This window comes from Lynx rufus, unplaced genomic scaffold (genome assembly GCF_022079265.1).
Source record: "Lynx rufus isolate CCGP_SWC_20201006 ecotype Redwood Valley unplaced genomic scaffold, mLynRuf1.p SCAF_18, whole genome shotgun sequence".
NCBI classification, from domain to species: Eukaryota; Metazoa; Chordata; class Mammalia; order Carnivora; family Felidae; genus Lynx; species Lynx rufus.
In genome coordinates this window covers 39,786,128-39,930,306 of record NW_025814832.1, presented here as the reverse complement: position 1 = coordinate 39,930,306, position 144,179 = coordinate 39,786,128, and the positions used below count along the sequence as shown (strand labels likewise).

General features: G+C 41.4%; 1 protein-coding gene across 2 annotated transcripts; it reads left to right on the top strand.

The window, feature by feature from the left end:
• Nucleotides 1-24,207: 24,207 nt before the first annotated feature.
• Nucleotides 24,208-140,283, top strand: TLK2 (tousled like kinase 2). 2 transcript variants are annotated; one of them, XM_047081659.1, is made up of 22 exons: nt 24,208-24,247; nt 26,055-26,140; nt 63,023-63,094; nt 63,290-63,359; nt 64,384-64,427; nt 65,161-65,256; nt 75,017-75,184; nt 88,860-88,955; nt 90,164-90,256; nt 95,682-95,792; nt 96,960-97,096; nt 104,914-105,066; nt 109,565-109,631; nt 110,622-110,719; nt 112,725-112,806; nt 118,471-118,562; nt 123,580-123,669; nt 126,909-127,078; nt 128,529-128,667; nt 132,621-132,732; nt 134,624-134,731; nt 137,538-140,283. In XM_047081659.1, the coding sequence occupies exons 2-22, from the start codon at nt 26,060-26,062 to the stop codon at nt 137,709-137,711; spliced, it is 2,253 nt and encodes a 750-aa protein (XP_046937615.1). In that variant the 5' UTR covers nt 24,208-24,247; nt 26,055-26,059; the 3' UTR covers nt 137,712-140,283. The 2 variants fall into 2 exon arrangements, with proteins under 2 accessions (XP_046937615.1, XP_046937614.1); XM_047081658.1 differs by having other exon boundaries at nt 24,222-24,247; nt 26,058-26,140.
• The last annotated feature ends 3,896 nt before the right edge of the window (nt 140,284-144,179 follow it).

Here is a 144,179-nt window from a genome sequence, read left to right as displayed (position 1 = left end):
TGTGCGTGTCTTTGTCAGTAAGCTGGTCCCAGAATAGGTCTACAGGCCAGGCAGAGTCTCAAAAGGCATCCCCAGAGCACTGTTTTGTTTCATCCTCCCAAATATTGACCCCTGTGCACCATCATTATTTCCTTGGTCTTTTAAAATAACTGATATTCTTACATTTATTTTGAAAGGAAACTTTATATCACTACTACAAATGTAAAACAAGTATCACTCATCATGAGCAGAAGGTTTTTTTTTCTTTCTTTCTCTTTCAGAAGGTATTTTAAAAAATAAATACAGTGAGGTGTGCCTGGGCGGCTCAGTCAGTTGAGTGTCTGACTCTTGATTTTGCCTCCGGTCGTAGGATCCAACCCCACGTTGGGCTCAGCGCTGAGCATGGAGGCTGCTTAAGATTCTCTCTCCCTCTGCCCCTCTCCCCTGATCGCGCACACTCTCTCTCTCTAAAATTAAAAAAAAAAGGGGCGCCTGGGTGGCGCAGTCGGTTAAGCGTCCGACTTCAGCCAGGTCACGATCTCGCGGTCCATGAGTTCGAGCCCCGCGTCAGGCTCTGGGCTGATGGCTCGGAGCCTGGAACCTGTTTCCGATTCTGTGTCTCCCTCTCTCTCTGACCCTCCCCTGTTCATGCTCTGTCTCTCTCTGTCCCAAAAATAAATAAACGTTGAAAAAAAAAAAAAAGGAAAAAAAAAAAAGTAAAATACATACATACAATGAAAATTTTTAAATCTTATAAATTCCAGCTGGATCCCGTTGCTGACCAAAGGCTCTGAACCCTAAGCCTAGAAACACCAAGCAGAGTCACAGCTGTCGTGGAGCTCACGTGTGGTTCATCCATAAAACATGAATCAGGTGGGCATGTGCCAGGAGGATTGAGCAGGGTAGACAGAGGTGGAGGTTGGAGTCGGGGAAAAGGCCCTTTCAGATGGGGTCTCCTGGAGGAGGTGACATCCCTCCTGGATGTCTGAACAAAGAGGCTTCTAGGCAGAAGGAACGGCCACTGGCCTAGTGGGAGGACCATGATAGACTCCCCTCTCCCTGCCCCACAGCATCGGGAGTGCTGAATTGCTCACCCTTGTCAGAAATGCATCTGCCTTTAGCACATTTTAATAAGAGCATTACTCAAGTGCACTATGTACTAAGAAATGAGTAAGAATGATTATCTGTCTCCTACTGACTCTCAGGCCCAGGGTCTGGAGTCTTCTCAGTTCATCTAGGGACTATTAACATTATGAAGCCAGCCCAACTCACCAGAACCTGGCATATAAACCAGGATTATTGACCTGTGATCTCAAACTTAACTGACAAGCCGAGGGGATCCCCCCAGGAAAGGAAGCTGCTTGAGAAACTGAAGATCAGAAGTTGATTGTTAAGAATACACCAGAGCCCAGTAGTCAGGTGGCCCCAAGATTTCTGTCAAACTGTGGCCGAACCGAGGTCCCCCGTCCGCACCAATGAAGCTGATGCTGAGCAGATCTTTAGTAACATTAACCGGCGTTTGTTTAGACCTTAATACTCTTTAAAAAGCTTTTCATACATTTAATCCTCACAGCACCCCTGTGAAATATAAGTGTAATTATCTCCATTTTACAGATGAGGAAATCTGGTGTTCAGGGAGGATAAATGGTTTACCAAGGTCAGATGGCTAGTGTTAATTGTCAGGTAATTAGCCTAAGATTCAGGAGGGGTATTTTGATATAAATGGTATTTGACATAATATATGGGTTTAAACATTCTTGGCTCCAACCAACTGTGCCTGTCTGGAAAATGCCACACCTGCTCAGAGGTCAGCCCTGTTGCCTCCCACGTGGGGGCGGGGGGAGAAGAAAGAGCACTGGCCCCACACCACCCACCACCCACCCCAAACCTCCCAAGAAAAAAGAAAACACGGCAACTCTCAGAAGTGTGAAACAATTATAGGTAGTCCGTGAAATCTCTTGCGTAAATTGTGTTGGTTTTGCAACATTGTACAATTTGCGACATTTTCCTCAAAATAGTAAAAAAAAATGTAATCCACCAATTTTACCCGGTGCCTGGGAGGCTCCCACCCCCTGGGGTGAAGGAAGGATCCGGGCCTGCTTTTCCACAGACACTCCAGCCCAGGGGGCGCGTCCTGTTCAGTCACACCCCTGAGCACTCAGAAGGGCCCAGCTAGGCTCAAAGCTCTGCTGTTGCCATCTGGAAATGCTTGATAATGTTTAACAAAGGGCCCCTCAAACTGTGTAGCCTGCCTTGTCGCTGCTTCCTTCTTGCTCCTTCTTCCTTTCTCTTTCTCCTTCCTTAGAAAAGAGTGGTCTTCTCTTGACTTGTTTTTCCCTCCCCACCTGTCTGCTGATCCTTGGCTGCCCCGGGTTGGGCCTTCTTGTCCAGGGAAGGACCGCTTGCCCACCTTCGGCTCTTCCTGCCTTTCCGTTCTCCTACTCAGGCAGGCTTTCCAGACGTGCCATACCTGGACCCCTCAGGACTCACTGCTCCTACTCTCCCAGAGCCCTGCAGGTACCCTATCTTCTCATGACTTGTGGTTTCTCCTCATTCAGCTTTCAACTCAAATGTCCCTCAACCTGTGAGAGTCCTTCTCTGCTGATGCCCTTGGCCAATGTCACTACCACCCCCTACAGCTCTCTCCTTTCCCTCAGTCATGCCGCATTATGGGGCTTTGTCTTCTTTATGACACACTACATTATTCTTTTTTTTTTTTAATGTTTTTGAGAAAGAGAGAAACAGAGCAACAAGCAGGGGAGGGGCAGAGAGAGAGGGAGACACAGAATCCGAAGGAGGCTCCAGGCTCCAAGCTGTCAGCACAGGGCCCGATGCGGGGCTCAAACTCATGAACTGTGAGATCATGACCTGAGCAGAAGTCGGACGCTTAACCAATTGAGCCACCCAGGCACCCCATACACCGTATTATTCTTAACTGTATATCTACCTCCTGTCTCTCTACTATGAGCTCTTTAGGGTCAGGGATTTTGTCTGCTTTGATCACAGTTGTATCCTCAGTACCTACAATAGTGTCTGGCCCATAGTAGGTGCTCAACAAATATTTCTTGGGTGGGTAAGTACATAGAAGGTCACCCAGGAACTGAGTCCCTAGTTGCCCATCACGGAAAGTGAGGAAAGTCAAGTTGTGACATCTAATCCAGTGGGAAATAGTTTGTCTGGAGATGGAAGGTGCCCCCTAAAAGTTTCTCAGAAACCAACCATCCCTGGGAAAGCATAGGGACCAAGAGCCACCAAGGGAGCAAGACTGCCCAGCTACCCGAGAGAGGAGGCCCAGTCAGAATGGTTTAAAGGTGCAGAAACAGCCATAGGGAACTGGCTGCTTGGGCCCCATGATACAGAGAGACCAACACAGTGAACAAGATGATCCACTTTGAATTTTGAAAGGTCACCAATACTTGGATAATTCCTTAGTTTTATGTCATGAGCTAAGGATCTCACCTGAGCCTTGAACTAGTTTATCTAAATACCTCCTAGACACGCCTCTCCCCTAGAGGGCCCTTGGGTACCTCAACTCTGTCCAAAACCACTCATAAGAGCACAGACTGAGGATGAAATCCTAGAGTCGACATTTCATTTGTTCTCTGTGTCACCCGGGCCCAGTCAGTGGATTCCTCTGATTCTCAGTTCCTTCAACTGCAATTTGGATATAAATAATAGGATACACATAATCCGGCAGCCCTAGTGGCCCCCGTAACACAACCCGAACTCCTTGCAGAGAACACCATTGAACGCCAAATTCAGTGGGCTATTTATAAGACTCCTTTGTGTAAGATACATGTCATTATATGTTGTGTATTTAGTAGTTATACCAACAGTTTGTCCCTTGGCCTGGAAAGAATAAACATGTGTTACTGTATGATCATTGATAAGATTGTAGCAGAAAGCACAAATCTACATGTCTTCTCTAAGCTCCCAGAGAGCAGTGAAGAGGAGGTAAGACCTTCGGGCTTTCAACAAATTTCAGGTTTTCCCCCTTGGTCAAGGCCAGCTTCTCCATCAGGTACAGAGCACATTCAGCCTCAGGCCCATGATCCTTTGGGGGTCCTGGGAAATGTTTTAATGTTAATTTATTTTAAAACCAGAAGGAAAGAAAAGTGAATATAACTTTAATGAATTTAATGAATATATGATAATGAAGGCAGCCTAGCTTATGTTTGTTTTTATATCAACACATGTGTGTAATACAGTTACTTTTTTTTTTTTTTTTTTTTTTTTTGAGGAAAGGATCCATGAAAGCAGACGTGCCCAGAACCCACGTAAGTCACAGTGTGATCCCACTGTCATCAGCCCATCAGATGCAGGGGCAGAGGTGATAGAGGTAAATGTGGGTGAACCCTTCCCTCCACCTTCCCTTTCTGTCCAACTCACACTGCCTTAAGGAAACACATTTGTGGAAAGAAGTGTTTTGTAAAGTCTTTAGCATTTGTATATACAGGTAGGGCAGTCTAACTGGGAGAAAGTGTCTATGGATGAAGAGTGTGGCATGGCAGCATCCAGGGCATTGAGGAACAAAATCTAACCTTTTGCATTCTTTCTTTCTTGCATTCTTTCTTTCTTTCTTTCTTTTTTTTTTTTTTTTTGAGAGAGCACGAGCAGGGGAGGGGCAGAGAGAGGGGGAGAGAGGATCCAAAACAGGCTCTGTGCTGTGAGTGTGGAGCCCGACATGGGGCTCGAACTCACGAACCGTGAGATGATGACCGGAGCCCAAACCAAGAGTCAGACGCTTAACCAACTGAGCCACCCAGGTGTCTCCCCTGCTCATGCTCTCTCTCTCTCTCAAAATAAATAAACTTAAAAAAAAAAAAAGACATTTAATAAAGTTACCTCTGGCAACAATTCAGAGAGATAATCACAGAGGACAAAAGGGTGTGGTGGGGAGAACTGTAGGGGAGACCAGAGCCGGGAAGGTCCCGGAGAAGATTCCACTAGTTCCAACACAATGGGATGAACCAGCGCTATGGAAGTGAGGGCAGAAACTTGGGAACAGGGCCAGCCCGCACTTAACCAGTATAATGGACAGAAGTGGTGGTGGGTATGAGGTAAGGGAGGCAGGGAGTGAGACAAACAGAATAACCTGGAAGTTTCTGGCCTTAACCATGGTGGGATGTTAATGCCATAATTAGGGTTTCAGTCAAGAGAAAGAGGAAGAGATTTGAGGCTATGGAGGGAGAGTAATGAGCCTATAGTTTGAGTCACCCACAGGTATCTCCTGGAGAGGCCAGATCCAAAAACCAGATACAAATTTGTAGCTAAGAAATAGGCAGGAGAGGATTTAATGAAGGAATCGCCTGCTCAAAGGTGGTGATTGAAGCCACTACAAGGGATGAGTGCGAGTTGGAAAAAAAAAAAAAATGGGGTTAAGAATCAGAACTGTGGGGGTGCCTGAGTGGGTCAGTTGGTAGAACATGTGACTGTCAAACTTGAGGTCATGAGTTTGAGCCCCACGTTAGATGTGGAACCTACTTAAAAAATATTTTTTTTAATTTTTTTTTAACGTTTATTTATTTTTGAGATAGAGACAGAGCATGAATGGGGGAGGGTCAGAGAGAGGGAGACACAGAATCCGAAACAGGCTCCAAGCTCCGAGCTGTCAGCACAGAGCCCGACGCGGGGCTCGAACTCACGGACTGCGAGATCGTGACCCGAGCCGAAGTCGGCCGCCCAACCGACTGAGCCACCCAGGCGCCCCTAAAAAATATTTTTTTAAAAAGTTGGGGCACCTGGGTGACTCAGTCGGTTAAGCATCAGACTTGGCTCAGGTCATGATCCTGATCCTAAGGTTTGTGAGTTCGAGCCCTGCATCAGACTCTGAGCTGACAGTGTGGAGCCTGCTTGGTATTCTCTCTCTCTCTACCTGTCTCTCTGCCCCTCCCCCACCTGTGATTTCTCTAAATAAATAAATACTAAAAAAAATAAAAAGAATCAGAACTGCACTCTGAGGAGGCGGAGAGGAGAAGGGCCCTTCAGTTTCATGGCTGGAGACTGTCCAAAGAGAAGACAACAGAGTGATTAGAGGCTAACAGTGGTTGTCATCAGCTGGTGGAAATCTAGAGTCTCCTTCCCCTCTGTTTTCTGTGTTTTTGAACTCTTTCATTGGTTTGAACTCTTTTGAACTATACATTCCCCTTTTTTGGTTAAAAGTCTTTCATTGGAAAAATAAAAAGGGCAGTTCCCTGATAGGTTAAGTGCTGCCCAGCACACTGAAGACTAAGCAGAGACGTAGAGAAGACGAATTGGGGTGTTATACACACACCCCTTTCTCCAGGACCAGCTCCCCTTCTTCAGCCCTTCAGCCCCGGAAAAACGAGGGCAGCTCCCGGCAGCCATGTTTCCGCCCGGTGACCTTCTCCCTGGCCACAGGTGATTGGACAGGGTGTGCATGTGACACCGGCTAAGCCAATCAGAGACCTTCCCAAGACATTTACAAGGGAGGGCCGAGGACGCGGGTGGGCAGATCTTTGCTGTGTGAGTTAAGGGATGTCGGCAGCCATGAAGGCCGAGGACAGGGCAGCTGAGGAAGCTGAGGAGACCCAGAGTTAGAGCATGGCCGCCCCGAGGCAAAAGCCAGTACAAACAAAGCCCTGTGGGAGGCCAGGGTCTGGTCACCAGAAACAACCTCCTGGGAGGAGGTTGGAGAGAGGCGGGGCTGAGACCACCAGGGCCTCATAAACCCTGCGGAGTTGGGATGTTTTCTCATTATAATGAGAAACTGTTGGAAAGTTTTACGAGAGGGAGCTGCCTGACCTGGATTACATTTTAAAAGATTAGCACGGGTGGAAAATGTATTGTAAGGGTGGAGAGCAATTTGGAGGCCCCCAGGGTATCCAGGCCGCTAAGGGTAGACCAGGCTTTGGTAGTGGCTGTGAAGACGGGAGTCCAGACGGGACCCAGTGGGGGGTGGGGTGGGGAGGGGGCGTGGCAGGGAGGAAGGGGCGGAGTCAGAACCAGAGAGTAAGTGAATGGTGATGCTGTTACTGAGACGGGAAAGGCAAACCTCGAGGGTTCCATTTGGACATGTTAAGTTGGAGGTGCTGATGACACGTCCCAGGGAAGACGCTGAGAAGAAGGCAGTGGGGTGCATCAGTCTGGAGCTGGGGAGCTGGGTTAGAACTGGTTGGCCCTGGATGCGGGAAATGTGGGAGGCATCAGACTGCAGCTGGTCCAAAGCATGGGCCTAGATGAGACCACCTGGGAGCTCGAGAGGAGGGCCCAGCACAGAGGCCTGGGGAGGACATTCAGAGGACTGGTAGAGGAGAAAGAGGAAGGCGGAAGGAGAGGAATGTGCGGTGACCCAAAAGCCCAGAGGAGACTGCTCTGGCTAAGCCCCAGCTGAGGCCAGAGAAGCACCGTTTAGATTTGGTGATGAAGTTAGATGTTGGATAATCTGGGTGGAGTTTTAATCTGGAAGTTTAAATCCAGTCATCCTTCACTGGAATCTGCAAAACATAGCTACGAAGGACATTTTGGGGGCAAATGGAGAAATCTGAAAATGGACTTTATACTGAATATTTACTAGCATTCGCTTTCTTGTGTGTGATAATGGTCTGCAGTTAAGTAAGGAGTATCCTGGTTCTTAGGAGACACACGTTGTAGTATTTATTGTAGTATTGAGGGGTGAAGGAGCAGGATGCTTGGCAACTTTCCAATGGTGCAATAATAACAAAACCAAACATACCTACCTACATATATTTACATATACTCATTTATGTCTATTACCTATGTATATATGTTACATACTTTATACAGGTATATTATCTATTAGAGCAAAGGAAAGCAAATGTGGCAAAATGCTAACTGGAAAATCTAGGTCTAGGGTATTTTAATACTTTTCAACTTTTCTGTAGGCTTATGTAGGAAAAAAAAATTGGAAAAAAAGATAACTTAAGGGCGCGTGGGTGCCTCAGTTGGCTGAGTGTCCGACCCTTGGTTTTGGCTCAGGTCACAATCTCACAGTTCATGGTATTAAGCCCTGTGTCAGGCTCCACGGCCTGCTTAGAAGTCTCTCTTTCCCTCGCCCTCTGCCCCTCCCCCACTCGCACTCTGTCTCTCTCAAAATAAATAAACGAAAAAAAGATAACTTAGGGATGCCTGGGTGCTCAGTCAGTTGGGCGTCTGACTTCGGCTCATCAGTGAGTTCGAACCCCGCGTCAGGCTCTGTGCTGACAGCTCGGAGCCTGGAGCCTACTTCAGTTTCTGTGTCTCCCTCTCTCTCTGCCCCTCTCCCCCTTGCACTCTGTCTCTCTTTCTCTCAAAAATAAAAACATAAATTTTTTAAAAAAAGATAACTTAGAAAAAGTGAGTGAGAGATGAACAGGTAAGGGATACAGCAGAGTTTTCAAGGAGAGAAATGGTACAGTAGCTGGAAGGCAACACGAGGCCAAGGGAGGGTTTTATACAAAATTTTTAGAAACGAGAGCATGTGTGTGTGTTGACAGGAATGATCCTGTGGAAAGAGAAATTGGTGATGTAAGAAAGGGGTGAGAGGTGCAGGGCAAGGTCCTCGGGAAGGCCAGTGGCAGATGCCAGCCGCGAGCACACGGAGGGCAGCCTTGGCCCAAGGGGACACTGTTCTGTGCTGGGCTTGGCCACGGGGTCATCGGGTGGTGGGTTTTCCTGTCTGATGACTTCCATTTTCTTCACGAAGTAGGATCTTGGGCTGTGGGCTGGCTGACAGGACCTGGAGGTCAAGTGAGAGGTTCAAGCAGCTTGGGGCACAGGGCCGAGAAAAAACTGGCAAATGTATTGTTTTGTGTTTAAGATCTGAATGAAGACTTATTCATTGGTTTAAGAAAGGAGCCAACAGAGGAGAGATTTAAGTGCTTATGCCTCAGTTTTTCCATCTGTAACACAAGGGGATCGTTCTGGGAGATCTCACAGGACCCTCCAAACTCCTGTACGCTGAGGTCCCTTCGGGACACCTGCTGGGGAGCTTTTACTGAACAGCATGTGTTCGCATTGTCTAAGAATTAGAGATAGCTGTAAAAACTGGACGCTTGCCTAAGAGATTTCTAATTGAGGGTAAAAACTAATATATACAGAGAGACACTTGAAAGACAAGACTGTGTAAGGCTTCAGGGCACCCCTGGGGAGTGTGGGGGTGGCCCAGAGGTCCCTGGGCCTCTGAGATGCCTTGACGAGGCGCCGTTTGGGTGAACACAGCACGAAGCCCTTTGAGAGTAAATTCTGCTCTCTCCTGGCTCTCACTGAAGTTGGCACCACACAGCGTGAAATGAAACAGCAGATTAATGTGATTAACACTGAATAAACCTCTGTGTGTGAGCAAATATAGCATGAAGTGGGTTCAGGAATTTTAAAATATCTATTATTAAAGACAGCCCGCAGGGCTGCGGTGGCATTGGATGACAAGCCATAGACTGTACTGGAACCTAATATTCCCACAGTCCTTTCCTCAGGCAGGGTGCAGTTGCAGGCTTCCACACTCGTGCTCTTTCCAGATCCTCTCGGGAGATTACCACCTCTACCCCATTTTAGAGATGAAGAAACTAAGAGCAGTCAACAGTAGGTTTCTAGTATCGTTGAGGGCAGAGACCGCGGATGTCATCACCGGCTCCCCATGACTGGCTGAGCGCCAGCGGGAGGGAAGGAGCCTCTCAGCTCCTGAAAGCCTGCCAGCACGCCAAGTGCACTGCACCGGGCCGTCCATTTCTGGCGTGCTCTCTGGGCGCCAGGCTCTGTGCTGAATGCTTTGTGCAGATGGTCTCACTCAGTCTCGATGACAGCCCTTGGCGGTTGGCATTATTAACCCCAAGAGGAAACCAAGGGCAGAGCGGTTAAATAACTTGTCAAAGGCCACCCAGGAGAATCAGGATTCAAATTCAGATTCGAGTGAACTGAAGCTTGTTCTCTTGACTGCCCAGCCAGCCCAGCTGGCTGCCGTCGTCCAGGAGAGCACCATGTGGACGTTGGAGTTCTTGTAGCCCTTTACTCGAAAGCCTTAGCGCGGTGCTGAATGCAGGTAACAGGGCACTTGACAAGTACCAGTGACTGTTGACAGAGGGACAGATGAATGAATGAGTGGAGATGTGAATTCCTGTCTTGTGGGGCCTTCCTCTTCAAATTGAAGATTTCCCCATAACTTATGAACGCTCACTCTAATTAAAGCAAAGAGGCATCAGAGAATCACTGGGCCTTTCCTTTATTAACTGTCAAGTCCAATCTGTAGGCTGTTTACGTGCCAAGGTCAGAGATCAGTCTTTAGCTGCTCTCCTTTGATTTCATTCCGCAAAGCCCTGAACATAAAGTTTATTGATGTGAAACTGATTGGCAGGCAGAGGTAACGAGGTGGCAGGGACAGGGCATATCAGAAGGAGTCTAAGTCACTCTAGGAATCAGTCCTCCTTTGCCATGCTAACTTCCCATGCTCTGGGTTATCAAGGCATGGCTCTGTGCGCTACAGTCCAGATGAGCAGCAAATGTCATCTGGACCTTGGGCAGTGTTCACAGACCTCACCAAGATGGGGAGGGGAAGAGGCGCCTGGCTGGCTTAGCTGGTAGAGCATCTGACTCTTGATCCCAAGGTTGTGAGTTCTGGCCCCACACTGGGCATGGAGCTTATGTAAAAAAAAAAAAAAAAAAAAAAAAAAAATGGGGTAGGAAGGAACCCTTACTTCTGGTTTTGTCTATTAACTCGGAAAAGAGAGTGAGGGAGGGACAGAACTTAGGTAGGGATGGTCTTGAAACTTCACAGATCAAAGGAATTCCTGTGTAATCCTCCCTCAGACAGGCCTGGGAATCTGAAAGAGGGAGGTCATTGTTACATGTGCAGTTTGCAGCCAGCCCATGACTGGGATTATCACCGCTACCCCACTGTACAGCCCTGTGTCTGTTGAGCAAGGTGGAAAGCATGGGCTGCATACCTGCCTCCTGCAGAGCATCCCAGGGATAAAAACCAGGACTTAGGTAGTAAATTTCAGGAGAGGGAAGTGGCCACTAGAGTGGCTGAGAGTAGCTGAAGCTCGTGCCACTCAAAATATGGAAAGGTCTTTAATATTATTCCTTTTTGTTTTTAAGTAAATCATGCATTAGACTTAAAAAAAAATTTTTTTTAAATCTGTATCTTTGAGAGAGAGACAGCATGTGAGCCGGGGAAGAGCAGAGAGAGGGGAAGATACAGAATCTGAAGCAGACGTGGGGTTCAAACTCACAAACTGTGAGATCATGACCTGAGCCGAAGTCCGACACTCAACCAACTGAGCCACCCAGGTGCCCCATAATATTATTCCTTTTTATCAAGACCAAACTTGCTTCTGTCTGATCTGAGAAAAAGCCATGTCTACTTAGTCTCTATAACTTAGAAATAGTGGTTTTCCAGAGCAAACACCTATTTGGATTCCACACACACACACATACTTACAAATTAAGATAGTCCATTTAGAAGCAAAATAATGATGATGATAATTGTAACAAAATTAAACCAACCCTCACCCTCTCTTGTTTTATTTCCTTAGGAAATAGTCCAGGTTCAAGGTCTAGTTTGAGCAGGGAATGTCTCCTTTCCTGGTCTGTTTCTGGGCAGGCAGGGAGACAAAGTCCCTTTTCCTCGTCTCCATGGCAGGGCTGGGCCCGGGGGCATAGAGTGCCAGACAGAAATGTCCACCAAGGAGCAGGGAGGGACCTGGAGCCTCAATGGCTGTGACCTTCCCTTGAATTCAGTGAATGTTGAGCAACTGTTATGGTTAGGCACTAAGATGGGAAGATGATTAAGAAAGGATCCCAGAGGGGCACCTGGCTGGCTCAGTTGGTAATACTCTTCTTGATCCTCCGGTTGTAAGTTCAAGCCCCACGTTGGGTGTAGAGCTTACTTAAAGATTTAAAAAAAAAAAAAAAAAAAAAAAAAAAAAGGATCCTGGAGACCCACACACTGACCATGAACCATAATATAATATAATTAATATAATATAATTAATATAATGTAATATAATATAATATAATATAAGCTGTGTTTGCAACAGGAATAAAGTATTTTAGGTGCACGTAGGAAGAAGGGGAGTGGGAAAGGCTACAGTGGTTCTAGAGAGGCTCCCAAAGCAGCGGCATCAGCCTCACCTGGGAAGTTAGAATTGCAAACGACGACAGGCTCCACCCTAGACCCACTGAATCAGAAACTCTGGGGGTGGAGCTCAGTGATCAGCCTCTGAGGAAGCCCCCAGGTGATTCTTTTTTTTTGAGCTGTAGGCAAAAGTTGATTATAAGATTAGAAAGGAAGAATAATAGGAAAGCTCTCTTTACAGAGAGGGGACATTCGAAAATGAATGCCCGGAAGAAGTCCCCTTCGTGCTTCTAATGTCAGTTACAGTTTGAGAATCATGCAGGGGTTGGCAAACCACCTTTGCAACCAGCAGCTTATTTTTGCAAACGGAGTTTAATTGGAAATAGCCATAGTCCTTCACTTATATATTACCTGTGGCTATTTTCCTGCTAGCCCTCAGAGTTGCGGCAGGGTCAATAGCCTGTGAAGCCTGAAGTATTTACTATATCTGACCCTTTACAGAAAAAGTTTGCCGCCTCCCAAGGAGTGGGGGGGAGGAGAGGCTGGGCCCCTTTCCCCCCTCCATCCCTCTTCTGTGGCTGGTGCTGCTAGGGCCTCTGGCCACCACACTTCAGTCAGCAATGCTGGAACCCAGCTCTAGTGCAGAGACTTCCTGAAAACCCTATAAAGTCAATTTTATGTATTATAAATCTGTACCGGCCAACACAAGTGGGAAGGTGGTTTCTTTAAAAGTCAAATGAGCAAAAGAAGAAGTCCTCATTCCAGGAAGGCCCATGTTACAGCCTGTCTGTTTGGCCAAGCACTGCGCTTGATGCTTTAGGTATGTCCTTCTGGAAGGGTATTGTATCCCCATTTTATAGAGGAGGAAGTTGGAGCTTGGAATGTGAAGTAACCAGCCCACGTTCACAGAATGGCGTTCGGACTGGATCCTGGTTCAGCATTTGCCCCACACCCTACGCCTCTGTTTTCCCAGTTGTAAGACAGAATGCCCTCAGTGGACAAGGGGACACTCCACAGGAATCTGTTAACATAACACACACACTTCTCCTTTTCTGGTGGAGGAGACAGACCAGCAGGAGCTGGAGAACCAAACCCAAGCCTCCTCCCTAGGGGTGGGCTGTGCTGGGGAGCCCGGTGAGGGGAGGGGAGGCCGTGGAAGGCCCACGAGGGCCCAGGCCAGCTCCCCACCTGCACGAGCCCAACAGGGCAGCACAGAAATGCAGCATCAGTGCCAGGTGTGATGCCAGCTTTCTGGAGGCATGAACACCTGAGGCCTCCCAGCCCCCACCCCTTCCCTACGAACCAAAACCCAGGCCGAGGGGCCTTAGCTCAGCTCCTGGTTGTCAATGTGGGGGTTTGTGTAAGGGTTCCCCAGGGAAGAAGGACTTGTCAGGTGAGCCTTGCGTCTGTGTGAGAGGAGAAAGGCACCTATCAGGGTGTTCACGCTTTGACACAGGAGTGGCATGGATGGGTCAATAAGATTTCAAGTTCGCAGTCAGACTGGGGAGCCTGTTACCATGTGATATCCTTGCAGCGTTGAAGCTGGTGACCGAACCTCAGAGCAAAAGTAAAATCTTAAGTAACCTGGGGGCTAACACACCATTGTCTCGGTGGTTAAAATAGTGACCAAGAAGTCCCCCCTCGTACACACAGTTATCTATTCTGGCTTCCAAATATTTTGTTAGATTAGGAAGACAAAAAAAACATTCTTAACAAACAAACAAAAGAGCTTGGGATATCAGGCAAAAGTTAAAACCTCAGAAGAAAGCTAGCATTTTGAGGAGATTAATGATAGACTGTTTTCTCTTGTCAAATCAGTTGCCGTGACTGATGTTTTTATTGTTTTAAACAAGCTTCTTTGGAAAAAATATTAGCAAGCATCTTTGGCGTATCTGCTACATGCCAACCTTCATGCTAGTCTCTCTTAACTTGGGTCACCACGTCGTGGCCTCACAGCCGCTCTGAGGGCAGGTCATCTGAGCAGCCTTTTTACAGACAGGGGAGCAGCCAGGAGCTCAGTCCGGGGAGTGACTCTTGGCTGAGCCTCACTGATAGGCAGAGCTGACTTTTGAACCAGGTCTTATGACTGTGTCTTGTATTCCTTTCACAGCATTGCACTTACTCTGCACCAAAATCTGGATTTAGGGAAGAACAATGGGAGACCAGGCAAACAATATCCCTAGTCTGTGGATGGCTTCAAGTCGAGATATTAAGTATTTTTTAGGGCAGTGGTTCTTGGACCAGATAGAACCACGCTCCCATCAGTAATGGACACTGGGCCGCTGGGTAGACAGTACAGGCTGTAGATTGTGTGCGGGTTTCTGGGGCCAGCTCTGATGTCACTTTCTCTTTCCCTGGTGCAACTGTTGATATAGGGAGGTCTTGCCTTGAAAAATAATTTCATTTTTAGGGGCATTCGCTTTTGAATGCCCGCTCTCTGTAAAGAGAGTTTTCATACTGTTCTTCCTTTCTAATCTTATACTCTAATAAACTTTTGCCTGCTGCTCATTTTTAAAAAAAGGAAAAGAAAAATAATTTCAATTTTTATTTACATACTTTTTTTTTTTCTAATTCTCCAAAAGCTTTGTTGTGTTAACAGGCTTAATGCTTGAGAAAGCCGGGGAGGAAGACAGGTGTTAGCTCTCAGTTTGATAGATGAGGACATTGAAGTAACTTTCCTAAAGTTTTTTTTTTTAAGAGTAGGTTTTATTTTTATTTATTTAGAGTGAGAGCAGGGGAGAGGGACAGAGGGAGAGAGAGAGAGAATCTTTTTTTTATTTTTTATTTTAGAGCACATGCAAATGGGGGAGAGGGGCAGAAGGAGCGGGAGAGAGAATCTTAAGCATGCTGAGCATACAGCCTGACGTGGGGCTCGATCCCCCTGGGATCATGACTTGCCTGAAAACAAGAGTCAGACACTCAACTGACTGACCCACCCAGGCACCTCCTAAAGTCTTATGCTAATAAATAGAGCAGAGCCTAAAACCTGAGGCCTCACCAAGATACCTGCAAAACCCTGAGAACAAGACTTGGAAGATTCAACAAGTGTAGGATGAGATCAGCCACCTACAAAGAAGCAGAGTTGGCTAAAAATGGGCGATCCAAATGTCTAAGAAAATGTAAGCCTCTACATCGCTTGTGGTTTCAGAAGAGCTGTGATCTGCCCACCCAGCATCCAAGAGAGGAGTCTAAAAAGCAGGGCTTTGGTGTAATTTCAGGACAGGGACAGACCAATGCTCTGGCCTTTTAGAAGACCATGTCCTGTCTTGAGGAATTGAGAACAGCAGCTGAACACAGCTTGACAGGTGGAGCCGGTAAGCTTAGCCCACTCATTCCCCTGGCTCGCTGAGCCACCTCCTGGGGCCGTCTGCCTTCCTGAGTAGCTTTTCTGTGAGGAGAGTCTGCTGGTCAAACGCCCCTGCTTGGCAGTCACGTTCTCCTTTTAAAATGAGTGAAGTGACATCATGGGTGTGTCCCATTCTCTCAGTGTTTTGATTACATTCTTCCTGAGCCAGATGAACTCTGAAGCAAGGGACCTGAACCAGATTCTGGGTGCTGATGAATTTGATAAGAGTCTTACCTGAGTAACCACCTGCCTGGGTGTGAACTTTCAAAGGAAATGAGAACTAGCTGCCAGCTAGGGAAAGACGTGGCACACAATGAATATGGGGTAATGAAACAAGAAACCAGAATGAGGTGAAGGAAAGTTAGAGTTAACTGAACCAAACTGAAAGAGCGGGTGGAACCTGGGGCGGGCCAGGAGGGGCAGAACTGGGCACTCAGCCCACCTGCTGCCACCCAGACCCAGTGGCACAGGCGGCGAACTGCCCTGGCTCTGGAGCCGGACGTTCTCTGGGAGGATTCCCCTTCGGCTGCCTGTGAGCTGGCTGGGGACTTCATACCTCTCCTGCACTTTCTCCTTGTCTGTCTGGTGGGCCTCCCTCAAGATTGAAAGGATTAGATGTGATAATGAACGTGCTCTTATTCTAGTGCCTGCCCTATAAATGCTCAATAAGTGCTTTTTGTTATAATCCCTGTCCTTTGGGATCAGACATTAAACACAGCCTCGAAACTGCTGAAACTCGCTACAGCATTGAGTACCCTGTTGTAGCAGAACCTTGCTGCACCTGTGGTCCGCCCGTGTGCTCTGCTCTGCGGCGGGCATCTCTCTCACTGTATCACGCAGAGCCCAGAAAGCCCAGAAACACGCTTTGACAAAATAGGACTGCGAGTTTGTGGGCCCAGGGCATTTTCATTCACTGTTCTCTCTTCCTGGAAGGCTCTTCCCCTAGACAGTGACGGAGTTTGTACCTTCATTTCATTTAGGCACCTGCTCAGATGGCACGTTATCGAAGAAAGGCTGTCTTTGACCTACCTCCCTATAGAAAGTAGCATCTACACTGCCACCAGGGCCTGGTGCTCTATTCATGTTTCCTGCTTTCTCCCCACAGCAGTCATAACCCTTGACATAGTCACGTGTTTATTGTCTGTTTCTCCAAGTGGCATGGACATGAGAGCAAGCATTTGATTTGGAGCTATGCTCTTCTTTTTAAAATACCCTCCTCACTTCTTCTACTCAAAAGCCTGTAATGGTTGTCCCTTGGAAGAGGTGGGAGGCTCTTCTCACTCTGTCATGAAAAGGCAGCTACTTGCCAGCTCCGTATCATTATCAAATGTACACAGAAGATAGGACGCACTTCAGGTGATGTCAAAACACATGGCCAACGCCAGTTAGGCATCTGATGGAGAGCATTCCAGGTGGAGGGACAGTAAGTACAGAGGCTCTGAAGTGGGAGCAGACAGGCTGGAATGAAAGAGCTGGGGGTAAAATTGGAAGAGGATTAATTCCAAGCTTTCTGATCTAGATTGTAAAGAATGGAATTGACATTTGCTAAAACAAGTCAGCTAGGGGGAGGAACAGGTTTGGGGTATGTGACTTTTTTTTTTTAATGTTTTATTTATTTGAGAGAGAGAGCGTGTGCGCATGAGCAAGTGGGGGAGGGGCAGAGAGAGAGAGAGAGAGAGAGAGATACAGAAACTGAAGCAGGCTCCAGGCTCTGAGCTGTCAGCACAGAGTCTGACGTGGGGCTCGAGATCAGGAACCATGAGATCATGACCTGAGCTGAAGTCGGACGCTTAACCGACTGAGCCACCCAGGTGCCTGGGATATGTGACATTTTGAGATGCTTGCACAAATCCAGTGTGGCATACCACGTGCTTTGCAAACATCATCTCTGTTGCTCAGGTAGGGAAATTGAGGCACGAGAGCTTATGTGTCTCTAGGTCTCAGAACATGTATATAGAAGGGCTAGATTTGAACCCAGGCTGTTTCTCCAAGGGTCTGAGAACGCTGGTCACTGAAGGAAGAGCTAAGAGAGGCTCTTAGCTCTAATTTGCCACAAATTAGAAAAATCAAGAATAATTTGGATAAGGTCAACTCAGACCTCTTTCTCAAGTTCTGGAACACCTAGAAAGATGACCTTTCTGTAGCTGGGATGATAAGTTTAGGACAAATAAAAGGGAGTCTCAGGGCGCCTGGGTGGCTCAGTCGGTTAAGCGGCCGATTTCGGCTCAGGTCATGATCTCACGGTCCGTGAGTTCAAGCCCCGCATCGGGCTCTGTGCTGACAGCTCAGAGCCTGGAGCCTGTTTCAGATTCGGCGTCTCCCTCTCTCTGACCCTCCCCTGTTCATGCTCTGTCTCTCTCTGTCTCAAAAAGAAATAAACGTTAAAAAAAAAAAATTTAAAAAAAAGTGAGCTTCACATAACAGGAGTGTTGGGGCCCCCATCCCTTTGGCCTCAGTGAGGTTGCTGGCAAATCCATTTCCACATCCTTCAGGCTGTCACATGATGCCAAAACAATGGAACGAAATGTGGAAAGTCTGTTTGAGGTTATTATGGGTTGCACTCCAAGTTTTCATGTTTTCTAAGATTTGCTTACTTAGAAATCATTCACAAAAATTGATGTAACAGACAAGCCTTTCAAGGCCTTGATGCTCAGGACGGTCTACAGAGCAGCAGCAATAGCATCACCTGAGAGCCACTGGAAATGCAGAATCTCAGGCCCCGTCCCAGACTTCTTAAATCATAACCTGCGTTTTTGCAAAACGGTCAAGGCTTAGTACAAATTGAGAAACCCTAGGCCCGGAGCCAAGGTAGACACACATTTTCTGTAAAGGACCATATAGTAAATGCTTCAGGTTTTACTGGCCTGTCATGATTATCAAGTTTTGTTTTTGTGGTGCAAGGGCAGCCACAGACAAACATGTAAAGGATTAGTGTGGCTGTGTTCTAATGGAACTTTATTTATGGATGCCAAAATTAGAGTTTTATGTAATTTTCATGTGCCATACTATGCCTCTTTTTATTTTCCTTCAACCATTTAAAAATGTAAAGTTCATTCTTAACTCAGAGGCTATACAAAAACACGCTCATCTTCTGACTTGCCTTTCACGGCTGACCATCCCCAAGTGTCCTGCCCCTTGCTGGGTGATCCCCTTTTTTTCATATGGGCATGGGGCTTGGGCCCCCTTTCCCTCATGACCTGTGTCACTGTGTCAGAAGGTTAATTACTTAAGCCTAATATAAAAAGCCAACAGAAGAGGGATGCCTGGCTCACTTAGTCAATGGAGCGTCTGACTCTTGACCTCAGGGTTGTGAGTTTGAGCCCCATGTTGGGTTGTATAAAAATAAACTTTAAAGACCTATATTTACAAGAAAAAAAAACACAGGAGAACTGAGATTTTAGCAGAGTTTTATTTACTTATATTTATTTTTTAAAGTAGGCTCCACCTCCAACATGGGGGCTTGAACTCACAACCCGAGATCAAGAGTCACATGCTCTACTGATTGAGCCATCTACCCATCCCTGAAGAACAGAGATTTTAAAAATATACTTTGTCCGTTTCCAAAAATATCGTGTGTTTGCTGTTGTTTCCTGTCTTGGAAGTTTTCTGAGAAAGACCAGTATGGGGGATTCAACAGCTAAGGGGAGGGGGCTGGCTACATGTCAGTGGCCTTTACTCTCTTTCACTCCTCTATTTGTCTATCTTGCATTGCAGCTGCTGGGAAGAAGGAACACACAATGCAGGGAAAAGGCAATTATTAAAAAAATAACATTTGGGGATGGAGTTGGAAGAGGAATTTAGAGAAAGGAGATACTCTTTAGGAGAATAAGAATATTGTTCCACCCTCAGGAGGCTGGGGGGGGAAGAATGCAGGACATGATAAATAAAGCAAATGGTGTCAAGGGCATCTGCTCAAGAGGGGTTTGTGGAGCAAGCTAGTCAGTAGGAGGACATGTCAAACAGAGATGGGAGAGTGACTGGCAGAGAGTCTTATGAAGGACAAGATCTGAATTTTTAAAATCTGTAGTGCATGTTCATGGCAACCAGACTCTTTTCCATTGTTAGGAATGGGGAGAAGAGGGGAAATAATGTTGACTAAATGCCTATTGTATGTCCCGTCCAGCATGGTTATGACATTTTCCATCACTGTTTCAATTTTTTTTTTAATTTTTTTTGATGTTTATTTATTTTTGAGAGAGAGAGACAGAGTGTGAGCAGGGGAGGTGCAGAGAGAGGAGACACAGAATCTGAAGCAGGCTCCAGGCTCTGAGCTGTCAGCACAGAGCCTGACACGGGGCTCGAACCCATGGACCGCGAGATCATGACCTGAGCTGAAGTCGGACGTTCAACCGACTGAGCCACCCAGGCGCCCCATCACTGTTTCAATTTTAATTAAAGCAACTCATGGAATTAGATGTGCTGGCCAGTTTTCAGATGGGGAACCCAGAGGTGAAGAGACAGGATCAGAACCTAGCTCTGTCCAGTCACAAATACTTTAGTGTTGTATACTGTCCTGCCTAGTGCAATCTATAGTGGAAATATTGCCTGCATGAAATTCCGTATTTCTTCAGAGGATGAGAAACCCTCAGTTCTTAGGGATGGGGGAAAACAACATAAAGAGACCAAGCAGGCAACTTTTGTTTTTCTCTACTCCCTACACCACTCCCCCACAACAAACATAATGCTTCATTAAAAAGACATTAAGTCTTTTTTTTTTTTCCTTTTTCTGTTATGAAACAGCACACCTAAACAACTCAGTGCATTGGCAGCCTGGTTCCCAAAGTTAAACTGTGTGCCTCTAAACCAATCTAATGACAAATGTACATAAACCTTTTGCAGAAATGTGGAGTTTGGGAATCATTTATTCAGGGATTACTCTATCAGCCATATATATATTATCTCATTTAATCCTCCAACAGTCCTGGGAGATTTTATTTTAACACCATTTTATGGATAAGCTAAAGGTATGGAGAAGTTAAATATCTTGCTTAAGGCCATACAGCTGGTAAGAGGCGAGACAGATTAAAATCAAGGATCTTGACTAATAACTATGTCCTCTTTGCCACCCCACTGCAGGCTCCTTTTAGAAAAGGTGCAATCACACTAAGACTCACTGTCAACCTGCTCAGTAAAATATGCCAGGATCTTTTTGCTGCAGATGGTGGATATTATGAAACATTCAAGGAGATGCCGGACAATCATTAGTGTGGTATAGGTCAAGAGCAAAAGGAAGTTAAAACTAGTTTCCCCCAGTGTCTTCCTCAGAACACCTTTTCCATGGCTGCACTGAACCAACCAATCAACAAAAAACAGTGACGATTCCAAAATTAAATGGGAACGTGCTGAAAACGTCCATCCCCCTCCTGGAGATTGCCATATGCATATTACACATTTTAGGCTCCAAGTAGTACTGAAATAACGGATTCCATTTAGGGTTTTTTTAAGTTTATTTATTTATCTTGAGAGAGAAAGAGAGAGAGGCAGGGAGGTGCAGAGAGAATCCCAAACAGGCTGCGCAGTGTCAGCACAGAGTCCTCCACAGGGCTTGAACTCACAAACTGCAAGACCATGGCCTGGCCCAAATCAAGAGTCAGCCACTTAACTGAGCCACGCAGGTGCCCCAACGGATTCCACTTAGCTTTAAGCGAGAACTTCCCAAGGACCAATGTACATCTCTTCCCTTTAAAGCATATTAACCTACTGAGGTTTGCAGAGCACTCCTTGGGGAGGATCAGAACTAGTCTGAGGCATGTCCAGCCAGCTCCGTGTTCTTCTCTGTGACTATGAACATAAACCTGGAGGAGCTGTCCTACATTCCCCTGAAGATAGGAAGGAGCAGCTTGCACAATGTGGACAGCTTCTATTTGGATCTATTTGCCCACAGCCGGTGGGCCTTTGCATGGGGCATGTCACCATTTGCCAGTCCGTGACAAGCTGAGTCTGACAAAGTTACCATGTGAGCAAACACACTTTAAACACATTGATTCATGAACCAAAGGTTCAATCACATTGTGAGAGGAACCATTGGACAATTTTAAAATTGCCCATCTGGGGGTGCCTGGGTGGCTGTTGGTTAAGCATCTGACTCTTGGTTTTGGCTCAGATCCTGACCTGTTTGTGGATTCCAGTTCCACGTTGGGCTCTGTGCTCGCTTGGTGTGCAGGGCCTGCTTGGGATTCTCTCTCCCTCTCTCTGCCCCTCCCACCCCCTCACTCATTCTCTCTCTAAATAAACTTAAAAAAATTGCCCATCTTACTCTGGGAAAGGGTAAGGTTATTTTCCCTTGCTGTTGATATTTGATATCTTCTTCTATATGATGCCTATAAATAGAAGTACCCAATCTTTGTGGTAAGCAAATTCATTAAACGCCTATAAGCAATTCCTACTGGAATGAGTGTTAAAGCTAGAGCGTGGCTGTGAACAGGCCTGTGGCAGTGGAAGTTCTCTGACATGCTGAGAAAACACACTTGGAAAAGTGAAACTAAAATAACACCTTTCCCTGTATTCCAATGATTATTCTAAATAATTACTTCAAAAAATGGAATCATAGCATTTTAGGTCTGGAAAGGACTCCTTCATGGATGAGGTTGGCAAAGCTTGAAAAGGTTAGGTAACAGGTCCATGTGGCTTGTCTGTGGATCAGCGAGGCTAGAACTCAGTTCTCTGTCCAGTGCTCTTTCTCTTAAACTCTTTTCTCCCCACTTAAGACATTCCAGTGTCATTTAAGGAGTTACTTTCCTGATTATTCATTAGAACGCAATTTGCTGGTCTTCTGTGTTGGAGTGGAAGACAAGTCGTATGTATAATATGCGTCCCTTGGTTCTCCTGCTCTCTGGATAGCCCTCCACCTTGACCTTTTTTCCCTACCCTCTGCCCCCCACTGGATCTCCCCCTCCCCTTCAAACACTGTTATCTTTGGAAATATGTGTGTGCACTTTCCAACCTGGCTGGGATCAGGGGCAAGGTGACGCTTGGTTTAATGGATTTTTTTCCCACAGTGCCTTAATTTGCCCAAGGGTTTGGAAGGTCACACAACTAACAAAAAGTAAACCGCAGTCGTTTGCCCTTTCAGCAGGTCTGTGTTCGGTTAATATAGCAAGAAATAAGAAAAAACTAGTAAGGGAAAAAAGGCAAAGCTCCACTTGAAGTAACTGCGGACCCCCTGGAAAAGTTCAAGGCTGTTGTTCATTGTTTGAACTTTCCCTTGTGATTCACTTGTATTCCTTAAATCATCTTCAGACGTCTGATCAAGGAAGTGTTAGAGGAAAATACAAAGTCGGGTATTGGCATTGCAGTGTCCTGGCTCCTAGAAGTCGGTGGAGAATGTGCTTCTTTTCTTTGGTGCTGGGTGATCAGAGTGGGAGCCTTTTCCTGTGCAGGAAGCCCTCTTTGCTGCTGGGGCTACTGTGCGCAGCAACGCGCCCCTTCCTAGTTCTCATTCCTCAGTAGACATTTCTGTGAAGGGCAGGCCTTTTTTTTCCATTCTAGTACTTACACTCAGGTCCCGCTAAGTACCAGGAGGGCCGTGTTTTTTTGTTTTGTTTAATCAGAGGTTGAAATGGAACCTCCCCCTGGGTGCCCGGGGAGTCCCTTTGGGGTAGCGCCCCCCCCCCTTCCGGAGGGCAGCATCCTGGCGGGGGTGGGGGGTTCAGCTTTGATCCCAGGGCACCTTTTGTCCCTAGAGGCGCCCTCTGCCAGCCAGGTATGTGGAGGGAAAGTGCTGTCCGCTTTCCAGGGCGGCCAGTGTGGGTCTGGGGAGCCGGAAAGTCCCTTTGGAGAGTGGCGGGGCGTGCGAGCAGCCAACACGGTGGGCACAGCGAACTCACTAACTGGGCGTCTCCGAGGAAGTTCGGGCGGGGTCCGCCGGCTCTCGGGCTTTCTTCCTCTAAAATCCATCCCTGGGCAGAGCAAGCCCACTTCTCACCCAAACTCGTGGAGACGAGGGACTAGGCGGGCGCGGGGTTCGTTGAAGCGGATCGGGGAGCGCCTGGCCCAGGCGGCGAGGCCCCTCCAGCGCCGGTCCACGGCCCAGGGCGCCGGCTCAGCCGCCTCGGCCGGGCCGGTCCCGCGGGCGGGGACCGCTTACACGCTGACGGCGGCGGGGGCTCCAGGACTCCGGCCCGGGTCGGGCTCGGGGCGGCCAGTCGCCGGCGCCGCCCGTGCGCCCGCCCTCAGCCGCCCGGCGAGGCGGTGGCCTCCTCCGCCGGCGCGGGGTCCCCTGGTTAACCCCTGCCCGCCAGCCTGGCCGCTGATTGGAGGAGGCGGGGCGCCGGGGCAGCGGGGACCCCCCCACCTTCCTCGTCCCCTCCCCCTCCTCCCCCACTGTCGGCTCTTCCCCCACCCCCCCAGGACCCCCCCTGCCTCCCAGCCGTGCAAATCTCGCGAGGAAACACGCGGTTTCACTAGTGTGTTTACACCGATCACTACTAATCCGGACCGAACCGATCCGGATTAAGGGGCCGGAGGCGGGTCCTGGGCACCAGCGGTTCCGACCCCCCCGCCCTCCGCGCCGCACCCGAGTGGCCCCCAGCCGAGCGGGCCCCCACCTCCCGGCCCGGCCTGGGCCCTCCTGCGCCTCCCTTGGCCTTTGTCCGGCGCCAGGAGGCCGGTCCCGCGCCCCCCGCGGCCGCCCGGGCCCGGGCCCGCGTCGGGCGCCTGGCTCTGTACGCGAGCCCGGGGATCTGCGGCCTCCGCGGCCCCCCTCCCCCGCCCGCCCTCTCGTGGAGCCCGGCGCCGGCGGCGGCTGCCCGGGCGGGGGGTTGCGGCGCTCAGGAGAGGCCCCGGCTCCGCCCCGGGCCTGCCCAGGGGGAGAGCGGAGCGGTCGGCGGCCGGGTCGGGTCGGGGCCCCTCCCGGGAGGAGCGTGGAGCGGCGGCGGCGGCGGCGGCGGCAGGTGAGAGGCTGAGCCCCGGGCGGGGGAGGGCGCCGGGCCTGGGGCATTAACCGTCCGGGGGACCCCCCTCAGCTGAGGAGGCTGCGGCCCGGGCCCACCCGGGGGCCGGGCCGCAGCTCCTCGGCGCTGAGGCGGGAGGGGCTCCCCGAGGGCTGCGGGTCGCCGAGGGGCCGGGCTGAAGATGGGGGAGGCCCAGGCAGCCCCGGCCTGGGAGTGGGGCCGGCGGCCGGCAGGGCGAAGGGGACGCCCCGGCAGCTGGAGGCCCCGGCAGCCTCCTGGGCACCCCCGAGAGCCGGCCCGCCCTCCCTCCGTGACAGGTGGGCCTGGAGTTGGGGAAAGTTTGGAGCCGGCGGGAGGCAAGGGGCGCCGGGACCAGGCCCCATCGGTTCTGTTTCCCGGCTGTGGGCTGCAGGGAGGATCCCAGTCCAAGGCCCCGCAGGAATGAGACGGAGTGGAGATTTCCTTAACATGAGTTGACATTAAATGGAATAACCGCTGGGGCGTCATTTTCTGGGCCAGGCCTGGGGATGGAGGTTTAGGAAATGTTCTGAGAGACCCTAGGGTTTGAGGGAGGCTGCAACCTCTGCCATTCCGGCCTTGATTAGGGCAGGGCGAGACGTGAGGAAGGCCACTTAGGGGAAGCACACTCTGTCCCCTTTTTCCTTTCTTTCTTTTTCTTTTTTAAGATGCCTTTCTGCCTTTTCGAGAATTTCCTTATTCCCTCGCTAACCTGCGCTCGTTTGTGTGGGTGAAACTTTAATTTGTCACCCTTTCATTCCCCTTTGCCCCAGGCTCTCAAACCAGGAAGGGAAATGAAACTGGAAGACTGGTAGGGGTTGTTACAGTTAATGTGGAGTTGTTAGATTGCAGAGGAGCATGTTTAATTCATGTTCTCAGTGAACTTTTAAATCATGCCAATCATTCCAATCGCTGTTTAATAATATGTTCAAAGGGGTTCTGTGTAATGGTATATGTTCCTATTCCACTTGTAATATTAGGTTTCCAGTGGGCTCTGCAAGAGTTGATCTCTTGCGATGGATGGACGTATTTGCTGAAAGTAGCCTGTGCATTTATTGGTTGTGGAAGGAGTTTAAAAATGGTGTCCTCCTGCCCTTCCCTGCTTGGAAGGAGTGCTAAAAGCAGATGTCTAGAGAAACCTACTGCTCCAGGGAGTGGTCAGAAAAAGATTTTGTAAAGGGATGGTTATGGAGCTCTGCTAATTTCCTGAGTGAATGCTGGTTGATGGTTTTACCATGGGTTCTCTATTAAATTTAAAATAATTAATTCCTTTTTTCATGAGCTACCGTGAGCTCTTCAGAGAAAGGAGCTATATAATAGCGTTATTTGAAGTTATTTGTAGCTTCTGATTCATGCTGCATTATTTTTAAATTATTATTAATGATTCATATTTTTAGTTTAAGAACTAGTTCCTGTGGGTTTGGGAAACAAATATCCGAAAGTACTTCGTTAAATTCAAAGGTTGATGGAAGGAATTTTTGTCGTTGTTTTGCAAGTTAGTCCTTGTTCAACTTTTACTGAGATTATATGAGTGGTTTGAGGTTTTTTGCTGTTAAAATCAGAACTAGACAAGATATAGTAGCCCTCCGAAGAGGACTTCTGAGCTTTTTAACTTTAAATGTATTACTGTTTGATGCAGCACATTGTAGTTTATCGCTTGTATGCCGTATTTACTTGAGGTTTACCTGTATGTGACCATTCAATGAAATAATTACGTTTTGTTGTAACTAAAAATTGGTGCCTTGTGTTTTAGCTTTTATGGTCTCACAACCTACTTTTTCTTTTCCAGTAGAAATGATGGAAGAATTGCATAGCCTGGACCCTCGACGGCAGGAATTATTAGAGGCCAGGTTTACAGGGGTTGGCGTTAGTAAGGTGAGTAAAATGACCATAATGAGCACTGTTCACAGTCAAATGGAAACACATTTAGAAAACAGTTATGATCATTTTGGGTGGGTCAAACTGGTAGATTGCAGGGGAGATGGGCTCACCGCTCACCTGTTCCGATGAACTTTTAGCTCCTACCAGTCATTCCGCTAACTTCACGGTACATTTGAAGGGATTCTAAATGGAACTATATGCATCTCTTTCCCCTCTAATTTAGGAGAGGTTTCCCATGGATCTCGTTGCAAGGATACTAATGGGATGTGTATCTGGCTTTTGTGCCATATTTTGTCAAAACAACTCAGTCATTAAATTAAAAAAAAAAAAAACTTAACGAAAAGGTATTGGCATAGATTCATTACGGTAGGTTTTTTGGATAGTTCTGTGATAAGAGTTTTGAAAAATCTGCTTCTGCTGTTTGTCAGTTCTCCAGATCTGTAGCTCAGCAGATTCCTCCTGGTTGCACCCCCAGACTGCTTTCTCTCCTCCTATTTTTCCTTCTTGTTCACTGTTTTTGTTCAGGGAACATAAACTAAGATCAAGCCCCCAGGTGGTTACATTAAGCAATGTTATGGCTTCCTCTGTGTCCTTATGTAGTTCACTCTGCTCTCATAGGATAGTTTTAGTACAATATACTTATGATTTTAATACAATATGTAAAATATATTTACGATGTTGTATTTAAAAGCTTCACCATTCTAAGATCGTTGCATTAATTGGGCTTGAGACTTGTGAATTTTTGATCTTTGACTTCACATGATACATACCTTTCCATGCTTCTCAAGAAATCTTATTTCTCATGGAGACCTGAATGTTAGTGACCTGCTTTGGTCAGTAGCTTCTTGAAGAAGAAGGTGTTTGTCAAGGTTTAGTTGGAAAAACTGGCTGCTTTGAGGGGTCTCATAATTTTGGTGAGCTGGAGTAGGTTGTTAGTTTTTGTTCATTCAACAGATAAATTGAGTGTCTACCGCATACTGGACATTGTGCAGGGTGTGAGGAATGACACCCCAACTTAGAGCCTCCAAGCCTCCATTGTGGAGGAAACGAGAGAGAGATGATACCTCGGTGACATCTGGGTTAGAACCGTGACCAGGTGCTGTGGGAACAGGATTTGTTGCACATTTTGTAGTTCTTGGTTTCTTTGGCCACTTTGATTAAAGTGGCACTTAGGGCACTTTGGGAAGGCTATGCCGACTGTTGACACATATTGAAGATACATGTATAAGTGTAAGTTCTCTGATCTAGGAGAAGTAGCTTCAACTGGAAGTGAGCAGTATGTTTGAGTATTAAATTGATCTCTGGATTAAATTGATTATGTGTCTTCTCATTTGGGAATTCAGCACGAGGTTCATATCCAAATCTGTCTGTTCAAGTGGTCACCTATGGAATAAAAGTAAGTTTGTATTCAAATTGTATGGTAGTTTAAACTCATTGGGTTTTGTTGTTAGTATGCCTTTCTTTTCCTCAACTTTTAAGGTCGTGATAGCTGTATCCAAGTACTCTTTTGATGGGGTGGAGCATAAGTGATGGCGATAATTGACCTTGTGAATCTTGCTGCCCAGGCCTAAGTTAAAATCTTGTAATTAAGGTGTCAGAAGACTTAATCTGTTTAAGAGGAAGTTCTTCCTGTTGTATATATAAGGAAGTTTATTTATATCCAAATGTTTTTTATGCCAGTAACTGTATGTTATTTTGATGTTTTTAGTCTACTATGACTATACTTACTGTAGTATATCATAATAAATATTATTCAAGGACTGGCAAGGGATTTTTTTTTCCCCCATAGCAAAGAAACTTGGGGGGCGGGAGCAAGTAAATATTCTGTAATTTGGAGTTAGGAAGAAGAAAAGAAAATATCCATTTTGTATAACTTCTTTTGCCTGCAAGACATTGTATCCCTCAGACCACTGATTTGAAATGGGACTGAGGAGGAGGAGGCCATGTACTGGGAGAAAAGGTGCTTTGAGAAAAACTCCGCCTCCTAGCTTTGAATTCCTCATTATGGGTCATCATTTCCCAATGAGGATGTCACTGAGTTGATAGTTTTCAGTTTCAGCCCTTGCTCCAAATGGGAGAGGAGAGTGACTTTCCTGTGATAGTGCCATCTAGTGGGACTGGTGCAGCCACAGGGGTTGTCTCTTGAGTTTCTCCTAACTATTCATAACATTTTTAGTACTTTTTGATGTCCATGGAAGGAAGAAAGTTAGTGCCATTGTGGATTCTTTCCTAGTGGACAAGGGTGTTTTAAGTGGCTGCAGTCTTTGAACTTCCTGGTTGTTAACAGATCTTTTGTTATGTCGCTTCAAGTTTTTCACACCTGCAAGTTAGATCTACATCACAAAACTTAGACTGAAATAAAATGGTCAAAAGCCACCACATTTATTATTTATGTTTAAGTTGCTCTTATGGGTAGGATTTTAATTCACAAATATAAAATTTTCTTGCATTTAAATGCAGTTTCTCTTTCTTTTAGCGTGTTTAATTTTTAATGACTGGTAAGCCAGAAGGATTTGTTTTGTGCCTTGGGATGCATTGTGTGGATTTTTAAGAGGTTGGGGTTTTCTGTCACTAGTGGGTTGATGATAGAGGAAAGTAGCCTGATGGACACCAAGAAAATAGGGTTGGTTTTTCTTCTCTATCTAGCTGCCAGTTTTTTTAGGAGGGCATGTAACCATCCTTTTAGCATTTTTGAGGTGATAAGGTTAAATTGGGTTGTGAACCTACTTCTTCATTTCTTGTTGACCTGATATGTGAGCTATCCTACTTCTTTTTTTAAGGTCTCCTCCCTTATACTGGATAAGCCACTTCTAGTTATGTGAAACTGACTCTACCTTGTATTTAAATGTTTTCAGTGAGGACCTATTGTAGCTTATATTCCCTACCCTGCTTTCTCTCTCTCTTTTTTCTTTTAAGATTATATTCTTTTAAGTAATCTCTGTATTCAAACTCACAACCCCAAGATCAGGAGTCATATGCTCCACCATTTTAGAGCCAGCAGGGCACCCCATTTTGACAATTTAAGTACAGGTAGTCTCTGTGATTCCAGAGGCCGTGTGAAGTAGGTAGAATTGCACCCCTGCACGCACTGTATTTATAGCTAGTTTAGTTTTTTTTTTTTTTAAGTTTATTTTTTTTATTTAAGTAGTCTCTCTACCCAACGTGGGGCTCAAACTCACAACCTCGAGATCAAGAATCTCATGCTCTTCTGACTGAGCCAGCCAGGTGCCCTTGTAGCCAGTTTAGTTTTAATGCTAATATAGTAGTAAATACTTACATGGTACTTACTAAGTGCCAAGTACTGTTCAAAATACAATAAAAGTGATGTGAATTTAAATCTTTTGTAACAGGGATATTAGTCTTAATAAACCTCTGTTCTCTTTTTGTGAGACCTGCTAATGCCCACTGCATTGCTCCCGCTGGTTGAATTCTGGACTTACCAAGGATCACATTGTTACAATTTGCACTTGTATTATAATTACATAATCTAATAAAAAATTTTGGAGACCAATGAAATATAATTGCAAAATGTAAGAATTGTTGATTCTATGAAAACTAAGTTAACTGCCATGGAAGAACTGTAAGGTGAGCCAATAAGGAGATACTTCTGAAGGTTTATAAGTTTTTGTTTTTTTGTAATCTGGAAGAATTCTTCATTTAGATCCTTGGCAAATATCTCTTAAGTCTTGCTTCACTTTTAAAGAAGTTGAAACTAGAAATTGTGGCTGATGCATTATGGGTGTGGTTTGTGTGAGATCAGGACTATAGTCAGTGGATCTGTAACTCAAAAGGGCTGCATCAAAAGACTTGCAACAGAATATACATTTACATGTTTCAAGTTCAAAGAAAATGTCTAAGGTGTAATTTTGTTTTTTATATTCTCCACTGCAACCTACTTTTTTGATTAATGTTATTAGTTTCAGTTGTATTGAATAAAAAGGATTAATATGGTTTGTGATGGATGGTATTGAAAAGAAGAGCAAAATGAGAATCCACGAAAGTGGGACGGTCTGTACTGACACAAGAACCTTCACTTTATAGAGCCTGCTGTAAGACCATATATTTTTAAGTAGTATCACATAGTAGATTTTTTGATGTCTTGAAGAAAAGTGATCATTTTCTACCTCTTGTAAGTTTGTGAGTGATACGTGATCAGCGTATTTAAAATATTTTTATTTTTTTCTGATACACGATCCGTTTAAATGATCAGATTTAACTTCTGAAAAGATATTTAACCAACTGATAACTTTTTCTCCTGTTATTTAGTTAATTGCATCAATTAGAAAGTGTCAGTTTTGGATAGCTAGTGTTAGCTATTTTACATACCAATCCAGTAATTTAAAAAAATATATGTTTAGGTGTTTTGCATTTAATACATAGTTAGACAATGCTTAATAAGCATAAATTCTGAGAGAAAGTCTGTACTTAAACCATTGAATTTTAAGGCACTGTTAAATTTATTGTTATGTTTGCCTTTATGTTGACTTCTCCCTTTCATTTACTTCGTATTTAATTCTCTCATTTCACATCTAGCCAAGTATCAGCTCCTGTCTCTTCTTTCTCTGAAGTTTCTCAAGCATTTGTCTGCTCTCCCTGCTACTTTCTCAATCCTTCCTCGTTCATAACTGTAATAACCAGCCTCTCCTACCCCATTTATCTTTCTGTAAACTGTCTCCAGTTATATTTCTAAAAATACCAGTATTGTTTTATTCCCTTGCTTTAAAGGTTCCCATAGACTGTTGGACTGAATTAAAACTCCTACCCTAATTTTTCAACTTCACAGCCAGTGGTCTGTTCTCCTAGTGCTGTGCTCTGCTTGCTCAAACCGTGACTGATCTGTTAGCAAACAGGCTCATGCTCTCTCCTTTACCTTTCCTTTTTTATTTCCCTGATGAACTTTCAGCTTACTGTTCAGAGCGTAATGTGTCTTTATAGCTTTTCCAGATACTTGCACCATTCTCGTTGAATTATTTTATTAGCACCTGATAAAACCTACTTTTATTATGACATGCATTGTTTGTTTCCCCTGTTAGTCTCCTTGAGAACACGTATGACTGTTGAAATTCTCAGCACATCATACACATTGAATAAGTCTTTGTTGAGTTAGAAAAGAGTATTGAGAAGATGAAAGTAAAGTTAGTTGTCACCCATAGGCATGGTCTGCTCTAGCTTATTGTTTTACTCCAGTCTCAAAATTCTTGTCTTTTATTTAGGAGATTTAATTCATCCACATATAATGCTGTGACATATATTTAGGCTTAAATCTTCCTTGTGTTTCTTTTTAAATCTTTCTTACGCCTCTTTTACCTTCTTTTAAAATGATTTTTTTCATTTATTGATTTTCCTATTATGAAAAAGAAATAAGCATTTAATACTTTTTCTCTCCCCATCTCCAAAGTTTTGTCAGTTATTATTGTTAAATGTTTATTTTTTTGAGAGAGAGAGTGAGCATGAGTGCATGAGCAGGGGAAGGGCAGAGAGAAGGGAACAGAGCATCTGAAGTAGGCCCCATGCTGACAGCAGAGAGCCCGGTGTAGGGCTCGAACTCATGAACTATGAGATCATGACCTGAGCCCAAACCAAGAGTTGGATGCTTAACCGACTGAGCCACACAGGTGCCCCATGGTTTTTTTAAAAAATTATTTATTTAAGGAAGAGAGAGCTCTCGTGAGCATATGCGCACAAGTGGGCGAGGGGCAGAGAGAGAATCCCGAGCAGGCTCCACGCTGTCAGCGCAGAGCCCAGTGAAAGGCTTGAACCCACACACTGTGAGTCTAACACTCAACTGACTGAGCCACCCAGGCACCTTGATTTTGACCCATCATTATCACCCATAGTCTGTAGTTTACATTAGGGTTCACTTTTGGTGTTATACATTCTATGGGTTTGCTCAAATGTACAATATTTCTCTATTATAGCATAATACATAGTAGTTCTATTGCCCTAAAAACCCTCTGTGCTCTGGCTCTTTATCCCTCCCTCCCCAGCCTTTAGCAATTACTGATCTTTTTACTGTCTCCATAGTTTCATTGTTTCTGGAATGTCATATAGTTGGATCACACAGGATATAGCCTTTTCACACTGGCTTCTTTCACTTTGTAATATTCCTCTTAAGTTTTCTCCGTGGCTTTTCATGGCTTGTTAGATCATTTCTTTTCAGCACTGAATAATATTTCATTGTCTAGATGTACCGCAATTTATTATCCATTCACCTACTGAAGGACATCTGGTTTGCTTTCAAGTTTTAGCAATTATGAATAAAGCTGCTATAAACATCAATGTGCAGATTTTTGTGAATGGTTGAAGTACTTTTATTCTCTTGGGATTCATTGGGCTTCTTGAATCAATGGATTGCTGATTTTGATCAGTTCTAGAATATTCTCAGCTGTTGTCTCATATGTCTCCTCTGTCATTGTCGTCTTGCACTCTATTTAAACGTGTTAGAACTTCTTACTGTATTTTCACTGCCTCCTACCTTGTTTTCTGTATTGCTGGTCTTTATCATTTCCCAGGCTGAATACTGTGTCGTTTCTTCTGACCTACGTTCCGCTTCTTTATTTTCTTTTTAAATTTGTCTAATCTGCGTAAACCTATCCATTGACTTTCCATGAGGGCTGGTTTGTTTCTGGGTCACTCTTGCCCTGAAAAGGTAGCCCTGTGCTCCTTGTTTAAAGTATGGGGTGGATTTCTCAGACTTTCCTCATTGGGGAGGTCCCAGGCTTTGACTTTATTCTCTACCGACACCCCAGGCCTCCTAAAAGTATAGCTTATTTTCGAAGTTTTTCTTTGGAATTAAATCTGCAAATGCCCTCAAATAGAAGTAAATTTTGAGTGCTGAACTTACCTTTCTTTTTCTTTTTTTTTTTTTTAAGTTTATTTTGAGAGAGAGAAAGAGTATGTGTGCAGGTGAGGGGAGGGGCAGAGAAGGAGGGAGAGAGAGACTCTCAGGCAGCATGAGCCTGATGCGAGCCTGATGTGGCTCCAATTCACCAATTGTGAGATCCTGACCTGAGCCAAAGTCAGGAGTCAGAAGTTTAACCAACTGAGCCACCCATCTGAGCTTACCTTTCTGAGTTTTTGTTTTCTCATGGATTTTGGTGCAGTAATTCCTCATTTCATTTTTTAATTTAAAAAGTTTTTTTAAGTTTTATTATTTTGAGAGAGAGTGCACATGGGAGGGGCAGAGAGAGAGAGAGAGAGGGAATGAGAGAGAGAATCCTAAGCAGACTCCGCACTGTCATGGTGCAGAGCTCGATGTGGGGCAGGATTATGACCTGAGCTGAAATCAAGAGTCAGTTGCTTAACCCACTGAGCCTCCCAGGTGCCCTCTTTTGTTAATTTTAGAATGAGAGTGAGAGCGCACACATGTGTACATATGAACAGAGAAGGGGCAGAGAGAGGGAGAGGGAGAGAGAGAGAAAGAATATCCCAAGCATGAAGCCCAACATGGGGCTCAGTGCCACAACTTTGGGATCATGACGCGAGCTGAAATCAAGAGTCGGTTGCTCAACTGACTGAGCTACCCAGGCACCTCAGACTTTTTACAGTCAGTGATATTATAAACCTGTTTAACACTTAAAAAGTGTGCATGAACTCTTGTGCCACAGCAGGTAAAGAATCCATACCTAGGTTTCTCCCTTGTGATTTTTCACTTCTCATCTGCTCCCTTCCTTCCTGTATGAGGTGTTGTCATCACTCCTGGCCATTAGTGTCACTTGCGTTATTTCTTATTCTCTGTTTACTTTTAGGTGAATAAAGATTGAATTGAAATATTCCTTAAAACTATTTAAAAAGACAAGGAGAAGGGAAATAAATAAGGTATATTATCCGTGATTTCATATTTCAACCCTAAGTCTAGGGATGATTTGGCTTGGTCAGTCTTGTTCTTCTTGGCCTTGTCTGGGTCTCAAATTGCTAGGTCTCTCTTGGTGGTAGGTTTCACTTGGCCCTAATTACTACTAGATGTGATGGGACTGGATTAGTTTACATTATGCTTCCTAGTATGTTAGCCATGTTAAATGCTTCTTGGGCTATTCTCTTTGAGCTTTTACAGTGCAGTTGCCCCGTTACCCTAATCCAGAAGGAAACTTTACTTTTTTTCTAGTTCCAGATATTCCTTCCTTGGACTTTAGACGTATTAAAAAAAAAAAAATCATTTCTGGAGTATTTGGTGACTTTGCCCTGCAGAGGGGTTCACCTTTCCGTTTCTCTATTCTCTTTGGTTCATTTGAGAGTAGTCTTTTGGCTTAGTGTGGGGCCACAGAGCTTCTCTTGTAGGGTCGTTTGTTTTAGCACCTGCCTGCCCCTTGGTCAACTTTTTTGCCCTTACAGCGACTTTAATGGGAAATCTGGTTTTATAATTTGGACTGTTCTTTTTATTTATGTATTTTTATTTTAGAAAGAGAGAGAGAGAGAGAGAGAGAGAGAGAGAACATGAGCAGGGGAGAGGGGCAGAGGGAGAGAGAATCTTAAGTAGGCTCCATGCTCAGTGTGGAGCCCTACCCCACGACCCTGGGATCATGACCTGAGCTGAAATCAAGAGTTGGACTCTCAACTGATTGAGCCACCCAGACACCCCTGTTCTTCTTCTTTTTTTTTCTTTTTTTAAGTTTTTAGTTCCAGTATAGTTAACATACAGTGTTATATTAGTTTCAGGTGTATAATGTAGTGATTCAGAAATTCTGTACATCATTCACTGCTCATCAGGATAATAACTTTTTTGTTTTAAGAAATACTTAAAGGGGCGCCTGGGTGGCTCAGTCGGTTAAGCGTCTGACTTCAGCTCAGGTCAACATCTCGCGGTCCATGAGTTCGAGCCCCGCGTCGGGCTCTGGGCTGATGGCTCAGAGCCTGGAGCCTGCTTCCGATTCTGTGTCTCCCTCTCTCTCTGCCCCTCCCCCGTTCATGCTGTCTCTTTCTGTCTCAAAAATAAATAAACGTTAAAAAAATTAAAAAAAATACTTAAAAACATTTCTTTTAATGTTTATTTATTTTTGAGAGAGAGAGAGAACATGAGAGAGAGGGAGACACAGAATCTGAAGCAGGCTCCAGGCTCTAGAGCTGTCAGCATAGAGCCTGATGTGGGGCTCGAACTCACCAACCATGAGATCATGACCTGAGCCAAAGTCAGACACCCAACCAACTGAGCCACCCAGGCACCCCTCCAGTCATTTTTCAAAAAAATTTTTAAGTGTTTATTTTTGACAGAGACACACACACACACACACACACACACACACACACACACACAGAGTGTGAGTGGAGGAGGGGCAGAGAAAGAAAGAGACACAGGATCCAAAGCAGGCTGCAGGCTTCAGGCTTCAGGCTCTGAGCCGTCAGCACAGAGCCCGGATGCGGGGCTCAAACTCACGAACCGTGAGATCATGACCTGAGCCGAAGTCAGACACTTAAACCGACTCAGCCACCCAGGTGCCCCTCTAATAATTTTTTTTAATGTTTATTTCTTTTTGAGAGAATGTACATGTGGGCACCAGTGAGTGGGGGAGGGGCAGAGACAGAGGGAGGCAGAATTCAAAGCAGGCTCTGCACTGTCAGTGCAAAGTCTGATGTGGGACTTGAACCCATGAACTGTGAGATCCTGACATGAGCTGGAGTTAGATGCTTAACTGACTGAGACACCCAGGCAGCCTCCCCCATTCTAATCATTCTTTTTTTTTTTAATTTTTTTTTTTTTTTTACATTTTTATTTGTTTTTGAGAGACAGAGAGAGACAGAGCACACGCGGGGGAGGGGCAGAGAGAGAAAGAGGCACAGAATCCAAAGCAGGCTCCAGGCTCTGAACTGTCAGCACAGAGCCCGATGTGGGGCTCGAACTCACAAACTGTGAGATCATGACCTGAGCTGAAGTTGGACGCTTAACCAACTGAGCCACCCAGGTGCCCCCCATTCTAATCATTCTTGAGTGTCCAGTGACATTAAGGACATTCACTTTGTTGTGCAGCCATCACCACCATCTCTCTCAAGAAACTTCATCTTGCAAAAACGAAGTCTATACTCATTCAACAGTAACTCCCCATTTACTCCTCATCCCAGACCGTAGCAATCACCATTCTGCTTTCTGTTCCTATGAATTTAACTGCTTTAGAAATCTCACATAAATGGGGTCATACAGTGTTTGTCTCTTTGTGAATGGCTTATCTCACCTAGCGTAGTATGCTCAAGGTTCATCCATGTTGTGGTATGTGTCAGACTCTCCTTCCTTTTTAAAGCTGAATAATACTCCATTATGCGTACCACATTTTATTTATCCATTTATCTGTCACTGGACACTTGGGTTGCTTCTTCCTTTTGGCTACTGTGAATACTGCTGTGAACATGGGTGTACAAATGTCTATTTGAGTCCTTTCATTTCTTTTGGGTACCTAGGCAGAAGTCAAATGGCTGGATCATATTAAATTTCATTATTTGGTTGGAGTTTGACCTCCCTTCAGCTCTTATAATGGACAAAGGGTAGCCAAAAATGGTGATTCTTTTTCTTTTAGTTTACATCTACAAAAACCTAAGCTTAGGAATTGCATTAACATCTATAGAAGAACTAGTAATAATACTCATTGCAGTTTTTGCAGATAGTACAGTGGCCTAGGAAGTTGAAGAAATAAGCCATCGTGTAATTTGATGAGTTACATAGGATAGCCTTTTATTTTAGCCAGCTTTAGAACAATAATAGCAATCTATCCAAATTTGGTGTCGTAGAATTTTATTTTAACCAGTATTGTCTTAAATATTAGGTCCTGTGAAGACTGTTAATGTTGCCCACATAAAGAAAATAAGATATTAATATCTGTTGTAATGGATGTGACCTGTAATGACTGATAACTTTGCTTCTATAAGGAGTAAATATGTGACTTTTATCACATAAACTGCTGCCAGAGTTGGTATTAATATGGTTCCTGTTTTGCCTGACTCCAGAGGAATACTAAGGATTAATTGTGGAATTAAAATGTAATCTGAAGGGCTGGCTGATCTCAGGAGATGGTGCCTCCAGCTCAGGATATCTTCTGTTAATTAACTCTAACAGACAGATTTAATGTTGAAATTTAGGAGAAGCTACTAGCATCAAAGCAAAACCAACTTACCCAGTCTGTGTTATGTTAACGATTGACTAGCTAGAACCAAGACACAAAACATTCCATCAATTTCTTATGAACCGTTTGACCCGCTTGTATGATAATCTGGATAAGATGCAGGAAAAGAGACATAATAGCTAAATTGAAGTTTTAATGCTCAAAATTTTCAGCAGTTAGAGTTCAACCAACTTCTATTGAGTCTGTACTAAGTCTAGGTGTTGTGGAGGATTATAAAAAAAAAGAAAAAAAGCAAGATGCACTATATATTCTTGAGGCACTTAGGCCAACATGGACCCAGATGTCTATAGCACACAGCTGAGGGTGAATATAGAGATGTGAAGGTACTGTGAGCCTCAGAGAAGGGAGTGTAGTTTGCTCAGGAGTCAGATTTTGTGTGGAAAAGATGAGACCTTTTCTATGCTGCTCAGAAAGATCACCGTAACATACACCGCGGGTAAACAACCTAAGAAAAGTTCTGATAAAATATTATTACAGAATAAGTCACAGAATGATAGCACAGCTTGGTTTTGAAGCTTAACAAAACTGCTTGGGGTCTAGGGTAGAGGTTCTTTTTTAAAGATTTAATTTCAGTTAGGTATGATATATTTAGTTAGTACAGAACTCAGAAGATTTCAGAGATATACAGTGAAACATCTCTTTGACACCTTTCCTATGTCCATCTGGTTTCCCTCCCTGGAGACAACCATTAACAGTTTCTTTTATTTATATATGTGATAGGATAGGTGTGATACAAATCATATATTTGTTGTATATGTAATATATTTTATATATATATGTGTGTGTGTGTATATATATGTATATATACATATATATACACACACACACACATATATATGTGTATATATATATACATATATTTATATATATAGGTGTGCAAATACGTTGCTATATTAGCCCCTTCCATTTTTTTTTTAAAGTTTATTTATTTATTTTGAGAGAGAGCAAGTGTGAGCAGAGAAGGGGGGAGAGAGAAAGAGAATCCCAAGCAGCCTCTGTACTGCCAGCTCAGAACCTGTTGTGGAGCTCAAACCCACAAACTGAGATCATGACCTGAACCAAAATCAAGAGTTGGATGCTTAACCAACTAAGCCACCCAGGTGCCCCAGCCCCCTCCAATTTTTAAAAATACAGTGACAAGTATATTGTATATACTATTGTATATTTTGCTTTTTGTGCTTAAAATCTTAGAAGTTGTTTTATAATAAGATACATAGAGCTTCCTAGACCTTTTTCCAGAGGCTGCTTAAATTCCATTGTACAGCTGAACCATGTTTCCTGTTGATGGACATTTAAAATGGACAAGATTTGTTTTTGAAGTTTATTTGTTTAGAGAGAGCACGCAAATTGGGAAGGGGCAGAGAGAGGGGCAGAGAGAATTCCAAGCAGGCTCCTGATGCAGAGCTCGAACTCAGGAACTGCAAGATCATGATCTGAGCTGAAATCAAGAGTTGGATGCTTACCAACTGACTGAACCACCCAGGTACCCCAGGCTTTTGTTGATATAAGCAGTGCTATAGTGAATAGCCTTGTACATAATGGCATTTCACATGTGTTTATATATGTTTACAGGATAAATCCCTAGAAGTGGAATTGCTGGGTCAAAGGAAAGGAGCCTTTGTAATTTCAGTAGTTATAGCCACATTCCTGTCTGTGGAGAGGAGGAATATAGTTTGATACCTGTCTTTAAGTCAGTCAGTGTTCTGTATCTCTGAATAAAACCATTGGTTACTTCATAGTCAGTTATGGCAAAGGAGTTCATGGACAGGTGTTAGGGTTCTTGAACCTCGTAAAATGGTAGGTAAAATTTGTATATATTTATGGATGTATCTTTTCTGGGAGGTAAGGGTTCTGCAGCTTTCATATATTCTTAAACAGTCTTGTGACTCAAAATAGGGTTAAAAAACACTGTATAGCAGTTGGTTACCTCAAATTAGAACACATATTTGTCTTTTGCAAGAAGTATTTGAGCATGTAAGTAGTTATTAGAGATGTTGTATGGAGGGTTACTGTGCAGGAGACTTGACTAATTCCCAGTCTTTTGTTATTCTTCCCTCACTCCCTTGAGAGGCCATGTTTTATTTTATTTTATTTATTTATTTGTTTGTTTTATTATTATTTTTTCATGTTTATTTTTGAGACAGAGAAAGGGAGAGCCTGAGCAGGGGAGGGGTAGAGAGAGAGAGGGAGACACAGAAACTGAAGCAGGCTCCAGGCTCTGAGCTGTCAGCATAGAGCCCGACGCAGGGCTCGAACTCACAAACTGCGAGATCCTGACCTGAGCCGAAGTTGGATGCTTAACTGTCTGATTCACCCCGGTACCCCAACCTCAATCTTAAGGAAGGGAAAGGGAAAAAAAACCCCAAGATGTGACAAATAGGAGAAAAATTAGTAATATGGCAGATTTAAATACACATGTATTGATATTAAATAGTTAAAGGTCTAGCACTCCAGTTAAAAGGGAATGTCAGGTTAGGTCACTGTTACATGACCCACCAAATGCTGTCTATAAAGAAACCCACTTTATTTTTAATCTGTATCTTTATAATTAAAAGGATGGAAAAAAATACTGTATAAACACTAAGAAGGCTGGAGTGGCTATGTTTGTATTAGACAAAGGAGTCTCCAGAACAAAGAAAATATTGTAAGGGATAATGAAGCACATATCATAATGAAAAAAGGATCAATTCATTGGGAAGACCCAGCAGTCCGAAATGTCTGTGCATCCAGTAATAGAGCAAAGCAAAAACTGACAACTGAAAGCAGCAATTGACAAATCCATAATTGTAGTTGAACATTGCAACATCCTCTCAATAATTGATAGAATAAGCAGGCAAAAAAAAAAAAAATCAAGGATATAAAAGATTTGGACATGTCTATCAATGGACTGTACCTAATTGACAGTTCTAGAACACCATGCCCACATTCTTTTCAAGTGCACAAGGAACATTTATGAAAATAGATTATGCTGGGCTATGAAACATGTTTCAACAAATTTAAAAGGATTTAAATTATAAGGAGTATTCTCACTACAATGGAATTAAAGAAATCAAAAAGAAAAAGATGTCTGGAAAATTGCCAAATATTTAAAAGTTAAATAACATACTTCTAAATAAAAATAACATACTTCTAGATAAACTTTAAATTTGAATTCACAAGGGAAATTAGAATCTATTTTGAACTAAATGAAAATGAAAACACAGTATATCTAAATTTGTGGAATGCAGCTAAAGCAGTGCTTTTAGGAGGAAACTTAAAGGTTCAAAAGAAAGGTCTAAATGACCCATGGTTCTGCCTTCAGAAGCTAGAAAAACAGCAAACTAAGTGGAAGGAAAGAAATAAAGAGCTGAAATAAATGAAAGAGGCAAATTTGAATAACCCTATATTTATTTTTAAAAAATGGATTTGTAATTAAAAACCTTTCCACAAAGAAAAGTCCAGACTCACATGGCTTTATTGGTAAATTCTATCCATCAAACATTTAAGGAAGAAATGGTAACAAAAATTTCACAAATATCAGAAAACTCTAATGAGGACAGCGTTATCTAGATATCAAACCAGGCAAAGACATGAGGTAAAAAGAAAACTGTAGCTCAACATCCCTCATGAAAGTATAGTCAGAAATCATTAAAAAGTATTAACAAATTGAATCTCTCTCTCTCTCTCTATATATATATACACATACACACACATACGTAAAGGGTAATACATAATGACTTATTGGGTTTAATCCCAGTTACAAGGTTGATTTAACATTAAAAGTCAGTGTAATTCACCATATTGATAAAAAAAAAAAAGGCAGAAAAGCCAAATGACCTTGTAACAGATGCATGAAAAACATTTAAACAAAGTTGACTGATCTGTGATAAAAGCTCTCAGCTAATGAGGACTACTAGAAAGGAGCCCCCTCAATCTGATCCAAGGCATTTGTGAAGAACTGGCAGTGGCCCTCATACTTCATGGTAAAAGATTGAATGCTTTCCATCCATTGTCCAGAACAAGTTAAGGATATTCATTCTCACTTCTGTTTAACCTGTTCTGAAGATCCTAGCTGTGTATTAAAGCAAATAAAAGGAATAAGCCTACAGATTGGAAAGGAAAAGTAAAACTATGTTTATTTTTTAGATGTCTTATAAATGACATGATTGCATATGTAGAAAGTTCTAAGTAATCTATAAAAATGCTATTAGGGTTTCAGTTTAGGATACAAGATCAGTTTATGAAAATCAGTTGTATTTCTCCATACTAGGAATGCACAGTTGGCAATTGAAATTTGAAAAGCAATACCATTTACAATAGCATCAAGTAATATAAATATAAAAACATTCCCCAAGAACAGAAGAGAATATTTGTTGCAGTTCCTTGTAGTAGAAGTTACCTTGTATTCTCATTTCATTGTGAGGGCATCGAGATACAAAGGATTATAGAACGCTTACTTGTTCATGAGCACGCCTTTATTAAACACCTATTAAGTAACAGATACTGTGCTGGGGATAGTAGTATATGGTAGTGAATAAAGAAGATAATTCCTGCCCTCATGGAGTTTATAATCTAGTGGAGATTGAAGGAAGAACTAGATTTAGGTCACTGAATTTCCAGCTTTGGCTTAGCATTGTTAAATTTTACTTATCTTTCTATTTTTTAAGTAAACTCTACACCCAACACATGGGGCTTGAACTCACAACCCTGAGACCCATGCTCTGCCAGCTGAGCCAACTGAGCCAGGCTGGGGGGAGAGGGGGCTGCAGCTTTAATTAGGTGAATGGTTCAAAGTCTTTACCTTTTGGTTGTATCTGAAATATTGCAACTAGTTGAATAATCTGGTCTCTGTGTGGGCAAACTGTTTTATTGTAATACATGCTTGACAGTTTATAGGGTGAGTAAAACTGGTTGGCTTGGCTTCTTGAACTGTTGGTGGGAATGCAAACTGGTGCAGCCATTGTGGAAAACAGTATGGAGGTTCCTTAAGAAATTAAAAATAGAGGGGCGCCTGGGTGGCGCAGTCGGTTAAGCGTCCGACTTCAGCCAGGTCACAATCTCACGGTCCGTGAGTTCGAGCCCCGCGTCAGGCTCTGGGCTGATGGCTCAGAGCCTGGAGCCTGTTTCCGATTCTGTGTCTCCCTCTCTCTCTGCCCCTCCCCCGTTCATGCTCTGTCTCTCTCTGTCCCAAAAATAAATAAACGTTGGAAAAAAAAGAAAAAAAAAATAAACTTAAAAAAAATAAAATTAAAAAAAAAAAAAAAAGAAATTAAAAATAGAACTACCCTATGATCCAGGAATCGGACTACTGGATATTTACCCCAAAAATATAAAAACACAAATTCAAAGGGATACATGCACTCCTATGTTTATTGCAACATTCTTTAGTATAATAGTATATAGTATAATGCTAAGTGAAATAAGTCCGTCAGAGAAAGACAACATATGACCTCACTCGTGTAGAATTTAAGAAAATAAAACAAACAAGCAAAGGAAAAAAAGAGAGAGAGATAAACCAAGAAATAGACTCTTAACTCTGAAGAACAAACTGATGGTTACCAGAGGGGAGGTGGGTGCAGATGGGGGAAATAGAGGATGAGGATTAAAGAGTACACCTACCATGATTTTAAAAAAGGAAAATGTTTTTTAGAAATAAAAGGATGTGCATCTTTGTCCTTCTAGCGATGAGTCCTTTCTGTGCTGTTGAGATACACATTAAGTTGTGCAAAACTGATAGCAATGTGGAAAAAAACAAGACAAAACTCGTTTGGTTGGTTAAAGTTTCATGTTAAAGATGGTCTGTGAATAAATAGCCTCCCTATTCCCAAGGGGAAAGAAATGCCTAGTCTTCATTGAGCACCACCTCATAGAAGAGGCGTTGTTTTCTTCCTTCCCCAGTATATAGTATTATTTTAGTTAATTCTTTTACTATCCCTAAGGTGGGTGTTTTTCCCTCTTTTTATCATGGATGAAAAGAGCTCATATATCACAGAGCTCATATATCATATCAGTGATTTGCCCAGTTTCATACAGTGGTTCACTGATTCCCACACCTGTCTGATTTTAAACTGTTGGTACCAGCCGTTCTCAGTAATTCTTCTATTGGTCACACTCCTGAGCCATCTCATTCTTTCCCATTCAGGAAATGCACTTAACAGTTCTGAGTTTGAATCTATTTTTTATTTTATAATTTTTTTAAATGTTTGTTTATTTTTGAGGGAGAGAGCATGCAAGTGGGGGAGGGGCAGAGAGCAGGAGACCGAGGATCCTAAGCAGGCTCCGTGCTGACAGCTGAGAGCCCCATGCAGGGCTCAGACTCACAAACTGTGAGATCATGACCTGAGCCAAAGTCAGATGCTTAACTGAGTGAACCACCCAGGTGCCCCAAGTCATTGATTATATAAACTTAAAATTACTGTGTTACATTCTAGCTTTTGAAGGGGCAGAGAGTGCATTAGTGATGTCTGCCTTTTTGGTTTTGGTCCGCCTGGCTTTTTACAGATGAGTAAATTGAGGCTCAGAGCAGTTGACTTGCCAAAGGTTGTACCACAATCATTAAATGGCAGAACTGGAATTTAGACTACTGACTCCTATGATTATACCAATATATTGGGCTCTGCAATAGAAATTTTGTGATAGTTTCCTGTAAGAGATGGCAATAGGTTTGTTTCTTACAGATTAATTAATGATCTCCTCAAAACAGTAAAAGCCAGGAACTTAAACTTACTGATCATCAAACTTTTTTCACGGTTATGTACTTCTTGCATATTTTGAATCTAGATTATGTTGATCTTTGTTTTTCTCATGACCATTTCTTCTGTGTTGTCTTCACTGTGAATATGCCCCCAGAATTTTGTACAGAACTCCTCTATTTGTAAATATTGAATTTGTAGTTTTTAATCTATAAAGGAGTTTCTAAGCATAAGGAGAAAGACTGAAGCTAAAATGTAAGCTTTCTAGTGAAATATGTAGTAAGTAGTCCGTATGACTTGCTTCTACATGTGTTGAAGTCATATTCCTTTCCCTTACAATTAGTTTTTATTGATTTTTAATTATATAAGGAATGCATGCATACTTTTACAATGATGTAACTGTAATTCCTCTGAAAAGTTTGAGATGTACCTGTGTAGACTTAAAAAATTTTTTTTAATGTTTGTTTATTTTTGAGAGAGAGACAGAAGGCGAACAGGAGAGGGGCAGAGAGAGAGAGGGAAACACAGAATCCGAAGCAGGCTCCAGACTGAGCTGTCAGCACAGAGCCTGATGTGGTGCTCAAACCCATGAACCGTGAGATCATGACCTGAGCCAAAGTCGGATGCTTAACCAACTGAGCCACCTGGGCGCCCCTAGATTTTTAAAGTATTGTACTTATCCACTTGCATACATATTTTTGCATAGAAAACACATGACTGATTCTTGTGATTTTTACAGAAATTGAATCCAGCTATCATTACTGTTCTGCAACTTGCCTATTTTTCACTCAGCAGATGATTTTGAGATCTGCCATTTAGATGTTGCTATATAGACCTAGTTTGGATGATTGTTCTTTCTTTCACTTTCTTTCTTATGTTTGTTTACTTTTGATGGGGGGAGTGAGAGAGAGAGAGAGACAGACAGACAGAGAGAGAGACAGAGAGAGAACTCGCATATGTGCACACTCAGGAGCAGGGAAGGAGCAGAGAGGGAGACAGAAGATCCGAAGCAGGCTCCTTGCTGACAGCTGAGATGTCACCCTCAAAACCCCCTCCCCTCTCAGTTCTAGGCAACTACCAGTCCACTTTTTGTTTCCATAGATTTGCATATTCTGAACATTTCGTATAAATAGAATCATACAATATGTGGTCCTTTGTGAGTGGCTTCTTTAATTTAGCATCATATTTTCAAGGTTCATTTATGTTATAGCATGTATCAGAACTTCTTTTTATTGCCAAATAATATTCCATTGTATGGATATACCACATTTTGTTTATCCATTCTTCAGTTGATGGACATCTGGGTTTTTTCCCCCATTTTTTGGCTATTATGAATAATGGTGCTGTGAATATTCATGTACATATTTCTGTGTGTACATGTATTTATTTCTCTTGGCTGTATTCTTAGTGGTGGAATTGCTGGATCTTATGGTTAAGAGATACTCTGTTAAAGGCTGGAGCTAACGTAAAACTCAAAAGATCTCTTTTGTAAAAAAAAAAAAAAAAAAAAATTTTTTTTTTGAAGTTTATTTATTTTGGGAGGGGGAGAGAGAGAGAGAGAGCGAGAGCGTGTGCGTGCCTGTGCATGAGCCGGGGTGGGGCAGAGAGAGGAGGGAGAATCTCAAGCGCGCCTCTGTGCTGTTAGCTCAGAGTCTGAGGCAGGGCTCAATCTCACTAACAGTGAGATGACTGAGCCACCCAGGCGCCCCTAAAGATCTCTTATTTTAGTCATTAGTCTAACTATTTGAGGAACTGCCAGACTTTTCCAATATGGCTGCCCTATTTTATATTTCTGCCTGCAGTGTGTGAGGGTTAAGCTTTCTCCATATCCTTGCTGACACGTTATTATCTGTTTTGATTATGTGCATCAAATCTTGAGTGAATTATGTAGACTTTAATAGGCAGGTTTCCAGGAGAGAAGACAGTTAAAAGATTTCTTGTTTTTCTTATTGTTGGGCTTGCTTGTTGTCTGGAAATCGATATTATTAAATTACATGGTTAGAGTTTGGCATGACTGAAATGTTACAAAAAATCATTAATATCAATTAAGGATTTTTTTTGACAGTGTAATACATTTTTGTTTACTTACTAAAAAAAATCATTTAAAATCTGTGTGTATGTGTGTGTGTGTGTGTGTGTGTGTGTGTGTGTTTGGGTTTTTTGGTTTTTGGTTTTTGGTTTTTTTGGTTGAAGGTGTGTTTTTGTTGTTGTTTTGGCCTGGTATATTCACTGTAAATTTCAGTTAATCTGATTTTTTTTGGGGGGGAGGTTGATTTTTTTTCAGTTTTTAATTTTAATTCCAGTATAGTTAGCATACAGTGTTATGTTAGTTTCAGGTGTACAATATAGTGATTCAGAAATTCTGTATTACTCAGTGCTCATCATAAGTGTATTCTTTTTTTAAAAAATTTTTTTAAACGTTTATTTATTTTTGAGACATAGAGAGACAGAGCATGAACAGGGGAGGGGCACAGAGAGAGGGGGAGACACAGAATCTGAAACGGGCTCTAGGCTCTGAGCTGTCAGCACAGAGCCCGACGCGGGTCTCGAACTCACAGACCACGAGATCATGACCTGAGCCGAAGTCGGACACTCAACCGACTGAGCAACCCAGGCGCCCCTCATAAGTGTATTCTTAATGAAGGCTTTTTTTAAATGAGGTGTAATTGTCATACAACATTATATTTCAGATAGACCATAAAATCACCCCCCTTTGCTCAAAATTAAATGGAAGTAAAAAATGAACTTCCTTATACCTATGCCACCCAAGTATGTTTGCTACTGTTATTGTTAGAGTTAAACCACTTGATTCATTTGAACATTTTTTCGGGTTTTCTAGGATAAGTAGATAGCTTCACTTGGAATCGTGATTGATTATCATAGTAAAGAAGCTACCTCAGTTACCAATAAAAGTTATATTGGAATGGATTGAAATGGTGCTGCCAGGTTTTAAATAAGTCAAATTGTTTTTGTTCTTTACATATTTTTTTTCTTTAGGAGAATGTTGCTGAAAATGATTTTATAAGTTTAAAGGTACCGTACTCCCTGCTCAATTGGGAACATTCTGGAAGTAAGGGGGTTCTGCCAGTTGCTGAGTATGTGTATTATAATTATGCATTCTGAAACTGGAGAAATAACCACATCAGTGTTCATGACCCACTGTTAGGTGGACCTGAGCTAAAACTGTACTATGATCACCTGACCTCCATCAGCCCCTCTTCTGACTGGTGGACCACAGTGATGTTTTGAGTTTTCTGGAATTAGTATCTGTTCAGAGCCAGTGTCTAATAATCCTCAAAATGTCGTTGATGATTTCATTTTCCTCCAGGCGGACGCCTTGGTAAAAGGTGTAGTCCTTTTAGGGAAAGCCTGGAAGAGAAAGATTAAAAGTGTAAATTTTTGGTTGTAGTGTAAATTTTTGGTTGTCTTCCTCAAGGAGACCCCCCCCCCCCCCATTCACTATAAACTGACTCAAATCTTGGGATTGACTGAAGGGTTGTGGCTCTGTGTTTTTAACGATTGAGGTTATGCTTTTGTTCACTTGACCTAGACTCTTCTGCTTATACAGATCAGGAAGGATTATTAAGACTTCTCATCTATTTCACTGCTGGGAACACTGATCAATTAGCCAGTGCCAGAGGTCTCTGGGAGTCAGACTGCTCTGATTGCTGACTTGACTCTGCTATGGTGTGAAAAGGTGGTGCTACTACAAGTGTGGAGACCCTTAGTTTTAATTTCCATTAGATATAGACTAATGGAGTATCTTTACTACATCAGGTAGTTTGACCCTGTCGTCAGCTGTGCTCCTCTATACTTAATCAAGTTTTGTCTGCTGTTCTCAATTCCTTTTAAGATGCCAATTTAGTCTAAGGAGGAAATGAAAACTTTAAAAACTCAACAAATGTTGACATTTTAAGCTTTTACAGGAGTGAAAAGATTAACCTTTGGCCCCTGCTTCTACAAGTTTTTCTTCTGTTCATACGGGCGTCATTCATGTGCTAAAGGTGGTTGTCAACCTTTTTTCAAGGGTTTATCATTTATCCACTTTTTTTTTTGGCTTGTGACTAAAGTACTTTTTTAAGACCCCCCCCCAAGTGCATTTTAAGTATATTAGAAATGTGTTTTGTTTTTGAAAACCATACTTTTTTTTAAACAAAAAAAATGGATTTTTTGTCTATTTCTTAAACTGTCATTGGTTTTTTTACTTATGAAAAAATGATCAGTAGCAGGAGACAGGGTAAATAGTTGAAATGTTGGCATAGAAAATGGGGCTTTTGCTAAGGAGTCTTACTATCATACATTATTAAAAAAATTCTTTCTAGCTTCTTTTTGAGCCTGAGAGGACTCTTTGAAGGGACAGTTTCCTCTGCCCAGTGACTTGGATGTTGGTAAGCGTTCTTCTAAATAGCTATTGTGTATCAAATATCAAGTGACAGACTATTTTACTTAAAAAATAAATGAAAAAATACTATGTAGTTATTAAATTTATCTCATGTGGACAAAGGCATACTTAACATACAAGAGTATGAATTTGCCATCACGACTTAAGGTTTTAGGGGAAAAAAGAACAAAATAATAAAAATACAAGAAGAAATAAGTACACTGCAAAACAGAAGACTAGCAGTTAATCCAGAGTTGGAAAATTGGGAAACAGGAAAAACTGAGGGAGTAAATTGGGTATAACAAAAGATACTGAGGACCTACAAAGTAAAAAAACCTGGAAATGGATGCTGTTGGTTATATAGCCTGTTCATTTAAAAGTCTTAGTGAAGTAGATAATTTTACTCAGTAGGAATTCATGTTCACAAAGTAAGATGTAAAAATCAGGATAGTCTCCTCTATTACCTAGGAGAAGTCAAGATTATGAAATGATCTCCTCCTCCCTGTCCTGTTCTTTGAAGGAGGCAGAAATCCGCTCCCTGTTTACTGGTGCTCTCTCCTAATTTTTCAAGGACTAGATCTATCTAATAATAACACAGAAATAATAAACACCAATAGCAAGATTTGACAAAATTGAGGAATTAAAAATATAGCCTAATCTCATTTATGATCCTGAGCCGAAGTTGGACGCTTAACTGAGTGAGTCACCAGGTGCCCCGACAAGGATGTTATATTAAAAATATATTTTGGGGTGCCTGGGTGGCTCAGTCTTAAGCTTGCAACTCTTGATTTCAGCTCAGGTCATGATCTCACAGTTCACGGGTTGGAGCCCCACATCGGGCTCTGTGTTAGGGGGACGGAGCCTGCTTGGGACTCTGCCTCTTCCCTGCTCATGTGTGCTCTCTCACAAAAATAAACAAACACTTAAAAAATTGATTAATGTATCTAGAGTCAGTATAGCTCAAAGTCACATATTTTGAAGCCACATTGCTTAGGTCTGGATCCTGGCTCTGCTTCTTACCAGCTGTGTGATTTTAGGGAGTTTACTAAGTTTTCTTATAGTTTCTTCATCTGTAAATGAGAGTAATCATAGCAACTCTCTTATAAGACTGTGCAGCCCTTAGTTTGCTAGGGCTGCCATAACAGACTGCGTGGTTTAAAGAACAAAAATGTATTTTCTCAATATTCTGGAGGCTGGAAGTCTAAGATCAAGGTGTTAGCTGGGTTGGGTTTTTTTTCTGAGGCTTTCCCTCGGCTTGCAGATGGCCACCTTCTCGCTGTGTCTTCATACGATCTTTCCTCTCTGTGCATGCATGTCTGGTATCTCTGTGTCCTGATTTCCCCCTTATGAGGCCATCAGTCATATTGGATTAGGGTCCACCCTAACAATCCCATTTTAACTTAATTACTTCCTTTAAAGGCCCTATCTCCAAATACATTCTGATGGGGGCGCCTGTGTGGCTCAGTTCATGGTTTTGTGGTTTATGAGTTCGAGCCCCACGTTGGGCTCTGTGCTGACGGCTTGGAGCCTGGAGCCTACTTCGGATTCTGTGTCTCCCTCTCCTTCTGCCCATTCCCCGCTCATGCTCTATCTCTCTCTCTCTGTCTCAAAAATAAATATTTAAAAATATATTTGTTTAAGAAAAGAAACAAATACATTCTGATGTACTGAGGGTTAGGGCTTCAACATAAATTTAATAAGGACACAGTCGAGTCCTTAACGGGTTGTTAATGAGGATTAAATGTGCTAATATAGAATGCCTTGCCTATGTAGCAACTGCTACCTAAGTATTGCTTATTACTTACCTATAGCAAGTAAATAATACATAAAACCTAAAACCCTTTTTATTTCAGAATAATTACAGATTCAGAGGGAATTGCAAAAAAGGTATTGGGAAGTGTCATGCATTTTTCCTTCCCTAATGTAACCATCTCGCATAATTACAGTACAGTATTAAAATCAGGCAATCGATATTGGTAAAATCCACACAACTCATTCAGATTTCACATTATACGTGCACCATTAGTGTTTGTGTGTGTGTGTGCATCTGTGCACTTTGATCACTTGTGTAAGCTCCTTGTACCCACAATCAAGGTGCAGAACTGCCCCATCACTATAAGGCTCTCTTGCTACTCCTTTTGTAGCCACCCGCACCTCCTCTTTTGACACCATAACTCCTGACAACTGCTAATGTTTCTATCTCTGTAGATTATTTCAAGACATATGTACATGTATGTTATATGTATAATATAAAAATGGAATCATGTGGTATGTATCCTTTTGAGATTGGGTTTTTTGACTTGGCATAGTTTCCTTGAAGTCCATCCGGATTGTTGCATATATAAATAGTTCATTCCTTTTTATTACTGAGTAGTATTCCATGGTGTGGATGTCCCAGTTTGTTTAACTTTTACCCATTGAAGGACATTTGGTTTGTTTTCAGGTTTTGGCTATAATGAATAAAATCACTGTGAACATTTGTATGTAGGTTTTTACATGAACCTTATTTCTCTGGAACAAATGTCCAGTAGTACTATTGCTGGGATATGATTTGTGTTACGTACATTTTTAGCTTTTAAAAGAAATTGCCAAACAATTTTCCAAATTGGCTGCATCTTTTTACATTTTCACCAGCAACGTATGAGTGATTCAGTTTTTCTATATACTTGCCAGCATTTAGTTTGTCACTATATTTCATTCTGGCATTCTGAAAGGTATATAAGGAAATTTTATTGTGGTTTGAATTTGTATTTCCCTAATGGCTAATGATGTCGAACATCTTTCTCATGCTTATTGGTCTATATATCCTTGTCAGTGAAATGTCTGTTCATGTCTTTTGCCAGTTTACTAATTGGATTAGAAAATTTGTTGAGTTTTGAGTTCTTTATACAGTTGAATTTTAAGTCCTTTGCCAGATACGTGGTTTGCAAATATTTTCTTTTAGTCTATGATTTGTGTCTTCCTCCTACAAGGTCCTTTGCTGAGTAAAAGTTTTTAATTTTGATGAGGTTCCATTTATTAATTTTTCTTTTTATAGATCAAGATTTTGGTGTCATGTCTAAGACCTCTTCACCTACTCCTGTGTTGTGAAGATTTTCTCCCTTTTTTCCCCCTAAATATTTTATGGTTTTGTTTTATATTTAAGTTATTGATTCTGTTTAATTTTTTTTTTTTTAGTTTATTTATTTATTTAGAGAGAGAGCATGCCCAAGCGTGAGGGCAGGGGTAGAGAGAGAGAGAGGGAGAGAGAGAGAATCCCACGCAGTCTCTACGCTGTGAGCACAGAGCCTGGCATAGGGCTTGAGCTCACGAACCTGAACTGAAATCAAGAGTCAGATGCTTCACTGACTCAGCCGCCCAGATGTCCCTGTTTGAGTTAATTTTTAATTTTTTTAATTTTTAAATTATTATTTTTTATTTTGAAAGAGAGATAGCAAGCAGGGGAGGGGTAGAGAGCCAGGGAGTCAGAATCCCAAGCAGGCTCCGTGCTATCAGCACGGAGCCTGAGGTGGGGCTCAAACTCACAAACTGAGATCATGACCTGAGCCGAAGTCAAGAGATGCTTGACCAACTGAGCCACACAGTTGATGCCTGAGTTAATTTTTAAAATAAAGTATAAGGTTTAAGGCAAGGTTCACAATTTGGCCTATGGATGTCTAGTTGCTCCAGCACCAATTTGTTGCAAAGGCTATCAAAGTGTTTTTGTGACTTTGTCAAAAATTAGTTGGGACATATTTGTGTGGTCTATTTTTAAGTTGTGAGAATGAAATGTGCTAATATAGAATGCCCAGCCAGCCCAAAGAAGCGCTACGTAAGCGTTGACTATTATTATTACAATAGCAAATAAGTAATAACTTTTAAGAAAGTATTTGGATGAACTTAGTAGCCGTCTGAACTTCCTAATTTAAAAAACAATACAGTTTTTTTTTTTTAAAGCTTTGATTGTGGTAAAATACATATAAAATTTACCATTTTACATTCCAACTAACAGTGCACCAGGGTTCCGATTTCTCCACATCCTTGCTAGTGCTCATTACTTTCCTTTTTTGGATAGTAGCCATTCTAACAGGTATGAGGTGTTATGGTATCTCCTGTAATTTTGATTTGCATTTCCCTAATGATTAGTGATGTTGCATCTCTCCATGTGCTTGTTTGGCTGGCCCTTTTCCTTTTGTATATCTTTGAGGAAATGTCTATTCAAGTCCTTTGCCCTTTTTTTTTATTAAAAAAATTTTTTTTCTTTAATCTTTATTTTTTTGAGAGAGAGACAGAGTGTGAGCAGGAGAGGAGCTGAGGGGAGGGAGACACAGAATCCGAAGCAGGCTCCAGGCTCTGAGCTGTCAGCACAGAGCCTGATGCCGGGCTCGAACTCACGGACCGCGAGATCATGACCTGAGCCGATGTCGGACGCTTAACCGACTGAGCCACCCAGGCGCCCCATTTATTTATGTATTTATTTTTTAAAGTAAACTCTACCCCAAACATTGGGCTTGAACTCATGACCCTGGGATCACGAGTTGCATGCTCTACCAACTGAGCCAGCCAGGTGCCCTTGCCCAGTTTTTAATCAGGTTATTGTGTTTTTGTTGATTTGTGGGAATTCTTTGTATATTCTGGATATTAACTCCTTATCATAGACTATATGGTTCACAAATATTTTCTCCTGTGGGTTCCCTTTTCACTCTGTTGATCATGTGTTTGGGTTTTTTTTGTTGTTTTAAAATTTTTTTAAAATGTTTATCATTTTTGAGAGAGAGAGAGAGACAGAGTGAGAGTATGGGAATGACAGAGAGAGACTAAGACACGGAATGCAAAGCAGGCTTCAGGCTCCGAGCTGTCAGCACAGAGCCCTACGTGGGGCTCAAACTAACGAACCAACTGTGAGATGAACTGTGAGACCTGAGCCAAAGTTGGCTGCTTAACCAACTGAGCCCCCCAGGTGCCCCTGTTGGTCATTTATGTCTATTTGTTTTTGAAAGAGAGAGAACACGAGCTGTGGAGGAGCAGAGAAAGAGGGAGACACAGAATCCAAAGCAGGCTGCAGACTCTGAGCTGTCAGCCCAGAGCCCAATGTGGGGATCGAACTCATATGACCTGAGCCAAAGTCGGATGCTTAACCGACTGAGACACCCACGAGCCCCAATCATGTTTTTTGATGCACAGAGGATTTTAATTTTGGTGTAGTCCACTTTATCTTTTGTTTGTTTTTGGTTGCCTATGCTTTTGGAGTCCTCGATTTTGAGTTAATTCCTGTATGTGATGTAAGATAAGGGTCCAACTTCATTCTTTTGTGTATGGATTTCCGGTTTTCCTAACACCATTTGTTGACAAGAGTGTCCTTTTCACTGTTGAATGGTCTTGGCATTCTTGTTGAAAATCTTCTATGTCAAGTCATCCTTTAAAAAAATTTTTTTGGGGGGGGTGCCTGGGTGGCTCAGTCAGTCGAGCGTCTGGCTTCGGCTTAGGTCATGATCTCACAGTTTGTGGGTTCGAGCCCTGCATCAGGCTCTGTGCTGACAGCTTAGAGCCTGGAGCCTGCTTCTGATTCTGTGCCTCCCTCTCTCTCTGCTCCTTCCCCGCTCATGCTCTGTCTCTCTCTCTCCTTCAAAAATAAATGAAAACATTAAAATTTTTTTTTAAAAAATTTGTTTAATGTTTATTTATTTTTGAAAAACAGACAGCACAAGCAGGGGAGGCGCAGAGAGAGAGGGAGACACAGGATGCAAAGCAGGCCTCCAGTCCCTGAGCTGTCAGCACAGAGCCCGATGTGGGGCTTGAACCCACAAACTGCGAGATCATGACCTGAGCCACACTTGCATGCTTACCCAACTGAGCCACCCAGGCGCCCCTCTATCAAATCACCCTTCTTATGCAGTACATCTTAAACTCATACAGAGCTGTGTGTCAATTAAATCTCAATAAAACTGAAAAAAAAAAATCAAAGAAAAAATTGGAATAAAAAACCCCCCAACAAACCATTTGACCATATATGTGAAAGTTTATTTCTAGGTTTCTGCTTTATTCCATTTTGTCTCTATCTTGTGTTTATGCCAGTGCCATACTGTTTTGATTACTATAGTGTTGTAGGAAGTTTTGAAATCAGAAAGTGGGAGACCTCCAACTTTGTTCTTTTGCAAGATTGTTTTGGCTATTTGAGGTTTTTTTGGGTTTTTTTGTTTTTGTTTGTCTGTCTGTTTTTGCAGTTTTATACCTTTATTTGACAATCAGTGATTAGTTCTCATCCACATTAACTGTACGTTTTTGAAAGTAGTGACCGTGATAGATACATAGGTAGCCAACGTATAGAGCTCGTTTGGTGAATCTTCATCCTTGTTACGTTTTCTGGATAACCATATGCGCATATGGGGTGGAACATTTTTTATTGCTTTGATGCAGACAGCTTTGTCGAGCCTGGTATCGGTGCGCACATCTGGAGTTCCTATCTCCTTCATGGCAAATTTCTGGGTCTCTTTGAGTGTGCAAGGGGCACTCTTCTTGAAAGCCACTCCTTGGGTGCACTTGTAAATGTTGATGGTACGTTGTCTGGTCACTACCTTGATGATGGCAGAATGGCCCTTCTTCTTCTCCCTGCTTTGCGGGAGCCATTCTGCCAGGCCCTGGCTGGAAAGTGCTATTTGAGGTCTTCATACAGCTTTTAATGGTAAAGCACTAGAGGAGTTACCTTGAAAAAGAAAAGAACTGTGTTCTCTCTATGCTTTTTATTTCTGTTGTTTTATTCAGTACAGTAAAATGTGAAACAAGTAAGAGATACAAATTGTGGAAAGGAAGATATAAACTTATTACTTAAAAATGCTGTGATTTTGTATCTGGACAAGTAAACCAAAGGAACAAACTAACAGATGATTTGAAAGAATAACAATTCGGGGCGCCTGGGTGGCGCAGTTGGTTTTAAGCGTCCGACTTCAGCCAGGTCACGATCTCGCGGTCCGTGGGTTCGAGCCCCGCGTCAGGCTCTGGGCTGATGGCTCGGAGCCTGGAGCCTGTTTCCGATTCTGTGTCTCCCTCTCTCTCTGCCCCTCCCCCGTTCATGCTCTGTCTCTCTCTGTCCCAAAAATAAATAAACGTTGGGAAAAAAAATTAAAAAAAAAAAAGAAAGAATAACAATTCAGTAAAGTGATTTAATGAAATATATGAAAACTGTATAATTCCTGAATGTCAGCAGTGTAAGAGAAATTGGAAAAATTAAGTCCCAGTTGTTAGAGCTTCAAATATATGACATTGTCACAGTGGTGAATGGGAGTTAAACTTGATGGCCCCTAAGCGTTTCTGCTTTCGGGTTTAATTTACCCCTGGGGGTGGTAATTGAGTCCAGAGGTCTGAACTGGAACTGTATAAAGCTGGGAATTGGAAAGCTTCTCTGTGAGCTAGGACTGGTAAAACGGCCCACTGGTCCAAGACATAGGACAGAAGTGAGCTACTTATATTAGGTTTGTGGCTGTTAAAAGCCGCCTTCAAGAAGTGGGGCGCCTGGCTGGCTCAGTTGGTAGAAGACACGACTCTAGGTCTCGAGATCCTTAGTTTGAGCCCCATGTTGGGGTGTAGAGGTTACTTAAAAAAAAAAAATTAAAAGCCACCTGCAAGAAATGGAAACTTCAACCTTGTGTGGAAATCTTGGTCAGGATGACTAATGTATAAATAAATGTGTTTGGAACTGATGAATAGTATAGGGCATTGGCAGAGGCAGACATTAAACTGTTTTTGGGACTGCCCCTGACCCCTGAAATGTAGAAGACTCTCGGAAAGCTGGACATGAACTCATATAAAACGTACAAAGCACTCTATTAAAAAGATGCATCCGGGGCGCCTGGGTGGCGCAGTCGGTTAAGCATCCGACTTCAGCCAGGTCACGATCTCGCGGTCCAGGAGTTCGAGCCCCCCCCCCCCCCCCCCCCCCCCCCCGTCGGGCTCTGGGCTGATGGCTCGGAGCCTGGAGCCTGTTTCCGATTCTGTGTCTCCCTCTCTCTGTGCCCCTCCCCCGTTCATGCTCTGTCTCTCTCTGTCCCAAAAATAAATAAACATTGAAAAAAAAAATTAAAAAAAAAAAAAAAAGATGCATCCAATGGAAAATTTTCAGTTGAGGAACTGATAATAAGAGACCAATTTGTAAAAGCACTTAATTATTTAATATATAGTCCATATTCAGTTTCTGCCTTTGTCTCAATAATGCCCTTTATAGCTGGTTTTGATTTGTTTTCAATATTCAGGGTCAGATCAAGGATCATACATTTAATTTACTCATACCTTCTTATCCTCTTTTAATGTAGTTGAGTTTTTCCTGCCATTTTTGTTTGTTTTTTAGTGATAGTGGCATTTTTGAAAGATAACATTCAGTTTGCCTAAAAGCTTTTATTTAGCTCTTTTACTAGACAGTAAGCTGCCTTAAAACAGGCAATATATGTCATTTATCCCTGCTAATCTAATTTAATCTAATGATTTTATAATAATTTGGGATACTGTGCTTCAGAAAAGGACAGCAAAAGGGAGGATTAAATAATTCTTAATCCTTTTTTCTTCTGGTTAGACACAGAGAACCGTAAGAATCCTTGTGCCTCACACACAGCATTTCAAACACAACAGTGTGCATCACTGTTAGGTACACTTGCCAGTGTATTTCAGTATCAGTAATTCCGAGTAAAAAATAGACTGTTCAGTTCTCTCTTCTCTGTATCACATTTGCCATTTCCTCTTGAAAGTGAGGGGTATTTGGTGAGTCAAGTGTATAGTTAAAATACGATATGTGGTTTTATTACTATCTGAAGGAAAAAAAAATACTTCATAATGGTTACAATAAAGGTAATTCATGAACAGAATATTTTGAAAATTTGGGCATAGGAATGTTCAGTTTAAATTATTGTAGAATTCTTGGGGCGCCTGGGTGGCTCAGTCAGTTAAGCGTCTGACTTCAGCTCAGGTGATAAACTCATGATTCGTGGGTTCGAGCCCCGCGTTGGGCCCTGTGCTGACAGCTCGGAGCCTGGAACCTGCTTCAGATTCTGTGTCTCCCTTTCTTTCCGCCCCTCCCCCACTGATGTTCTGTCTCTCTCTTTCAAAAATAAATACATGTTAAAAAAAAAAAAATTAGGGGCGCCGGGTGGTTCAGTCGGTTAAGCGTCCGACTTCAACTTAGGTCATGGTCTCGTGGTTCATGAGTTCGAGTCCTGAGTCAGGCTCTGTGCTGATAGCTCGGAGCCTGGAGCCTGCTTCGGATTCTGTGTCTCCCTCTCTCTCTGTTCCCCCCTACTTGCTCTCTCAAAAATAAACAAACATTTAAAAAGAATTATTGTAGAATTTTAGTGTAAATAAAACTCCTTTTTGTCTCATTCAAAACATCATGGAACTCTATACCATTGTAGGAATAAGTCTTTTGCTGAGTTATGTCACTAGGAATACATGATTTGATTTTGTTTCTTCTCCCTAGTTTCACTTTATTATTTTCGCAGTTTCCCAAGTATCTCACTATGAAGCTCTCTGTTGTAGTGTGTTTATTATACTTAAAAAGTAGTGTGTTAAGAATATGGCGAAAGGAATACTTGATACACCCTAGTAAGAATGCAAATTATTTTTGACACTAAGCCTAGTGACTATTGGTTTTTAATAGTTTTATTGAGATATAATTCATATACAGTACAATTTACCCCTTTTAAAATATGCAATCCATTGCTTTTTTAGTATATTCACAGTTACATACCATTCCGTTCCATTGTATGGAATTTTGTTTATCCATTCATCAATTGGACATTAAATGTCTTTTGTGAATAATGATGCTATACATTTGTGTCCAAATTTTTGTGCATATTCGTTTCTTTTCCTTATATACCTAGGAGTAGCATTCTGGGTCATACAGTAATTATGTTTAATTGTTTGAGGAGCTGCCTGTTTTTGAAAGCAACTGCACCATTTTATGTTCCCACCAGCAATATATTTCTGGTGAGAACATAGTTTCTCCACATTCTTGCCAGCACTTTTTTTGTAAATCAAGTGTAATTAGCATATAGTGTTATATTAATTTAAGGTGTATAATACAGTGATTCAACAATTTCTGTGCATATCTCAGTGCTCATTGCCAGCACTTTCTTACTTTTTTTTTTTTTTTTTTTAATGTTTACTTATTTTTGAGAGAGAGAGCAAGCGAGCTGGAGAGGGGCAGAGAGAGGGAGGGAGACACAGAATCCAAAGCAGACTCCAGGCTCTGAGCTGTCAGCACAGAGCCCGACACGGGGCTTGAACTCATGAACCTTGAGATCATGACCTGAGCTGAATTCGGATGCTTAACTCACTGAGCCACCCAGGCACCCCCCCCCCCCCCTTACTTCTTTTTTAGTCTAGCCATTCTAGTAGGTCTGAAATGGTGTCTCATTTTGGTTATGATTTGTATTTCCCGTGAGCTAATGGTGTTGAGCTTCTTTTCATGTGTTTATTGACCATTTGTATATAGTCTTTGGAGAAATGTCTGTTCAGATCTTTTGCCCCTTTTTAAATTGTTTTTGCTCTGAAGTCAGCTGTTAATCTTATTGGGATTCCCTTGTAAGTGATGCATTATATTTCTGCTTTTTAAGACTTTCTCCTGAGGGGGTTCCTGGGTGGCGTAGTAGGTTAGCGGTCTGACTCTTGATTCCGGTTCAGGTGATTGTTTGTGGGGTTGTTAATGGGGTCTAGCCCTGCTTGGGATTCTTTTGCTCCCTCTCTCAACGCCTCTACCCCACTCACACGCATGATCTCTGTCTCTGTCTCAAAAATAAATAAACTTTAAAAAAAAAAAAGAGGGGGTGCCTGGGTGGCTCAGTCAGTTAAGCATCTGGCTTCACCTCAGGTCATTATCTCACTGCTTGTGAGGTCGAGCCCTGTGTTGACCGCTCAGAGCCTGGATCCTGCCTCAGATTCTGTCTCCCTCTCTCTGCCCCTCCCCTGCTCACACTCTGTCTCTCTCTCTCTCCCTCTCAAAAATAAACAAACATCAAAAAAAAAAAGGGGGGGGGTGTGCCTGGGTGGCTCCGTTGGTTAAAGGTCCAACTCTTGATTTTGGCTCACACTTGGTGGGTTCGAGCCCCGAGTCAGACTCTGCACTGACAGCATGGAACCTGCTTGGGATTCTCTGTTTCCCTCTCTCTCTGCCCCACATGCGCATGTTCTCTCCCTCTCTCTCACTGTCTAAAATAGATAAATGAACTTTAATTAATTTCTTTATTTTTAAGATTTTTGTCTTTGTCTTTTTTCTTTCCTTTTTTTTTTTTTTTAAGAGAGACAGAGATAGCATGAGCAGGGGAGGGAGAGGGAGAGGGAGAGGGAGAGGGAGAGAGAGAGAGACAGAGAGAGAGAGAGAGAGAATATCCCAAGCAGGCACTGCCTGCTCGAACCTGCAAAGCCATGAGATAGATCATGACCTGAGCTGAAACCAAGAGTTGGATGCTTAACTGACTGAACCACACAGGCTCTCCAAATAAATAAACTATAAAAAATTTTTCTTTCAGAAGATTTTCTCCTGTCTTTGCCTTTGAGCATTTTTCCTATGATGTGCCTGTTTGTGGGTCTCTTTGTGTTTATCATGCTTGGAATTCATTAAGCTTCTTGGATGAATAAGTTGTTGCTTTTCAGTAAATTTGAGAAATTTTCAGCCATTATTTCTTTGGATATGTTTTTCTGCTTCTTTTCTGCTCACCTCTCTCTGTCTCTGTCTCTCTCTCACCTCAATTATGTGCATTGTGGCATACTTAACATTTTCCCACGTTTCTCTGAAGCTGTTTATTTTTCTTCTATTTTCTCTCTGGTTTTCAGCTTGCATAATTTCTATTGATCTATCTTCACATTTGCTAATGATTTCTTCTGTCACTTAATTTCTACTCTTGAGCCTCTCTAGTGCATTTTTTAATTTCCATTATTGTGGTTTTCAGCTCCATAATTCCCCTTTTTTAAAAAATATATATTTCTTTGTTTCTATTGATATTCGCTGTTTAATACAACATTGTCACTCACACTTTTTTTCTTTAATTGTGGTTTCCTTTGGCTCTGTGAACATACTTATATGGCTGTTCTGAATATTTTTCTGTTAAATCCAATATCTAGTCACTCTCACAGGTAGTTTCTTTAGTCTGCCATTTTTTCGTCCTGGTATATGGGTCATATTTTTGTATTTGCATGCCTCATGATTTTTTGTTGGAAACTGGTCATTTTATTTTTTTTTTTTTTTAAATTTTTTTTTCAATGTTTTTTTATTTATTTTTGGGACAGAGAGAGACAGAGCATGAACGGGGGAGGGGCAGAGAGAGAGGGGGACACAGAATCGGAAACAGGCTCCAGGCTCTGAGCCATCAGCCCAGAGCCCGACGCGGGGCTCGAACCCACGGACCGCGAGATCGTGACCTGGCTGAAGTCGGACGCTTAACCGACTGCGCCACCCAGGCGCCCCGGAAACTGGTCATTTTAGATGACGTATTGTACCAACTCTGGGTACTGAGTTCTCATCCCAGTCTTGAACTTGTTATTGTTTTGTTTTTAAAGAGAAGCTCTTACTTTTTTTTTTTTTTAAGTTTATTTATTTTTGACAGAGAAGACAGAGAATGAGTGGGGGAGAGGCAGGGAGAGAGGGGGACAGAGGCTCCAAGTAGGCTCATGCTGACAGCAGAGAGCCCAGTGCGAGGCTTGAACTAACGAACCATGAGATCATGACCTGAGCTGAAGTCATGCTTAACTGACTGACCCACCCAGGTGCCCTGATGGACTTATTATTGTTGTTTGCTTGTTTATTTGTTTAGTGACTGGCTAGATTATTTTAGTGACGTCTTTTCTATCCACTGTTCATCCAGTGTCAAGCCTCTGGTGGTGACTTTGGGGAGACACAGCTTTAAGTATGCCTACAGTCACCCTGGGATGACTGGTACTAATAGAGCTTTCGTTCCCTGACCAACCCAGCTGTTAAAACTGCACTAATTGCCCGGATTGCTCTCTTGTTTTCAACAGTGCCCTGAGGCTTAAATTCCTCTACAAACTAATCAGATCAAATTGGGGCTCCTTGGAAGGAAGAGTTTCTGAGGTCAGTGTTTGCTGTTTGTTCTGACCCCAGGAGGACTTCTCCCAGGTGTCTTATTCCCTGGTTCTCTTCTGCAAACTAGCTGGCCTACAGTCTAAGCCGTATCTTCATTTCACCCACAGATCTTCTGTTTGCCTTTCTTTTACCACAGCTTCCACTGTTCTTGAGAATACTCTTAGGCTTAAACTCGTCCATGGGAATGAAGTCAAGTCTTTTGGGAAGAGATTTGGTACTAAGTGTTCCTGCCTTTCTCCTGAGGCAGAGTATTTGAGTCAGGTTCCTGGAGTTGGGGATGGGGATGATGGCAATCTTTTCTGTGAGTGACATTCTGGATCTGGGAACTGAGTGCTGGAGCGGGTGGAGGATGGGAGTCAGGTGGGAAGGAAGCGCGTGCAGCAGCCTATCCAGATGTGGAGCCACCATCATCTCATGAGCTGGACGGAAGAGCTCTTGGGGTCCCACTATTCTCAGTGTGCCACGCCTGAGGTATAGCTTCTGTTCTGCAAGTGGGGGTTGCACACGGGGGAGCCCCTGCTTTTGATGTACTTGCCTGGGACTTAGTGTCAGCAGCAGGGGCCTGGGGACAGTCCGGCTCCTTAGAGAAGAAAGCTCTTGGACTGAGGGCTGGGGGAAGAAGGAGCCACGTGTTCTTGGCCACTGCAAGAACGGGAACATTGCTGACATGGGAGAGGGGAGGAGTGGGAGTGGTCTGGGTTCAAATTCCTCAGACTTTGACCTTTCAGCCTAAATTTTCATAGATTTTTATTGAATGATTATTTTCTTCATTTACTGTTTCCCCTTAGGGACTATTTCCAGACGCTTTGAATGATGGTTTTTTTTTTTTGTTTATTTTTTTAAATAATTTTCACCAGTTTCACTGAGGAGCGGGCCAGCAGAGCCCCTCATGCCATTAGGGTGGAAGTCAGTCTCTTGTAACTTTGGTTTTTGAGCTAGTGGTCATGCCTCCTTAAAGCCTGACTCAGAAAAGCAGTTCCTTCATATTCTAGTTTCTGACCATTCTTTGTAAGAAACTCTTAACATCCTCCTTAACATATCAACTTTCAGATGATGCCTGTATGATACAGAAGGGCAAGAGAATGGATTTCCCCTGCTTATTTTCCTTAAAAAATGAATTCACTGCGTGCAGAAGTACTCTAGAAGGGAAAATTTGCACATGATTACAGAGTTGGTATTTTTAAGTGTTTATGTATTTATTTTTGAGAGAGAGAGCACGAGCGAGAAAGGGTGAACAGGAATGGGGGAGGGGCAGAGAGAGAGGGAGAGAGAGAATCCCAAGCAGGCTCTGAGCTGTTAGTGCACAGCCCCTCGCAGGGCTCAAACTCCTGAACTGTGATCATGACCTGAGTCAAATCAAGAGTCGGACACTTAAAGATTTTATTTTTAAGCAATCCCTACACCCTACATCATGGGGCTTAAACCTACAACCCCAGGATCAAGAGTTGCGTGGTTTACCGACTGAGCCTAGAGAATTTTAATGTGAGGGCACCATCGTATAGTTGATGGAGTTCTTTTCAAGTTGGCTTTTACGGGTACTGTAGTTAATTCTTGACTTCTTTGACTTCAGACATCAAAATTGGCAGGCTTCTTCAGTGTCGCTGTCATCTTAAATTAGTTTCTTTTGATTCCTTTTTTTTTTTTTTCCTCTCTTTCCAGGGGCCACTCAATAGTGAGTCTTCCAATCAGAGCTTGTGCAGCGTGGGGTCCTTGAGTGATAAAGAAGTAGAGGTAAGAGGCCACATTCACTATGAGACTACACATTCCCACACCCTCAGTCTGGGTTGAAAGGTAGCACTGCATAACTCCAGGACTCTGATTTAGGACTTGCCTTCTATCTTCTTATAAGTTTGATATTTTGTACCTACTCTCATAATGTGAAAAAGTTAACAAAATGCTAATTGTGATGTATATGGTATTTAACAGACTCCTGAGAAAAAACAGAATGACCAGCGAAACCGGAAAAGAAAAGCTGAACCATATGAAACTAGCCAAGGTATTAATAATTTCATACCAATAAAAATACTAAATTCTTGGAATTTAGATACTTAGAATTTCCAACTCACACGAAATAATTAGTTCCTACACAGGGATTCCTAACAAAGGAGATTTGTGTACCTTAAGGGAATATCAGGCTGTTTATTATAGACTCGCCATTTGATACACACTTGCCAAAAGTGTCAGTTCTTTGGGGACCCTTGTTTTCCCTGTTGTAAGTTAACGATCTTCTCACCACAGGTTTTTCTTCAGACTAAGCATGTATTATACAGAAAAGAGGTTACATTGGTGTTGTAACTATGTCTTGCATTAGCTCAGTGATTTGTTAATAATTGGTAGCCAGAAATGGTTTCATTTACATGGCTGTCCTTTGTACCTGCTCTCCTGTGGCAATTCAGTTGAGCATTGGCACCCAGTGGGCTAACTCTATAAATATGATGGGTTATGATGCCAAATATCTTTGTGTAATTAAAGAGGGAATAAATGGTTTGCTTCGTCACCTCCACCTCCTCTAAGGAATGGAAGTCACAGTCTTTTTTGCATTTTTCTTATTTTTTTATCTACAAATTATTTTTTCTTTTGGGCAGGGGGCAGAAAATTGTCCCAAAGCGACATGGTCACATAAAGTTTTTTGTGGCCTAGCATAAAACCCTTTAGTCCTGATGAGTTTGTTTTGAATTTTTTGTTCTCTTGATTGAGGGCATGGACTGTACATTTGTTTTATTTTGATTCATAGCTGTGGCCTAGGTTTTCTTACCATATTATAAAAGAAAGATTAGCAAATCTTAAAGGAAAGCAAGCTGAGAAAAAGTCTTCCTTTCACTGCTTATTAAGGCTTTTATTAGATGGAGGAAACTGTCTCTGTTCTTAGGATACAGGTAATTTGGCTTATTTGTTAAAAGTAAAGCCAGTACTTGAATTGATGATGACATACGCAGTTAGTGAATGCATAGTACGTTTTAGTGAATGATGGTTTACGTATGTTGTTGGAAAAACTATACTTACTTTGGTTTCATTTTCAGGGAAAGGCACTCCTAGGGGACATAAGATTAGTGATTACTTTGAGGTAAGTTAAATTTTTGGAAAAAAAGTTTATAGTGATTTTTTAAAAATCTGAATCCTTGCCTTCATTTAAGGCTTTAGAAAGCAGTGTTTTGCCTTTACTGTGCTCTCCTCCCCTTCCTCCCCGTCTTCATCAATCTGATGTTGGCCCATCTCTCTCTGTTAAGAGGAAACTGCTGCTGACTTCCTAAATTTAAATTTGTTTATGATGTGTCTTGTCTGTGATGATATAAAAATTCACAAATGAGGTGATGTTTCTCTTGGCCAGACTAGGTTTCGGGTCTTGCAAAGATTGAAATGGAGTGACTTGGACTCTTCTTTTGTCCTCTTCCCTTTAGTTCGGTGGGACACGTAGCGAGCTCACTGACCCATCGTTAGTGGTTCCTAAAGAAGACACTAACATCCACTGTACCACTGTATTCCTGCTTCGGGTTATTTTGAGACAAGAAGGGAAAACATTCTTCTCTGATGTCCTTTCAAAACCATGTGTACCTTCAGCTTTCAGCCACGTTTTCTTTATATCTTTTTGGTACATTTCTGCTGGAGCTCCTTCTTAAAATCTCACTGAAAAGCTAGCCAAAATTTGACTTACATGGTATTTTTCTCTTTAGCATGAGATGTATTGACTTAAAGGGGCCATATAATTAAGACCTGTTTGTGTGTTAATCTTTTACTCTCCTTATCTGAAGCACAGTACTGTTTTGAATTATTCATATCCGTTTTTCCCTGTTGGCCAGTTTGCTGGGGGAAGCGGGCCAGGAACCAGCCCTGGCAGAAGTGTTCCGCCAGTTGCACGATCCTCACCGCAACATTCCTTATCCAATCCCTTACCGGTAAGCATTCACCTGGAGAAATTTGACACCTGTTGTAGGAGGCGAGAACCCAGGATCACTCCAGCAGTTTCTCTTCCGTTAACTACCCAGGGGAATGAGGCACTGAGGAGAAACATTCAGTGCTACCTGTGAGTCACTGAGACTCAAGTCTGTCTCCGTAAATTTATGTTGCACAAGAGCTACCCCTGTTTCTCAGTATAGTAAGTTACCTCTAAGCCTACAGCTCAGTTCCGTCAAGGAAATGATTTCCAATTTAAACGTAAACTTTGTATCCTTGCCAAACTTAAATATAAGTTTGGCATTTGATTTATTTTCAAGGCTTTCTCAGTGATGTGGTAGAGAAACTCATGTTACTCAAATTTGAGATGGGTTTGTTACCTTCCCTTTTTTTTTTTTTTAAATAAGATTTTTATTTTTAAATAATCTCTACGCCCAGTGTGGGGCTCGAACTCACAACCCCTGAGATCAAGAGTCGCAGGATTCACCGACTGAGCCAGCCAAGCCTATCTGTTTACTTCCTTCAAGTGAGAACTGAAGATCTTAAGACCATTATAGCCAGATTAGTGGTTCTCAACGTGGGGTAGTTTTGCCTCTCAGGGAACATTTGGCACTGTTGGAGTAATTTTTGATCACAACTGGAGGGTGGGAGGAGGGAGCTGTAGGCATCTAGTAGGCAGAGGCCAGATGCTAGTAAACATCCTACAAAGTACAGAATAGGCCCTCATAGTAAAGAGTTTCTTGCTCTAATTGTCACTGGTGCCGAGATTGAGACTCCTGAGCTAGCTACCTAATAGGGGATTTTGTGTTAATTTACTTGAGTGCCTTTGGATAATTTGTTGATACCATACAAGATCTTTGTACTCAGGAGTGTGTTCTGTCTGCTGATGCCTCAGGTATTGCTTTGGGATTTGGGGGAAGAGGGATCTCCCTATGTTCAGTTTTTGTGCTAGGTCTGTTTTTAGGAAAGCTGTTTGACTCTGCTACCTTAGCAGAGTTGGGTAATACTGATCTTCTCCTAAGTGATTTAGCCTTCTGTGTTAAAGTGTTTAGAATGCATTTTTTTTCCTCTTCTATCTCGTAAAGACATGCGTTTATTAAGGTGACCGCAGTTATTAAAGCACTTGGTAAACTGTATCCAACTTGAAAATTTGGCTATTATCTTGTCATCCTTGCTATATTTAAAAATGTTAGAAATGTAAAGGGGTGCCTGGATGGTTCAACTGGAAGTGTCCTCCTCTTGATCTCAGCTCAGGTCACGATCTCATGGTACATGAGATCAAGTTCCACATCAGGGTCTATGATGACAGCACGGAACCTGCTTGAGATTCTCTCTCTCTCTGTCTCTCTGTCTGTCTCTCCCTTTCCCTCTCCCTCTCTCTCCCTTCCTCCCCCCCTCCCCCCACACTCCTGCACGTGCATGTGAGCTGTCTCTCTCAAAATAAACATTTTTAAAAAAGTTAGAAATGTTTGATGTGTAGATCTATTTGGTTAGGTTGAGGGTTTTTAGGTAACTGTTGAGGAGGCTTGTGTCTATTTTTCTTAACATTTATTTATATGTTCATTAAAATTTTTTTTTAGAATTTGTAAAGTAATCTCTATACCCAACGTGGGGCTCAGATTCACAACCCCAAGATCAAGAGGTGCATGCTCCACTGCCTGAGCCGGCAGGGCGCCCCTATTTTTAATTTTTAAACCAATTAAAGTGCTTAAAGTATTCCAACACAAGAAAGAAATATTACCAGCCTCCCTCCCCAAACTCCCTTATGCTCCCTGCCAGTTATTAGCCCCCTCCCTGTCATTGGGAATAGCCACTGTCCTGATTTCTAACAGCAGAGATGTTTTTTTTCTTTCTGTTTTTGTATTTTGTATGAAAGAAATCATACAATGTACACTCTTATGTCTGTCTTCTTTTATTCAACATTACTTCTGTGAGATGAATCCATATTGTTGTGTGTTTTGTTGTAGATCACTCATTGTCACTGGTGTGTGGTATGATTTTAATATTTTTATTTACTAACATTTTAATTAAAAAAATTTTTTTAAGTTTATTTATTTTGAGAGAGAGTGTGAGCAAGCAAGCAGGGCAGGGGCAGAGAGAGAGGGAGGGAGAATCCTAAGCAGGTTCCATGCTGTCAGCACAGAGCCCATCATGGGGCTCAAACTCATGAACTGTGAGATCATGACCTAAGTTGAAATCAGGAGTTGGACGTTCAACCAACTGAGCCAACCAGGCGCTCCTATATTTTAATTTTTAACTATTTGGTTAATCTGTTGCACATCTTCTTCCACTAGAATGTTAATCTCATGAGACCAGGGACTTTGCTTTGTAGTTGATTGCTGTTTCCATCTCTCAGTCTTATTACCTAACGGTATAATTATTATTACTGTTTTTTTGACTTGACGTGAAGAGATAATATCTTGTTCAGTTTTTGGTCTTTAACACCCAAAACCGTGCTTGGCACACATAGCAGATGCTCAGAGTTGTTGAAAAGAAGAATCGAGGGGCGCCTGGGTGGCTCAGTTCGTTAAGCGTCCAACTTCGGCTCAGGTCATGATCTCGCTGTCCATGGGTTCGAGCCCCGCGTCGGGCTCTGTGCTGACAGCTCAGAGCCTGGAGCCTGTTTCAGATTCTGTGTCTCCCTCTTTTCTGACCCTCCCCAGTTCATGCTCTCTCTCTCTCTGTGTCTCAAAAATAAATAAACGTTAAAAGAAAAAAAAATAAAAAAAAAAAAAAGAAAAGAAGAATCGATGGATAAAGAATTATTTTAGTTTTTTCCCCCCAAGTATTTTTTTGTATTTTTTTTATTTTATTTTTTATTTTAAAAATTTTACATCCAAATTAGTTAGCATATAGTGCAACGATTTCAGGAGTAGATTCCTTAGTGCCCCTTACCCATTTAGCCCATCCCCCCTCCCATGACCCCTCCATTAAACCCTCAGATTGTTCTCCATATTTATGAGTCTCTTCTATTTTGTCCCCCTCCCTGTTTTTATATTCTTTTTGTTTCCCTTCCCTTATGTTCATCTGTTTTGTCTCTTAAAGTCCTCACATGAGTGAAGTCATATGATTTTTTTCTTTCTCTGACTGACTAATCTCACTTAGCATAATACCCTCCAGTTGCATCCATGTAGCTGCAAATGGCAAGATTTCATTCTTTTTGATGCTCCATTGTATGTATGTATGTATGTGTGTATGTATGTATATATATATATATATATATATATATATACATACATACACACCACATCTTCTTCATTCATCCATCGATGGACATTTGGGCTCTTTCCATACGTTGGTTATTGTTGATAGTGCTGCTGTAAACATGGGGGTGCATGTGCCCCTTCGAAATAGCACACCTGTATTCCATGGATCTATGCCTAGTAGTGCAATTGCTGGGTGGTAGGGTAGTTCTATTTTTAGTTTTTTGAGGAACCTCCATACCGTTTTCCAGAGTGGCTACACCAGCTTGCATTCCCAGGTTCTTTTGTATTTTTTGTTGAAAATAAAGAAGTACCTAAAACATGAGGCTTTTAATGCAGGAGTTTGGTAAAAACTACAACTCATAGCTGGCAAACTAAGAATGATTTTTAGATTTTTAAAGAGTTGTGGAGACAGAAGAATATATCGCAGAGATGTTATATGGCCTGTAAAGCCTAAAATATTTGTGTGGCCCTTCACAAAAAGGAAATCCTTATAAAGTTAACTCCGTATAATCATTCCTTAGGTCAAGAAGTGAAATATTTCCAGCACCCTGGAAACCTGTGTGCTCTTCTCTGATTACAACGCTCTCTACCCTGGAAACAACCACTATTCTAACTTTCGTGATTATAATGTGCTCTTCCTTACAGTTCGACCATGTGTGTATCCCTAAACAATATAGTTTTGTTCTGTCATTAAGTCAGTTTTGTTAATCATGGCGTTTAATCATAGTTTTTAAATTTTCTGTATTCTGATTTTTGGTTGTTTGTCCTGGCAGTTACCAAGAGAGGTGTATTTATTATCTCTCATGATTGTGCGAGTTGTTTCTTCATGTATTTATAGTTTTGATTTGTGTATTATTAAGTGACCCTTCATCTCTTATGATACTTTTTGCTCTAAATGCATTTTATCCAATATTTAATGTATCCAAACCATTATATGGTATAGATATTTCCATTTTTATACTACCAGCTTTTCATTATGTTTTCAGTATACCTGACACATAAATAGTTGAATTTTTCTTTATTCTGTTTAAAGTATTTTTTTAACGTTAGCTTTTATTTTATTTTATTTTATTTTATTTTATTTTATTTTATTTATTTTTAACATTTATTTATTTTTAACATTTATTTATTTTTGAGAGACAGAGAGAGGCAGAGCATGAGCCGGGGGAGGGTGGGGGAGAGATACAGAATCTGAAGCAGGTTCCAGGCTCTGAGCTGTTTGTTAGCACAGAGCCCAGTGCGGGGCTCGAACTCGTGAACTGCGAGACCATGACCTGATTTGAAGTCAGGTGCTCAACCAACTGAGCCACCCAGGCGCCCCTTTAGCATTTATTTGCCATCTTTTAATGTGTTTTCTATTCATGCTGCATATTCTCTTTTCTTTCATTTCTTACTTTATTTGGGTGGTTGTTTTTTTGGGGGGGCAGGTTAATCATTGTGTATTCTCATTCTCCACTAGAAGCTAGGTCCTGTTCGGTGTTTCTCATAGAAATTACCACACATATCTTCAGTGTGCCAAAGTTTGATGTTAATAGTATCTTTATCCTCCTCCCAAATAAACAGTGACCTCAGAACATTAACTCCATTTACTTGTTACTAAGTTGGTGGTGGTGGTGGTGTATGTTTGTATTTTGCTTTTGTTTGTTTTTTTTTTAGCCTCATACAACATTATTAGTTTATATTGTCACTGTTCATCTATTTTACTGTCAGTGTTCATTTACCTCTTTCTTTGTACTTCTTTTTTGCATCTTACGTCTTCTACCTAGGGTCCCTTTCCTTCTACCTGAAGTACTCCTTTAGTATTCTTTTATATGTATCTGCTGAGGAGTTAATTGTCTAGGTTTTGTTTGCTTAAAGTACTTAATTTTGCTTTTATTCTTGAAAGATACTTTTGCTGTGTATATTTTTACATTGGCATTTTTTTTCTCTTAACAGCTGAATGTATTATTACCATCTTTTGACTCCCATTGTTACTACTGAGAAAACAACTTTCATATATCTCTCATTTCTTTGAAATTATCTGCTCTTGTTTTCCCCTGGCTGCTTTAAAAATCTTCCATCTGTGGTGGTCTGCAGTTTCACTATGATGCATCCTTTTATTTCTCTTGTTTGTAATGTGTTAGGGTTTTTTGTTGGGTCTTGTACCAGTTCTGGATAATTATTAGCCATTGTCTCTTCAGATATTGTCTCTGCCCTGTTCTCTTTTTCTTTTTCCTATGAAATTCCAATTAATTGTGTGTCACACCATCTCACCTTATCACTTTGCCTTTTGACTTTTTTCTACTTTCTCTTAGTCTCCGTTTGCTCCACTCTGGATAGTTTCTTGCCTTTCTGGTCCCAGATTCTTTTGTTTTGTTGCATCTAATTTGCTGTTAACCTCACTGAATTATTATTATTATTTTTTAATGTTTATTTATTTTTGAGAGAAAGAGCGCAAGCAGGGAAGGGGCAGAGAGAGGGGGACAGAGGATCTGAGGATCTGAAATGAGCTGTGTGCTGACGGCAGTGAGCCTGATGTGGGGCTTGAACTTGCAAACGTTGAGATCACGACCTGAGCTGAAGTTGGACACTCAATTGACTGAGCCACCCAGGCTGTCCAACTGCACCGAATTGTTAATTTTTGTTATTGTGTTCCCTGCTGATATTTTCAAGTTTGTCTTTTATTTATTTATTTAGTAGAGTATTTATAATCTGTATTTGATAATTCTGGCATTTGATGTGTTATGAATCTATTTGTTGTCTGTTGTTTTTCCTAGCTGTTGCTCAGGGCTTTATTTCTTTTACGCTTCTTTGGTTTTTTGACTGTGTGCCGCTCATTTTTCCTGAAAAATTATTTGTGAAATTTCTTTGAGATCTAAAAGATGTGTTCCTCCAGGGAGAATTTTTCTTTGCTTCTTCCAGATGCCTAGAGATTTTACCCATCCAGTACTACTTTAAACCGCTGAATTCATGGCTTGCATTTTGTTTGATTGGTTTATTTTGTTTGTTTGTTTCAGCTACCCAGTCAGTATTGATCTGGATTGTGTTAACATTTCTCAGGGGAGCCCCCGCTCCCTGTATTGCCAGGGCAACTTCCTTGTAGTTCTCTGAGGGTGGAGGAAATTTTTCTCTTGGTTTACATTTTCCTTTAGAGTGTAACCCTTTGAAAGTCCTTGAAGCTTGAAGCGCGAAGGGTTTCCTTATTGAACCCCCTGCCCTCAGTGGACTTTGGCCTGTGACGATCCGTTTGGCACCTTGTGCTCTGTAAGCGGGATGGTCAAGATCTGCAGGTACCCTTAGGGCAAATATGACTTGAATGCTTCATTTAAGTGTCTTGCATTCCTAATTTCCCTTAGATTTTTGCCCTGGCAGATCCCTTATTTTATCAACTCTTCAATGCTTTTAACATCTTTTTTTTCCCCATGTTTTGTCCTGTTTTTATAATCATTTTCTAAGGGAAGGTTAGTTCAAACATCCTAGCCTGCTGTATTTCCAGAAATATTCTATAAAATCTTTCAATCCTTGGCAAACGTTTATTGAGTACATAACAGAATGATTAATTTTAGTATTGGGGCTTCGGAGATCTAGTCTCCCAAGTAGTGCAGATATTGCTGTGAATGGGTATCACAAGCACATTGGAGCCTGAATTTAAACAGTTGCATTTGGTTGGGGTAGGAGTGTTGGCCTCGAGGAGGTGGACTCCGCTTACAGATTAAAAACCTAAATTCTTTTGTTGGGATCATTTTCGTTAGTTTATTTTACTTTTATTTTCTAAAATGAAAATGTTAGTTTTTCCTCATGAAGGGATACATACATGTTATGAAAGTCCAACAATTCAGGTCTCCTCCAGAACTGTTATTAAAGGGTTTACTGGGCATATATGTGTGTACATGTATGTTCATATAATAGTTTCCTAATTTCTGTTGTTTTATTTGTTTAACCAGTATCCTGTAAACATTTTTTTTGTCCTCTAAATAGTGCCGTAACATGTCCGTGTGTGTGTGTGTGTGTGTGTGTGTGTGTGTGTGTGTCTTTCGCATTTCTTTTCTTTTGCTTTGGATAAATTTCCAAGCTCTAATTCCCTAGTCAAAGAATATGCTTACTTTAAAATGTCATCACATGATTGCTAGCAGATTATCAGCACTTCGCAGGTCCCAGTTTCCGTGTACCCTCCTAATACTGAAGTTTATCACTGTAATTTTGTCAGAAGAATACCTTGTTTTACCTTGCATTTCTTCATTAGTGATATTAAACATATTTTCATAAGTTTAATGGCCTTTTGGATTTCTCTTTTAGTGCTTCTTTAAGTTCTTTGCCTATTTATTTATCAGAGTGTTTGTTTTTTTCTTCCTGATGAGGAGCACATTATTTATTAAGGTTGTTAACTCATTGTCATTTATATGGTAAACATTTTTGCCTATTTATAATTTTATCTTTTAACTTCAGGTTGACTTTTGCCATTCAGGAGTAAAAAAATTTGGAGTCAAATTTGTCACTGTTTTCCTTTATGTCTTACTGGTTTTATGTTATTCTGAGATATACCTGAATGGTTTGTATTTTTAATGTCATGCTTAAAAAGTCCTTCACCACTAGAAAGTCATAAAAATACTTGTTTGTATTTCCTTGTAATTTTTATGTATAAGGAAGCAATCTGCTTTTCTACTTTTTTCTGATACCTATACAAATACCCTACCGTCTATTTAGTAAATTCCCACTAATCTGAAACACAGTTTAATCACAGATTATATATCCATATTATAGGGGTCTGTTTCTGAGTTTTCTGTTCTGTGCCACTGATTGATCTGTCTGCTCATGTACCGGTATTATACTGATGTGGTCTTGCTGTTTTGTGGTATGTTTTAATAACTAGTCAAGTTTCCCTGCTGTTCTTTATCAAAAGTTGTGTGGCTAATTTTGATTATCTTTCCAAGTGAACCTTAGAATTAATGTGTGAAATTCCACCAAATCAACTCCCAAAAGAGAGCAAGAGTGACACTGTGATCACTGCACCACTACAGCACTCTCTCATAGCAGGAGAGAGAGAGAAAAAAGAAAAACAAAAGTAAATAAAAAGCCACATGCGTTGGCTTTTAAAGAAATTTGACATTTATAAAATTTGAATGCAGGCCCATGGTATTACCGTGTAGATCATCTTTTACATCTGCCAGTGAATCTGTAGTTTTTCTTATATGTAATCTCCATATTTCTTTTTTTTTTTTTAATTTTTTTTTTCAACGTTTATTTATTTTTGGGACAGAGAGAGACAGAGCATGAACGGGGGAGGGGCAGAGAGAGAGGGAGACACAGAATCGGAAACAGGCTCCAGGCTCCGAGCCATCAGCCCAGAGCCCGACGCGGGGCTCGAACTCACGGACCGCGAGATCGTGACCTGGCTGAAGTCGGACGCTTAACCGACTGCGCCACCCAGGCGCCCCTAATCTCCATATTTCTTAAGTTTATTTCTAAACTTATTTCTCTCGTATAGATTTTTTGAAATTTTGAATCTGCTTTTTCTTCCGTTATATATTCTGGTAATAATCAATTATTGGTATATGGGGAAGCTGTTGTTTTTTGTATATTTATTTTATATTCGACCATCTTACCGAGCTCTTATTTGTTGTTTTTCAGTTGATTTGCTTAGTTTCCTTTGTGAATAGTTATATCATCCAAAAATGACACTTTTTAATCTTTAATATTTCCCCTTGTTTATACCTCATTCCCCCCCTTATCACATTGCTAAACCTTCTGTAATAATGTTGAATGATTGTGATATTAATGTGTTAACCCCTTTCTAGTTTTCTTAACTTTATTGAGTGTGTCTTTGGTATGGCACCATTAATTTATGTTCATCTCTGAAAAAAAATACTGTGTTGTATTAAAGACGGATACTCCCAGTGTTTTTTGTTTTTGTTTTTAAGAGTTGCCCAACAATGTGCAAATCCTCTTTTGACATCTAAAGGGAAGAATCTTGATATCTCCGCTCCCCAATACTAATGTAATGAATTATATCGGTAGATTTGCTAATAATGAACCATCCTTACATTTCTGGAATAAACCATACATAATTGTGTTATATCATTCTTTTAGTGTTCTGTGGAAATTGTGTTGCTTGTATTTATTTTCGATTTTTGCATATAAGTATAGCATGGTAAGGATAGAATTGAGAGTGAAATAAGCTTCCTGTAAATTAGGGGACAAATGTCTTCATCCTCATTTACCTACAGGATAGAAATAACATTTCCTTTGTAGGTTTGAAGGTATTGTGAAGTCGATTTGTTGAACTCTGCAAAGTAAACTGCAATTTCAGTTGTAGAAATACGGAACAATTAAAATTGTAAAATACAATTAATTTTACAGAATTCAAGTGAGATACTATCCCAGATTTACAGATAAGTTATAATCCAGCGACACTGTGATTATGCTGTCCGTATTTGTTTTCAGAGAAGGTGTTTTTCAAAAATTACTCTTCTATGTGCTTTAATCTATTACTCTTCTATGTGTTTTAATCCATTATGTGTTTTGGCAGTTTCTGGCTGCTTTCTCATGTAATCCGTGGGGTTTCTTTGATGTTTTGCAGCGGCGGGTAGAGCAACCCCTCTATGGCTTAGATGGCAGCGCTGCAAAGGAGGTGTCAGAGGAGCAGTCCGCTCTGCCAACCCTCATGTCGGTGATGCTGGCGAAGCCTCGGCTTGACACGGAGCAGCTGGCGCAGAGGGGAGCTGGCCTCTGCTTCACCTTTGTGTCAGTGAGTACCAAGGCTGACCTGATGCAGATCCGTGTTGCCCTCGAGCTCCTTGATGGAGTTTGAGGAATTATGTTTGTGAAGAGATGATGCCGTTACTGTGTGCCTTCTAAAGGTAGCGTGGTTTTCTTCAGTGTCCCTTGGTTCCAGGGGGTGAGAGGGACTACTTTGTTAAAGTCTGGGCACACCGTGGGAAAGAAAATACGGTTTTAGGTTGACAAAGAAGTGAAGAAGATACAGATCAAATTCCGTTACAGCCAAAGTACTTGTCTAATTAAAGTCGCCAAACTCCAGGCGTCACTTATTTGAAGCAGCGTGTAGGTCAGAAAATGTTAGCAGGTAGGCGGGCATTCTGTAGTGTGTGTGCCAGTCTGTCTCCCCTCCGTGGTACTGGCGTGACCTGTACGCTTGCCTCCTCTCACCTCTTCACAGTGTTGGGACAGATACTTTTTCCAGGAGTATTTGGCTACCTGTTTGCTGTTCTCAGCTTGCTTCTTTCTCTCTCCTTGGAGAACAAGTAGGTTTGACCCCATTTTTACTTACCAAATTATCTAGTGCAGTTTGACTCCAGGGTTGTTATTTTTCTTGGTTTCTGTGCCCCACCACAGATGATACAGAGCAAGGGAAAGCCCCGTTGCCCTATTCTTCCATTTTTGGGGGCCTCTTTCAGAGCTAAAGTCATCACTGATCCAAATTTCTTTCTCTTCTCCTGGTTCATTCGCTCCACTTGTAACCTAAGTTTCCTCTTTATTTGTTTCGTGGATTCTGAGTCATTAATCCACATGCAGTTGTATTCAAAAAGGCCATGAAAAGGGTGGGTGCCTTAAGGAAAGGAAATAAAAATTATGAAGTAATTAGCGAACCATTGTGCACAACTTGGAATACTTTCTTACCGTTATTATTGCTTTTCCTCAAAGAGATATTACAGCTTTTAAACTTAGAGAATTTTTTAAGCATCAGAGGAATGGAGAGACTTCTTGTGTGAAGAGGGTCTAATTTTATCGGTGGGTGTCAGAAACAAAATTGGAGAATTGACCAATACAGTCCTGTGTGTGGGCCTGACAGTAGTATGGCATAGTTTGTGTGAGAATGTTGTGGTTCTCTATAGTATGCTTACAGAGCGTGTGTCTGTGCGTGTGTGTAAAAATTACATTGTTTACTATTCACTGACCATTAAATCTTCATCTTCGAGCTAACTTTCCCAGGCAAAACCTTGGATAATCAGAGGTTTGTTTGTCCTTATGTTCTTTTATTGCCTTTTTGAAAGCTATTTCCATTTCACTTGAGGGGAGTTCCCTTTGTTTATTGCACGAATACTTACTGAATGCCCACTATGTGACAGGCATGTAGCTAAGTACCCAGGATTTCGATCAGGAAAACTTGGTGCCCTATTGTGAGCCTTCCAAAAAAGGTATTGGGATGGGTGCACGTGGATAACGGCTTCCTCAGTCCTATCAGCTCGTGCACTCGGGCTGTCAGAGGAGTGCAGATGCTATAGCCAGATTGTTCTCATGGAGAGGAGAGATGGCAGAGAAGAGTAGGAAATGAGTGTGTCTGAAGAAGGAACAGGGAAATAAATGTGAAAAACAAAGGCTTAAATGGTTTGGTACAGTTCTGGATCTCTTTGCTTCTCTGCAGTTCCAGCCAGGATATAAGCTTAGTAGTCTAAAGAAAGAAGAAAGCAAAAGAGTTAACATTAACATATTTAAAAAAACATTTTTAATAAATAAAGACCAGCAGTTTCCTGACAAATAGGCAAAAGCTATTAATTAGCAGGCAGTTTTACGGGGTAGGTGGAGGGAAGACAGATGACTAATAACATGAAAACTGCCTAACTTCAGCCGTGGAGAGATGCAAAATAAAACAAGGTATAACACTTTTGACCTGTCAGAGTGTTAAGGATTGTTACATTTGATAATTCTCAGTGTAGATTATAGTTTAGATACACATGCAAGTTTTATACTGACTCTAAATTGGTGCAGTCTCTTGGACAAGTTGGTTTGTATCCGAGTGTTAAATTTACATGCCCTGGGACCCAGGAATTCTATTCCCATAAAACTATATGAAGATGTTTATTGCATTGTTTATTATTGCAGAAATCCGGAAGTGGTTTCCCTTCACCGGTGTTTCACAGGAACTTGTATCCAGGGTGTCTGTGACCTCCACACTGCTGCACCCAGTGATCAGTCCTCGGAATGTATCTGTCCAGCATGATTCATTAGCCATAACTGATGACTCCTTTCTCCAAGCACGTCCTCTTGTGCTCCCCTCCGCTTCTACTCTTTTTGTTCTTTCTCATTTCCCAGACCTCTAAACAGTGGAGTGCCCCAGGGCTCAGTCTTCAGACTTTTGTCTACCTTTATTCTCTACATAATCTCATTGAGTTTCTTTGCTTTAGTTATCACCCATATGCAGAGCACTTCCAAGTTTATATCTCCAGCCCAGAGCCCTGCCCCGAATTCCAAATGTATGTAGTCAGTTGCTTCTAGACTTTTCTTTATGTCTGATAAGCATATCAAACCTAACATGTCCAAAACTGAATTCAATCCAAACCCATTTCTTCAACAGCCTTCCACATCTCAGTAACTGTCCATTCTCTCCTTCTAGTTGTTTAAAAACCATGGAGTCATTCTTGTCTCTTCTCTTTATTTTATATCCCAGTTACAAATCCATCAGTAAATCTTACTATTACGGTTATGTTCAGATTCCTACTGCTTCTAACCTCTTCACTACTCCTACTACTACTCCTACTACTACTTGAACTAAACCGTTGTCCCCCACTAAGGTTATGGTAGTAGCCTCCTCACTGGATTATTTGCTCCTTCCTACCTTCTTTGCCTTTTAATCTGTTTTCAACCGATGAGAGTGATTCAGTCATGTTTGCTCAAAGGTACTTAAAATGGCACATAAAGACTTGCGTGGTCTGTTTCTCACCACTTGGCCATCTCTTACTGCCACCTCCCTTCCTTACTAGGTTCCATCCACACCGGCCACCTTGCCTTCTCAAATACTACCTGGCATGTTCTCACCTCAGGGACTTTACACTTGGTGTTGCCTTTGTCTTAACATTCTTCCCCCAGATAGTAAGTCTGCCATGCTTCTTCAGTTCTCTGCTTGAATTTACCCTATTAGAGAGGCCTACCCTGATCACACTCTATTAAATAGCAACTCCTCCTTGCCCACTCCACACAATGTCTACCTCCTATGCCCTGCTTTGTTTTTCTTCTCAGTCTTCTCACCAGCTGACCTGCTATAATTTACTTGTCTGACTCCTCCCCTGCCCCCACTGGCATGGAAACTCCCATCAGGTCAAGGACTTTGCTTTGTTCACTTTTCTTTTTTAATGTTTGTTTGTTCTGGAGAGACAGAGCATGAGTGGGGGAGGGGCAGAGAGAATGAGGGACAGAGGATGTGAAGCAGCCTCCACACAGAAAGCAGCAGGCGCAACGTGGGGCTTGAACTCGCGAACCCTGAGATCATGACCTGAGCCAAAGTTGGACACTCAACCAACTGAGCCATCCAGGCTCCCCTGCTTTGTTCCTTTTGATTTTCCAATACCAGAACAGGATCTACTCTAACACACTCTCAGGGCAATTATATGTTGTGTGAATTGATAAAGGCATCCTTCATATAGAGTCTAATGGAATGCTATACAGTTGACAGAAGAAGTGAGAAAGGTATATACGCAGTTGACCCTTGAACAACATTGGGGACTGGGACACCCAACACCCTGCTGGCAGTCAAAAATCATGCAGTATAACTTTTGACCACCCCTCCCCCCACCCAACGTAACTATTAACAGCCTGTTGTTGACCAGAAATCTTACTGATAACATAAACAGCTGGTCAACACATATTTTGTATGTTATTTATATTGTATACTGTATTCTTGGAATAAAGTAAGCTAGAGAAAAAATGTTATTAAGAGCATCACATGAGGGGTGCCTCCATGGCTCAGTTGGTTGAGCATCTGACTCTTGCTATCAGCTCAGGTCATGATCTCATGGTCATAGGACCAAGCCTCACATCCATGCTGAGAATGGAGCCTGCTTAGGATTCTCTGTTCCTGTCTCTCTCTGCCCCTCTCTTGCTCATGCTCTCTCTCTCAAAATAAATAAATAAATGTTTTTTAAAAAAGAAAAGAAACTCATAAGAGAAAAAATACACTTACAGTACCTCACTGTATTTACTGAAAAAATCTTCATGTAACTGGACCTGTGCAGTTCATACCCCTGTTGTTCCAAGGTCAACTGTATATGCTGACAGAGAAAGATGTCTAGATAGGTGTTGATAAATAAAAATAGCAGGTGGCAGAATATCGTGAGTTCGATCCTTTTTATTTTTATTTATTTTTGAGAGAGAGAAAGCCTGAACGTGAGTGGTGGAGAGGGGCAGAGGGAGAGGGAGAGAGATAATCTCCCGGGGAGGGGTGGGGGGGGGGCTAGATCACATGACCCTGGGATCATGACCTGAGCCCAAGTCAAGAATTGGATGCTCAATTGGAGTGAACCATCCAGGCACCCCGAGTTTGATTCTATAAATATCTAAAATTATATTGTTAATGTAATTTTACATGTTTTAACATAGGAAATTCAATTTTTTCTTCTTTTTATTGAAGTATAATTAACATACAGGAAGTTGATTTTTTAAATTGTAAGATAATATAAAAATGCGTTTTTTTAATGTTTATTTTTGAGAGAGAGAGGGAGACAGAATGTGAGCGGGGGAGGGACAGAGACAGAGGGAGACGCAGAATCTGAAGCAGGCTCCAGGCCCTGAGCTGTCAGCACAGAGCCCTATGCGGGGCTTGAACCCATGAACTGTGAGATCATGACCTGAGTTGGTCTGACGCTCAACCGACTGAGCCACGCGGGCACCCCATAATACAGTTTTCTAAATTGTAAAACTAGTATATGTACATTGCCCACAAAAAAATTAAAATGATGGAGAAGAGTCTTTCCTTTGCAACCCTCAGAAATGTAACCACTGTCCAGAGTTTGTTTTAGATTTTCTACTGATTTACTGTTTGAACTTCAAATAATGTATCTCTTTTAAAAAAAAAAATTTTTTAATGTTTATTTATTTTTGAGAGAGGGAGAGACAGAGTGCAAGCTGGGGAGGGGCAGAGAGAGAGAGGGAGACACAGAATCCGAAGCAGGCTCCAGGCTCCTAGCTGTCCGCACAGAGCCTGACACGGGGCTCGAACTCATGAACCGTGAGATTATGACTTGAGCCGAAGTCGGACGCTCAACCGACTGAGCCACCCAGCCCCTAAATAATGTGTCTCTTAATTAACTATAAACAAGATCTCCCTATTCTCCATTATTTTTAAAATTTTTTTAACGTTTATTTATTTTTGAGAGAGAGAGAGCACACAAGCGAGTGAGGGAGGGGTAGAGAGCCAGGGAGACACAGAATCTGAAGCAGGCTCCAGGCTCTGAGCTGTCTGCACAGAACCCAACGCGGGGCTCGAACTCATGGACTGAGAGATCATGACCTGAGCCGAAGTAGGACACTTAACCAGCTGAGCCACCCAGGCTCCCCTGTCTACTCTCCATTATAAGAGATGAATTTAACATACTCAAACTGTCACCCATCTGCTTTCTCATCTTTCAGTTTTTTAGTTAATGTTACGTTGTAAGTGTGTGCTATTTATTTTTTATTTTATTTTATTTTTCTTATTTTATTTTAACCATAATTTAGTATTTTCTGTTTTCCAAATTCTTCTAGGACTTTGAAAACACTTAAGGAACCTTTACAATATTATGACGGTTTCATTATTAGGCATTGCAAAACCAAGTCGTTGTGTTGGATTCACTGAGAAAACCATCCTAGTCATTGATGAGTTTTGATTGAATGAGACAATTCTAGTTGTCAGGGTCTTCTGGATTTTTTTTTTTTTTAATGTCAGGTTTATTATTTTCTTGAAAGCTGCATCTTTTAACATTACACAGGATATTCTTAAAAGCTTGGATTTTTAAAAATGTACTTTCATATTTTATGCTGAAGTATTTTAAAGTACATTTCAGAAATTCTGAACGCCTGTCTCTGAATAACTTAACAGGTATTTTCTAAGAAATATTGGTATTTTCCTAGATAGCGTGATTAACATTATCACACTTACCTTTTATTGATGTCTATTCTTATGTAAAATAGAACTTTCCTGTCAGCATCTGGGCCTCTTTGGCTACATTGACTTACAGTTCTTCAGAAAAGCAGGTTAAATGCTTAGTTCTTACTTTTAATTACCAATTTTAATTTTTTAAATAAAACTTTAATTTTTTTTTTTTAATTTTTTTTTCAACGTTTTTTATTTTATTTTTGGGACAGAGAGAGGCAGAGCATGAACGGGGGAGGGGCAGAGAGAGAAGGAGCCACAGAGTCGGAAACAGGCTCCAGGCTCTGAGCCATCAGCCCAGAGCCCGACGCGGGGCTCGAACTCACGGACCGCGAGATCGTGACCTGGCTGAAGTCGGACGCTTAACCGACTGCGCCACCCAGGCGCCCCATAAAACTTTAATTTTTAAAGGAAGGAGGAATAGCTGTATGAAATGTTGACAAATAACTTTCTTTTTTTTTAATGTAACTTTTTTTAATGTTTATTTTTGAGAGCGCACGTGTGTGTGTGTGCACACACAAAGGGGGGAGGGGTAGAGAGAGAGGGAGACAAAGAATCTGAAGCAGGCTCCAGGCTCTGAGCCGTCAGCACAGAGCCCAATGCGGGGCTTGAACTCATGAACCACGAGACCATGACCTGAGCCGAAGTCAGACACTTAGCCAACTGAGACACCCAGGCGCCCCTAACTTTCTCTTCTTTGGTTATCCTTATGGTCTCATGGATTTTTGTGGATGTGTATCTGTAAATCTAATCATTCCTCCTGGTGCTCAGCTGCTCACAGCCTTTTTTATCCTTTCATCATTTAATGAACATTTTGGTTGTTTCCACTTTTTGGTTATTATGAATGATACTGCTGTGAACATTCATGTCCAAGTTTGTATAGGCGTATGTTGTTATTTTAGGTATGTGCTAAAGAGTGGAATCGTTGGGTCTTATGGTAACTATTTCTTCAGAATTGCCAAACTGCTTTCCAAAGCAGATGTACCATTTTACAAACCCAGCAGTAATACATGAGGGTCCTCCACACATCCTTGTCAACACTTGTCATTATCTGTTGTTTTGATTATAGCCATCCTAGTGGACGTGAAGTAATATCTCATTGTGGTTTTGATTTGCGTTTCCTGAATACTAATGATAATGAGCACTTTTAAAATTTTCTTATGGCCATTTGTATATGTTCTTTGAAGAAATGTCATATAAATCCTTTGTCCATTTGTAAATTGAGCTATTTTTGTTGTTGTTGAGTTGAAAGGGACCCATGTCCACTATATGATTTGCATGTATTTTCTCTTGTGGGTTGTTGTTTTACTTTCTTGAAAGTGTTTGAAACACAAAAGGTTTTAATTTAGAAAAAGTCCAGTTTATCTTTTTTCTTTCGTTGCTTATGCTTTTAGTGTTTTAGCTAAGAATCCTTAACCTGACATAAGGTCATGAAACTCTACTTCTGTATTTTCTTCTCAGTGTCCTTTTAGCTCTTATATTTAGGTCCGTGATCCATTTTGTGTTATTCTTTGTGTGTGGTGTCAGGAAGGGGGGGGGGGCCCAACTTTATTCTTTTGCATATGGATATCCAGTCGGTTCCCCCTGCCCTCTCCCCCTCCCCTCCCCCCCCCCCCCCCCCCCGCACCATTTGTGTGGAAAGACTATTGTTTCTCCATTGAATTGTCTTGGCACCTTGTCAAAAATCAGTTGACCATAAATGTAAAGCGTTTATTTCTGGACTCAGATTCTACTCCATTGATCTATATGCCTATGCTTATGTCAGTACTACAGTCTTAGTGACCATAGCTTTGTAGTAATTAAGTTTTGAAACCAGGCAGTGTGATTCCTTCAACTTTGTTCTTTTTCAGGATTGTTTTGGCTGTGGGATCCCATGCATTTCCATAAGAATTTTAGAATCAGCTTTTCAGTTTCTGCAAACGAACCACCTGGGATTTATGGCAGTCGTGCTGAATCTTTTGATCAATTTGTGGAGTATTGCCTTTTTAAAAATACTAAGTCTTTATTCCATTAACATGAGATAACTTTCCATTTATATAGGTCTCTTTATTTTCTTTCAATGTTGGCAGTTTTAACTTAAAGTGGTTCAAGTGGACATCCTGTCTTATTCCTGATCTTACGGGGGAAAGCCTGTGATCTTTGACAGTATTAGGCTAGCTATATGTTTTTCAGAGATGCCTTTTTGGGGGTTGAAAAAGTGACCTTCTGGGGCACCTGGGTGCCTCAGTCAGTTTAGTGTTCGACTTAGGCTCAGGTCGTGATCTCGTGGTTCATGGGTTCAAGCCCTACATCAGCCTCTGCGCTGGCAGTGCAGAGCCTGCTTGGGATTCTGTCTACCTTTCTCTTTCTGCCCCTTTCCCAGTTGCTCTTTCTCTCTCAAAAGAAATAAATAAAAACTTAAAAAAAGAAAAAGAAAAAGTATCCTTCTATTTCTGAGTCTGTTAAATGTCTGTATCATGAAAGTGCTGGATGCTTTTTCTAGATCTATTGAGATGTATATGGTATCTTTTTGTTCTTGAAGTCTGTCTACTGTGTTTTTCTCCATTAATACTACTTGTCATATAGTAGGCTTTTTCACTCTTAAAATGTGCCTTTTTATCTCAGAGAAGTTTTTATTTTACTCTTCCTTGATTATTTCTTTCTCTTTATTTTTTTCTTCAGGAGAGCCTATTAGATTGTTTTGGAGCCTCTGTGTTGTTCACGTTTCTGAACTTTTCTTTCCTTTATTTGACTTTTTTTTTTTATCTTCTGGGAGATTTTCTTTTTCTTTTTTTTTTTTTAATGTTTATTTTTATTTTGAGAAAGAGACAGAGTGAGTAGGGGAAGGGCAGAGAGAGAGAGGGAGGGAGGGAGGGGGAGAGAGAGAGAATGAGGACCCCAAGCGGGCTCCACACCGTTAGGGCAGGGCTCAATCCCATGAACTGAGATCTTGATCTAAGCCAAAATCAAGAATCAGGTACTCAACTGTGCCATCCAGGCACTGCCCCCCCCCCCTTTTTAAAGTAGGCTTTACACCCAACGTGGAGCCCAACATAGGGTTTGAATTCACAACCCTGAGATCAAGACCTGAGTTGAGATCAAGGGTCCGACTTTTAACTAACTGAGCCACCCAGGTGCCTCACTTCTGAGAGATTTTCTTGGCATTGTCTTCCAGATGACTGATTCTGTATTCAACTATGTTCATTTTGTTATTTAGCTAATCTATTCAGTTTTCAAATTTTTGATAATTTTAAGTTTATTTTCATGTTGTTTGCTTTTTCATTTTTATAGATGTATCCTTTGTCTGGGGACATAATTTATTTTTGAAGTTGTTTTTATGGAGTTATCTGTTTTCTCTTGGATCTTTGTCTTTTCACATTGGATCTTCCTTTTGTGCTGTTGGCTTTCTTGAAAATGTGTCTTTAGCTTTAGTTGGATGAAGTAGTAAGGTGGTTAATATTGGTTATTGGCGTGGATTTTCCTTTGCAAGTGGCATAGTTCTGCTTCCCAGATGGTGGGAGGGCTGACTGTGTGAATGTTTGGTAAGCTCTGGGCAGGAACACCAGCTCCTCTACCAGTGTCTAAATTAGGAGGGCTTTGTTTTGATGGGTGAGCTGTTTTACTCTTTGCAGTACCTTCCATTTCTTTCCCCATTATATCAGTTGTGGAGGGCAGGGGTACTGTACTTTCTTTGCTTTTTCCCTCAAGCCACAATATTCACACCAGGAGCCCTCCCCTGGACCCACTTATTTTTCATTTTTAAATCTTTACTTTTTTTTTTTTTTTTTTTTTTTAAGCCTTATTTAAGAGATCTGTTCTTGTGCTTTGTCCTGGGGTCAGAATGGTAGTATCCAGGCCCTTCAGTATGCAAGGGGAGGGATCCAGGGGGTCGTTACTGGACCTTACCGGTTTTAAATGCATGGTAATTGTCACATGGTTTACTCCTGGTTTTTGTGAATGTAAATCTCAAGTGGAGCTTTTCAGGAGCTCCCTTGAAAAGACCCAGTCTAAGGGCACCTGGGTGGCTCAGTTGGTTAAGCTGACAGCTCAGAGCCTGGAGCCTGCTTCGGATTCCGTGTCTCCATCTCTCTCTCTGCCCCTCCCCTGCTCACACTCTTCTCTCTCTCTCAAAAATAAATAAACATTAAAAAAATTTTTCTTTGGGGCGCCTGGGTGGCGCAGTCGGTTAAGCGTCCGACTTCAGCCAGGTCACGATCTCGCGGTCCGTGAGTTCGAGCCCCGCGTCAGGCTCTGGGCTGATGGCTCGGAGCCTGGAGCCTGTTTCCGATTCTGTGTCTCCCTCTCTCTCTGCCCCTCCCCCGTTCATGCTCTGTCTCTCTCTGTCCCAAAAATAAAAATAAAACATTGAAAAAAAAAAAATTTAAAAAAAAAAATTTTTTTTCTTTAATTAGAAAAGACCCAGTCTGTTTCACTGGTGATGTTTTAAGCTATGAATGTATTTCACTTTCTCTACCTGAACCCAACTGTTTTTGAATGGTTCTTAAAATTTAATGTTTTAAAGCATTTCTGATCCTTGACTCTCTCTTGTTTCTTAGTGCTCTTGTGATTTCATTTTAAAAGTGTTTCTGCATATCAGTAGGACTTCAGAAGATCCATCTTGTCATCATGAATTAGAAGCCAGTATTACTTTTATAATAGGAACAAAGAATATGGACATCTGGGGAGGTGTTTTGCAAGGTTGGGGTTGGACTAAATTAACAACTACTGTGGCCGGCTTAGAAGAGCCAGTGACTTCTGTTCTCATTTGGGAGACTAAGCTCTCTTTGCTTTCCAGTTTTGCATTTCTAGAGTTTAACCAGGACCAGGCACAGAGATCCACAGTTAATATTGAATGAATGATCAGAATGAGGGCATTTTTTTCTACCATGGACTCATTTGTCACAATAATAGGTCCTTCTATTTCTGTAGTTCTTTTGCCTTTGGAAAGTATTGTTTCCCTTTTTATGAGGATTTGCTACTTCCTAACCTATGTCCCACTTGCTCAGCTAACTTTTTGCATTTTTACTTCTTATCATTGAACTATTTTACATATATCTTTACAGAGAGCTTTACTTTGGCACATCCCACTGAGTTACATTCTAGCACCCTGTTTGCTGAAAGAAAACTCAGAATCACAAATGAGCACATATAAAAAGGCATTTTAGCAAAGCTTGTATACCAAAACCTGAAAGTTATAGAAGAGGCTTTTAGTCAGTCATGTGATTCTTACTGGCTCTTATATGGTTTGAAAGTCATATTTGTTTAGAAACACACTTCAAAAGGAGAGGATTGGAAGAGAAATCTAATGATAACTGAAGGAGATAATGCTCATATAGTTCAGTATAATACTTGAGGTTCATATCAATGACCCTTATTAATCAGCAAGTAAAAAAAAAAAGATTTGCTGCATCGTAGAGAGTAAAGAACATTTTCCGTTATTTGGACTTCCCTGAATGCGGCTCTGATCCCACCTGTGTCATTTCGGACTTTGCACGGTGTTCAGCCTTTTTGAGACTGGTTTCTCATTTTTGACCTCTTTGATCTCCACATCAGTCTTCTCTCTTCCCCTTGTGTTTATGTACACATTCTCTCCTGGGAATGACCTGGCCGTCTCCTCCTTGACTGCTTATTTCCTTCACATCTTAACTCTGATGCTGCTTTCCTGAGGCAGTCATCCCTGACTCTAGATTAGATTATGTGCCCTGTTGGATACTCTTCTTTTCCCCCCCCCCGTTGAATACTCTTTACAGCACTTATCCCAGTTGGAATTTTGTGTTTACTGTATGATTGTTTATTTAGCAGTTTCTTTCAACAAATATTTATTGAGTGCTTAATAAATCTTCACTGGGATTCTAAGCTCTGTTAAGGCAGAATAATGACTGGGTCTGTGGGTTTTATTTCTGTTTGACTTGGTCATTGTGTTCCTAACATCTAACACAGTGGTTAGACATAGGGAGTGAGTAGTTGTTAATGAAGAAATCCACGTGCAGAATATAATACTGCCTGCCTTATTTTATAAGGCTGTCGTGAGCCTTCAAGATAATTATGTGTATGAAGTGCTTATTAGCTTGCTTGTGGCCTGGTGAGACAGTAACTCTGTTACTGGAGGGAGTCAGTCTGCTGTGGCCATTGAGAATGGTTATTGTAGATGAAAGTACTCCTTAGTTCATGGTCTCTCACTTACTAGCTCTGTGACCGTGCATAGGTGCTTAGAATCTCTGATTTGCATTTCCTTTATCTATAAATGGAAGTAATAATAATGACTATCTTACAGGGTTTTGTAAAGATTGCATGTGATCATGACATTGAAGCAGTTAGCTGACAGTAATTCTCAGTAGGTGGTGGTTATAGTATTGTTTATATGTTAATGGATGAGAAAACTAGTTTAAGGAATGTATAGAAAGTATCAAAATTCACATCCGTGGAAACACTACATCTTCTCTGATAAGATGGTAGCAGTAGATCTCAGATAAGATTATGGGATTAGCCCATAATCCTCAGAATATCCAATATTTTCTAATTATGTCTGTGAAGGGTTGTATTATGTTAGGTTCAATCTTGTTTTTTAAAAGGACTTTTGGGAGGATAAGGATTGTATACTCCTGAATAGATGAATTACATTAAGACCTAAACCCTATAAATTTTAAATGCCTTAGAATGCCCAGTGTGACTATGTGACTATGTATTAAAGTCACATCAGCAAGCGACATTATTGGAAATCAGCCTGGATTTTTGGACTGCTGAGTGTTCATGGGTAAGATTTATGGATTTAGGAGACTATTCTGAATAGTAGTTCACAGTTCTTTCTGCCTAGAGTCATAAGCATCCCCTGTGTGGTGGATGCTTTGCCAGCCTTTTCCAACAGAAGTATATTGCCATGACGTACAAGTAAAAAGGATATATTATTACAGGAATAGCTTTCAGTGTTCTGTGATTTACAGATTTAAAAATTCATTTGGGCACATTTGAGTACTTCACACTATTTACAGGGACATGAGCCAAGCCACCATGTTATAGCCCTTGCTTCTCATTTTTTATTTATTTATTTATTTATTTATTTATTTATTTATTTATTTATTTATTTATTTAAGTTTATTTATTTTGAGAGAGAGAGCAGGGGAGGGGTAGAGAGAGAGGGAGAGAGAGAAAATCCCAAGCAGGCTCCACACTGTCAGTGCAGAGGCTGACACAGGGCTTGAACTCATGAACCATGAGATCATGACCTGAGCCGAAACCAAGAGTTGGACGCTTCATCAACTGAGCCACCCAAGTGCCCCCCCCCACCTGCTTCTCATTTAAATTGTTTTACTTTCATCTTGGGCTACATGACCCTGACTTCTGACTTTCATCAGAAGGAGTGTGTTTTATATAATTGTTTGCATGCCTACAAACGTTTGTGGGGAGGATGCGGGGGGGGCCTGGCTGGCTGAGTCAGTGGAGCATGCAACTCTTGATCTAGGGTTGTGAATTCGAGTCCCACTTTGGGAGTTGAGATTACTAAAAAAACAAAAACAAAACTAAAAATGTGTGTGGAGAAAGATGCAAAACTTTCTAGTGATTAGTTGATATACCTTTTTTACAGGCTCAGCAAAACAGTCCCTCTTCTACGGGATCTGGCAACACAGAGCATTCCAGCAGCTCCCAGAAACAGATCTCCATCCAGCACAGACAGACCCAGGTAGGTTGGTGATCAATATACAGAGGAAAAGATGTGCTTAGGGATAAATGCTAACCACATATGATATCTTGGAGTCCTCTCTGTCTTTCCTTTATTTCTCCAACATTACCTCATTATTTGTGTGTATTATACTCAGAACTTGCGTTTTAAAGTCTTTTGGAAGGTGCTTTAACTTTTTGAGGTGTCTCTTTACCATTCTGGTGTGTTGCAGTAGAAATGCCTACACTGTAGCATGGTGCTGGGGGGAAAGAGCACTTGTTTTGGAGAACTAGGCTGGGGTTCAGATCCTCACTCTGCAACTTAACACTGTTATCTTTTTGGGCCTCAGTTTTTTTTTTAATAGAAATCATCTGTAAAATACGGTTGATTCTAGTTATCTCAGTGTATACAAAATGCGTATTAGGACAGTGCTTACAGTACACCTCAGTGATTTTTCATTCCCTACTCTATGAAAGTAGTTGATTTATTCCTGTTTATTTGGCAAGAATAAAGCTAAAATTCTTAAACATGTGGCACACCAACACAATTTCCTCCGTAAAGAGTTTTTTAGAAACTTCTTAATTCAGGGAATGTTGGGAATATTCAAAGTTAGTATGTGAAAAGGATAGCGGATGCATCCTCCACTCTGTAGTTTTGATATAGCCAAATCGTATACTGCATTTTCTTTGAAGCCTCTTGGCATTGTGTCACCTTTAAGACAAGATGCTTGGCAATCTAGGAGAATTTCTTAAATCTCAAGAGCTTTAGGAATAGATTTTTATTTTATCTGAATTACCAGCTTTTGGCCAGTTGGACAGACTTTAGATTCAGGTAACTTCATTCTCTCCCCCTCTGATGTTCTTTATTTCCACTAGGTGGCATGTGTGTTCTTTAGACATTTGGGCCCTGTCTCCTCTGAAGTCCTTTTCTATTCAAAGTTAGTTTCATTTCTAGAGTAGTATGTTTCTGCATTATTCAATGCACAACAGTTTGAGGATTCATATATTTGATACCAGAGGTAACGTGTATTTGAAGTGCATGTGTAATAAAATACAAGACCTAAAGAATGGGCTGAGGAAAGCATATTTAATTTCTTTAGCTATGTGATTCCAGACTATTTGTGTTAGCAGGTGTTTTGGGTTTTTTTTCCCCCCAGAAAGGTAATGAGAAAAGTATGATAACATGTAATATTTTGAGACTAATCCTAAATTTGTTTTCTCTTTGTATAGTCTGACCTCACCATAGAAAAAATATCTGCACTAGAAAACAGTAAGAATTCTGACTTAGAAAAGAAGGAGGGAAGAATAGATGATTTATTAAGAGTAAGTATTAAAATATGGTAAGAGATTTTATAAGAAGCACTGATTGATGTTATATATATTTGGATTATGTACATAGATCTACAATAATGTAGAGATCATTATTATTTCTAAATAACAAAGTTAAATACTAAACATTTGGATATTTTCCTTTAATCTGAGGTAATCTGAGTAGGAACTAGGATCAAACCTATATTCTAAGCACTGTCTTTAAATTGGATATCTTATGCTGTAGAATTTTAATATTTAAATTTTTTTTAATGTATGTTTATTTTTGAGACAGAGAGAGACAGAGCATGAACGAGGGAGGGTCAGAGAGAGAGGGAGACACAGAATCTGAAGCAGGCTCCAGGCTCTGAGCTGTCAGCACAGAGCCCGACGCGGGGCTCGAACTCATGGACTGTGAGATCATGACCTGAGCCGAAGTCGGCCGCTTAACCGACTGAGCCACCCAGGAGCCCTGAATTTTAATATTTAAGTATATACTAGAGAGATAGGTGGAGTATTCTGTTTCATCTAGAACTGTGGGAAATGATATAAAATACTGTTTTCCTGTTCCAGAGAAGTTTTTTAAATATTCTTGAACTTTTTAAAATATTTTATTATTTTAGAGAGAGAGAGAGAGAGTGGGGGAAGGAGCAGAGTGAGAAGAGAGAGAGGAAGAGGTAGAGTGAGAGAGAGAATCTTAGGCTCCACCCTCAGTGAGGACCCTGATGCAGGGCTCGACCCCACAACCCTGGGACCAGGACCTGAGCCGAAATCAAGAGTCAGACAGTCAGCCAACTGAGCCACCCAGGCACCCCAATATTCTTCAGTTTTTAAAACTATCTCACAAGTACTTTTCAGCCCTGGTTTTACATTTTGTATCTTTTATAAGTATTTGTCTAAAGTTTTTTGTGCTTATAAGACAAACTTCAAAAATAATCTGGAATTGAAAAGATACTTCTAGAAAATATACCATGATATATATATATATATATATATGTTTTTCTATTTTTGAGAGGGAGAGCACAAGCAGGGGAGGAGCAGAGAGGGCGGGGGTGGTCAGAGGATCTGAAGCAGACTCTGGGCTGACAGCAGGGGGTTTGAATTTATAAACCATGAGATCATGACCTGAGCCAAGTCGGCTGCTTAACTGACTGAGCCATCCAGGTGCCCCTATCCCATGATGTCTTTAAGGATAGATTTTGTAATATGCAATTTATCATATTGACTGACACATTCTTAAAAAAACTTTTTGTTTTAAATAAAAGCAATATATGCTTTTTACAATAAATTTAGAGAATACTGAAAGATAGGATACCCATAATTCCATTAACTGGGTAAAACATTTGGCACATTTCCTTCAGTAATTTTTTTGAGCCATTTGTAGTGTGTGTGTGTGTGTGTGTGTGTGTATGTGTATATGCATATATAAATAAGTATTACTGATATATAAATAAAATTGACTAACATTTTTATCTTCTCCAGTGATTTAGAAGGTATAGGTTTGATTCTTATTTGTACTAATGCATTAGTTTTCCAACTGGCTCTATGGGGCCTTGAAGGTTCTGTGGAGGAACCTCCAGGGCTCCCATGACACAGCTGGGTGCGGATCTTGCAGTCTTTTTTACTGGGTAAGACTGTCTGAAGGAAGGGTTTTGTTTATTAACAATAATAATAATGTTTAATAATAAAAATAATAAGAGCCACTGTATTTGTAATTTTCTCCCTCCAAAAATTTTTACCTATATTTCTGTAATTATTGAAATATAGTATTAGTTTATTTGACTCCCTCCTGTATAAAACCTGGAATTTAGCACATATCTAAACCATAAACCTGGTCGTAATGAGTAAAATCTGATGTTTTTAGGCTATTCTTATTAAATTATTACCTTTAATATCATATATAAGAATAATTCTTATATGAAAAGCAGTTTTGTGACCTAATTTACAATAATTAGTTACACGTGTTTGTTAAACTCATTGGTAGTATATTTTTTAATTTTTGTTTTATTTTTTAAACAATTTTTTATTTTTTAATTGTTTTTTAATTTTTAGAGAGAAAGTACATGTGATTTGAGGAGGGGCAGAGGGCAAGGGAGAGAGAGAATCTTTTTTTTTTTTTACATGTTTATTGATTTGAGAGATAGAGAGCGGGAGAGGGGCAGAGAGAGACAGAGACACGGAATCTGAAGTGAAGCGGGCCCCGACCTATCAGCGGAGAGCCCAACGTGGGGTTAGAACTCATGAACTGCAAGATCATGACCTGAGCTGAAGTCAGTTAACTGACTGAGCCACCCAGGCTCCCCTTGGGAGAGAGAGAATCTTAAGCAGGCTCCATGCCCAGTGCAGAGCCCAACACTGGATTTGATCTCATGACTGTGAGATTGCGACTTGAGCTGAAATCAAGAACTTAACCACCTGAATCTCCCAGGCGCCCCAACTGAAATACATTTTAAGTAATTACTTTTCAAGAAGGATGTATTAGTGTTAAGTTTTTTTGTTTCCTTGTAGATCTGAGAACTCTTTCTTTTGCCTCTCCATATAAAAGGTATTTTTGTGTTACAACCTATTAGCTTTCACCTCTTACCTTCTTGTAACACGCATACACATGTGTGAACCTTTGCAATTTTTTGTAGCATTCAGTTTTTCTGAGAAGACCATGACCAAAGGAACAAACACTGCACTGTAATCTGTTTTTTGTGATGAGTGTAGGTACTCTCCCCCCTTATTCTTAGATTTCAAGAAATTTTGCCAGGGTACTTCTGTATACATGGGTCTCTAAATTCTTATTCTGGAAATGTGTGGTTATGCTTAATTTTTGCCTCTTTCTGTCTTGTGTTGGCTTCTTCCTTGGTTTCTAGGCTGGATCCCTGATTTCTTCCCTTTATTTCTATCATTTGGAGTCTTATTTAATATGATCAACCTTCTTTTCTGAATCTTACTAAAATGTTAATTTGTGTTCCATATATTTTCTGCTGTTTACTGTATCTTATGTAATTTTGATTCTGTTATTTACATTTGAACTTACTTTTTTCCCTTATCTAACTCACTTTCTTATTCCATCCTGTACATTCTTGATGGTTTTTTGCTCTGATTTCATAGACATCATGTCTTTTTGTGTTTTATGGACTATGACAAGCAGTATTCTAAAATGTTCTTTTCATTCTTTAGGGAGATCATTTTCATCATTCTCAAGCTGATGTTCTTTTTCCTTATTCAGAAGTAGTTTTCCTTGGGTCTGATTTTTGGTTGTTTCCTTTTCTCCATCTTTTGATTTGGAGAGGCATATTTAGAGTCAGTACCTATCTTCCATCTTTTATTGTTAGCATATGTGCTTGCTTGGGGTTGCTCTTAACTCTTTTTGTTCATGTGGGTGCTCGTTGTATTGCCAAGGTTTTAATTAGCTAGATTGTGGGTTTAGAAAGCTCCTAGCCCAGTTCTAGTACCGGTAGGCTTTTGTCCCGAGAATCTCTGCTGGATTGAAAAAGGAGCATGGGTTCATCTTTCTTCATCACCCAACTCTTTCAGAAAAGATTGAGGAGTATATGAAAAACTTAGCACTGACTTAGCACTGTTTTTGAGTTAAAAAAAATGCTTTCGTTTTCTAGAAAGTAGTATGCTCCCTTTACTCACCATTGCCCACCTTCTACTACCTTGTTTTCTAAAGGTTGTAGTCTTTGGCTGTAGAACAATACCAAAGGAATGGATACATCAAAAAGGAAGACACTGATGGCAGCTGCCATTTTTCTCAAATTGATTAAATTTTGTGTTTTGGATCGGGCAGGATGGGCAATGAGCACTCCTCATGTCTCCTTTTAGGCAGGCATGGGTGGTTCATTGGGTTTTTCCATTTTAGTGATATGTTGGATAAGGCGACATCAGGAACTGATAGGCAGGTGCTGTCCTAAACCTGAACACAAATTGTTAATGCTAGAAAACCACAAAAATTTAGAGTTCTTAAAATTATTTACTTAGTTATTTATTTTTAAAGAAAGCTCTCCACCCAGTGTGGGGCTTGAACTCTTGGCCCTGAGATCAAGAGTTGTCACATGTTCTACTGACTGAGCCAGTCAGGCGCCTGTCGAGTTCTTAAGATTTTAAATAAGCTGCCAGAGATTGATTGGTTCCATATATTTGATTATAGATTTTAAGGGAGTGTTTACCTTCCAAAAAAAGATTGAATTTCATATAAACATTACATAGTCTTTGTCTTAAAGATTCTTTTTTTTTTTTTTTTCCTCCAAGATTTTATTTTTAAGTAATCTCTACACCCAACGTGGGGCTTTAATTCACAACCCTGAGATCAGGAGTCGCAGTCTCTACTGACTGAACCAGCCAGGCGCACCATGGATTCTTTATTATGAATTAGTTACATTTCCCCAAATGTACTTGCACTTTGCCTTTGATAGAGTGGTACATAGAACTCTGTACAAAAAACAGGTAGAAATTAAACTTATGAGAAGAGTAGAAATTTGGAGATGGAAGCTGTTGTACACTGGTCACTTTAAAAATGAAGCTGAAAAGTCTCTAAAATTGCATGTGCTGTAACATCTTCCATTTGTGCTTTTTACTGTTTCAGAAACACTTATATCATTTGATTGGGAAATACCAGATTTTTTTTCACAACTCAAGCACATTATTATAAAGTAGCGTTTATTTGTTGAAAGAGTAGAGATCTTTTGTTAATACAAGAATAAATTTAAGAATCGCAGGGCAAAATTGACCTTGGGTTAGTGGTTCTTCCCTTCTCTGTTATTGTAGGAGGTTTGAATTTTCAAAGTATTTAGCCCATCCTTCTGACCACAGCTAAATTAACTATGTATTTACATTCTGGCATTCTTGAGAACCGGGACCTTATATTCATCCCGTTTGTTAGTTCTGTCTTATGCGGGCATGGGTGTGCCTGGCTTCTCTGGAAAGAAACACTTATGTAAATTCATGTCTCTTTTTCTTTGGAAACAAGAATAGAAAAACAAAGAACAATCGATCCTGAGAATGTTATGTGGTTTAAAAAAAAATTCTGCAGTTTTTTTGTGTTTAATTACCCTTTGAAAGTATTCTGTGAGTGCTGTAAAGTGCTTAATCAACTTTTGTATGTATTTTAAACATCTCCCTAATTGTAGGTTTTTTATTTTGTGACAGTTTAGGTATATGTGATGTACTAGATTTACCTATAACTGCTTTTTGAGAGGAGTGAAATACGATCAGTAGAAAAACATGCCCACTTGTAACAGAATTCATCTTTACTAAAAAGATAAGTTTATTAAGAGAGAAAAAAAGGAAGGAAATATTATAAAAAATTGTAAACATAATTAATCTTAGCTCTTTGGACTTTAATTTTGCTTTTGATTAACAATAGAAATACTGTTTGGACTCCCTAGAAACTGCTTTTGTATTCATCTATCTTCCTTGGAGCTAATATAAAAAATATTTTCCATTGAAGGCCAACTGTGATTTGAGGCGGCAGATTGACGAACAGCAAAAGATGCTAGAGAAGTATAAAGAACGATTAAATCGGTGTGTGACAATGAGCAAGAAACTCCTTATAGAAAAGGTGAGTGATTAACGGTGGCCTGACCCCTGCTCCCAAGATCCTCAGGGTATCATTTTGTGCCTCCTTATTCCTTACCTGAGATGGAAGTATTTTAAAGTTGGGCTTTTTAGGGAAAGACTTTTTTTTTTTAATGTTTGTTCGTTTGTTTATTTTTGGAGAGAGAGCATGAGCAGGGGAGGGGCGGAGAGAGAGAATCCCAGGCTGTCAGCGCGGAGCCAGATGCAGGGCTTAAACCCACAAGTCGTGAGGTGATGACCTGAGTTGAGACCGGGAGTCGGATGCTTAACTGACTGAGCCACCCAGGCACCCCTTTAGGAAAAGACTCCTTATAATTTGACAGTTAGAATTCTTTCTTCCATGGACACAGCAGCAAACATCCAGAGTGATAATATGGGACATCGTTTCTGGTTGTGCTTTGCTCTGAGTGTGATGTTGATCGGACAGGGACAGCTTGTCCTGGTTTGTTTGCGGTGTGGCGCTCCTTGGTTCTTACACTCATCCTGACCTTTGAAGTACATACCCTAGAACTCTTACAAACATTTAGCAGTACTTAACATTTCCATTTTAGAGATGATATTTGAAGTAACTTATGTATATAAAAATGTGATAATTAAGTGCTTTGTGCTTTAAAAAATTAAGTCAGCCTATACTTATGTATGGCTGATGTTTCCTTTATTATAGTAATTGATTAGTTGTGACTTGATGTTAATAGTTGTTAGTAACTGTTTCTTGAAAGTTTTTTAATATGTCCCCAACACACACTTATCTTATATTGAAAGATAGCAGTACTTGCTAATGAAATTACTACAAGCTAGAGGTTTGAGAGACTGGTGGTTACTTTTGCTGAAATCTTTGGAATGCTGTTAAAAAGACAGGGAACGCTGATAGTAGGTCATTTTATTAATGTCAGAGATAGGAGAACTTTGTTTCAGCTTTTAATTCATTAATTTTATAGAAAAGAAACTGCTTTTTTCCATTTTTATTTTTGAAATAAGACGGTGTATGTTAATGCAGAGAATTTAAAGTTTTAAGGTACTTCCCAGAGTCCATGTAGAATCAGCCAGTTGTACTAAATGTTGATCAGTACAGTACAGAAAGTAAACATCATGCTATATCTGAATTCTCATAGGAGAATAAAATTATTTTCTATTTGTCCTTTCTCCTAAGTCAAAACAAGAGAAGATGGCATGTAGAGATAAAAGCATGCAAGACCGCTTGAGATTGGGCCATTTTACCACTGTTCGACATGGGGCCTCTTTTACTGAGCAATGGACAGATGGTTATGCTTTCCAGAACCTTATCAAGTAAGTGAAGTGTGATGATCACATTGAAATTGAAAAGTTGCTTTAAGTTTGCTGTAATTGTAGTCATTAAAAATCCTAGTAGTAGAAGTCCTCTTTTCATTCAGCTTTAGTCCCCATATGTGTAATGAAAGGTAGGGAATGAGGTGAAGTCCTGGGAAAAATGACGCAAGTTATTAGAGAAAAAATAAAGGAGTTCTACGTTAAAGCTTAACGAAGAATAAGAATTGCTGAAGCTAAGGAAGAAAAATCCTAGGACTTGTTATCTTTTAAATTATGTAATGGATTTTCACAAGGAGTCCATGAACGTATTTGTTCTGGCTCCATAGAAAAATGACGTAGGTAAGGACCTGAGGAAGAACATCCTGAGTTAGGTATAAAACAATAAAAACCCTAGGCAAACCTTTAGGATCTGTCCCTGAGGCCCTTTAAGGAGACCGTGTCTAGACCTTGGAGAGAGCGGCTACCTCAAAGGCAGGGGCTGAACCAGTGGTCAGGCTGGTAGCCAACCCCAGTGTCTGTCAGTGACTTGGAATCCTAAGCACTCAACATTCAAGTATTTACTCCAAGGAGGGAATTACCATTTAAAATCCTAAAATTCCAACTGTGTAAATAGCTAATATTGGCTCTGGACTTAAGCAAATCTTTAGATTGTCGTGTATTTTGGTATATCTTATTTATTTTTATTAGATTATTTCCATCTGAGACTGGGGAGAATGGCATTGTGTTTTTAATCATGGGCTCTCAAACTTGAGATCTGTAGCTCACTATGAATTAGAGGATTCTATAGACTGCTTTTCCTGCCTTTTTTCCTAGCTGAAATAACTTCCTGCGCAGTAATTGGAGAGTGTGGGACTCCTTTAATAGTAAGGAAACATAAGAAACAACAAATATATGCCTGAAATAAAGTATAATACTAACCTGGATTGCACATTAGTAGTCACTGCTTTATATGTGATACATTACCCTCCCCTTGGCTTAGATATGTTTTTGCCTCACACATGTACCTCGAGTATGTGTAATTTGGTGTGATAAGAGGCTAGCTGTTGAGTCAAAGATACAATACCCACGAAGGAAAACAAAGCCTTTTGAGTTAAGTCGGGTGCCAGAGGCTCAGAATGACATCCACTCCGAGCACTAAGCATGGGTGACTGGTGATAGCAGGAACGCACCAGGGCACTATAATAGTGGCCACTACATGGAGTCATGGTACCCACCCATTCCTTAACACCCTGACCAGGACTTGCACATTGTCCTGCAAGTGACACCCCATCCAGTTTCATTAGAGTGCGATCTGAAGATATAACTTATATCCCCAGTACTGGCCATAGCCACCTCATGCTCAGACTGAGTCCCAGATGTGATAGTGACCCTACAAGTCTTTGACAATGGTTACTTCTTAGATGGCTGTCTTTAAAATATCTGAAGACTTTGACTGAAGATAGTGTGTTTGTATAGAGATGTAAAATGTAATTACTTTTAAGAAAAATGTTCATAGTTTTTGCTGACAGCGATATTTTATCTTTTTACTCTGTAAGCAGCCCCCGAGTCCCAGAAGGTTCTGGAAATCTTACACAGAGTACAAAATGATGACTTAGCTGTAGAGCCATCAGAGCAATTGGGACTATCTAAATGAGATCCCTAACTAGGATTGTTCCTCCTAGGTGGATAGCATTTTTTCATGCTTTTATGTCATATAAAATATCTCCATCTCTTTTGGGAAGCTGTCTGGCCAGTGTCTACTAATTACAGGTATTTTATTTTCTAAAGTTTTGCTTTAATAAATTAATTCCCTTTCAGTTTTAATGCAGCAGTTGAAATTCTTCAGTTGTAAAGGCTATGTTTGATATCCTTATAAATGATTATTTTCTGTATATGAGAAACTCCATGACAACATAATTTGTGGGTGACGTGGCTGAACACCAGGTAGCAGTACTAGGTTTTACGAGAAGAGACCATCCTCAAAACATTTAAAAATTTAATCAGATAATCAAGTACAGTCTCAACAGGACCTCCAGTGCAATTCTTTTGTTTTCACTGTGTTCCTCTGCTCTTTTCAAGTGATCTTTATTCCCTAACACCGAAGATTTACCAGCTAATAAGAAAATCATATCAAATTTATATTATTTTTTGTCCAGGTTAGCAATTTTTCCTTTCCAAAGTATGTTTGAACCTGTTGAAGAAGTAGTTTATTTTATAGTTTTGAGAAAGTAGTTCTGTTACATACTATTGTTATTCAGTAGACTCTTTCTTATTTGAATAAATCTTAAAATCTCAGTCAATGGCAAGGCAATAAAAAATTTGTTTTTGATGGAGGGGGGCATGGTTTTAATGTTTTTTATTGAAGTGATCTAAATTTCACCGTTAAATATTGAGCCTAAGTATATGCTTGTCCTTAGGTCAAGATTTCTGAAATGCAGAGCTCGAACAGATCACTTGAAGGATGTAGAATATATTAGATAATTAGAGAATCTCGGGGGAGTGGTAAATTCTCTCAAACATTTATGCATTTAGTGACACAGATAAACTGTAGGAAGAGCATGATGTGTAAAAGTTTGGATTGGAATTGGAGGAAAACCCATTTAGGACAGAAGGGACGTCCTTGTTGCTGAGAAGAATCTCCCCTTGACTTCAGACAAACTAAAAGACTCTTGTCAGTTTACAAAAACCACTGAACTGCACAAAATCCCCATTAGGCAGGAGAAACAGTATCAACAGGATAGATGAAGGATTTGGGTTGTGGGAGTTGGCAGGTCTGCAGAGAGAGCAAGGGTGGCTGGGCTGGAGGTCAGAAACACAGCTGGAGGCTGCCACTCAAGTCCAGCAGCTATAGATTAGAAGAACAGGCTGGAAAGTCTGGATGCAGCGTGGTTGGTGCATTTCTCAAAAGGCTTTGCTTTCCAGTTAAGTTCCTAGGATGTTTTCCTCAAAGAGGGAAAAAATTCTTTACTAAGATTTTGTTTAGGGGCGCCTGGGTGGCTCAGTCAGTGAAGCATCTGACTCTTGATTTTGTCTAAGGTCACGATCCCATGATTTGTGAGATAGAACCCTGTATGGGACTCCAGGCCGTTAGCGCAGAGCCTGCTTGGGATTCTCATTCTCCTTTCTCTCTCTCTCCCCCACCCCATCTCTCTCAAAATAAATAAATAAACCTTAAAAAAAAAAAAAAAAGATTTTGTTTAGGGGCACCTGGCTGGCTCAGTCCATAGAGCATGTGACTCTTGATTTCCTGGTCATGAGCCCCACATTAGGTGTAGAGGATAGATAGATAGATAGATAGATAGATAGATAGATAAAGTTTTTTTATATTGAAATGAAACAACATTGAAGTAATGGGATTTGATTTATAAACAAAATTGTGGTCATTTAAGAAGTGGATTATCAGCATGAGTAAATTAAACATTATAGCATCATAATGATACTCCAGGTATTTATTCTGGTGTATAAGGAATTGTAGAATCCCATTTTTATTTTATTTTATTTTATTTTAAAAAAAATTTTTTAAGTTTATTAATTTTGAGATAGAGTGAGTGGGTGGGGGAGGGGCAGAGAGGGAGAATCTCAAACACGCTTTATGCCGCCAGCGGAGAGCCTCATGGTGGGGGGTTCGAACCCACGAAACGGTGAGATTGTGAGATTGTGACTTGAGCTGAGATCAAAAGTCAGATTCTCAACCAACTGAGCCACCCAAGTGCCCCTAGAATCCCATTTTATTTATTTATTTATTTTTTTAATTTTTTTTTCAACGTTTTTTTATTTATTTTTGGGACAGAGAGAGACAGAGCATGAACGGGGGAGGCGCAGAGAGAGAGGGAGACACAGAATCGGAAACAGGCTCCAGGCTCCGAGCCATCAGCCCAGAGCCTGATGCGGGGCTCGAACTCACGGACCGCGAGATCGTGACCTGGCTGAAGTCGGACGCTTAACCGACTGCGCCACCCAGGCGCCCCTAGAATCCCATTTTAAAGTGATCTTGTGAACCATCTGATTCTTGGTTACATGATCCATAATGAAAAACTCTCTTGATTCTGTAAGTGTCAAGATCTCCCTTGGGTATCCATACTGTTTCACAGTAGATACAGAACATGAAGTTGTGGGAATCTTTAAAAATTCTTACCTGGGCTATTCAGGAGCTACTTGTAGATAATTGCTAAATTATTTTTGGTTAAAGTGATATCTGAAAATACCTTTGTTTTTTAATACCTCCTACTAGTATGTATGTATGGTGGGTTGGAGTCAGGAATACAGTGTTAAAGTTGAGAGCGCCTGTCATTCATTTCCTAGGGCTGTTGTAACAAAAATACCATAAACCGGATGGGTTAAACAACATAAATTTACTCTCTCATAGTTCAGGACACCAGAAATCCAAAACCAAGATGTTGACAGACCATGCTTCCTCTGAAGCCCCTAGGGGAGGATTGTTCTTTGATGTTCTGTGGCTTGTGGCAGCATAGCTTCAGTCTCTGCCTCCATCTTCACACAGTGTTCCCCCCCCCCCCATGTGTCTCTGCGTCTTCTCTCCCTTTATAAGGACATCAGTCATATTGAATTAAGGGCCCACCCTACTCTAGTATGACCTCATTTTAAGTAAGGACATTTGATGACCCTATCTCCTAAGGTTATAATCTGAAGTTCTGGGAGTTAGAACTTTTAACATACCTTTTTAGGTGACCTACCTCAGCCTGTAACGATACCTAAGGCAGATTGTCTTGTTTTCTTGTAGAGGCAGTGGCTTTTTAAATAGGATTATTTAGATTTGAGTGAGATGGATTTATCAAATCATCAATACTTGTGTAAAAGATAGTAGTAGTAGTGGTAGTAGTACTCTTTCCATGGGTGGTAAATGGCAAGCATTCTCTAAAACTGATGCAATGCAAGAAATATCTAAGGATCAGTTCTAAAAGGCAGTGTCAGATGTGTTGGAGATACAAGGCTTGATAAGGCACGGTCCTTTTCTAAGAGAAGTTTCCAAGTTTACTGATATAACTCCAGATTCTACTCCCAAAATAAACCTAAATTAAGTATCACTGATGGTCTATCTTTAGATGACTTTTATTTGTCAGTATAAATAGCTAAATCATTTCAAAAATATCAAGAATTAACGTAGGAATTGTTATATATAATCGTGAACTCTGGTGCATCCATTTTTGCGTTCAAGCAAGCGCTCTTGTTCTTAGTATATACGGTTTAATATTTCCCCAGAGGTGTTTTGGCATCATCGCACCCTGTGTTTATGCTTTAATATGTATGATGACTGTGGGGCCCCTTTCTTTATGAATCTCTGGAGATCAAGTTTTTGGATTCTTACTGGAAACCATAGAAAATTAGTTGTATGTTTGATAAGGGTGATTGCTAAAAATCTGTCTTCCAAAGCAGCCAGTCTTCAAAGATAAAATGTTGTGGTACTTCACTAGCCCCACTATAGTTTATAGTTTAAACTAAATATTTATGGTTATCTCCAGAGAGTTTATTGTGCCTTGCATTCATGGTCCATGAAAGGATAAAAAGGAGCTAAAGATACTTTACCATTTTTTTTTAAATTGGGAAACTCCTCTTGAGAGACAGTTCAGAGACCATGCTATCTCATTGAGTCAAAAGGAGGATTTTGATTTTACCTAAGGATTCTATGTCTCAATCCAGAATTCTTTCAAGCCATGAAGGATTCATATTACATATTCTTTGGTGGGGAGACATATCTCTAATGATAGTTGAAAGGGTTTTTCAGACAAGAAAACTCTTGAGTTTTGATTTCCATTCTGTTACATTGACATCCAATCAATGACCCAGCTCATCCTAAAGCCAAGGGAATTGTATTATGAGATGAATGGTTATTTATTTAGAGTGTTTGGACTAGGTTAATCTTGCTTACATTATTGTCCTTATAGATAACGGCAGCATAAATTGTATAATGGGCATCTGCCCTGGAATATAGGCTTGTTTTTCTGGTTGCCATTCTTCTAAAGAAAATACACTGAGTATAGGGAAAGTCTAGAGACTGACTTACTACAGTGTTCAGGAAAGAGAGTTGAATAGATTTCATTTGAAAATGGGTTAAAAACTTAGATTCTCTTACTTTGCAAAAATGAAGGTGGAATCAAGCAAAGGAGGTAGGGGAGAGCATGGTAGAAGAAAGAGAAGGGAGCTAGCATTTGATTCTCAACTAGGGTTGGTGATTTATAGATTTTAGTCTTTTGAATGGTTAATCTGAAATCTTGGTATATTTTTAATATGCCAGGTCTCCAAACTTTAATATCTATTAGACATATACAAGAGAAAGTTTTCATATATTGGTATTTTTATTGGCTACTAATGTGCAAATGGGTTTATTATAGAAAATTCAGACTTCTTTAGGAAATCCTCTAATGGTAATGGTGTTAGATATCTGAAGAATCTTTTTTTTTAATTGTTTTTTAAACATTTATTTATTATTGAGAGACAGAGAGACAGAGCATGAACATGGGAGGGGCAGAGAGAGGGGGAGACACAGAATCCGAAGCAGGCTCCAGGCTCCGAGCTGTCAGCGCAGAGCCTGACGCGGGGCTCAAACTCACAAACCGCGAGATGATGACCTGAGCCGAAGTCAGACACTTAACCTACTGAGCCACCCAGGCGCCCCGATATCTGAAGAATCTTTATGTATATTTTTTATGAATTCATTTTACATCCTATTCCCTAAGGAGTTTTTTACTAGCTGCAAGGCTTCATTGTGGTTTCTCTGAATGTACTTGATTTTTAGAAACTTAGTTAAGTTTGACCATATCAGTGAGTGGGAATGACTATGGGGGTGGTAATGGCTCACTTAGAGTTAGAATAAATGATAGATCTAAAAGCAAAATCTTTTTTTTACTTTGTTCAGCATCCCTCATATTAGCTAACTTTCTAGATATAATTTGAGGAAACTTTAATTCAAATAAAAAAAATAAAAAGGCCCTTGGGACCTTTTGTAATATTTTTCTTACATAAATACGGTTTTTTTTTTTTTTTTTAAACGTTTATTTATTTTTGGGATAGAGAGAGACAGAGCATGAACGGGGGAGGGGCAGAGAGAGAGGGAGACACAGAATCCGAAGCAGGCTCCAGGCTCCAAGCTGTCAGCACAGAGCCCGACGCGGGGCTCGAACTCACGGACCACGAGATCGTGACCTGGCTGAAGTCGGATGCTTAACCGACTGCGCCACCCAGGCGCCCCATAAATACGGTTTTTTAATGGAGCCATACCAAGAGTTGTTTTCTTTTTAAAACAAAAAAAAATTTTTTTTATGTTTATTCATTTTTGAAAGAAAGTGCGAGCAGGGGAGGGACAGAGAGAGAGGGAGACACAGAATCCGAAGCAGGCGCCAGGCTCCGAGCTGTCAGCACAGAGCCTTGACGGGCTCAAACTCGGGGACCGTGAGGTCATGACCTTAGCCGAAGCGGACGCTCAACAAACTGGCGCCCCAAGAGTTCTTGTTAAATTGATACCACCGAGGCGCCCTGAGAGTTATTTTCTTAACTGTTAAAAAGGAATCAGAAAATTCTTTCTTGAGTCAGAAAATAAGGTCGCAGTGGAAATTTGATATTGTTCCTGCCTACTTTTCCTGTTCGGAGAATAATCATAACTACTGTCTTAAAGCACAGACTCATTCCAAAAAAAATCTTTCTATCATCAGTTATTTGGCTTTTCTAACCTGAAGTTACAATCAAATTTCTACTTGATTTAAAGGGGCTTACTTTTTCTCAAGTCTATCAAATATATAGGTGCCAAGATATTTGTGTTTACTCTCCAGCCACGTTACAGTGTTTTGACCTTCTTCTCTGTGCAACATCTTTTATATCTGTAGGCAGCAGGAAAGGATAAATTCACAGAGGGAAGAGATAGAAAGACAACGGAAAATGTTAGCAAAGCGGAAACCCCCTGCCATGGGACAGGCCCCTCCGGCAACCAATGAGCAGAAACAGCGGAAAAGCAAGACCAACGGAGCTGAAAATGAAACGTATGTTCTTTATTAATGTGAACTCTGTGAGATACCACAGTCTTCCCCAAAATACAAATGCCCTGTGGAGTGCCACTGGAAAAAAGGATAAATTACGGGGATTTCTAGGGCGTAAGCTTTCTTTTTAGTTACGTTGGTGAATTTGCTCACAACTTATATAAAAACCACGTAAAATTCATTCATTTTCTTAGTCCTCATCTTATTTGGGTATTTTCTTTCTTTTTTGTTGGGGGGTGGTTGGGTGTATTTTGGGGTTTATTTTCAGTTTTATTTAGATACAACTGACATATAACATTGTATCAGTTTTGGGTGTACAACATAATGATTAGATATGTGTAGATATTATAAAATGATTCCCATAATAAGTTTAGTTAACATCCATCACCTCACAAAGTTACAACTTTTTTTCTTATGAGAATTTTATGATCTACTCTCAGCACCTTTCACATATACAATACAGTATTATTAACTTTAGACGCCATGCTATGTATATGTATATCACAGTTTCTTTATCCATTTATCCATTGGTGGACACTTAGGGGTTTTTTTCATGTCTTAACTGTTGTGAATAGTACTGCAGTGAAGATGGGGGTGCATAGGTCTTTTTGAGAGAGTGATTTCATTTCCTTTGGATAAATATCCAGAGGTGAAATTGCTAAGTCATAGGATAGTTCTATTTTTAATTTTTTGAAGAACTGCTGTGCTGTTTTTCATAACGGATGCACCAATTTACATTCCCGCTAGCACTGCACAAGAGTTCCCTTTTCTCCACATCCTCACCACCACTTATTATTTCTTCTCTTTTTAATTATTATTTAGGTATTTTCAAGTGAGCGGGACAAATAAGGTCACTTGACATCATGGTCTTCGGCCACTCTCACAACAAACGTGGTATCAGCATGGTGGTCAAATGATAGAGTTGTTTATGTGTGGTTCTGGGTTATGGTACATTGGCATCATCTTAGGGGGATTACCTGGCTGTTCTTTTGAAGTAAAAAACGTCTAGCTGGAGAACGCTCTTAACTGGTCTAAAGAGCATTTGGTTAACAGTCACAGAAACTGTAGGAGCAAGCTAAGAAAAAAATAGGTATTATTTTAGGAAAAAGATATTTTGCCACTAAGCCAAATCTTGACATCACCAGTATTTTTTCCTGTTCTGTGGACCTGTGGGAAACACCAATATCTTCGGTTGCAGTGTAGTCACATAGCTGCCATGAATAGGAGGGGTAGCATAGCCTTAATATAGATGCTTTCTTTTTTCACCCCTGCCCTGTGTCAGATTTCCCTAATTGATCATCACATTCTTTTTTTCTTTAGTTTTTTTTTAATGTTTAATTTTGAAAGAGAGAGACCAAGTGTGAGCGGGGGAGGGGCAGTGAGAGAGGGAGACACAGAATCTGAAGCAGGCTCCAGGCTCTGAGCTGTCAGCACAGAGCCTGACGGGGGCTCAAAGCCATGAACCGTGAGATCATGACCTGAGCCGAAGTCAGATGCTTAACTGACTCAGCCACCCGGGCGCCCCTGATCATCCCATTTTGACCACTAAGAGAATCTTCGTCTAGGGCAGGAGTTGACAGGCTTTTTCTATACTGGGCCACGGTAAATACTTTTAGGCTTTGTAGGCAGGCTGGTCTCTATTGCATCTACTCTGCACTGCTGACTGTTGTAGCCTGTTGTAGTACGTAAATGAATGGGTGTGGCTATGTTCCAATAAGACTTGATTTACAAAAACAGACTGTGAGGTGAATGGTCCATGGGTCAACTAAACAGGAACTGCCAAACAGAATTGACATGGGAAGTAAAACCTATATATTGTTTACCTATTTAAAATATTTCTTATACGTACTTAATATGAAGACATTTAAGTCATGGCCTCTGTCTTCAAGAAGCTTTCACATAAAAAAGGGAAAAAAGAGGAGCACCTGGGTGGCTCAGTCTGTTGAGCGTCTGACTTCAGCCCAGGTCATGATCTTGCGGTTTGTGGGTTTGGACCCCATGTTGGGCTCTGTGCTGACAGCTCAGAATGGAGCCTGCTTCGGATTCTGTGTGTGTGTCTCTCTCTCTCAAAAATAAATAAACATTGGGGTGCTTGGGTGGCTTAGTCAGTTGAGCGTCCTACTTTGGCTCTGGTCATGATCTCATGGTTCCTGGGTTGGAGCCTTGCGTCGGGCTCTGTGCTGACAGCTCAGAGCCTGGAGCCTGCTTCAGATTTTGTGTCCCCCTCTCTCTCCGCCCCACCCCTGCTTGTGCTTTGTCTCTCTTTGTCTTTCAAAAATGAATAAACATAAAAATTAAAAAAATAATAATAAATAAACATTAAAAATTTAAAAAAAAAAGGCAGGGGGAAAGATCTATAGATAGTAGTGTAAGCAATCACTGAAGAATTGATGGTAGCCATGAAGCTCATTCCTGAATTGGATGTTTGAAATTTAAAATATATTTTTCATAAAAACAGTAACCAGTATTGTAATCTGTATATCTGTAGTGGCTGCATTGGTTTTTTCAAGGGAAAAAGAAATTTTGCAAAGCTGTCATTGTGGGAGTCTTTGGCTGAAAATAGGTTTTAGGTTTAAAGATAGACACAAAAGATAATGATATTGTATAATTTATTGAAGAATATGTCTTTTTCCTTTATGTTTTCGTCTCAGTTCTCAAAAACATTAACCTCCAATCCACCAAATATAATAGTGTGCGTACTGCACTATTGTTTAAGGTCCATGACATCCCATTCCAGTGAGAAAGATGGCTTAATACCATTCCTTAACTCCATACATACTTGATGTTTTGGGGAGCCTTTTCCTGGACATTTAGTACGTTTATGGTAAATGCATATTGTACAATTGGCCTTGGTCTGGACACTAGGGATACAGAGCTAAAGGATACAGCCCTAGCCTTAGGAGCTTACAGTTTATTTAGGGGAAATGAACAGGTAAATAAACTAATGATTTCATTGAGGATAGTGATAATAGTATACACAGTGAATAAACTTGGAAAACATCTTCATTCTTATAACTATTTCACTAAATATTTTAAAACTAGATTTTAAATTTAAAATATTTTCTTTCAGAAAGTCCAAGTAGGAACCCAGATTTGGAAGATTCTCTGGGCAAATGTTGTACACATCAATCTGATCATTGTCTTCTTTGTGACCACTCCCAGGTTTATTTTGTGGAGAGACTGTCCCTACAGTATTACTTGAAAATTATTTAATGCTAATGCATAAGACTATTGGCTTAGTAGTAATAAAGAAGGCATAGGCTGTTTCCTTGCCATAGAACAATAATTAGAACTCAGTCTAGGCCAGTAGTGTGTCAGTAAGCAGTTGCCATCTGGAGTCCTGTGTAAAATCCAAGCTAGAAGGCCTTTAGTCCAGTTTTTAATTAAAGTATCTGTAACTTGGCTCATTCCTTTGGTCAGAAGCCAAAAACAGTCCTCTGGAGCCTTAGAGTGAGTCACATTATCACCTGTGATACCAATCCTATTTCAGGCAGAGAGAATCCCTAACTGTATTTTCATTTCTCCCTTTTCTACTCGTGTGATATGGAGTATGGATAGAAGTACTTCTGCCTCTGTGAAGGGACAAATGTAACAACCTAGTGGATGTATTTCCTCTTGTTAGTCTCTTTTAGTCAGACCTCAAAGGCTATTTTGTAGCTCTTCCTGGTTGATGGGATAGCTGTTCCTTCTTTCTCCTGCTATTTGGAATATAACTGAACAGTGACATCTAACACGCTGAAGTCTATGTGTCTGCTTCTAGAATGTGAAGAGGGTGAAGATGGAGGAGTAAGTGATCACTCCTTAATGCTCATTCTTAAGATACAAAGTTGTGATTGGAGTAGGTGGAACACAACAAGTGACTACCCATTCAAATCAGCCCTTTGAGTATTGTATTCAAATACCATTTTACAACTTAGGAATTATTTCACATTCTCACTTAATAGTCACAACAGCTTTCTTAGATGGGTGCTATTGCTTGCCACCCTCTTAAGAAACTGAGACTTAAAAAGTCACTTGTCCAGGTCACATGGCCATTGGCCTGAGTTGCACTTTGAACCCTAGACCTCAGACTCCAAATCCTGGACTCTTCCGTTATGTCGTCCTACTCCTTGTTATCATGGTAGCAGAGTCTACGAGATTCTCAAAAATCATCACATCCATTGGCTTATTACTGTCTCTTCAAAAAGAAAGTTCAGGCATATAATTTTTGGCTACTTTCCCAATGGATTTTCATCTGAGATTGTATGGACAAAACTCATTTCATAAATAATGTAAAAATATAAGCTCATTTATTTTTCTCATTTTTTTATAAATTAGCCTCCTTTCTTCATGTCACATCTGATAAATCACAGAAGTTTTCTTTTGTCAGATTGCAAGATAATCTAGCTTTTAGTTATTTTAACAGACTGACTCTACCATATGGCATGCTTTGGCATTTCTCTTTTGATAGGCACACTACAATTTCAAATAATTTACCGGAATTTCTACCATTATCTTCTAGGTTAACATTAGCAGAATACCATGAACAAGAAGAAATCTTCAAACTCAGATTAGGTCATCTTAAAAAGGTAAGTATAATGAGCAAAATATGTCTGGAGAAATCAGTTTACATGTAGTATTAAAGCAAATGTCATAGTTGGACATACCTGCTAAAATCTGGAGTAGTTCTTCTCCCTGTTATATCCTGTATTCCACCGTGAATGGTGGAATTCATGTCTTTGAATTTTTGAGTCAGCTCCAGCCACCCAATGAGAGCACTTTTTTCAGCCAGTGATACACCAATAGATAACTCTGCATATCTCATAAAGTTTCATAAGTAGTTATCCTTAGGTAAAAGTTAAATATTCAATATGAGCAGGTGGTTCAGATTTGATCTGAAAGCTCTTAATATTTTAAACTTGTACCAACCACACAAAGTCACCTACATAAAAATAGGTATTGATGATGCTCACAGAGGCGTCTTAAATATGGATTGCCCATCTCCTAAATTCAACAGCCCATACATTTTTGGTAGATATTACTTATGGGGATGATGGTCAGTAAGCATTTAATAAACTGCCTTTGGTGTGTGTTTTTCCAACTGGGTTCTCAGATCTTGTTAAATCAGTGGAACTTAAGGCACCAAACATAATCCATACTTACAGAGCAGAACCAGATACAGAACCTGATTTTTGAAAAAAAAAAAAAAAAAAAAGGAAAAAGAAAAAAAAGGAAAAAAAAGATTGTTTGCCGGTATATAAATACAGAGAACATTTCTGAAAATTTACACAGGATACTTAACAGTAGTTACATCTGGGGAATGGGCATGGAGACGAGAGGGCAGGGCAGCAAGAGGGCTTTTTTCTTACTTGTACTCCTTTGTATGGTTTGAATTTTATTTATTATTTACTGTGATCTTGCTTTTTATGATTAAAATTCTAGTACTTAAAAAAAATCCTTTTTAATGTGGAAGAAACATTTTCCTTTAGTTTTTCGAAAGAAAAATGTCTGTTTTTGAAATGAGATTCCTAAAGGGTAGTTTCCTGTGTTCTGAGCTTTTTCTTTCCTTTTCACTTTAGGAGGAAGCAGAGATCCAGGCAGAGCTGGAAAGGCTAGAAAGGGTTAGAAATCTACATATCAGGGAACTAAAAAGGATACATAATGAAGATAATTCACAGTAAGCAACTTGGGGGTATGTTGGGTTGGAGATTGCTAAACAGTTTCTGACATGAATTGAATGGTCTAGAATGATGGTTCTGCTTAATATAAATTGGGTATATGATTCCATGGTGTATTTAGCTCTATTGCAGGGTGTAATACAGGTTTGTGAACACAACTATGGCTTGCTTTAAATATATATAGGGGTGCCTGGGTGACTCAGTCGGCTGAGCATCCGACTTCGGCTCAGGTCACGATCTCATGGTTTGTGAGTTCGAGCCCCATATCGGGCTCTGTGCTGACAGCTCAGAGCCTGGAGCTTGCTTCGGATTCTGTGTCTCCACCTCTCTCTCTGACCCTGCCCTACTTGCGCTCTCTCTCTCTCTCTCTCTCTCTCAGAAAATAAACATTAAGGGGCTCCTGGGTGGCTCAGTCAGTTAAGCATCTGGCTTCGGCTCAGGTCATGATCTCACCATCTGTGAGTTCGAGCCCCGTGTTGGGCTCTGTGCTGACAGTTCAGAGCCTGGAGCCTGCTTCGGATTCTGTGTCTCCCTTTCTCTCTGACCCTCCCCCATTCATTCTCTCTCTCTCTCTCTCTCTCTCTCTCTCTGTGTGTCTCAAAAAAATAAATAAATGTTAAAAAAAACTAAAAAAAATAAACATTAAAAAAATAAATATAGATAGATTTATATGTTAATATGTATATATGTATTCTAGCATTTTCACACAAATAGAGGTCACTAAACAATATAGCTTTGCAGTTGTAGGTGGTTGGGATACTCTGTGTTTTCAGATTCCTGCAGAGCCCTGCTAAATGGAAGCACGGGTGACAGTGTCATGGCATGGAAGGGTTCCTGGGTTGGGATGGCATGGTTTTAGAATGACCTTTAAGGGCCCTTTGGGTGCTGAGATTTTAAACAAGACTGTCTTAGGTTTAGGTATTAATTGTAGATGAATGCCCACCTTTGTTTATAAGTCATTTAAAGGATTGAAACTGAAAAGTAGATTGATATGGGAAATACCTTTAGTTTGTAATCTTTTCATTTTAAAATTTTTCTGACTCTGAAACATGATTTTTTTGGACATAGCTATTGCTTGTGTATTTTTGTTTGGCCAGTGTGAGCCATGGATTTTTCTTTCTGGGAGGTGGCAGGCCACAGCAGTTACCGTGACCGAGCACTCTGTATATGTCAGGCATAGAGCTGTCTTCATGAGAGCCCAACAAAATTACATTGACTTGACCAGGGACCCACAGCTGTGCGACTAAACAAAGAGCCGAACTTGCTGTGGAACGCCAGAGCCGACCGCCACGCAGCAGTGGCACCCCTCTGCAGGCATGCCACTGTCTCAAAATTAAAATAGTTTTCCAGGATTAACAGTGGGGCAGTTTAAGATCAGGAACTAGGTAGAAATAGTTTTAAAGTTATTTTTGCCAGAATCTCTCTTGTCTTTGTCTTATTGTTAGAAAACAACACAAGGTGGAATCCTGTGTGGCAGAAACAGTTATATCATGAGACTGTCTCAAAGAGGGAAAATAAATGTGCATAGAACGAACATGTGATTTACTTTATAATCAGATCTGTTTTTAAGGCTATGTAAAATATCTTGGAGTTTTATTGTGTTAGTTTTGGAATGGTGGGAACATGTGGCTTTTGAATACTTTGGAGGAACTGAGTAGCGCACTTTGGAAATCCCTGATCTAGTGTAGTCTATAGTCCCCTCACTTCATAGCAAGGCAGACAGGGAGGAAGGTCAACACACGTCACAGGTCCAGTTGTGACTGTGCTGAGGCTGGCATCTATACCTTACGGCTCTGTAGCCAGTGCCATCCTTGTATTTATGTAGTCTCTTTGAACTATGTAACTTATTTCATGTTTACAATTAGCTATATTGGTGGTGTTACCAAACTGTCAGTAGCAGCTATAATCATGTGCATAGCATGTTGGATATTCTGGGAATTTTGCTAGTATGGAAGATTGTGTAGTCCTTGACCTCAGGATGTTCTGTATTCCCTGTTTCCACAGATTTAAAGATCATCCAACGCTAAATGACAGATATTTGTTGTTACATCTTTTGGGTAGAGGAGGTTTCAGTGAAGTTTACAAGGTAAGTGTAAGAAACTGGATACAAAGACTAAGATTAAATTATTGGTTATTACTGACTTGGAGAACATTAAGAATAGTGATAATTGTGGATTGATATCTTTTGGTTGAAACTCAAAAACTTACTAAGGCAGGATATAGTATTTTGCCCTGTTCTCAAGTTTGGAAAATTAAAAAAAAAAAAAAAAAACAGGAAGGAAAAACAGCACTGTTTCTCAGTAGTGAAATTATGGTGATTTATATTCTGTTTCTGTACTTCCTGCCTCACTTACATTTGTTAGAAGTAAGTATGGGGGTGGGGCGCCTGGGTGGCTCAGTCAGTTAAGCCGCCGACTTCAGCTCAGGTCATGATCTCACATTTCATGAGTTCAAGCCCCGCATCAGGCTCTGTGCTGACAGCTCAGAGCCTGGAGCCTGCTTCACATTCTGTGTCTCCCCCTCTCTCTGCCCCTCCCCTGCTTTGCTCTCCCTCTCTCTCTCTCAAAAAATGAATAAATGTTAAAAAAAAAAATTTTTTTTTTTTAAAGAGATAAGTATGGGGGTGCCTGGGTGGCTCAGTCAGTTAAGCATCCAATTTTGGCTTAGGTCACGATCTCGCGGTTTGTGAGTTCGAGCCCCACGTCGGGCTCTGTGCTGACAGCTCAGAGCCTGGAGCCTGCTTCAAATTCTGTGTGTCCCTCTCTCTCTCTCTCTGCCCCTCCCCTGCTCATGCTCTGTCTCTCAAAAATAAACATTAAAAAAAATTTTTTTTAAAGAAATACGTTTGTGTTACTTTTATTCTTATGATTTTTTTAAATAGATGCCTTAAAGTTCATTCTTATTTGAAAACCTGCTTCTTATTTTTAAAAAGTTCTCATCTTGGGTGCCTGGGTAGCTCAGTCCGTTAAGCATCTGACCTAGGCTCAGGTCATGATCTTGCGGTTTGTGAGTTTGAGCCCTGCGTTGGGCTTTGTGCTGACAGCTCAGAGCCTGGAGCCTGCTTCATATCCTGTGTCTCCCTCTCTCTCTGCACCTCTCCTGCTCGTGCTGTTTCTCTCTCTTTCTCTCTCTCAAAATAAATGAAACATTAAAAAAAAAAAGTTCTCATCTTCTAAGAGTGTTCTGAAGCAGCGTCCTGGCTTTAGCCGGGCCAGTGAAGGTCAGACCACTGTGCCTTTAGTTCATTTGTACTAAATGAGAAATTCAGCAGGTTTTCAGTATAGCTGCAGATCCATAACATGTTCACCAGTCACCGCCTCCTTGTTTCTATAGGTGTTTCTGGCACCAGGATTTTACATGCATAGTCGGTTTATTAAATGGTCTCTACTGCCTGGCCCTGTGAATTCCCTTTTCCTGACGTGCAGTCTTCCCTGTTGGGATTTACATTATGCCTTGTGAATTTATATATGGCAAATAGTTTGAGCAAAATAATGTTTTCATTTCAGATAAAAACAGTAAAAACTAGTTATGTACCCCCCTTTCTTTTTTAAATATTTTGTTTTATATTTATTTTTAAATATTTTATTAAAAATTTTTTTAATGTTTGTTCATTTTTGAGAGAGAGAGGGAGTGAGCGAGCATGAGTGGGGGAGGAGCAGAGAGGGGGAGACACAGAATCCAAAGCAGGCTCCAGGCTCTGAGCTGTCAGCACAGAGCCCCAACACGGGGCTCGAACCTACGAACCGTTAGATCATGACCTGAGCCAAAGTCGAACACTTAACCGACTGAGCCACCCAGGCGCCCCATGTGTATTAATGTTTTTAATTGAAGTTACTTGGCATACAATGATATATTTGTTTTAGTTGTATAACATAATGATTTGACGGTTTTCTTTAGTGTTAATTTTTACTGTGATGATATACATAAAAATTTACCATTTTAAGTGTGCGATTTGTTTGCATTAAGTATGTTCATAATGTTGTACAACTACCATTACTGTTCACTTCCAGAACTAGAATATTATTTTTAGTGTACTACTGGGCTTGATTTTCTAGTATTTCATATTTTTTATCTTTGTTCATAAGTGCGGCTGGCCCATAGTCCTCTTTTGTGTGCAGGCAGCATTGTCTAGCTTTTATGTCCTAGTTATCCAGAGTAAGTTGTGAAATTTCTTTTTTCCCATGCCCTGGGATGCATTGCATAGGAATTGTTGGCTCCTTAAAAGAGCAGGGGTACCTGGGTGGCTCGGTCTCTCAAGCGTCCAGCTTCAGCTCAGGTCATGATCTCATGGTTCATGAGTTCGAGCCCCGTGTCAGGCTCTGTGCTGATAGCTCAGAGCCTGGATCCTGCTTCAAATTCTGTGTCTCCCTCTCTCTCTCTGCCCCTCCCCTGCTCATGCTCGTGTGAGTTCTCTCTCAAAAATAAATAAACATTAAAAAATAAATTAAAAAATAAAAGGGCAGACTCCGAATCACATGGGTAGATGTCATTGTGGAGGAAAACATTTTGATAACCTTTTTAATTTCTTCTACAAATACTGATTTGCTATTTTCTTCCCCTTCTTAAGCCAGTTTTGATAATTTTCCTGGAAAATCTATTTCACCTTGGTTTAAAAATGTCATCCATGGGGCACCTTGAGTGGCTCAGTCAGTTAAGCATCTGACTCTGGGTTTCAGCTCAGGTCATGATCTCACGGTTGGTGAGGTGGATGGAGCCTGAGTCTGGTTCTGTGCTGACAGCATGGAGCCTGCTTGGGATTCTCTCTGTCTCCCTTTCTGCCCCTCCCTTACTCTCACACTCATGCTCTGTCTCTTTCTCTCTCAAAATAAATAAACATTAAAAAATATATATCATTCATGCCTTAGTTATTTCTCTTTTTTATGAAATGTTTATTTTTATTATTTATTTTTAATTTTTTTATTTTTTGAGAGAGGAGACAAAGCACTAGTGGGGGAAGGGCAGAGAGATGGAGACAGAATCCAAAGCAGGCTCCAGGCTCCAAATTACGAGCTGTCAGCACAGAGCCCGACGTGGGGCTTGAACTCACTAGCAGTGAGATCATGACCTGAACCAAAGTCAGACTGAGCTACCCTGGCGCCCCTGAAGTGTTTATTTTTATATCTCTTGAGTGATAGGTCAGAGATGAGTCAATGTTTATTTTTTCCTCTAAGAATCAACTTTTTATTTTGTTGATCACGTCTACTCTTTGATTTTTTCATTAACCTGTGTTTTTAATCTTTTCCTTCCTTTTGCTTTCTTTGTTTCTGTTTTCATTCTTGAATCAAACACTCTATTTTTTGTTTTTGATAATTTTAAAGTTGTAAAAAAAACACAAAATTTATCATCATAACCACTTTTAAGTGTATATTTTAGTAGTGTTAGGTGTATTTATGTTGTTGTGAAACAGATCTGCAGAATTTTTTCATCTTGCAAAACTGAAACTTTACCCATTAAGCAACAAGTCTCCTCTCCCAGCCCCTGATAACTGCCATTCTACTTTCTGTTTCAATGAACTTGACTACTTTTAGATACATGTGTAAGTGGAATCACAGTATTTGTCTTTTTGTGACTGGCTCATTTACTTAGCATGATGTTCTCCAAGCTCATCCATGTTGATGTGATAGGATTTCCTTCTTTTAAGGCTGAATAATACTCCATTGTATGCATATACTTCGTTTTCTTTATCCATTCCTCTGGCAGTGGATGTTGGGGTTGCTTCCTCTCCTGGTCTGTAGTGAATTGTGCTGCTTTGAACATGCATGTGCACATACCTCTTAGAGAAGTTGCTTGTAATTCTTTTGGGTATAAACCTACAAGTGAAACAAATACTTTTTTAAAATCATGGCATTTGTTCTTGTTGCTTCCCAGTTACTTGTTAGTTATTTCTTCATCCTGTGTTTTCCTAGTGTGTTCCTTAGTCATGTTTACATTCCTGAAATTTAGATGCTTCTTTTTTTTTTTTTTTTTAAATTTTTTTTTTTTCAACATTTATTTATTTTTGGGACAGAGAGAGACAGAGCGTGAATGGGGGAGGGGCAGAGAGAGAGGGAGACACAGAATCGGAAACAGGCTCCAGGCTCTGAGCCATCAGCCCAGAGCCCGACGCGGGGCTCGAACTCACGGACCGCGAGATCGTGACCTGGCTGAAGTCGGACGCTTAACCGACTGCGCCACCCAGGCGCCCCTAGATGCTTCTTAAATTGGTGGTGGATCACAGTGTCTTGGATTCAGAAATAGGGTACAGTAGGTGGACAAAAAGACACTTGTCGTATCATTAGTGCTCTTACAAATTAGGTGGTATTTGATCTGGCTTTTAATGGTTATAAATGGTTTTCTCCTGTAAAGGCATGATGTTCTATAAGCTTGTAGGTGGACTTCAGATTCTATAAGAAAAATAGAGTTCAGAAGTTTCCATTTCTGTGAAATAAGCTATTCTGTTTAAATTGTGTAGTTTTTATATTTAAAAAATGCTGGTTTAAATTTAGTATAAATTAGAAGTTTCTTTCATGAGTAGCCATCTCTTGCAGTTAGTGCTTCCCTAGAGGTAGCTTACGTTTTAAAAGATCCGTAGAACGGGAGTCATGACTTACCCTGTACCTGTTGGTTTCATCTGTCCATACATTTGTGGAAACGAGTAGATGGGTGGTAATAGTGCTGGAACTGAGGTATTAAATTTCTTACTGAACTTTAATTTGTTTATGAGTTTATTTATTTTGGGGGGGGGAGGGGCAGAGAGATAGAATCCCAAGTAGGCTCCACACTATCAGTGCAGAGCCCGATGGGCTCAATCCCAGGAACCATGAGACCATGACCTGAGCTGAAATCAAGAGTCAGAGGCTTAACTGACTGAGCCACCCAGGCACCCGTCATCTCAACCTTAAGAATTAAGAAAAACTATTCATCCCAAAGGAGTTCTTCAATAAATTCTTTTGTATAAGAGAATTACCCTGTTGTGTTAAAATACTACTCACGTTATCAACTTGTGATTTACACTTAGCATCCTCACAAACCCACCTGTTCCCCTTCTTCCCCACCCCCGCCCCATGATCTAGCACTACCTAGCTGATGCAGGACTTTCCAGCAGTGGCAGTCTTTGGGGAAAGTATGTCCTTTTCTTTGGACAGTGATGGAGATGTGATCTGGTGTGACAACTTTCAGACATGTTGGGATCAAAAACTGCTTTTTATTTGCCCATTGTATATGGGTGGGGCTAAAGGCAGGGTGTTATTTTATTTGTTTGTATTTTAATAAACAGTGTAACAAATTACGAGGTTATTTTCTAAGCAAACAGTGAAGAGGTGTATCTGGAGGGGTTATTTCTCAAGGAGCAGATAGTGTGTGTCCCCAGCATTTTAGAAGTGTCCTGTCCCAGTGTCAGCAGAGGGGCGAGATACAATGCAAGGGAGTGAGGTCCCAGAGAGGGTGGATATTGTCCACAGAGAGAACTGTTTGGAAATGACTGGTAAGGCATGGGCTGTCTTGCTGTTTGTGGTGTGTACTTGGTTGTTTTCTAAGCCCCTTGGTGCCAGTGAGTCTGGAGACTTCTAAATTATCTGATCACAAGTTTCAAGAAGATGGTTGCAACTCTGAAACAAGTATGTGATGTGTTGTCATCCACTGTTGTTTTTATTTTATAATGCATTTGGGGTTTTGAATCATGGATGTGTTAAATAGAAGCTTTGAGTCCGTTGCTTGCCTGTAATTCTTGTTAGCATTTATCCAGAACATAATTTATTCCTTTTCTTTGCAGGCATTTGATCTAACAGAACAAAGATATGTAGCTGTGAAAATTCACCAGTTAAATAAAAACTGGAGAGATGAGAAAAAGGAGAATTACCACAAGTAAGTGATCCTAGAGTATCTGATTTTTCAAAATTTGGAAGTAACAGCTGTAGTTTGGGCCCTGTGCTAACAGCTGTACATGCATTGTTGTTGTTTCATTTAATCCTTATGACTATCCTGGGAGAATAAGAAATTTTCCATCTTACTGATGAGCAAATTGAAACTTACAGAATTTGAGTAATAGTTAAGAAATGGCTGAGCTGGTGTTTAAATCTAGACTTCCCTTAATCCAAAACCCATGCTCTTCAACCTCCCTTTCCGTTATGTGTGTAACATTAGCTACAGTAAACAAGTAAAGCCTCGGAAACTGTCTTGCTGTCTATAGAAAGCAGATGATGGAGTCCTTCAGTGGCCTGGGCATCCTGAGGGGCTCTGGGCTGGGCTTTTTCCTGCCTGTTCAGTCATTTCTTCATGGAGGAAACGGGAAGGGGGGTTACCTGGGGTGCCTCTTGACTGCAGTGGTGCTTGTTGGACATTCAGTTCCTCAGTGCTGTGTCCCCCTCCCCCTCACGGTTTCCCCTCCGAATTCTGTGTTCAGGGTCCTGAATGCCACTGGCTGGCGCTCCTCTTCTGTGTTGGGAGAAGGGCTGGGAGGGTGACTTCTTTAGCTTGAATAATGATTACATGTACAGGTGTGAATTTCTTTGATCCACTAATGGCGGGTTTTGCTTGTTTTCCCCACCCCGCCCCAAGCTTCAGAACGTTGGAATTCATGGCTCATTCAGTTTGGAGGCCACTCATACCTGATTTGCTGTTAGGATCCCCACTGGGCTTAGTATTGTTTCCTTGTTGTAGGTAAAAGCACTGAATTAGACATGTCCTGACCCCGGAAGGAGAAGATAACCACTTTTAATGTAAACTCACCTCCTTTCTATGAGAGCAGTTGTGTTTTTTTTTTCTTACAGGTTGTACTTTGAAGGGAAAAAAAGCAGTGGACTTTGAAGTAGCCTTTTTTTTTAAGTTTATTTTATTTTGAGAGGGGGGGTGCAAGTGGCGAAGGGGCAGAGAAAGAGGGAGAATCCCAAGCAGGCTCCGCACCATCAGCACAGAGCCAGATGCAGGACTTGCACCCACAAACCACGAGATCATGACCTGAGCCAAAATCAAGTCAGACGCTTAACCGACTGAGCCACCCAGGCACCCCTGAAATAGCCTTTTAATTGGGTTCTAAATCTCAAGGGAAAAGTAAAACATTTCTACATCATCAGTGGTTCTTGGGGCATAGACCAAGGCAACTCTTGCTGTATACATGTTCCTTATCAGGGGTCCAGGAACCTCCCCTCCCCTCCGCTGCCCTCCCATTCTGTGCTGGATGGCACTCAGCACTGGAGAAGTGAAGGTTCCTGTGGCGTTAAGAGAAATTGGGCTTAGCGGAGGTAGCAAAAGGGATGAGGTGTGCTTTATGCATGGCACCTTGTGTGTGTATCTTACGTGACAGGCAGCTGCAGTCCAGATGCTTCTGAGGAACAGTTACATTATTACAAGCACATTCCAGTCACTTGGCGTTCAGGGACGAATGGCATATGCCACGTGAATGCCAGGAGCACTTCAGAGAAGGAAGCCACATGTTGCTCTGACCAGTTAGAAACGCGAAATGTCCCCCTTACATTGAGACTCTCAGAGTGCGTAGGGAGTTGGAATGGTACTTGCTTCTTTTTAAAAATGCTCTCCAGCTATCCTTGGAGCCTGTTCTGTATCTTATGTGTGACATGACCACTCTAAACCACTTGACTTTATGAGGGGCCAGCCTTGATTAACCTTGAGAAGGTGGTTCCTGTGCTGGGATTTGCACATACTTTGCCTAGTTTCAGCGTCCAGCTCTTAGGCTGGCCCTAAAGAGAACTCTACTGAGGAATACTGTGATGACTGCTAGTGGGGTGCTGCCCACCTTAGCCTTTTGAAACAATGAGGGGTCGAAGCCTGGACCTTGTACCTCTGTGACACATCTGGCAAGCTGCTTTGAGTGCTGGTGGGTAGAGATTGGGTACGTTCCTCACGTTTCTCTACCAGGCAGAGTCCTAGAGCAAGTGAAGGGGGCCGTCTCAGCTTTCTGAGCTCTTTACTGGTCCCGCTCCAGGCTCATGGTGGTACCTTTCTACTCTTCATTTCCTCACCAGAGGTGGGAATCATGGCACCCAAGTACCTTCTATGGAGCCGTCTCTGCAGGGGCCATTTCCTAGCTGACAGACAGACACATGGGGAGGGAGCGTGCCAAGTTCTTAAGACCTTTGCTCAAACCTAGGGAGAAATTCTTACACACTTTCACCTTTCTTTGAAAGATTTTGCTTATTATGAAATCATACTGATGAATACAGGCTATACAGATGATAGTGAATTAGCAAAATGTCATTAACTCCTTGGAACTTACAGAGGCATATATCAAACATATAACAGATTTTAGACAGTGCTTTAAAAATTTAGTATTAAACTAAAAAGTGGTACACTTTAGTGTTATGGTAACATTATAAAATATGAAAATGCTGCTATCCTGCATAGTAACGTCTCTGATTGCTTTTACTTTCATGGGAGTGACTTCCCAGTCCCATCTGGAATAAAGACATTTATTTGAGTCTTTATTAAGAAAGAAGGAAGAACTCAAAAGGTTGTTGTTTTGTTTAATTTTGAGTTCTGCTCTGCACCTCCTTTCTTCTCCTTCCTCCACAAACGAAAAGCAAACTGATTATTTTACTTTTGCATTATTAAAGCATTAGTAGGTATTATAAGATTCCTTTTTTTTGACAAGATTTCTTTGACTCCCCCAAATAACATATTAAAAACTAGACAGTAGGAAACCTTTCATATAAAGCTGTCCACAGAAATCATTTTATCTGAGTTAGTATACACTTACATATGATGGTCTTCTAATTTCTTAGGATAAAGTCATTTTGTAAGCCTATTGAATGTATATCCACTTATTAAAGAGTAAAAGACTTAACACATGAGCAGATAAGATTCTTCCCGTTTCTAATTAAGCTTTCTGTAGTGCATTAATCCCTTGGATGCTAAATTAAAAGTTGAACATGCAAGGGATGTGGAAAGAGCCACGGCCTTGCCCGATGAAGCTCGAGAAGCGGGCTTAGAGCTTCACATGATGCTGAGGGAGTGTGCTCAGTGACACAGCAAATACCGTTAGTTGGGGAGGACTTTGACCCTTCATTTGGTTCTTAAGTTTTGCCTCCTTTAGTTGCCTCTGTTTCTTGTACCTTGAGGGAGAAATCGGTCTCTGGCCTGAAATGCACAACAAAACCAAAAAGTTACAACAGAAGGGCAGAGAATTGTAGATTTTTAGTATGTTAGAGGAAGAAATGACTTGAGGGTTATCTGGTTAGTCCCTAGCTTTCTAAACTTGGTTTTTGTTAACAGCATCGTCTGAATTTTACTGAACGAACTATTAGGTGGGATCTTGATATACGAAAAGGACACATGTGATGCTGCTTAGGTGGAATGAGGAGCTGGGCCAGAGCTACATTTGCTCAGGGTCCGCACCGGGGCTCCGGAGGCCTGCGTCTCCAGGGAGCGTCCTCGGAAACCTCCAATCCTGTGCAGCGTTGGGGAAGCCCAGAGAAGTGGCGTTACACAGCTGGGACTCTTGCAGCTAGGTTTCCAGGTCCCAGGGTAGTGGTGTCCTGACACTTCTCTGCCTAAGTGCTTGGCATGTCTTTTCTGTTCGGAAAGACATAAAGATGATGAAATGAAGTATCACAAGAAGCAAAAACTGCTAAAAGTGGCAGCTTGAAAAACAAGCTCAGTCAGGCTCAGTTTCCATTAGGGAAAAATAGATTTTAATTACTTTTAGATTCTTGTTCCTCTCTCCTCCTTGCCCTGATCATTTCCTCATCTTTTCTTTAGTTGAGTACTTTCTGTGTATTTTTGACATACTGGGACACACCAGTTTCAGAAAACATCACCTGATTATATTTTACCATACTCTGGAAAGTTTCTCTTTTCTGATCTTGCCTTATAAGAAAATGCCCCAAGCTAAATGGTGCCGGATTACTTAAAATATAAGAATTTTCTGTTCTTCTCTTTGTAAATAAGAACTACCTTAAAAATTATTAGTAATTATATTGAATAAACACGTTCTAGTCTTTTTTTTTATTTTTTTTTATTTAAAAAAAAAATTTTTTTTTTAACGTTTTATTTATTTTTGAGAGAGAGACAGAGCATGAAGGGGGGAGGGGCAGAGAGAGAAGGAGACACAGAATCGGAAGCAGCCTCCAGGCTCTGAGCCATCAGCCCAGAGCCTGACGCGGGGCTCGAACTCACGGACCGCAAGATCGTGACCTGAGCCGAAGTCGGACGCTTAACCGACTGCGCCACCCAGGCGCCCCAACACGTTCTAGTCTTTTAAAACTCAGTGAATATGTCGGATTATGTAGTATATTTTTGTTCCTAATCTCATTAAGTGATTTGAAATTGGAAAAGTATTTAATAAAAAGATGTTAATTTGCATATATGTAGAGTCTCATTCCAAGAAAACTAGGGTTTCATAATTTTCTATCAGATTCACATTTTCTTAAAAGAAAGTCAAGCTGATAGCCCGTTAAGTTCTTTTTGTAAGGAGAGTTTAAAAACAAATACAGAATACTACTAATTGCCTTGTACAGTCAGTAATCCTTTTACCCAAGGAGTTTACATGCTAAAATTGATTTCCTTGATGTATCCCCAGGATATAAACACTTAGAGATACTAAGTTTTTGAGGAGCGAGAAAAAGCTGTCTTTATAATTTTTAAAGCTTCGATATTTGGGTATAAATATAAAACAGGTGAGATTGTGATAGAATGAACTTGAAACGGTCGGCATCCATTCATTCAATGATATTTGAGCACCTGCTATTTTCTCAACAGATTGGTGGATACTAATAGTGAAAACAGGATGAGGAAAGATACAGAGCCAGCCAGATCTGAATGGAATGAATAGGCAGAAGCAAGGAAAAATGAGAGAATGTGTAGAAGTATCCTTTTAGAGGTCTAAAAGTCCAAAATACAAAATGTTAATTTTCCACTTTGTTTACAGGCACGCATGTAGGGAATACCGGATTCACAAAGAACTGGATCATCCCAGAATAGTTAAGCTGTATGATTACTTTTCACTGGACACTGACTCGTAAGTGCCATGACATTTTAGCTTAGCAGTTATGCTGTTTTCTTCCAGTGTGTTGACTACTCATGAAATGGAGCTTAAATCTGGGTCAAGGAAATACTCTCTGAGGGAGTCAAGTGTATGTATTTATGGGCAAATGATCGTGTGTGAATTCATGTTTGGGTCAGCAATACATCTCTCAGCCACAGGACTTGTATAGTTGTGTGCTGGTTAATGTTTAACAACCAGCTTGGTGGGGGTCGGAATAGGGCTAATATGTAGTATTTGACAATTTCTGTGATAATAAATTTCTCAACAGGTCCAATTTCAAGCTACTAACTTAAAAAAAAAGCTTTATTGAGATATAATTTAAATGCCATATAGTTCACCCACTTAAAGTAAACGGTTCAAGGCCTTTAATATATTCACAGATCTGCAATCATTGCCATAGTCGTTTTTTTTTTTTGCCATAGTCATTTTTAGGACATTTTCACTACCTCAAAAAGAAACCCCATACCTTTTGCTGTCACCCCCTTATTCTTCCACCCCACCGCCACCCCACTCCCAGCCCTAAGCAGCCACTAGTCTGGTTTTTTTTGGTCTCTATAGCTTTCCTATTTTGGACTTGTATAGGAATCACTCATGTAGTATCTGGAGTCTTCTGACTGGCTGCTTTTATTTGAGATGATGTTTTTTCAAGGTTTTTTATTGTAGCATATATTAGTACTTCATTCCTTTTTACGGCCAAATATATTCCATTGTATGAATAAACCACCTTTTGTTTGTCCTTGCATCCTACCAGTGGCTTAATAACCAGCTCATAAAATTCCTGAAAATTAACTGTCAGCTCTTGGTAACTGTCACAAGTTGGTGCCAGCTGCCTCTGACGTGCCCCAGTGGGTGTGGACTATACAAGAGAGCCTCTGCCCCACCCCAGAGATTCTGATGAACCGTGATGGGCCTTTTAAAGAAGTACCAGCAATGTGATTTTATCATAGAATGGGAACGAATGTGGCACAAATGAAGGCATAACCCAGTGCTGCCTGTGAAAACAGCCTCACAGGCATGTGGGATGTTAGAGTTGGAAGGGATCTCAGTTCAACTTTATTTTATAGATGGAAATTTGAGGCCCAGAGAAGTGAAATGACTTGCCCAAGATCTTTAATACTGTTAGGCATTGTTGTATTTTATTACTGGGTAAGGTAAGCTCTGTCACCTCTGGGTTTACCCAGGAGTTTAGGAATATTTCAGCATTTGGAAATGTTTTCTCTGTAGGAGTCTGAACCTCAGAGTCTGGTCGGCAGGTGTTCCCTCTTAGCCTTCCGGGTGATTCTAGGCATTCAGGCCCATTCTAAACAGCAGGTGTCTCAGAGACTGCTATGCCAAGAACCACCCCACATTTAGAAATGTTTCCCAAAGGGAGAGACCTTCATTCCCTTTGGAAATGTGTACCATCCCTTTTTCCATCTGCTCAGGGATGACCCCTTTCCAGAAGGGTGGCCCTCGGACCAGGCATAGTCAGTGTGTGTTTAGCGTGGATGGGGTTTAGAAGAATATCTGGTTAAGAGAACAGGTTTCCAAGGGTGATTAAATTCCTTGAATACTAGGTAGACTGCCCTCCACCCAATAACAAAAACATTTCAAAAATAAGGAGAATGACTTAGATTATCTATGGTTTCAAATTGTATATATACTTTTAACTAATCTAAGAAATTGACTTGGTTGTGTGCTATTCTTGAATTGTTTATTTTGTTCTTCCTATTGTGTATGTGGTGACTTTTCACCATCATGTTAGAAAATCTTCTGAGAGTTGTTTGGGTGTTAAAGTGACGTTTTATTTTAAGCTTGCACTTGGATCAAAAAATACCTCCACTAAACATGAGAATCTATATCTTAGATCAGAGAATCTATAAATTTTTGATATTCATTCTCAAATAGGGTGCTAGCATTCCCTAATATGCTTCATAGAAAACACAAGCTGCTCAGTTTGGGGATCCCGCAGGACGGTGTATGTCCGCCTTTCATCGCAGTGCTTTTTGAAGGCCTCAAATTTCCCAGAGGCCTTCTAGTCCTCTCTAGTCCTGAGCCTGTTAGCTCTCAGGTCTGCTCCTCACCCTTACCCTGTTCTGCATCTTAGGGAAGATGACCCTTGTAGGCTGTTCTGCCAGGCTCCGGTGTCAGTTGTTGTTCAGCTGGGCTCAGCCACTGGGGAGACCGAGATGGTGGTGGGTAGGGACACTCCTCCCCCTCCCCGCTGTGATTCCAGGCTCTCTTGGTGACCCTGGGTTCAGGTTGCACCATCTCCGCCCTTTGGCCCTAGGGTGCTAATGGCTTCCTGTTCTGGATGATCTCTGGGGTGCCTCACTGGCCAGTTTATCCTCTCAGCTCTTCCATCATCCATCTGATCAATTCCCTGAGCTAAAACTTCTCTGTTTTAAATACTCAGGTGGTTTTTATTTCCTGGCTAGATCCTGAGTGATACAACCATATTGTCACAGCTTAGGATCGTTTAAAAGGTCTTCATCTCTCAGGAATACTCAAACAATTCAAGAATCCTTACTTCAGTTTACAATTCCCTTAGAAGATAGACACATGACCCTTCATGCCACAAATGGTATGTAGTTTTACATTTGGGTCTATATGATGAATTGATATAAGTGAAGGAAAAAACTCACACTATGCAATAGCATATTTGTTAGAACAACAGATACTGTACTTTTAAAAGTTCTCTTGTGTTTAGCAAAAAGCAATTATATACAGTATTGTGCCAAACTACCAGGAGACATGACATGAAACCAGTTCTTGGGACGTGGGCAAACCCTAGATTTTTTCTCACTGTCAGCGCTTAGGATCATTTGAAATGTTTGTATTGAGACTTGTATGCTTGAGTACCATATGCTTGTTTAGAACTGGAGCACGGTGTGGAAATGTGTAGGAGACCCCTCTAGAAAGATAATCTAGCTTAAGTACATTACAGTTCTTGTCAGTGTTCTTATAGACTAGATTTAAGAAGAGGTATGTGTGGGCGAATTGTAGCACAACAGATTCCAGTGTGGAGGGCGTGAAGGCTCTTCACCAGGAGAGAAAGCAGTTTCCTTCCTGGCAAACACTCAGGTAGCTAATACTGAATAAAGAATAGAAGAGTACTTTCAGGACTAAAGAACAGAGCAAGAAACTAATTAAAGTTTTCGCTGGGGCTGGTTTAGTTAGTCTTGATTTGCTTGCTGTTTCCCACAGTCAAATGTTGGTTTATTTGTCTTTAGGTTTTGTACAGTATTAGAGTACTGTGAGGGAAATGATCTGGACTTCTACCTGAAACAGCACAAATTAATGTCGGAGAAAGAGGCCCGGTCCATTATCATGCAGATTGTGAATGCTTTAAAGTACTTAAATGAAATAAAACCTCCCATCATACACTATGACCTCAAACCAGGTATGTCTGACTTTTAGGTGACAGTATTGATGGCTTTTCTCTGATCTTAAAAGTGACTTCTAATCTGATAAAGTTAGAGAATGTGGCAGGAGCCTAGAAGGCCTAGTAATATCTGGCTTTGCCTGGGTAGGTGTGGGAATGAAAGAGGCCCAGCCACACAATGCTGGGTTTGAGAGGATGAGTCGGATGAAATGCTCTGGAGAAACGATGCCCTTGTCTGTAGAGCCAGGGCGGGTCACCATGTCAGCCCGATTTAGCAAGGCCTGCTCTGGGTGAGCTCCATTTCACACTACATAGTAGTCCTCTAGTCCAAGTCTTTTCGACGAAAGTGCCTCCAAATTAATGACTTATTTTGCAGGTATGCCTCCCATTTCATTAAATTCGAACAGATTTACGTCTTTTTGTATGGTTACTATCTAATTTCAGTAGTCCTCAGCAAACAGCAGAGGGCAGTTAGACTTTTTACCTCTGTTTTTTTTGTTTTTGTTTTTAAATGTTTCTTTATTTTCACGATAGAGAGGCAGTGCGAGCAGGGAAGGGGCAGAGAGGGAGGGAGACACAGAATCTGAAGCAGGCTCCAGGCTCCGAGCTGTCAGCACAGAGCCCGGTGTGGGGCTCTAACCCACAAACCATGAGATTATGACCTGAGCTGAAGTTGGATGCTTAACCGACTGAGCCACCCAGGCGCCCCACCTCTGTTTTTTTTGTCATCATCCTCAGTTGTTTTTTAGAAGTCTGCATATGTTCTCTGTAGACAGCTGGAACCAGCTTTGGCTTGGGTGTTGGGAAGATGGTTCCCATTTACCTCCTGGTGGGCACAGTTGTTAACTCTGCTTTCCTCTACTGGTAGCTACGTATTAAATCTCACTATTCACTATTCTTTAATGTTCTAATACAATTCAAATGACAAAAAAAAGTCATTATAATGAAGTGGTTTTTAAAACAACAGCTATTTGTGTTATTGGGTTTTCCAGCACTGAATCCAATACATTTTCCCATCATAGGAACTGTAGGTGGCACTGTGGTACTAGTTTTGATTCCCTTGTGTGGTTTTTTTTTTTTTTTTTTCCCCCCCCGGTCCTGAAACTACTGTTCTAAACAGGGTGGTTTAGAGATTGTTACTGAAAGCTCAGATGAAACTTTCCCACCATTTTTGACCAGCCGTCCAAGTGATATTTTACTTTGGCGAGTTGCAATTTTTTTTCCACTGCTCATAGTGGTGGTTTTGGCACATCTAGCAGGTGATTCTTGGAAAATGGAAGTTTGCAGCCAGACACTGAGGACTCTCCTCTAGCATCCAGAGTCCAGATCATTTTATTCCACGAATTTAGATGTTTGCTATTACGTGCGAGAGTTTGAGTTCACTTGTCCCCTTCTTGTCTGTTTTACCTTGAACTTTTCTCTTAATTAGTAAGTCTCTTTTTATTCATGAAGATTTTCATCTTTTTAGGTAATATTCTTTTAGTAAATGGTACAGCATGTGGAGAGATAAAAATCACAGATTTTGGTCTTTCCAAGATCATGGATGATGATAGCTACAATTCAGTGGATGGCATGGAGCTAACATCACAAGGTGCTGGTACTTATTGGTAGGTATCTGGGAGATCTGCCAGGTTGGCTGGTGGAGATATGGCTGTGCTATACTGAAATGTTGGTAATTGATCATTAATATCTACATCCTGTCTTAGGCAAAATGCAGTAAACCAAAGTAGATTTTCCTCCCCAAATATCACTGCCTTTTCGGCCGTTTGACTCTCTGTATTTATATTAACTTGTCTTAATTTTTCTTTCCTTTCTTGAAAACCATTGAGAGAGATTATATATGGCCAGGTGTTGGAGTTGTGTGTTTCTTTAGAGCTGGCCCTATGGAGTAGGGAGAGAACGAGATTGCTCCTGTGTATTTAAAGAATGGCCCTAAATTTTTTTCAGTACAAATGTAGGTCTCTTGTTATGGGTTAATGGGATGAGGGATTCATTTCTAGAGTTGCCAATGGATGATGCCCTGTCAAGAACTAAGAAGTTGTAAAGATCAGTATGTAAAGTAACCCCAGCATCCCTTGAAATCTAAACAGGAAAAAAGTGAGCACAGTTTGCAAAGAAATTTATCCGTACCCATCAGCCGTGTTCTAAAATGTTTTGAGCCACATTTCTTCCCATCTGTTGTCACTCGTCTCCCCACCACCACCCTACCCCAGCTAGCTCTACCTGCTTATTCCATGACCTCTTATTTCTGCCTGCTTTTGACAGCAGGAGCCATAAAAGATACCTACAGCCCAAACAACTCACTTTGTGATTGTAAAGTGTGTTAACAGAGCTTTCTTTTTCCTTCTGAGGTGGTAACAGAAAGCTGCCAATTGGACATTTGATTCCAAACTGAGGTTGGGGGCGGTGTAGAAGTCCCACATATATTAAACCCCAGGGTCAGTTGGTCAGATCACTTAACTTTGAGACTGGAGGGCCCTAGGCCTTAGCAGAATACTGACTGCCTGGGAATGAGGGCGTTGACTGGAAGTAGGCAGAGAAGGGAGAGGATCGTTTACAGCCCACAGGATGAGCTTTATTCTCATCAGTCTGATCATATGTAAATTATGTATATTAGAGAATCCATCAAATCCTTAGAAAAGCATCATGTGCACAAAATTCCTACTCTTCATTGCTCCTTATTTTTTGTGGAGATGGTACCTATAGTGAAAATCAGTCCCTAAATTAAACCTTTGAGTTCCTGGGTTTAAAATAGAAGCTACATTTACAGTGTTTATTTACTATGGTGGTTATTGTGGGTTAGTGTTCCTGTCACTAAATGGCACAAAAATATCTGTTGTTGGAAATTCTGGAAACAGGTCTATACCTCTGCTATATAAATTCACTGAAACTTAGATTTTAGCTTTTTTGTTTGGTAACTTGTTCTTATAAAAAGTTAAGCCTTTTTGTGTTAAATTCATTTTCTCATTGCTACCTATTGCTGTATTTGCTGGGCTATAAAAATTCAGTGGTTGGAATTTAAATAATAATTATGTGATGTTTGGGATTTGCTTCAGAGTAATCTGTTGGTGGGAGGAGGGGTGTATATGAACAGAGATTGGCCCCATGTTGATAATTATTGAAGCTCAATGATGGTTACTTGGGGGTTCATTTTACTGTTCTTTCTACTTTAGATTATATTTGGAGATTATTTTCATAACAAAAAGAGAGGTAAAAAGGGGGCTACTGAGAAAACTTAATTCTGTGGGTTCCTCTGAAGGTTTAAAAAATCTCCATATTGGTAGTGCTAAGCATTGTCATAATCACACTCCTCATGTATCATCCTCTTAGGTCCTAGAGGATCGATACAAACAGGGTGGGAAGACATAACAAATTCTAGGCAACGGTTTGCAGTATTTTGGTAGTTGCAGTGTTTGGTAAAATTCTTCTACATTGAATACTACTTTTTTTTAAAAAATATTTTATTCTTAAGTAATCTCTATACCCAGCATGGGGGCTCGAACTCATAATCGTGAGATCAGCGCATGCTCCACTGACTGAGCCAGCCAGGTGCCCTCAATACTACTTATAAATAAATGACCTATAGATTAGGCCCTGAGAATCCTGTTTCTGTAGGATGATTTTATTGTGACAGAATATGCAATTATGTTTTTAAACATAATTTCGTGCAATATCATAGAACCGTCCTCTACTCTCTCCCGAAGTCCTTGATAGGGAATTACAGTGCTTATTATTGTCAGTATTATTTGGGTGAAGAACTAGTTTATTTCTTCGTTTATACATGGGGAAACTGAGACCTAGAAAGTGACTTTTCCAGACTGATACTGTCAAGTGGCAGTCAACGTCTTTTTTTTTTTTTTTTTAAATCAATGTCTTTTGTACTGTGAATATTTGGCTAAATTATTACTCATCATTTGGACAAATTCAACAACTTCTGTCCTTCTCTACCACCTCCACAAGAGTTATAAATACATTAAAATGATCATTTTGGAACCAAGGTTCTATTTGTTGTTTATGCAAGATCATATTTAAATTATGTATGTTAAAGAATCAAGAACCGTGAAAAGTCAGGTTCAGGGAGGTTTTAGTGACATTTGGAAGAGCTGTTCTTTTTATTCTTTTTCCTATGTTCTTGTTACTTTGCTTTTTTCCCCACTTCATGAGTTCAGTGTGTGTTTTGGCTAACAGTTTTCATTGTGAAGTAATAATGTAGGTCAGTGGTCTTAATCATCCCCAAATGTCTGTTAAAAATAAATAAGAAACAAGAACATAAGACTAAACTTTTTTAAAAGAAAAGAAAAAAGCCCATCATGGAACATTTTCTTCCTCTCAGCTCTTGTGGCCCCCTTCGAGTTGTAAGTTTAGATTTTTATACCGGAAGCACAGCAGGGTCTAAAATAAAGAATTTTTCACAGAATTGATTTTGCCAGCATGAAATCTGCAGAAATCGATCTGTTATCTTCAGAATGCTGCCTTCCAGCTGTGCCATGGCTAAGACCCCAGGCAGTGAGTGGAAGCGTATTCGTTTGGTTTCCTAAATGCCAAGAGGCACTTACCTTCCACACCATACAATTTGGTGTGGTTGGCTGTGCAGCCAGTCTTTTTCCAAGCCAGGAGTGGGTGGGGAGGGAAGGAATTCAGATGAGGATTGACTTGTGCTAACTACTAGTTTGGTGGGCTTTTTCTCCCGTATTTGTTAGTCTTCAGGAAGCCCCTGATCACCCTTCAAGTGGGCAACACAAAATACCCTTTGATAACTTGGACTGTAGTATCACCATTTATTATATATTGTAGTTATTCCCAGTCCAGATGTTACAAAGAGAGCTACCTTACGAAGGCAGACAGCCCCTCCCCTCAGAGATTAATACTGGGCTCTGAATTCATTTGGACTTTTATTATTTTTTTAAATGTTTGTTTATTTTAGAGTGAGAGCGTGTGTGCAAGCAGGGGAGGGGCAAAGAGAGAGGGGGCAGAGGATCCAAAGCGGGCTCTGTGCTGACAGCAGAGAACCTTATGCGGGGCTCGAACCCATGAACTGCAAGATCACAACCTGAGCCAAAGTTGGACGCTCAACAGACTGAGCCACCCCCCCCCCCTCCTTTGGACTTCTAACATAGTTATTTTAGAGACAGTCTTCTTTCTCAGCCAACATGAAAGCAAACCCACACCACTTCAAGTTCTGTTTTGATGTTTGTTGCTGCAGCTCTTATAAAAGGGAATGCACTTCTTTTGTGTTCCCCCTCCTTTTTGGAACTTGTTGAATGACACTCCTATCGGGCGCAACCCTGGGAAAAGATGCTGTGGTGGGTGAAACAGGGGCCAGGGGGAGAATATTTGCCTCTCTCGGTGAACTGAGAAATGTATTTTAAGGCTTTTAGGACATGCTGCCTCCTTAAGTTACAGTGTTTTCTCACGGACTTTCCCCAGCAAGGCCCAAGTCGCTTTTTCGTCTACATTTCAGTTAAAATTGAGATATTTTTATTTCCCACAAGGTCTTCTACTTTGCCTTTTTGTATATGTCCTAGATTTATACAGTCATTTTATTTTCCTTTTGTCCCAGGTATTTACCACCAGAGTGTTTTGTGGTTGGGAAAGAGCCACCAAAGATCTCAAATAAAGTTGATGTCTGGTCAGTGGGTGTGATCTTTTACCAGTGTCTTTATGGAAGGAAGGTAAGGAAGGTCAGATGTGGTGGCTTGATATCTGGCTTGGGTGGCACATGTATGCACTGGCATGGTGTCTGTTATTCTCTTGGAATTAATCGTTTGGTTATACAGAGCTTTTGGATGTGGTTTGAGGAAAACACAGACAACAATAACAGCTTTATGCATAAGCAGAACTTTTCAACAGAGTACCTAATGAATTTCACTGGGCTATTGAAAAACATACATTTTTACCGTTTTCAATTAGATCCAGGATCGGTTTTGATTCTGATAATACGTATAAGGATATGACCTGGTTTATTTCAAATATACAGTTGTCCCAGGAGGCATTCTTCAGGGTCCCACGGACTGGAACTTGGAAAATCTACAGGGGTCTTCATTCCCAGCTACCCCAGTAGTTAAAGCTATTATTAATAAAAGCGTGGTTTCTATCTTCTGTACTGGGGAGATGTAGTGTTAGAAAATATTCACCATCTGTTACCTCTGGATCAAGGTGATAGGTCATTTGGACACATAATAACCTAGGTAGTGAACTGTACCTAATGAATTGTTCACATTTATGTTTTCCTTATGAGAATGCTCCCTTAGGGTAAACATACATACTAGGATACAGGGCACATATAGCCGTATTTTTGCTGTCAGTGTGTTATAAATAATCAAAATTTGTAGGTGGTTCCAACAGTGTAGGTTGTGAGTATAAGCCATTTGGGGGTTCTGCGACTCCCCTGGACTCTTAATACTTTTGTTACAATCCCTAGACCAAGCTCTTAATTTAGATTTCAGCTTCCTCTTTAACTTCTCCTTGGTCTCCTTTTCTTTTCTTTTCTTTTCTTTTCTTTTCTTTTCTTTTCTTTTCTTTTCTTTTCTTTTTGAGAGAGAGAGAGAGAGACAGAGTGTGAGTGGGGGAGGGGCTGAGAGAGAGGGAGACACAGAATCTGAAGCAGGCTTCAGGCTCTGAACTATCAGCACAGAGCCTGACCTGGGGCTCGAACTCACAAGCCATGAGATTATGACCTGAGCTGAAGTTGGATGCTTAACTGACAGAGCCACCCAGGCGCCCCTTGGTCTTTGTTTCTGTATCTTACCCTTTGTAATATGGGGAAACTTCAGAGCCAGTAATGGTTAATTATATTATTATTATTATTATTATTATTAGGTTTTATTTTTAAGTAACCTCTACACCCAACGTTGGGCTCGAACTCATGGGCCCAACATCAAGAGTTGGGTGCTCCACTGACTGAGCCAGTCAGGCATCTCAAGTAGGAGTTAATTATTATTTATACTCTCTGATAATGAGGAAGTACTGCTGATAATGTTGGTAGAGGTTATGTAGAAAGAATTGTGATCTCTTAGTAGAAACATTGTAGAGATGACACTAAACTTGAACTTGTATTTTAAGGCTATTAGAAAATGGCACATTGGGGCACAGATGAAGCCGCTAAGTAACCCCAGCTTTTATTCCACGCGCCTGTTCTTATTCCGTCTCCTGTTTACTTCCTGTTCCATCTGTCTTTATCTGGGTCTTGGGTCTGCCAGTGGCACACATGTGTACTACTTAAGCCTACAGTTGTCACTCAGGGCAGAAGAGGTTGCCGGTTCCTCCTAGGATGGTTTTTGTTGTCAGCAAACCTCAACAGAGGTATTATCCTGTGGCAGACGCTGCTTCCAGTGCCAGCCCTGCCTTAACCTCCGTGCTGGACTGTGAGCTTGTTAGTACTTAAGCTCTGACCCTTTCCACCCCTTACCTATAAAAAGAGAGCGAGGAGACCATCTCCGAAGTTCTTTCTAGCAGTTCTCATCAAAGCAGATCTTCTCCTTTCCCTTCACTATGGTTTTGAATTGTGTTCTCTTTAATTTTAACCACAGGCCCACCTTTGTTTGTTTCGTTTTTATCTGATAGCCTTTTGGCCACAACCAGTCCCAGCAAGACATTCTACAAGAAAATACTATTCTTAAAGCTACTGAAGTGCAGTTCCCGCCAAAGCCAGTAGTAACACCTGAAGCAAAGGTAAGTTTTGACCTACTGGTCAGCAGGAAACAACTGCTGTTTTCTGGATTATCAGTACAAAATTCAAGAGTCATTAAAAGCCTTCTCCCCCTTCTAAATGTGTATTTTTTCAAACCCTTACCCTCTTCACCCGCTCTCCTACAACAGATACTTACCGAGTGCCTGTCGAGTACTAGACACTGTACTAAGTCATAGAGAGGGAATGGTGAGTGTGTAGCAATGAAGTACAGACAAGTTCCCTGCCTGCTAGGAGGTTCTGTTCCACCAGGTGAGACGAACAGTAACTAACAACGGTTCCATCTCAGATGGTGATAGAGATTATGAAGAAAAAGAAAGGGAGGGTACAGGGTTGTGGGAGCAGGAAGTGATGTTTTTGAGCAGTCTTGAATAATGTGATGGTGGGAGCCCTGTGTAGATTTGGGAGAAGATTTTTTTTTTTTTTAAGTTTATTTATTTTGAGAGACAGAGCAGAGGAGGGGCAGAGAGAGAGGGAGAGAGAGAATGCCAGGCAGGCTCCATGCTGTCAGCAGACAGCCCCACGCAGGGCTCGAACTCATGAACCCTGAGATCATGACCTGAGCTGAAGCCAAGAGTCAGACGCTCAACCGACTGAGCCACCTAGGCACCCCTAAGTTTGTTTATTTTTGAGAGAGAGCACACGAGTGTGAGCAGGAGAGGTGCAGAGACAGGGAGAGAGAATCCCAAGCAGGCTCCGTGCTGTCAGTGCACAGTCCCAGCTCGGGCTCAGTTCCACGAATTGTGAGATCATGCCCTGAGCCAGAATCAAGAGTGGGTCGCTTAACCGACTGAGCCATCCAGGTGCCCGGGGAGAAGAATATTTTAGGCAGAGAAGCGCATGAAGCTCAGATGTGAGGACAAGCTCAGCAGATCCATAGAACAGGCAGAACAGAGGGGAGTATGGTAGGCAGGGCAGAGGATGCAGGAGGAACAGAGGAGAGTGTGGTAGGCAGGGCAGAGGCTGCAGGGCAGATTGTAGACCGAGATGGGAGAGATGGGAAGCATAGGAAGGTTTTACTCAAGGCAGCCGTGTGATCTGATGGCTGTTTCAAAAGCCTGCCCTGGAGGCTGTGTAGAAAGAAAGTTCAAGGTGGGAGTTTGACCAGTATTGTATCCAACCCAAAGTAACCCATTTAACTCAAGTTACCGTGTCACATATCTCACTAAGAAGGGTCGTTCTTAAAGGCCAAGGATTATTAAGTTTATTTCTGTGAATGCATTTTTATCTTCCAAATACTTTAATCAGGCAGCTACCTACAGGTGTTTTTTATTTTGGAAAACCAGGATTGTTATACTTATGTGTTTTATTAATTAAACATGGGAAAAAAATAACACATTTCGTGTTTTAGGTTGTTGTTTTTTTTTTAAGTAGGCTCCACACCCAGTGCCAAGCCCAACACCAGGCTTGAACTCAACGACCCTGAGATCAAGACCTGAGCTGAGATCAAGCGTCGGATGCTTAACCGACTGAGCCACCCAGGCGTCCCTGGATTTTTTTTTAAATAGACTTTGTTAGACTTTATTTTTTAAAGCAGTTTTAGATTCATAGCAACACTGAGCAGAAAGTAGAGAATTCCCATGTACTTCTGTCCCCACACATGGACAACTTCCCTCACTGTCAGCATTGTGCACCAGAATGAGACATTTGTTACCCTCGATGGACCCTACATTGGGACATTATGATCACCTGAATGTAAAGTATGATCTTTGGGTGATAATGACATTTTAGATTTTTAAAAGTCCAATTCCTGTATTTAAAATAATTGCATTACGAGACTTTGATTAAAATGGTCTGGTTAAAAAATAGGAAAAGATAAACCATCTGTTTAAGGGCCTCTGTGATACAAATTATAGAAACTGATCCTGTGTAGCCATTCATACCTAGCACAAAGGAAGCTTCCATGTTGGTAGTAAATTAGGATTCTTTTTTTTTTTTTTTTTTTTTTAAGTTTATTCTGAGAGAATGAGCTAGTGCAGATAAGCGGCGGGGGGGGGGGCGCGGCGGGGGGGCGGCGGCGCAGAGAGAAGGAGAAAGAGAGCATGGAGGCTGATGTGGGGCTTGAACTCAGGAACCACAAGATCATGACCTGAGCTGAAATCAAGAGTCGATGCCCAACCGAGCCACCCAGGCGCCACTAAATTAGGATTCTGAATGAAACCCCACTCATAGCATGATTCTCTGTCTGCAGAGCTCTTGGGGAAACAAGTCCTGTTCAGGTTTTCTTTAGTACTTAGGTATGTGCCTCATCATTTGCTTGATCACCTTTTACGGAAGAATGTGATACACAAGGCAAGCATTTACCAATCTGTGACACGTTGTAGTGTTAGTGTTGGTCTCCTCACCCTGCACGTGGCGATGGTTTGTCATTACAATTTTTACTTCCTCAGGATGTGGCGAGTTCACATGAGGCCGTGATTTGTACACGCAGGACCATTAGGTTAGATGTGCCTGTGTAAACCGTCCAAGGCAGAGAGATTTTTGCGTTGGTCTTTGTGCTTCGGGGGCAGAGGTCTCTAGAGGCCAGGTCATGCCCCATTCCCACTCAGGAATGGCTCAGGTGCCTCTGTAAGGAAGGAGCCCGTGGTCACAGAGAGGTGCTGCTGCCCATGTGTCTCCTTGCCTGGTCCTCTCCGGGCGTGATTTCTGGGAAAGGCCCCGAGCCCCTTCTCTTTATAGAGGGTGTTTGCTCTGGGCCTGGGCCCTGGCAGCTGCCACAGAGCCTCAGGGTTCTCTCTGGGAGCAGCAGGATTATCTGCCTCAGGCTTCTTCAAGAAACTTTCCTTTCAGGCGTTTATTCGACGATGCTTGGCCTACCGAAAGGAGGACCGCATCGATGTCCAGCAGCTGGCCTGTGACCCCTACTTGCTGCCTCACATCCGAAAGTCGGTCTCCACGAGTAGCCCTGCTGGAGCTGCTATTGCATCGACCTCGGGGGCGTCCAATAACAGTTCTTCGAATTGAGACCCACTCCTAGGCTGCAAACTGTTCAGCACACACAGAGTGGACAAATGGCATTCAGCAGCGGGTTTGGAACATAGCGAATCCGAATGGATCTCATGAAACCTGTACCAGGTGCTTTTATTTTCTTGCTTTTTTCCCATCCATAGAGCATGACAGCATCGATTCTCATTGAGGAGAAGCCTTGGGCAGCTCTGGCCAGGCCTCGTAGGAAAAGGCCCCGCCCGAGGTTCCGGCGTCAACGGCCACTACGTGTGGCTGCTCTGAGTGAGGAAAAAATGAAAAAGAAAAACTGGTTCCATGTACTGTGAACTTGAAAACATGCAGACTCAGGGGGGTCCCTGATGCAGTGCTTCAGATGAAGAATGTGGACTTGAAAATACAGACTGGGCTAGTCCAGTGTCTATATTTAAACTTGTTCTTTTCTTTTAATAAAGTTTAGGTAACATCTCCTGAAAAGCTTGTAGCACAAAGGCTCAGCTGGGGATGGTGTTTGACTTCGGAGGAAAAAAAGTTGCTATTGCCCGTTAAAGGCACTAGAGTTAGTGTTTTATCCCTAAATAATTTCAATTTTTAAAAACATGCAGCTTCCCTCCCCCCTTTTTTATTTTTGAAAGAATACATTTGGTCCTAAAGTGAAACCCGTATTAGCAAGTACGTGGCAATGTTCATTCCAGTCAGATGCAGCTTTCTCCTCCGTCTGGTCTCCTGTTTGCAATTGCTTCCCTCATCTCAGTAGGGAAAACGTCGAGTGGCAGGACTGAGATGTGTGGGGCTTTGCCATTGGACAAAGAACGAGGTTAGAAGCCCGCAGCTTGGAGTCTCTAGGTTTTCAACTATTTCTTCACAATTTGAACACTTGACGGTTGTCCCTTTTAATTTATTTGAAGTGCTATTTTTTTAAATAAAGGTTCATCTGTCCATGCAGTCCTCTTGAATTCTCTGAATGTAGTAACTATCAAAAAACTGTTCCAGAGGTAGGCAGAAAATGGGCCAGGGAGCCAAATGCTCCAGGGATCAGGAGGTCCTACCTGCGGTCTCTGTGTGCTTGCTAAATGGTGTAACTTTCTTGTTGACCACGATATTAAAACTTGATCAGCTCATGAGCTTTCCTCTGTTAGATCTTTTGGCAGGAAACAACCTCCAAGCCTCTAAATTTTGTGGGTGTGCGCTGATGTGTGTGTCTGTGTGTGCATGTGCACACACGCTTTGTCTAACTCACCTTAATAGATTGATCAAGTGGAATTAAAAAAATAATTGCAGGGAGATAGGCATTTTGAATATGAACATTCTTTTGGAGCTCTTGTTTTTTTGTTTTGTTTTGTTTTGTTTTTTTACATTCGGTCGTTTCTGAGATGTGTGATCAGCTGAAGACAGAGCTGAAACGGGAGATGTGCGGCCCCACGTGCCCTTGAAACAGCACAGCACTCGACAGTAGGGAGGGGAGGAGGCCAGAGCCTGAGCATGTGGTAGCCAGCTTGGAATGTTACTGACATATGTGGCAAGAGGGCTCAGCCAGAAATATTTAAAGATGCAGCATTCAGGCATGCGAGTTCCCTGGGCAGGGGGAGGGCAGTCAGGAAGGGCAGAGAGCTCTCAGATAACTGTAGTCTGTCTTTCACGTGTGAAAAATGTCACTGGTGACACTTGCGCTGGGACCTTTGTTGGTTTTGTGGACCTGCTCTGCCCCAGTCTCCCCAGTACCGGGAGATCTTAGGGGAAGAGGGGGTAATCCCAGTTGGAGAGATGTTTGTGGGTAGATATGGTCTGCGGAACTCTGAACGGAAGGAAGTCGGTCCAGGAGTCCTCGGTGCCCCCAGCTTTCCATTTTATCATCGCAAGTGTCTATGCACGGGTTGTACACATGATCTATGTCTGTGTGTGTTTGTGTAGTACCTTTTTTTAACCATTACTTTCAAGCTGTTAAGCAGAGAGTCCCTACAGGGTCTCGGGTTGAGCACGACCCTGAAAACCCTGAGAGGATGGTGTCTGCATATGTGAAGAGACGGAGGAGGCGAGACTTACTCAGCATTATTACGTTCTCTTCCTTGTTTTCTTCTCGTGCAGTGATCTTGCGAGACCTTTTTTTTCTTAAGGTTGAAAGAATGCTGCTGCTTTGAGCCGTCCCTCTAACTTCCCGCCGCCTTCTCCCCACGTGCTTGGTTAGAAGTGAAGCTTCAGGACTTTATCTGTCCATCTGTCTTTTTCTCCCCTCGCCCTGTCTCCTCGCTTCCCTCGGGTCTGGGGCCTGGTTGGAGCTGACGGGGCTCGCTTGAGTCTGGGCAAGGCCTCTTTCCACTGCATGGACTAGCCCCGGAGAACATGCGGAACACTTTTTCTAGACTTTTAAGTAGCCAGTGAAATCACGAAGTGGGGTTCTTCCATGACATATTTTGTTAATATGGGTTTCACTTTTTTCAAGGATGATCCCTTATTGCCACAACTGATTTACTTTAAACAATGACAAAAAAAAAATGTGTATTAATTTGTAATTAAATCCAGTCAGACTGTTTTGGACTTTCCCAACTTGGGGGGTGGGGTGGGGAGGATATTAAAATAAGTTTCAAGAAGTGAATCTCCCAGCCTCTTGATTTTGCTCTAGTTCTTAGCTTCAAACAGGGCTCTTAGCATTTAGGGGGCGGGTAGGTAGGGGAGTCCTGCAGCTGACCGAGTCCCAGTGGACATCGCAGGCATGATGGCCATGTGTCGATTTGTAGAACACCTTTCGTACCTCCAGTGTGCCAGCAACTAATGCTTGTTGGTGGGGATACAGCAGTGAACAGGATAGGGAAAGCCCACAGCCATCGGCTTGCAACCCAGGGGTGAAGGCTCTGGGCCCAGGAAGGGAAGGGATACAGGGCTCTGATGGGAATGAATCCGGCTCCAACTTAACCATCAGGAGATGGGCAGCTTTACATGGAGACTTGCTGCTAAGAGCGGTATGTACCCCACTTGTGTGGCCGACCCACACACACTTGCTATCCTCTGCCTTTCCCCCAGTGCTGTGAGGACAGGTTTTCCTCCAGGTGAGAAGATGAGCAGTCAAGGAGCTCTTGGTTTCCTCATTTAGAAAAAAACTCTTTTTAAACACAGTCATCTCCTAGAATGCTAGAGCTAGAAGAATCTTCAGGTCCAGCTCCTCGCTTCTAAGAAGGCGACATTTACAACTAGCCTGACCCACCTTGGGGAGTTCTGCTTTCTGAGAATCTCTACCCCTCCCCCCTCCCACTTACTCATCATTCTACTTGCCCAAGCTAGCTCAGTCTGTAATTAAAATCAGCCCCGGGGTAAGTGGGGGAGAGACGTGGTACACACACTAGTTGAGGTATGGAAAATCTCTGCTTCCTAAAATTAGCTGTTCTCTTTTTATTTCTTAAGGCAGAATCACCTAGAAGTTAAGATTGTGGGCTTTACAAGTAGGTCTGGTTCAGATCCTACCTCTGTAAGCTTCAGGGATAGCTCCTTGCATGGTTGTCAAGAATAGAAATAGGGTATGTAAAGCACTTGGCACGCAAGAGGGGAGTAAAAAATGTGGTTTACAGACGGATCACAAGATCAGTGAGTAAGATTGCTGAGATTGAAAGCCCCAAGTTTGCTGGTGGAGAGTCAGAACCTTTCTACTTGCCAGGTGGTCAGGAGGTCCTTTTGCCTTGGGTAAGTGATGCACACCTTAGGCTTGAGATTCCCTGCAAAACTTTATAGGTTCATTCAACAGTCTCTTATTACCCTGGGTCCAAGACTGCTCTGGCTGAATCTGGGAGGAATGGCTAAGAGGCCATTGTGGTTCCCAGGCCGGCAGCATCCGCATCACCTGAAACCTGTTAGATATTCACATTCTCAGCACTTCCCCGCCCCCAGTCTGCCTCCCAGATGGCTGGAGCACTGAGGGTCACAAGTCCTCCTGACTTCCTATCAGCTGCAGCAACAAGGATGGGGCAGTTGGAGAGGGTGGCTGTCAGGCTTTGTCTAAAACTCACCCGGCTGGAAGACAGAGATGACTGTTTTATTTTCTGTGTTAGAGATGAAAATCTATCTCCTGCTCTGGGCTGTTCTATATGTTCATGCATATATACTCCGTTATGGGGAGCCCCAGGAGTGGCCAGACAACACATCTCTTATACTGGTGCCTTGGTACCTAACATACTATTCAGGAATCATTCACTCCTTTGGGCAAAGCTTCTCATCCTTGGTCTTCTCTTAAAACATATAACAACTCACCGGTACTTTATCGTGAATTAACTTAGCATTTTTTTCCTTTACCCGTGGGGTCCAGGGCTGCAGGAAAGAGCTGCGACCTGGGTCAGACCTGGATGGGCCCATGAATCCAGCCCGGCACTCTGGATCAGGAGTGAGGAGAGCCTGGGACTGCAGCTCTTTGGATGGAGTGAGGGTGGAGGAAGCAGAGAGTTTGCAGGGAGAAGAGGGTTAAGGAGAGAGTGGTTAGGGACTCTGGCTGCTACGGGGCTCTGCGGGTGGGTTGGGGGAACCTGCCAGAGGGAAGTAGTGGGACCTGCTAGGGGCAGGAAATACAAGAGACCCATTGTGCTGGGGTTGCTCAGCAGGGGCCCGAGACAGGCTGGAGTCAGCAAAAGGGTGTGTGTGTGGCACTGGACAGGAGACCCCCACTGTGGGTAGCAAGGGGTCAGACAGCAGCTGGCAGGCTGACTCGGCCCCACCCACCTCGGGCCTGTGGGTTCGGGCCTCCCTGTCTTGAGGGAAGTGCCTGGCTGGAGAAGGAGGGTAACCTTTGCCCTCAGTAGCCTCCAGGCACCTGCAGCTGTGGGGCGCAGTGGGCAGTATCAGCAAGGGGAAGGGGCTCTAGCACTGGTGCCGTGTAGGGAAGTTTCAGCTGTGTTGCTTCACAGCCCAGGGGTAGACAAGGTAGGAGTATCTCGCTGATTTTGCAGATGAGGAAACGGAGTCCCAGAGATTTGGTGACTGGTAGTAGGTCGAGCAGGATTGAATGGGGAGGGACTACAAGCCTGAAAGTTTGGGGGGGGTGGAGTCTCTGAGTGCCATCCTTGGGCAGACCGCTGTGGGTGAAGGCTGTACCTCGGTTCCCAGCTGGAAGCTATCTTGCCCTAATCTAGGGTTCCACTCTCCCACACTCCCTCACGGCCAGTCTTAGAAGTCTAGCTGGAGGCCCAGCTGGCCTGAGCACCAGCTCTCTCTCTATAGTCCTAGGCCAGAACTGAACTGAGGTGGGGAAGCTGGGGGCATGGCTTCACAGAACATGTGTTCTTCAGGTTCCTGCGTATTCTGATCATGTCATCTATAGATGAGGAAATAGAAAATCCTGCCCCACACCCCAGCCCTGGCCAACTGCTGTCTTCCTGTCCCTCGGTGTCCTAATGGACCGGCAGTAATGGCCCCCTCTGCCTTGGCACCTCCCAAGTTGCTGTCAGGCTTGGAGTGGGAGATGTGTTGTTTTTGGCAACTGAAAAGGTAAAAGTCAAAGGGTGTTGCTAGATGCCAGCTCTATGTCACAGGGGCCCCTAGAGAGAGGTTTGCAGGATGTAGAAGCTCCCCCAGTGAAGGCCTTGGCCTGTTCTAAAAGGAACCTGTTCTAGAGCCAGACCTGAGCCCTTCAACCTGGCTCCATGCCCTGAGAAAAGGGCATGCCACTGGGAAGCATGAACAAGAAGGCCTTCCCTACAAATTTATTTTAGGAGTCTTTATACCTACAGACTCTTAAAGAACTCTTTCCGTCTTTATACCCACAGACTCTTTTCAGAACACTGTTCACAATGTTAACGCTAACCCTGCTCCTCGTCCCACATTAGCTAGACACAACCGTATCCAGAACCAACAGGAGAGCCCGGAGTGTGGACTAGACTCAGGTCACAACTCTAAACTTGTTGCGTGTGCAGGCCCAGTGCTCACACTCTGAGCTACAGTTGCCAGTTCTATAAGCTTCCAGCATCTACTCGAAACAGTTTATAATATGCTGGGTTAAGCTCTGTGGGAGGTAAAAAGGTACATCAGACTCAGCTCCTGCTTTAAGGAAGGTTATAATTTAGAAGCTAAATGCAATAAAGATGGGAGCCAGTAAATTCTTTAAGAGCAAGATGGGGTCCCTGAGGAGTGGGAACATGAAGCTGAGATGGGGGCTCTGAAACCTGGCAGAATTCAAGAGAATGAGAAGGGGTGGGTGTTGTTGCAAAGGGTCCTTCACACTTTCTGTGCTCTTCCCATATAGCATGTTTGCCCCTCCAACAACTCCCCCCCCCCCCCCCCACCAATACTCCCACATACCTCCAGGCCTTTGCAAATGCTGTTCACCTGCCTTGGCTGTCTGACCTCTCTGAATATTTGGCTCTGGCATCACCTGCGGCCAGCCTGCCCGTGTCTGGACTCTCACATAGCCTTATACACCTTTCCCTGAATTCTTGCCTTGCTATGTGTATGTGCTCATTTGGCACCAGGAGAACTGAGCCCTCGGTAAGCCTAGGGACTGCTTAGAAGGATGAA

Bases quoted from the DNA above. Each gene is read 5' to 3' on its own strand.
- TLK2 (XM_047081659.1), top strand. From the start codon at position 26,060: ATGATGGAAGAATTGCATAGCCTGGACCCTCGACGGCAGGAATTATTA. The intron at 128,668-132,620 runs GTAGGTATCTGG...CTTTTGTCCCAG, and splicing joins CAAGGTGCTGGTACTTATTG to GTATTTACCACCAGAGTGTT. The intron at 134,732-137,537 runs GTAAGTTTTGAC...CTTTCCTTTCAG, and splicing joins TAGTAACACCTGAAGCAAAG to GCGTTTATTCGACGATGCTT.